Source organism: Colius striatus, chromosome 1 (assembly GCF_028858725.1).
Source record: "Colius striatus isolate bColStr4 chromosome 1, bColStr4.1.hap1, whole genome shotgun sequence".
NCBI classification, from domain to species: domain Eukaryota; kingdom Metazoa; phylum Chordata; class Aves; order Coliiformes; family Coliidae; genus Colius; species Colius striatus.
This window is the reverse complement of record NC_084759.1, coordinates 203,868,867-203,998,033: the sequence shown is the minus strand read 5'-3', so window position 1 is coordinate 203,998,033 and position 129,167 is coordinate 203,868,867. Positions and strand designations below refer to the sequence as shown.

Below are 129,167 nucleotides of genomic sequence, written 5' to 3'. Positions count from 1 at the left end.
GACCTGATCTAGGTGAACCTTCTTCTGCATGGGGGTTGGACTGGATGATCTCTAAAGGTCTCTTCCAACCCCACCATTCTATGACTCTATGAACTTGTCCTTCTCCCCATGCAGAAGGAAAGATGATCTTGGAGGAAAACTTCTCAGTTAAAAAACCCCAGAAAGCTCAGAGGGGTGGGATGCTCAGCTGATGTAGGTGAGGGCAGCCCCAACACAGCCACGGCACCCCTTAGAGTTATGGGTGCCTTTAGGCTCACAGAGGGAAGGGGAAGGGAGCTTGCCCTTATTTCTGCTCCTCATGCTGGTTCCCTGTGAGCCTGCAGCCCACTCTCACACTGAGGTCAGGCCGTGGAGGAGGGACCTCACAGCCCTCAGGCAGGCAGGCTGTGGAGGGTGGCAGCAGGGTCAGCAGCAGCGTGGGCAGTTCAGCAGCTCCATTTGCCTTCAAATGCCTAAAACAGAACGTTTTGTTCCAGGCTGAGCTTCCATTTACAGCAAGAAAGAGGAAGGAAAAAAGAGAGAAAAAGAAAAGGAAATTGGCTCGATTCAAATATCAACAATCAGTGGTTCCATCAGCCCATGTTCTAAATCCATGTTCCTCCCCACAGAGGAGTTCCAGCATCTGCTAAGCACAGGCTGGATTTGTGGGATGCTGGCCCAGCAAGGGCTGATTTCAGGGCAGGGGGGATGTGCTGAGCAGTGTGCAGTGCAGAGGGGCAAGGCAGGACCTGTGTTTGCTGCACAGGCATCACACACCACCAGCTCCACAACTCCTGTGCCACTACAAGACCCCCCCCAGATGTCTTCCCCCTCGTGTTAGGAAGAGCAGACCTTAAACAAACACCCTTGCTAGCATATGCACTTTTATTAAGAAAAAAAAATGAACAAAATACATTCTCTCCTTTATGTACATTACATACAGCATAGCTACATTGGGAGATACTCCTCAGATCACTCATTCCTTTATGTACAGCTTACAGAGCAGCTCAGAAAATAAGCAGAGATGATTTATGCCAAGGAAGAAAATCAACACTCCAGGCTGAACAAAGATCATCTGGTTAATCTGTAAAGAAAAGGGCAGGATGGGGAATCACCTGAGTCCAGGAACGATGCCTGTAACCACCACGGGCTCAACATGGGACTAGTCAGTATTTGACTCTCCTGTTCAAAGCAGGAGGCTCCTTTCCAGCCCAGGGCTGTCTGTGCCTCCCAGGTCAGCTCTCCTGTGGTCAGGTATCCGAGACAAGGACAGCAGGACACACACCAAAGGGAGTTCAGACAGGTCCCCGTCTGTGGGATTGCTGTAGAGATGCAAATGCTTCGAGTTGCACGCCTAAAGATTTGGTTTTGAAAGGGTCAAACTGTGGACAGGAAGCAGACACTCACAACTCCAAGCACTACACAGGGATAAGCAGGTTTTGGGGAGCACATGAGTGGGCAGAAGACGAGATGATGAACACTGAAGGCCCAGACAGACGAACCATTACACTGTATCGCGCTACGGTACGAGCAGAGGCAAGACAAAACAGCTTGAAAAAGCAGCTCTAACCAAGGGCTGGTGTCCAGTCAGGCAGTGGGTGATCAGCCTCAACCCACCCAGATGCTGTCTATGCTACCAACTCACCTAAAAGGTTGTTTCAGCAGTTTCAAAGCACAATGTTCACAGGGAAGACATCTGCCAAGGCTCAAGGCTCCTGCAACGAGGCACCTTTGCCTCTCAGCATCTGTAGGTACCAGATGCACAACACCACCAGCACCCAGGGATGGGAGTATCTTCTCCCATTAACTGAGAATGAGCCAAGAGGCTTTGAATTTTCTGCCTCCAGGCAAAGTGGTCTGCAAGGTTGGGGGCCTCCAAGACTTCAGGACTCCCATTAACACATTTGTTTGTGTAATTCAGCTCTTCTCTCTGCCTGAAGGCCTCCCCAGCATCCCTCATTTCCTGCTGTGGGGGAGAGGCTGTGCTGAGAGACACAGCAGAAGATGCAGCTTTAATAAATGGTAACAGCTACTCATAACCAGGGGTTTGTTTTCTTTTCCACTACCCAGCACAGCAGCTTCTGAAGCCACAAAGCGTTTTGCACATCAAAACATCAACGGGAGGGGGAGAGGGGAGGAAGGAAAGGAATGATGAGGGAGAGGTGAAGGAAACGTTCAGCCTCCATTACTAGTCTGCTTTCTCCAATTACCATGGCAGATGAGTGGGGAAAACAAGTCAGCAGCAGAAAGAGTTATCTCCTCTATGGTTAGATAAAAGTCTTCTCCAGTACAGGAGTTCTCCTCACTGCTTGGGGAAGGGGATCAGGCTGTCACCTTCTGAATAGCTGCATTACTGCAGTCAAGTCAGTGACTTGCACCTAAGCAAGCACAGGTTGATAAAAGCCATTTTCCCCCCTTTGTAAGAGCTGATGGGCTTTTCTGACAAAACCTCAAAAAGCAGGCAGCAGCTTTTCAGTCCCAAACTGAATTATTCAATGAACAGAGCCCACGGACAGGCTGCAGCACTCTTCTGTTCAGTGACACACAAAGCAACTGATGGAATGCCTTGGGCAGCCTGGTACACAGTCAGGATATTTAAAGTGTATTTTCTCATCATAGGGGAGAAAAACTTCTCCAGTGGTGTCTGGGATGAGGAGCAGACTGCAAACACCCCAGCCACTGCTGTGGTCCAGCCTCCACACCATCACGTTAATTAAAAAGCTGCTAATCTCCCCTAATCTCACTGGCAGCTTTCATCAGAGAGCTCAGAACATTTTCAGGTTGTAAGAGCCTCTAAAGACCGCCAGACCTGGTCTGAGAGCCAACTGTGCTGCACCACCTCTGCTATGTTTGAAGAGGGTTAAGCCCAGCTGGCTTCCTTGCAATCCCTGCAGAGGGAGTGGTGAGGAAACAAAACATTGTCTTAATCTCTCTGGTGTCTTTGGGGTGGAGAGGACCAAAGCTTGAAGTGAAGCTCCACGACTGGAAGATGCTGGTATTGCATCACTCCTGTTTGAAAAAAAGTCAGAGAATCCAGCTCACGTGAAAAACCATCAGCCCTGAACAGCAGACCTGCTTGCTAAGAGTGGCTTCAGAGACCTTCCAGGAGAGACAGACTACATCTTAAACACACACTCATGTGAGCCACAACTACAATAACCCCAAGCCTATTTCTCTTCCCATTCCCTCTGCCCTGGTACACTGCAGCAACAAAGCACAGACCCTGACTCCCAGCTGCTGGCCCTCACCAGTGAAAGATTTGGGATGATGAAAGCGACGAAACCTACGACATCCCGAGGCTGGCATCATCACCTTTTTCTTCTGTGAAACAGCTCTCATGCTCCTGGAGCCATGTGGGGACAGGAGAGAATGTTTCTTACAGAGCTGAGCCCATGGTGATGGAGGAGGACAAAGTGGAGTAGCTGCAGCCTCACACTCAGCACACTGGGGTGCTGCTGCGGGGAAATCAGCTCCCACACTTCCACGTCCTTACCCTGGAGCAGCAACAGCCCTTGGGGACAACAGCATAAACCCCAAGGATCCTCCCTGCCCGTTTCAGAGGCAGCAGCCAGGAGTTTTGCAAAGGAAGCAGCTAGAGGATGATGACGTGAGGTGAAGGAGCTGACACCTCAATAATCACCACACAGCTCTGACCTTTAACTCTTCAGCAGGTGCTGTGTTCAGCGTTTGAAGGCCCAGCGCTTGACCAGCAGTGAGCAGTCACACAGGGAGGGAGAAATAAGTCAGGATAAACAGGAGAATACCCATGGCACTGTGATTTTTCCATCCTCCTGGACAGCACATGTGTCAGTGCCACATTTTTTCCTTTCAGATCAGTAGCAAACCCAGAACTCTAACGTGGTAGAGCCAATTTTGAGCTATTGACTCACGCTCCAGGTTCTCCCAGGAATGAACTGCCATGCCACACTAGAGCTGAACTGAGTCAAGTGATTTGTGACAGCACTCAAATACTCACAGTCTCCAGGCTGTCAGGCAAAGCTGTGCTGCCTTACAGCACACAGCTGGAAGCCAAGGCAACGTGTCCCTCTGTCTGCACCAAGTGTAAATTAAGATTTCAGGGCACTGACAGCAGCTCGGGCCAGTCTGTGGCTGTAAGTATTTGGAAGCTGAGCGCTGAATTTGGGTCACAGCAAGTACCCGGAGTTCATGGCTAACAAATCGAGTTCAAGTGTACAGAAGCAAAGGAGACAGCAGCAATAATTCACCTTGAGGATCTGCACTTGGGGAAGATGCTGCCTTGCAGAGCTCCACACCTGAGCCATACAGCTGGTGTTACAGACACGCTTCACAGCCACTGTCCCCTCCAGGGCTTTGCGTTACAACCAAAGCGTACAGGGACAACCCAAAACTCCATCCAGTTCTTTGGCCTCTGCCAGGGAACACCCAAATTTTACCTGCTGGCATCCTCTGTGAGGTTTTCCTGTGGAGCTCTCAGATGGCAATAAGCAGGTCATTAACTGGCTTCCACTCTAAAACCACTTTTGGATCCACTGCCCACAGATAAAAGCATCTGGAGTCGATTTATGCGAGCGCTGAGCCACGTACCATTGCAACGGTTCCAGGACAGTAAATCTACTTTTTCCACTCCAACTTTTCATTAGAATAGAGGCTTTCAGTAAACCAGGGATTTTGCCTACAAGTCATTACCACTACTTGAATCACTTCCAGCAGAACTCTTTCCACAGCAGGATACGATCAGCTCTCCCATCCCCACAGGCGCTGGGATACACCCACGTGCTTCTGACAGCACCTTGACACCTCAACAATATTTACACCTTATACACTGCTGTCAAACTAGATCAAAATCAAATACCACAGAGTTGTTCTTAAACTCTCCTCTTACAAAATGAGATGCATTTCCAAGTGACCACGTCCACTTATTAAAACTGGCTGAGCTCATTGGGAGTTCCTACAATCCTCCCCCTCATCAGAGCAGCAATAGTTCATTTTCTTTCTAAACTGGGCCCACCTCTGTTTCTGTAATAACTCACAGCTATAAAACACCACAAGCACTTGCAGAGACATACAGGAATTGCTTTTACTGTCAGGACTTCACTTGACAATAGCCAAACATTCCTTCACTCTGAGCCAACCACAGCTAATAAGCTCCAATTCAAAGCATCCACCAGGACTCGAGGCTTCACAAGACGTTTTTTTCCACTTCTAAAACCAAAGGTAGGGAATGGAAATGGATCTAATCAGTTTTGGCCATTTCTGTCCCAGAAGGGGCAAAGAATTACCCTAACAGAATTACTGCAGGTAGAGAGATGCAGGGAAATTCAAGCTTAAGGTTGCACAGGGATAATTGTTTCACTCAGTAAACTCTACCAAAACCATTTCCTTCTCAACCCTGAAATACTGCAGGAAGATGAAGAGTATAAACACCACAGGTACCTGCCACTCTCCTGCATTTCAAACAAGCAGCATTTATGCTAATCTTTTGTACACTAAGAGTAGCAAACAAGGTTCAAGGGCTTCTCAGAAGAGTTTATCACTCCAGTGCAGGTTTGCAGAGCAGGGCAAGAACAGCACACAACTTGATGACACAGAAAACTCCCTTCTAAAAATCTGCACGTGTCAGGAAAATGATTCCTAAAGCAGCTGTTCCCCAAAGCCCCGTGGAAAACACTCTTCGAGAGTCATTACTCTGCTTTGGAAGGAGTCTATTCTGGAAGCAGCAGCAGCTAATGGAGACCTTGATGGAGATGAAGTTCTCTCCTGGTCTCTTGCCACCAGCCCCATCCCTCTGCAAACAGGCTGCCCTCCTGCAAGTAGGTGGGTCCACTTCATTTGCTTACTGACTCCTCAATCGTTAAGTTTTCAAGCCAGGTTATTAGAATCAGCAACCCAAAAGTTTCAGCAATTTGAGTTAAACCTGTCACTGTGTCCTTAGTCCAGTGGAATGTTCATAAGGGGAAGCTTTGTTAGGCTCTTTAGGAAAGCTCCCTCATTCCACTCCAGTTGCCACTGCACAATGCAGGCACCTCACAAAAGCCCATCCAATTGGGTCTCCACAGATTCATTTGGTAGGAACCTCCAGCCTGACTCCTGAGCTGGCACATATATGTGTTTGCACATGGAGCCATCCTGGGCCGACAGAACTGAAGCCCAGATGTTTCTTTACACAACTGGCCATGACTACTTACCAAACCTACAAGATGCTGTCCAGAGAAAACTAAAAACATTTCCAAGTTGGTTTTGGAAAAGTTTTAGTTTGCTAAAGCTGTCCTTCCTTATTATACTCAGGAAGAGATGCTTATGAATAAATACATCACAAATGTTATCTTTAAAAGAGCCAGAAGAGGTAAAATTACAACTAATTTCATTAACCACTTGGAATCATCACCTTTCAGGTCTGCCCATGGTCAGTATCAATTAATGGGATCCTCAAACAAAAAGTAGGGGGAAGCAAGAGCTGGCTATAGTCTCCTCATTTATAACATGGAATAGACTCATAGAATGGTAGGGTTGGAAGGGATATTTAGAGATCATCCAGTCCAACCTCTCTGCATAAGCAGGTCCCACCTAGATCAGGTCACACAGGAACGTGTCCAGGTGGGTCTTGAAGCCCTCCAAGGAAGGAGCCTCCACACCCTCCCTGGGCAGCCTGGGCCAGGGCTCCCTCACTGAAACAGTTTTCCCTTCTGTTTAAATGGAACTTTTTGTGTTCCAGCTTCATCCCATTACCCTTTGTCTTGTGATAACAACAACTCTGCATAAAGGATGGCTTCATGTTTTCCAAAGAGATGATCTAGTGAATAATATTGTAAGGGTAACCACACTCAAGGGAACTGAAGAATCAAACCCATGGGTCTGGTACATCAGGACTGAAGTCTTGATGACTGTATCAAGTTTATCCCACCCTGTCTTCCTATAGCTTTAAATGCACCAGAACGTTGTAAATTGGGCTTTAAAGAGCCCAGTCACCATAAATGAGTCTCTCTGACAAGTAATGCTTTCTTTTGCACTGATATTTACAAGCTAGCACATCACTTAGAGATAAAGTACTCCAGTGCAAAGATTATATGGTGTTGAATCCAACTACAAAGCCCTCTTACAATAGAAGGCAAAGGCAAATGTAGTACGTGTGTCTCTGCTACAGCCTGTGAGCAATAATGGTGAGGTTCCAAGACTTGTCACGTACAGCTTGTATATTTATACCAGTGCATGCACTGTGCTGTGAAACATCTTCTGGTGGTTGTTTTCAGATCAAGTGGGTTTCTTTTCTGTTTGTACTTCAGTGTTTCTGTAATGATCACACCTAACACTTTCCTGGAACATCACCAGGATCTTTAAAGACCTGCACGCAATTACGCTCAGCCTCTCCCTGTAACTGCCTGTCAATAACTGGCTTCTTGGGAAAGGAAATTTATACTTCACTGCTCAGAATCTGCAATTAGTTTTTAAATGGGGTAGTGTAGCATCAACCAATGTGAAGAAAGCATTTTCTGGAGACATTCCAAACCCAGCTGGATGAGTTCCTGTGTGACCTACTCTCGGTGGTCCTGCTCTGGCAGGGGGGTTGCACTGGATGAGCTTCCGAGGTCCCTTCCAATCCCTTATGATTCTGTGATTTAATTTTGACTCCTAGCTTTAAGGACACAGAACCAGGAAAGACCCTTGGCAAATCAACAAGAAACCTTCCCTTTGGATTAACCTCTCTGGCCACAGGGTGACTCTGCAGCTCAACAAATACTCCCGAGCTGTGCAAACAGTTTCTGCTGGTTAATCACCAGCTGTAAGCCACAAACTGAACTCGTGAGGGCTGAAATCAATCTGCTCAGGATAAAGGCAGGTCAATATTTGATCATCCTGACGTGTCCTCACTAGCTGGGATTGTCAGGGCCACAGAAGCAACGTTCACCTCCCTCAGACAAATCATTTAGTTATGCTCTGCTACAAAACCCCAGCTGAGCCAGGCTCTGCACACACCCCCGACACACAGGCCCATGGGCTGTGATGGAACTTCTGCAATGCAATTCAAACCCGAGACCATGTCCCTTTCAGCACTGACACCACTCACAAAGCTTCTGGCATTCCCAAACTTCCACTGTCTGCAGTATCTTTTAGGTTCAGCTTCACATGTAGCCATCAAAGATTTACCAAGGGCTTGGCTCATTAGAAAATGGTCACAGAAAGCAGTTGATCATCTGGCTGACGCTGGAGAGTACACAAGCAGTGAGAGCATAAGGGAGCACAACAGCACTATAGTCTGAAATACCAGCAGGCTGCAGTATTTTGGCTGGTTGCATTAAATGTGCTCAGTTCAACCTCACTGGAAACAACACCTCAGTTGGAATATTCCCCCAGTAAGTTGCTGCTGGTATCCACATCCACCACATAAGCTCTAACTGGTTAAAAAGTCAGCTAAGGTAGCACATGGTAAAGCCTAGCAGTGATGCACAACTTTCTACTGGAAGGTAAAAAAAGCCAAGTTTCAAAGAAACAATTGAATCAGATGTCATTTACTGCACTGGGTACCAAGTGGATTCTTCCACAGACATCTGATTTGCCATCCGCTCAAACACACAACGTCTAAAGTCTCAAGTTACAGGTTACTCAAAACCCTTATATTTGTACAGTCCTCCCTGAAGACAAAGCAAAGCCTAGGCTCTAACATATTGTTCCTTTCTAAGTGATTCAACACTAGTATGAGTTTTAAAACTTATTTCTAACGTACCAGGACTACAAAAGCCACACAGAGAAGAGACAGAGAGGCGACGGGATGCGATCGAAGCAAGCAGACACTCGAGCTCTGAGAAACACACTTCACTAACTCTTTTATTTCAAGAGTCCAAATCATCTTTGCACACACAAGACTTCCATCGAGTTCAACAGGGGCCACAGTGGGTGCAACAACAGTCTCCTGGCATCAACATTTCTGGACATAAAGCTTTGCAGTCTCATACAAATATTTACACCTGCCAGTTTGGACTGAGCGCTCACTGACACCAAACACAACAAGTTTCTAACGTCTCCTTCATCCCACTTCACAGTGGGGCACCAAACCCCCACCTCATTTATAAAGAAGGCTTTCAGGAGGAAGAATATATTTTCTATACATATGCATCAGCTTGCTTTCAAAGAGATTTATGCTAAAAAGGCCTCCCTCACATTCAGATCTAGGTCTAAAATGCATTTCAGAGTGAGCTGCAGCACACAGGAAGGAGACAAGCTGTTGGGAGCAATCCTCTTGACATTTACACACTGACAAACGCACACAGAAGCATAGGTGCACAGAAACAGAGACAATCTGCTTCAGAAATCCTACACCCAAGCCCAGAGTCAGGTTACAGAGGTTGGGGGTGTGTGTGGTGGAAGACCCAGTTCTGCCAGGCTCTGTGAGGACCTGTGTGGGTTTTCTCATCAGAAGAGCACAGCAGGGAAAAGAGAAAGATCCCTGAAGAGGGGCCTGTGCAGGTGCTGCCTGCACTCCCCTTTGCCCGTGGCTTCTCTGAGGTTGCCACTTGCCTGCCAGGTTTTAAGTGGAAGGCTCCAGAGAAGAGAAGACGGGTGTGTAGGTATTCAGGTACAGATCAGGTATCAGATGCAATTAGACACTTCTGTCAGCCCGATTCTGGGACAGGGAGAGACAGTTTGCAACCCGTGCTCCCCTTCACACAACACACTGCCCTCACGAGGCTTGACACACACACATACACACACACATATATTATTACTATTACCTCAACGTGTCCCAGTGTCCTGCCACCATGTTATCCAGCTGCTGAGGATGGAGTTGTAGGATAAAGCAACAAATCATGACTAGCTACAAATGAGCAACCAACAACCTCCCCCTTGCTCTCTCACAACCCCCCAAATAAAACCCATCATCTGGAGTTCCAGACAATGCACAACATTGTAATTTTTCTCTTGCAGGCAAAAAAAGATCACTGCATGACTGGGTTTTATTTGTTTTTCTGTCCCCATCCCTTTTCATCTGACATTTGCCAACCCAAAATCCAGAGTCAGAAAAAATATATATATGTATTTACTCAGAAGTACGTCAGTTACATTTTATTAACCTACTCCAAGGGAAAAGCTTCAGGGAATTCACCATACAAGTATAAAACCCCTTTCAAACACTTAAGGGGTTATTATGTTACTTCATCCCAGCAGTCAATCAATGCAGTAAAAAACCAAAAGATTTAAAATACTGAAAGTGGATGCTTTGCCCCTCTCTTCCTCGTGTCCAGCTGCTGCTGCGTTACAGCGTGATGAGGTCCACCAGGTTGCCTTTAGGAGGGGTCATGTTGTCTGGGAAGAAGTTGACTAGTGTATCAAACAGCTGAGTTCTCTGGGCGTACGTGTGGTCAACGTCTGAAAATCCTGGGGGAGGAAGAAGGGGGGGGGAAAGCAAATCAATGCTCACTACTTGAAACACACAGTTTGGCTGGGGAATATTGATAGTTGTCCATTTTGGACAGGTTAACTGCTTCAACCAGGCTGCCAGCTCTCTGTGCTGCTACCACGTGTGTGTCCACACAGAGATCACATCACCCCAAGCCAACGCTGCAATCAAAAGGCCATAAAAAGCAACAAGTGAGCGGCTGTCGAGCTCACTGACATGTCCTGAAGAAAAAGGGGATGCAAAAAGTCCTCAGGGGACTGCTCTGATGTCCCAGAAAACAAAAATCTCTGTAGCTATTTTTATTTGGTGCCTCATTTCTTCTGTCCTCAGGCTTTCCTCATTATCACTGCTGGCTTAACGAGGACCGGTACTCGCACTGCTTGCAGTTGTTCTTGAGACCAGCTCTGCTGATGGTAGGAGTCCCAAATCAGAGTCACTGGCCTTACACCGTGGACCCAGGCTGCCTCTTGGCACAAGGGTGTTCTGCAAACTGGGTTTGTGAAGTGTTGCCTCCCAACAGGGGAGGATTCACAGTCTGCAGAAGGATTGTTTATCCAGATTCCCATACTTAAACCATCACCAGCAAGAACAATAGAGCGGGTGCACAACGATTTCCTCTGCTTTGTATGACTTCAATCCCTGGTATCTCAGAGGAATGCTTTTTAATTCAGTGAACTCGCTCTTCAGTTAATCAAAGTCAACCATGTTAATCAAATCAAGGAGGGCTTGGGTTTTTTGTTTTACTTTAGAAGCATCACTTGACTGTACATATCCTCCTATCTGCAAAACCAACCTCTGAGCAAAGCCTTCTGCTGGGGAGAGAACTAATTAATCTTAAAACTAAGGGAAAAAACAACTTTCTGAAACCTGGGGTTCCTTCCTTGAAGAAAAAAAAAATCTTATAGCATCATCTAGGTAATATCCTCCAAACCACACAAGCTCAGCAGAGCTTCCTCATGCAGCAGGGCTGACAGTGCAGGGGGCTTTTTCCCTCCCTTCATTCCTTGGATTGGGAATTACACGCTCATCAAAAGCCAAAGTCATCCACGCTCCAAGTGAGAGGCCGGTAACTTGAGGACAACACATCATGACAAGAATGTATGTTATGCCTATAAACTTCCTATAGCTTGCCCAGGATTAATCTCTCAGCTGATTAAAAGAGTTAACTGGACAGAAGGGTGAAACGAATTACGGCTTTGGCTCAGGCCTCCTGTTTCCAGCCCCACACGCCACTGTTTTCTTCGCTCTTGACATTGTGCCCAAAGAACTAGTTTTGTAAAGAACAGAGCGAACCAAACTACTCCAGGAATTGCAGTTATCACAGCAAACAGAGCCGTAGCCATGCTGTGAGATTCCAAAGTGACATGACAGGAGGTGCTTTATTCCAACCAAAGCTTCTGTTTATTTGGGTAACAGTGAAGCATCAGATGTAATAAGAGACACGAAATGATCCCAGGAGGCATGGGTTTAAAACCACTGGTGACATACTGGCTTGAAGCATTGGACACTGGTCATTGTAGACGTTGGAGAGATTATTTATGTAGTGGCACTTTGCATATTCAAACTGCAAAGGGCCTACAAAGTTCATAGGAACTATAACACTTGACAGAAAACTAAGAGTAATGATTGGAGGGAACACAGTATAGTTCTGATACACAATACTCACCAAGAGTGGTGAAATCCGAGCCAGACTTAAATAATGCTGAGGCGAGAAGCTGAAACTGTAGCAGAGGTGAAGAGACAAAGAAAAAAAAATGTTATTAGCTGCACAGGAAAAAAAATAATCCCAAAAGGTTCACAGATGTCCAAGTGGCTTTAGAGTTGCTGAGTTTTCTTTGCACGGCCCTTAGAACGACTGTGCCGTCCGTCCCAATAACAGCAGCAGACACGTCTATACAAGCAATACAATTTGTCACCTTGGCAGAGCAAGTTGGGTGGTTTTTCCCAGAATCAGAGCAGCGTTGATGCAATGAAAGGTACTTGACTGGAAGCTCTAAGCCCTGATTTTTTTCTCCTCTGTATCCTTTTTTGCCCCTCTGGCAGATATCACAGGGCAGAAATACAGTTGAGTCTTCCATGCACCAGCGTTCCCAGGGATGAAGGTGTTACAGTCTCAGTGAGCAAGGGATAGATGGCATAAAACCAGGGTAACAGCATGAACTTCTTGAACACAGAGAAAGCTTTAAATGGCAACAACCTTTCTGAACTGCCAGAGAAGCTCAGATCTTTTTAACTTTAATAAAAAAGCAGCTCTTTTTATTGGGAACATCAGAATCAGGAGGAAAAACGTTTTAAGTAACAGATTGGCAGTTTTAATCTCCCTTAACATCTTACAGTGAACACAGTCTCTTCCTCTGCCCCTGGCTGCTGTTTTCAGTTACCTACATTGTGGCAAAGCTTAGTGCTGTGTCAGGTTTCCTTAAAGAATGAGCTGATCCCTTAAAGGCTTGCAATCTTTTTGTCTCCTGTCTGTGTGTCTTTATAGCACGCAGTCTGAAGGAAAGAAGGGGGGAGGGGGGAAGGGAAAAAAACCCCAACCGAAGCAGAAGAGAAGCAAATATGTTCAAGGGATGGAATGGGAAGAGAAGCCAGGAATGACATCTCCAGTTTAATTTCAATTTCAAGGAAAAATGGGAACACAAGACAATTTGCAGACATCTAGGAGTGGAGAAGGTGACGAGCAGCAGCCAATGTGGGTTTGGCAACAAGTCATATCACATCAATCTGATTTCTTCTACAGCAGGGCAGCAGGCCCTACGGACTGCACTTGGCAATAGACATGGTCCATTTTGCTTTTCATAGGACTTCTGGTGCTTTTATGTGATCTTTAGGGCAAATGATGGAGGTGTTACCTAGATTAAGAGAACAGGGAACGGCAAATAGGTCAAACAAGTTTTCTGTGGGTAGCCACCAATGGTTTGACATTAAAAATGGAGCCATGAATCAGAAGTGATTCATCTGTGCCCCAGGGTCAGCATCACTCTGGGTTTTCAGTGACAACCTGCTTGAGAGAACAGGACACGTTCACTGAGTCCACAGACTTCACACCACGCTCAGACAGACTGTCAGCACGGCAGCAGACAGGCTTCAGACTGCTCCTCCATTTCATCCAGCTTATGATGGATCAAGCTGCATTTCACTAGGGTCAGGTGCAAATCAACATAAACAGGAAAAAAATCACCTGTATGAACCAGGCTGGGGTACACAGGTTCTGCAAACACACATTTGGGAGTTGTAACAGATGGGTATCATCCCATTGCAAGAATGATAAATGCATAGAAGATGCATGAAAAAGAGAAGGACCTTCAAATCAAGTACTCTTGCTCTTAATAAAGCTCAGAAGTCTCATTTGCAGCAAGGCAACCACTTGTGGATGACCTGTATCAATTAAGAACATGAGGAAAGCACTAGAAAAAAGCCCAAGTGGTCTGAAAAACAAGTTCCCTGAGAAAGTTCAACCAAGTCAGGGTTGCAGAGCCTCCACTCTTTTGTCCAAGGACAAAACTGCAAAAAGTCACAAGTGTAGAAGGCCACTAGAAAAAGGTAAATCTACAAGCAGGCACAAAAGCACTTCAGTAACACTGGCTTCAATGTGATATCAAGAAAAAAAAGAGCCTAAAATAAGGCCTGTAGCATGTTGGAATAAGTTTGCATCTCCTGGGGAGGCTATCACATGAAACTAGCACTGCAGGTATTTAAGATCAGGTTAGAAAGACACAGGATTGGCAAACTGCAGCACAAGGGGAAGAGGGTGTTGAAGTACCCTCTTCAGTGTGAGGTGTGGTATATGAAATCAAAAAGGACTGCAATGCTACTCGTGTATTTCACTGCTAGTGTGAAGTGAGCTCTCCCAAGAGTTGGCTCCAAGTCAGCAATGTACTTAAACAGATGCCCAGCATAAATAGCTCCTAAAGTTCCAATAAAACCAGTAGCTAATTCTGTGCTGCTTCTGATGGCAAATGCCATATCCTGGCCATCTTTCCCATCCTCACAATTTGCTTTATGAGCCTGCTGCCAGCTGCCTGGTGGCACATGAGGCTGGTGATGCTGGGACAAATTGGGTGCCACACACTTTGAGAGGCTCCCCAGCAACACCAATGGCCATCCTGCTGGAACCAGACAGCAAGCCATGCTTGAGGCTGGAGCTCAGAGTGACCACCTAAGAGACCGTAACAGCAGGATCCAGCCAGCAACTCGTTGAAATGAGACCAAAATTCCATTGAAAAGACCCTCTGCCAAGTATTCCAGCCTCACCTGCACTAGGTGTGATGGATTTTCAGGGTTAGGAGTCTCCTCCCAGCTTTATGGGGAAGGACTATTTTGCCTCCTCCTTCACTGATGACACTGTACCTCAGTTAACCTTGAGATCTGTTGGTTGGTTGGTTTGACATGATATTTTATGTGTCATTTTAAAAGCACTTTCTGACAGAAAAGTCCAGTATGGAAGTTAAGAACATCAGTTACAGATAGCACTGAACCTCAGCTGATTCCCTCTGCAGCTGAATGACAATGGCAGCTAATGGTATGATGTTCTCCCAAAGGACCCCTACTTTTTTCCAGTGCATAGGACAGGTCTTGCTTACTCAAGACCACCATGCACAGCCTGTATTCAGTGCAGAACTGTCCTCATGAAGCTCATGCTCTGTTCTAAAGAAAGAATTCCTTTCTTCATCAGTTTTTCTACCATATTGTTATCATAACATACAGAGCTTCAAGTTGAAATGACCAAAACCTGATTTTAAACATACATATTATTAAGCAGCAGCTTCTGAATTCTCTTGCAGCCAGAAGAGCAAAACCCTCAAGCAAATCACACCTCAGATCTCTCCATCAGGTACCAGAACGAAAGACTCAATGACTGTCTAGGAAAAACGATTTGCTTAACGTCACATAGCAACTCTGTTAAGAGAGGCAGGACCAGAATTCAATTATCAGCAGAAGCATCCAACTGCTTTAATCACACCACCACCCATTTTCCTCCGATAGCCCCTCTGGCTCATTGGCTTCATCCATTCCAAATTAAGCCTCCATTCAAAAGACAACAGTTCCCTTCGTTATACAATTAACTTCTCTCTCTTGGAGATTCAATCCACCTTCTGAACTGAGGCAGAGGTTCCTTAGAGATAAATATATCTGGTTAACTAATATAAGGTTAATATAATCAACCACATTCAGAGAGAGGCTAAATGAGGACTACATGGGCAATATTAATAGTGGCATTTTCCAGCTTACAGCCTCCACGTTTCCAACATCATTTATCAATTGTGTGTACTTCAGTGAGGTTTCTACACCTACAGTTAAAACAAGCCATCCTGCAAGTTTTAGTATTTTTGCTGCATGCCTCTGGTTTTTGGGCAAACTAAATGGTTAATACTGAGGGGGAATGAGTAACTCTGTTTGGGATACCCAGCAGGCTACAGGAATCAGACAGAATCCCTCCTCTGTAATGTCTGTATAGCGAGTGCTCAGATCACAGCGCAGAACAGCTTCTCAGCTTTGACCTGTTCTGGTGGGATGGTGCCTCGTAGTGTAGGCTCAAAGAAGCAGAGAGAGGTTCAAATTCTTTGAGGATGGAGCCATCACTAGCTGAAGTTGGGAAAGCTGAACACTGTTTTTCTAAAGGCTCCTTGGCTCCAACGCCTCTGCTCCTGCAGCACTTAAGACTCTGAGGCTTTACAAAGAATCACAGCAGGACATGAATAAGAGAAGCACGCTTTTCTTAGCTCCTTCTTAGAACTATTTTTTCCCATTTGGGCTTCAATTTTCCCAGAAATAACAGTCTAATGCACACTCAAAGAAGTCCTGCTGGCTTTATCTGGCAAATTTATTAACAGACAAGGTCTCAAGACTGGAAAGTATGAAGCAGCCTTGAACAGGGGCCTCCAGCCTCAGTCTACAAGCTAGTCAGGCCTCAAATTGGCCTGCAGGTCCTTGCTCTTTCTCCTACCATGCTCCAAGAAAAACATACTGCAAGTTTTACTTGCACTTTGTATCTGTTTTACAGCGATCATGGGTTTGAGCTTCACTAGAAGCTGGATCTCAGTCTCAGTGTACAAAATCACCTCCCTCTCCTTTACTTGGAGAGCACTGGCCATATTTTGTATCATTTTGATTTCTTCTGCAGCCCACTAAGCAGCAGCTAAGTTCTGGGTATGATTTCTTCAGTGTTGAAGGGACAACATGTTTAGTCTTGTATGTGATCTACTGATGGCTTTGTGCTTTTATAGCACTTGGATTTTCCTTGTGATCAGTTCTGATTTTTCCATTTCAACCATCCTTTTATCTTCAAAGCCTCTGGCTGTAAGCTACCACCAAATTGCCCATCTCTGTGCATATGAAAAACATCCACACCACCAGAGTTTTTTTACATCAAATGCCAGTCTTTCATGGAACTTTAATGTCTCCATGATCTAGAATACACAGACAAACTCCCATGTGCTCTGCGGATCGACCCTCCCTTACATACAGTGTCAGAGCTATTAATTCACAGCCTGTAAAGATTTGCTGATCAGAAAGCACTGAGCTAACTGAAGAGGTTTAAGTGATTCCAAGCAGAATCACAGTGAAAAAAAGAACTGGATCTGCTTTTTGTGGGCAACAGCAGAGACAGAGCTGGCACACAGCCTGTGGCTACTAAAACAAGCACCCATGAGATACTTGTTCCTTGCATCTACTTCACTTTAAAATATTCTTTAAAAGAAAAATCCAAATTGTAATCCCATTAACATCCCCAAAACTCACAACAAAGCAATGAAAATCTGGGGCTATGTTCCTACTATCAATCATTCATGCTACTTTAAACAAAACTGGTTACCAACGCCAAAGTAAGTTTCGAGAACAGTCTGTTTATTTTCTTTGGCATCCAACTGAAAACAGCTGAAGAGACTTGCCTAACTAAGCTAGAAGAAATTACTTCAATTATAAAGGAAGTAAGCTTTACCTCAAAGGGAAATTCTGCTTGTTATATTCCATAACATTACCCATATCACAATCCATAAACCATGAAACCATACAGAGAACCAGAGCATGAAGTTGGGGGTAAACCTATTCAAGCCCGGTCCTTCCCATATCTAACAGCTGCCCTAGAGAAAGGGAATAAACAAGCAGAAACCAATTCTCATAAGATTTGCCACTCTAAGGAACCTCCCAACAATCAATGGCTGCAACCAGCACAGAGCAAGCTGATCAGATAAACAGCCTTTGATATTGAGTAAGACCAGCTCAAGCACAAATAAAGAGAGAGCGTGTAGGTGTCTGGGCTGGGATCCACAAGCAAACTGGTGCTTGAAATTTGAAATGGAATCCAAACCAGCCTGCGTCAGTCCTTTGGAAGGCACATGAGCTATTGGAAGATGCAACACCAGAGCAAAAAGCCAACTCAATGTGATAACTGGAAGGTAAATTGACGTCAATTGGAAATAACACCCAGTCAGTACCAGTGCAGCAGCTGGCTCTGTGCCATGTACCCGGCAGATCTGCTCCACTGCAAAAAAAGCTTTAGAAGTTAAAACTTTTTTGGACCAACAGAATGGGATAGAAGCTACTGAATTTTGTTCCAGTCAGGTGTTAGGCCTGCAGAGAAAGGGTTCATAATAAATTCCCTCAGCTGAACTGAGCTACCTAAGCTCACACGGCAGATCATGGGTGTGAGGGAGCACTGGAAGGGGCTGCCCAGATGGGCTGTGGAGTCTCCTTCTCTGGTACATTCAAAGCCCACCTGGATGAGTTTGTGAGAACTCCTCTAGATGGTCCTGCTCTGACAGGGGGGTTGGACTGGATGATCTATCGAGGTCCCTTCCAGTCCATGAGATTCTGTGATGATTAATGTGCAGATCACGAATATACTCTATGAAAAGGGATCCTTTCTTTCTTAAACATGTAATTCTGTTTCTGCATTGTATGATACAGCTACTCCTTTTCCCCAAGAATTTCAAAGGAGCCTTTGCAGCCTGGTTAGTTCTTTACTCTTACAAGGTGGATAAGTTAAACACTACACACTGAACTGGGAAAGTCATATGTAGAATACGAAAGGATTTCTATGCCAGATGTGCACAACGTGCATCCTTTACCACAGTTCCTTTGTTCTGGTGGTGACAGTGTGAACTAAAAGGAGAGGAACTTGCTGATGACAGCACAAATGCTTTCTGTTCAGGCAATAAAGAGGCACTGACAGATGTAAGATGCAACATCTCTTCAGGAGTAACTGTCCAGAGAGAGACATGACCAACAAAGGCACAATGGGGCTACCAGCACTCAGGAGTGACATGGGGAAAAAGGGGGATCAGAAAACACAACCTATGGCCTCGCAGTGGATGGGAGGGACAAGGGAGCATCAGAATAGTTGTTATATGCTACTAGTTACTACAGGTTCTAATAGGAAGAGGAAGGTGTTGCCATGCAGGGCATAATCAAGCTGAGCCCCTTGAACCATGCTGCTTAGGAGAAAAAGAAATCTCCTTTCTACCTGAAGAAAAGGACTCTCTGTTGTCTTTCCTATGCTAGAAATGACTAGAAAGGATGTGAAACTACTTGCTATGGGAGAATTTAAATGAGAACCCATTTAACAGAGAACTTACAGGCACAGCATTTAAATGTTTTATAGGGTCAGGTGTTCAGCTAACCAGAATTTATGACAAATGTGATCTGCTCCAAGATCCGGATATGAGGATTTTATAATCCTTCTGACCCTACATTTCTACACCGTGCACGTGCAAGAAGCGTGTTCTCCCACAAAACCTTTTAATGTCTGTATAATGATCTCTTCTTCACCTAAAGTAACAACTTGCAACCACTAGATTAAGTGATTTCATCCAAAGCCTCAGTATGGAGGAACAATGCCCATTCTACCACAATTTTTTAGACGGAGCTGTTGAATCACTTCTTGTCACTACCATAAGAACAGAGTGATAACCATGGTCTATTCTTCCTCATCTACCCACCAGAAGCTGAACTCTTGTACATCTGAGCCGGTTGCCCCAAGTTCCATGGGGAAAATAAAGGGCAGAGTAAAAATCAACCACCTTATCTGACACTTCTCACTATTTCTTTAATCCTTTCTGTGAAGCGACACGTTCCAGGGGAAAGGAACCAAAACAGGAAATGGGAACAAATCCCTGGAACAAACAAAACAACATGCCTACGGGATAACACTCAAAAAGGCAGAGGAAGTATGATTTTAAGGTTAGCAAGCAATGTACATAGACAATCTGCTTCCAGAAATACTTATCATCTAGAGATAAAACCCTTTTTCCCCTCCCCCAGAGCTAGTTCATACTGACAAGCCAAAAGGCAGCTTGAAGAAGTTTCTGTTCACTTTGTACTGCACACCAGCTACAGGCTCGTGACATTTCAGAGAGTTTACATTTCAATTAAAGCTCCCAAAATACACACCCCTACGTTGGAATTAAAACAAAGGCCCAGTCTTCACTGTTCTGAGCACAAAAGCTGTTTTATCTGGAACCACAGTTGTAAAATGACTGTTTCTAAAGCGTCGTGATCTTTAGTGTGGAGAAATATATGGGCTAGTGAAGTGTCATGCACCTGCAGAGCTTTATCAAGCTGAAGAAAAACAAAGTTTAAGAGGCTCAAAACTCTCCCATGAGAGCACAGTTCACATTTCTTTATAACTAAGTCAAGGATCGTTCATCCTTACCTCTTTTGTCTCCTCGGGGTCTGAGTGATCCACAGTTACAAACAAATCATTCTGCAGGTACTTCAGTGCACTAAGAGGGTCAGTCTGAGCTTTTTCTTCAAACCTGCAAAGAAGAAATAGAAAACTTGAGCATGGCCATTTCCTTCAGGACTATGTGCTGCGACTTTCAGGAAGTGCAAAACCCATCTAATAAATCCTTCAGCCCAATATTCGGTAACGACAGCTCAGACTTGTATTGGCTGGAGAATACGCTTTCAAGTCAGACTGAAACTTGGAGGAAGGTTTTGAGGGGGTGTAAGGGAGTTACAAGGGCAAAAGTATTCCAATCTTACTAAAAATATTCCAAGGCATATGGACAGTAACTACTTCATACATACATCAAAGACACTTAGGACAGCTCGTTTTCCACAGAGTAAGGGATGAGTAGCACATCATGTGAGGAACACAGCTCTGACACAATTCTGAGAACTTCAGCCCCAGGGATTTTTACATTCCTGACTGCACAGAATCTCAAGGGTTGGAAGGGATCTCGAAAGATCATCCAAGTCCAACCCCCCCTGCCAGAGCACAACCACCTAGAGTAGGACACATAGGAACTCATCCAGGTGGGTTTGGAATGTCCCCAGAGAAGAAGACTCCACAACCCATCTGGGCAGCCAGTAGCCAAAAATACAGGGATGGAGAACACTCTGGTTCTATCAGACAACAGAAAAGGGCATGTTGAGGGTGAAAACCCCCTGGATTCACCATGCCTTAGTATCCCACCTTCGGAAACAGCACATGAATGTTCAAGTGACATGAGCCACCACCATTATTTTCTAACAAACTGAAACTCTCACTTCTGTGAATTCCCCAAAGAAGTTAATAAAGCTCTTAGAAAATAATTTTGGGCACAGTACCCTCAGTGAGCTGAGCTATTTCCCTGCAGCACTGAGTTGGGTGCATAAGCCTAGAAAGGATGAGGTTTACAATCACCTTTTTCTCCCATCACCTATCCGCCGAGTGTGGTATCACACTCGGTTTGTCGTCTTCTGAATCACCAAGGCACAGCATTAAGCCTTCCCAGGCAAACAGCACAGACAAATCTGGATTCTAGAGATGAGGACTCTAAAAACCATGTTCTCAGTTATTTATCTGCTTTACAGGAACATAGTATTTTATTTATAATGTATTTCAGTTATCATTAAGAGGGTATAGCTTGTCAAAGGGAAAGAAATCACATGGAATAGATTTCATCCTGTTGGGTTTTTTTCCATTTGAGTCATCTGCTTGGCCATGTATGCTGTGGTGGACATTTGTAGCCCAAATTTATAAACTGCCTAAAGATGTAAATCATTTAGCCACTGCATGAAGCACAAAGACTATGACTGTTACCTGATGTATGTGACACTTTGGTAATTAATGTGTCCTCATGGGCAAGAAGGCCAATAGCATCCTCAGGGGCATCAGGGGGCATGGGAAGCAGGTTGAGGGAGGTTCCCCCCTCCTCTACTCTGCCCTGGTGAAGCCCCATCTGGAGTCCTGTGTCCCATTCTGGGCTCCCCAGCTCAAGAGGGACAAGGAATCGCTGGAGAGAGGCCAGTGCAGGGTCACCAAGATGATCAGGGGACTGGAGCATCTTCCTTATAAGGAAAGGCTGCGGGACCTGGGGCTGTTCAGCTTGGAGAGGATTGAGGGGGGAATCTCATAAATACTTACAAGTATTTAAGTGGTGGATATTAGGAGGATGGGGCAACTCTTTTTCTGTAGTGGCCAGTGATAGGACAAGGGCTAACGGACAAAAGCTGGAACACAAAAAGTTCCACTTAAACTTAAGGAAAAACTTCTTAACTGTGAGGTGAGGGAGCCCTGGCCCAGTCTGCCCAGGGAAGGTGTGGAGGCTCCTTCTTGGGAGGTTTCCAAACCCCCCTGAACAAGTTCCTGTGCAACTTCATCTAGGTGAACCTGCTTTAGCAGGGGGGTTGGACTATGTGATCTCTAGAGGTCCTTTCCAACCCCTACCATTCTGTGATTTTGTAATTAAGCATAATTTCCTCCAAACAGTCACACAGATTTTCTCAGATGACATTGAGCTGAAGTACCTTAAATAAGCAGAACCACTGACGCCTTGGCTCTTCTGGCAGGTCATGTTTGGCTCCCTCATATGGACCTCAGTAAATGGGAGCATGGTACATAAACCCCAAATTTGTGCCAGACAATATGCAGCAACGTTTCCTCTGAGTGCAATTTAAGCAAGTAAAACCAAGTATTCCCGAGCTGTCTCCAGAGGCCTTACGGCTGCATTTGCGTACAATCACATGTGGGTTTAATAAACCTCCCAGACTTACTGGACAAGACTTTTATTTATAGGTATTCACATCTATTGTGTGGCTAATCTGCAAAGAGTCTCATCCAGTTGCAGTGATTTTGACTCAAGTACAGCAATTTGCTTGCTGCCTCAGAAGTGAAACACCATCAGTCTCTTGGCAGAACCTGATAACAAAGTATTCTCACCAAGAACACTGAAAGAGCTATTTATTGGCTTCAAATAATTTGCTGGGTCTTAAAAGGCTGTGTAGCTGCTGCAATTTCTAGCCTAAGGCAACACCATAAGCCTCATTTTGAAAAGCTGTTGCCTTAAATAACAAATATAGGGCGGCTCTGAAACATCCAGAGTGCAAGAAGCATCACAGCGTAGCTCAATTCTGCACAAGCGAGATCTTCCAAGTGATTCTGCATGAGAAACTCTGACGACCTCACCACAGTTGAGTCTCAGATGTGCAAAGGCATCCAGCCCCCAGACTTCATTAGCATCTTTGAGAGCTGTTACTATCTCCTAGCACAGTGTTTCAGAAACATACCCCATTTCCTTGGGAGGTGACAGTACCAAAACACATGTTGATGAGCAGAGTGAAAAGGGAATCTAAAAATTCACCACAAGTCCCCACACAATAGCCAGAGTTTTCTAGTTTTAGAACAACACAGTAAAACCAGAATGAAGTTCATTTCACAGCCCTGTCCCACTGCTTTATAATTAATTTTTAATTAAAAGCAATCAAGAAACCTGCAGCCCAGCACATACCCAATGAAGAAACTGTTCCCAAAACAATTTACAAGACATTCAAGTTTTAGCAACTTGGTTTTCTGTTAATAAGAGACACACTTTGGAAAAGAAAATGACAAACCACCTTTTGTTTCCATACCTGTGCTTTCTTATGAGGTATTTGCAGTGTCTTAGCAGGTATTCCTTTGAAGGTCGACAGAGCTTCAGAGACCAGAAATCATCTAATCTCATCTTTGGAGAGCAGGACTTCCCAGGATTCCCTCCAAACAAGTAATGAACCTAAGCAAATGAGAGGCAGAGCAAGAAGTTGAGTGTTTGTGTATATCCATTAAACAAAGACTATTTACTGTGTCAGCATCTTCAGAGAGGTTTCCTCTGGAGGGAGAAAACTCTGCCTTTTAAACAAGCTGTTCTATCTTATTATTAGCCTTACTTTGTCCCCTAGGAGATGAAGAAAGTTCTCTTAAACTGCCTACATTTTAAGATAATGCAAGAAGCTGCACTGTTAGAACCTCTCTCTAGCAGATTCCTGAGATATTTCTAAACAAACATCCACAAACCACGCAATCTCTTTCCTTAGGCAAAACCTGGGAGCATCACAGACACACCCTGTGGTGTCTTTCTTTAGGAAAAACCTATGAGCATGATATATTGTTAAGTAGGTGAGATGTGAGCAGAAAACAAAGATTTGAGCCAACCCTTTTTGCTCAAAGGGTTTGAGGCAAAGTTAGTTGCCAAACTCTTCTACAATCTTGTCCTCAAAGACTCCCAATTATCATTGTCATGAGAGGGGCTAAATTAAGGAACCTGTATTAAGCCCTTCTCTAAATTGAGGATGAGCAGATGACTCCCATACAAATTGTGAGATGATTCCAGCAATCACATTATTTTCTTTGAATAAGAATTGTTTATGCTTGTTAGGAAGACTCAGAGAAAAGGGACTTGGTGGACTAAGTTGGCAAAGCCACACTACTAAAGCACCACAGTTCAGGCAAGAAGCCTTCTCCTTGAATTAAAGAACATTACCTTCCCTGCTGGCAAAATGAATGGGACATGCTCAAAGTGACAACAAGCCCATGCCAGAGTAATCTTGAGAGATGACCAACTGGCCTGTCCTCACATATCCCATTGTCTATAGACAGAGTTACAGAGAACAATATTTCTGTGGTCTCTGGAAAGGCAGATTAAATTAATAGAATCATAGAATGATTCTGTGAAATCTGCCTTTCCACACAACACAGAAATATTGTTCTCTGTAACTCAAATTAAGAGATTTGTGTCACCTCAATGCAGTAGCCTAACTGCAAGACTTTCAAACTACCTGGGCACAAAGGAAAGAGTTGACTGAATATAGAATGAAACAAAAATGTTAAGAACAACTGAGGGAAACACCAATCTTGTCTTGCAAAAAGTTTCTGGCAATCCTGAGACACCAATCATAGAAATATTACATACATTTGGCTGCAAAACTCTATTTTTGTTCATTCTGATAGCTTCAGGATACAACACCTAGGAAATGGAAAGTTGGATTTCCAGACGGGCAAATCCCAACATCAGTGGAAGTGTCAGAAAAGGACTGTTTGTTTCTTAACTTTTTTTCCCTCCTTCATATCCTTTGGTATTTCAGGCCCTGAACTGCTGATTTTAAAGGGTCCCTAAATACTGAGGTTCCAGAAGTCCAGCAAGTTACCTTTCTTCACAGCTTTAAAAATAATCGCTCAAAACAATGTATTCTGCATCTCTCACTGTTGAAGGCTCTCATTTTCATCAGAAGAGTTTTAGAAAGGTCATTTAAATGGAGGTTTCTAAAAATAAGACTCTTCAAAACAAGCACATCAAATAGCTCTTCAGATAAAGCTGGGCAACTGCCATGATTTAACCTTCACAGTAACTTATAAAATAGTACTCTCAAATCTCATGGCACCTTAAACTTATAAGTAAGCTATTAAATGCAGAACAGTATTTACAGTCTGTCATTGAGGATGAACAAGTTCTCCATACAGAAGATGCACCTATTCCTCCTTAAAAAAACCTTAGCCCCAAACTTTTGGGCTAGCTGGGTTTCCCCAATTTGATTAACATCCCATGGAATGATAAGACTAGAGGATATTGATCTTTTTTCATCAGACTGTTTCAGACTAGAAATGAGTTCTAGGAAATGGTTATTTTAATTGCAAAATATCTGTGAAAGGTTGAGTGTCACTAACTTAAATCCATAAGTTAATGGAGTTATGGTAACCTAATTCATGTGTTTGTGCTTTAGCAGTTAACAAGTCCCAAGTTTCCTGAGCAGTCTACACACTATGAAGAGTTTAAAGTCTATTCAAACATGAATGTGTCCATTAAAGTCAGATGGTGCTCTTAAGACACAGGGCAAAGCAAGACACCTCTGTTAGAGCAGATTCTTAACAGTCATTAGCTTATCCAAACACACTTTCTCCCACAAATTTTGATAACCATCTGTGACCATTTAGTCACTAACAGGTTGTGAGATTAAGTCCCGTAGGATAATGAATGAAGCTTCAAATGTCCTCAAGAGTGAGAACAGATAGGATGGAACTGCTTGACAACTTCAAAAGAGGTTTAGTTTATTTGATTTCATCTAGAAGCTATCATGACATAAACAGTGGCTTAGCACCCTATCTCAAAAGATGGCAATAAGTTAAATGAAAGTCACCCAGCACAGTAACACTACAGGAAGAGCTGTATTCATTGTACCATCTTTGAAGACACAACTACATCAGAAGAGCAATGGGATTGTGGGGACTCTCATACCTTGTGCAACTCATCGTACACCAACTGATGGGCAAACCTTGGGCAAGGCTCCTCCTCCTGAAGGCTTTTACCTGGATTCTCTTTTGCTGCTTGGTCATTCTTATAGACACAAGACCTGAAACAGAAGGCAGTAAGTAATAATTAGTAGCATCTACAGGAAGGAGAAAAAAGTTACTGAAAGGCTGCAAGGTACATATGTCAATTTGAACTGCTTGGTGTGTAACACCAAAGATTTTCTTACTTCTCTATATATTATCCTCATATTTATTCTTAGCTCTGCAAGAATCCCATCCACAATCACAGAAGGTCGTCTTGGCTGAACACAGTCCTCAATTGCAAGCCAAACAGGAAAAAAAATCTAGAAGGTTTTATGCCATGAGCTTTGGGAGTGTCTTTAGATGCTGCAGAACTTGCCAGCAGAATTGTCACATGAAGGATTTTTCATTATGAACACGACCATCTTGGAGGTGTTCATGAGGACACAGTAGAGCTACAGGTCACAGACTGTAGCAAAGCTACTACTTCAACCAACGACTTCCAAGCAGACAGAAGCTGTTTTCTTAAAAATAGGTTTTCAGTTACAACATTCACATCTTTGACAGTGATTGGCCCCACATTAGAAAAGACTTTGAACACAAACACGCTGCCAGCTCTGGAAAAGGACAGTGGCAATCAGCTGCCAACTACAACACAGCAGCTAGATATTTTTCCAGAATTCTGGATCTAGAAGTTACCTGAAGAGAGATCTAACATAAAGGCCTCTCCGACATCATTCATACAGGAGATCAATTTCCTTAGTTTCTAATAAGTAGTATCCTGTACACTATTATTAACTCACACTTGAGTACATCTGCTGCAACGATGATGAATCCTGGCTTGTAACATTTCCTACAGGAAAAACTTCTTTTAGTGGCTTGCTTTCCCTCATCCCCTCCACCTTCCTCCAACAAAGAAGTTCATCTGTTTTCTCTCCCTCATTTTGTTTATTGCCATGGTGTCTCTAAAGACTACAGGGAAAAAAGAGGTGCCTTTCAGGAACTCAGCTGTCTGCAACACTACCTTTCATGGTTATAAGGGGTTGGAGTTACCTGGGAGATAGGATTGTGTAGGACTGACTTCTAAAGGAAGTTAGTGTGGGTTTTAGAAATAGCAGCATTTCCATCGACTTACCAGCTGTTCCTCACGATGTCATAAATCCAGAAGGAATTCCTTACGTTCTCTTCCCGCTTCTCCTTGTCTTTACTGAGCCCTGACAAGACATGGATTTCATTCAGTTCTGGATCAATGGTAGCCCTTTGAGTGAAACCTGTCATTGGAACTGACAAAAAAAATAAAGTTACACACTAAAAACAACAGAAGATAGAGGGAAGGATCCCAAACATCAGACAAAACCATTTCCCTCCCACGGCAATTTGGCAGATGTTGAAGTATCCATGAGACATAAGCGTGAGATTTCACATAACTACCTCTTCAGCACTCTGGAATAAACAGCATCTGAAGTTAAACCTCACTACTTAGTTTCCCCATTTTCTTCTTTTTAATTACTTTCACCTCTTCATCTTTCACATAAAATCAAGCCCAAGGGTCTGAGCAATTCCAAGATGGCATGTTTTATGAGCTCCCCTCTGCACCCATCTCACTATTTATTACAACTTAAAACTGAAAAGGCCCAAATCAGAATCAGAGGCACAAACCTCATGAGGTTCAACAAGGACAAGTGCAGAGTCTGCAGCTGGGAAGGAACAACCTCATGCACCAGGACAGGCTGGGGATTGACCTGCTGGAGAGCAACTCTGCAGAGAGAGATCTGAGAGTCCTGATTGATAATAAACTGACCATGAGCCAGTAATGTGCCCTTGTGGCCAAGAAGCCAATGGCATCCTGGGATGCATCAAGAAGAGTGTGGGCAGCAGGTCGAGGAGGTTCTGCTCCCCCTCTATTCTGCTCTGCTGAGGTCTCATCTGGAGTCCTTTGTCCAGTTCTGGGCTCCTCAGCTCAAGAGGGACAAGGAACTGCTGGAGAGAGGCCAGTGCAGGGCCACCAAGATGATCAGGGCACTAGAGTATCCTCCTTATGAGGGACCTGGGGCTGTTTAGTCTGGAGAAGACTGAGGGGGGATTTCATTAATAATTACAAATATCTCAATGGTGGGTGTCAGGAGGTTGGGGCAGCACTTTTTTCTATGGTCTCTAGCAACAGGAGAAGGGGTGATGGGGTGAAGCTGGAACACAAAAAGTTCCATTTAAACATAAGGAAAAACTGTTTCAGTGAGGGAGCCCTGGCCCAGGCTGCCCAGGGAGGCTCCTTCCTTGGAGGTCTTCAAGACCCACCTGGACACGTTCCTGTGTGACCTGATCTAGGTGCGACCTGCTTCTGCAGGGAGTTGGATTGGGTGATCTCTAAAGGTCCTTTCCAACCCCTACCATTCTGTGATGACTCTATGGTTTTAAGTCATCAGGCAAAAAATTTGCTTCTTGCACATGGCCTCTCAAAGCAGAGTGAGAGGGAGAAGGAGAAACCATGCAGAGAGTGACTTCTTCACTGCTAAGGACAAATGCAAATTCTGAAAGCAGAAAGGTCATCCCAAGAGCTTCTGTTTCCTAGGGCAGAGCTGTTTGGGAGCTCAGAAATGAGGATTCAACTGCCTAAAGATACGAGCTAGATGACCCTTGTAGATATGAACAGAGTGATTTTGTTGTTATTTCATGAAAGGAAGTGTTGGTTCCAAAAATCTTAATTGCAGAAGCTGGGAAACCAAAAAATTCAATATGAACTCGGGATTACCTTCATTACTTCCTTTAGGATAAAGATGTCAAGGAAGCTTTTTGTATTTTATAAATAGCTGTGGTATATAATTACCAAGCTATTCTCCTGCTCCACCTTCAGATCTAGAAATATGATGAAATACTGAGGATTCCAGCAGTTTTCATCATAATTCCCCGAAAAAAGGTCAGCAAATTTGTCTGGCAGCCCTTTTTTGTTTGTTGTATAATTCCCCATTTCCTGTTTCCCTAGGCAACCATCCTTCCAAAATGTATTTGTGAGGGACACGTGATCTTTGTTTACAGATCCTGTTTGTCTCATTTCTCTTTCTGGGTCAGTTTACAAAGGCTGGTAAAGGTTCCTGGCCTTCGATCAAGATTTTGGCATGAAAAATTCTCAGAACTCTTGTATTTTCCAAATTCTTCCCTGTAATTAACTGCAAACTGCACACAAAGCCTAGAAAACAAGCCCTATGTTAATAAATCACTCAACATTGCTGTTTAAGAACACACAAAACAGTATTTTGAAGGCCACCTGTAACAGGTTTCAGTTTCATACTTCACACTCTTCTCATTTGGTAGGCCAGGAAATGAATAAACACCAATTAAAACCATTTCTAAGCAGCATTTGGCTTTCTACAATTGTAGTACTTTTAGTAAAGTCAAAAAGCCCAAACATTTCTTTAAAAAAACACAACTTCTTACATAAACTTCATCAGAAACTGAAACACATTTAGATAATTCAGAGTTCTGTTGACAAAATCCCTGTTGGTGGTTGTACAGAGAAGCAGGAGGCAGAGCCTTCAGAGGCTTCCTCAGCACAAATCTGACTAATTTTGACCCCTAATTTTGCCACGAAGTTTAAAAGGAAAATTAATCCAGTTTGTAAGTAAATTGGTGGCAGAGCAGGGAGAAAAAGAAAAAGCAGGGAACAATGCTGGCAGTAACAACTACATACCTTCTTTTAGCTACAAACCACAAGGAAGTTTTTAAAAGACTAATGAGGACTAAAAGTCACCCAATAAGGAAACTGAGAACAAAAAGACAATTAGAGACTAAATATCATTCATTTTTGAGAAGTATCACATAGTGTCTTTGCTTGCATGGTCAAGGACTAAAACTCATTGACCCAAAAGGATTAAATTCATGGTATATCTGAGACATTTCTGGCAGGAGAGCCATTTAAATTTCATCAGTAATGCTAATGTGTGTGGAAATGTCTTTGCAAGCCTATCTGCTGCTTTGAACATTCGAGACCGTGCCGGGTTTTTAGAGAGAAAAAGGAAAAGGATTCAAATCTTCAGAACATTAATACCTCAGGCTCATTGAAATGAAAATTATTATAATCATGAGGAATACAGTTGCTCTATTACCATTGATATAAAAGGCATATGAAACTTGTCTATGGAAGTCCCATCCCTCCTCCTGAAATGTTGGAAAATAAATGAATTTTATATCTAGTTTATGCTCGATTTCCTGAAGCTGAAATTATCATTTAAATAATGAAGGAGGGAAATGCCACCAAAGTTCAGTGCCTCTGTGGGGTTTTTTTTTCCCCCACTCTTGATAGTAAGAATAGGATTTCTCTGCAGCAACTGCAATCAAAACCGAATTCAAGTCAAGCAATTTCAGGCTTCCCTCAGTTGTAAATCCATCTCTTCTTGAGACTGTTTGAAATGCAGAACATCTACAAAAAAGTAATATATAAAAAAATATATATCCCCCACATTTAATAAGGGCCTAAGATGAGGAGCAACTTACATAAACTCTTTGACCTATCTAAGCAATTGTGTAGGAACCATATTTAAGTAGTGCCTTAAGCTTGACAAAGTTGACATCTATTCGTTTGCAGAGAAACACCAAACTAGAAAGTTGGTTGTAATATGATTAAAAAAACCCCACAAGACAACACAGATTTGGTAAACAACTCCCTGAAAACAAATAGAGAATAAGGCAAGCTACTACACAGTAAGAGGGAGATGCTGTGATGTTTTAAATGCTATGGAAACGTCAAATAGATGTTTAGCGTGGAGGTCTGATCCTTCAGAGAGCAAAACGGCTACATCAAATCCTCAGGACTGAGAAAAGCTTCCACTAGGGGGTAAGAGAGTTTCAGCATCCACAGCAAGTGCTGGCCAGAATTCAAGTGATTGCTGTCTGCATATTAGAGAGGGGACACAGGCTGTAAACTTGTGAAGAAGCATTAGTGATATTGAGCTAACTAAATGTACATCGGGAGGGAAATTCAGTTCTGCACAAGAGACAGAACGAACCTGTGACACTGACTGCTTAGGGTGGGGTTTTTTAAGAGAAATTTTAAGACTCAGAGTAAAAAGTCACAAAGAACAACAGGGGAGAACCAGACACAGCAGTGCCAGTGCGCTGCAGCAGCTATTATTTGTGATGTACTACATCCGTGCGGTGCGTAAGGCGCTGAGGATGGAAGTTCCTTGGCGCCTCTGCCTCTTTGCATAAATATAGATGTAAATCAACTTCAGAGCAAATCTCCACTGTCTCCACACCTTTCAGAGTGGCTCTCAGGCCCAGCCATCACTCAGGTCAGCTGTGGGCAGACAGTTTGAAGGACATAAAGCAGTGAGACTGTTTTGAATGTGGCCTGTTGCTATGTGATATCAATTTAGCTCTACGACAAGACATTACTGATTGAAGAGGAAAACTCCTAAAGAGAAATGACTGAACACAATGCAATCCCAAAAAGTTTAGGAGATGGCAAATGCTTTCCTTCTGTCACTGCATTTTTTTTCTCTATAACCTCATTAATCAGTCCATGGTGGAAGGGCAGTAACTAATGGAAAGTAAGAAGTCTGAATCCTCTCTCCAGAGCGTAACATTTTCATTTAGTTTTTACACAGCAAAAATGAAAGGCTCATGGTCTCAATATTTGCAAGCAATATTCAGCAACACAGGCCTTGAGTTGGCTGACAGTTACATAAACAAGTACTAATGCCTGGGAAAGCTCCGATAAGATGCTGTGTAATCCTGTACAATAGAAATTCCATTGAAATGTAACACATGGGAAAAAGCTTTTCTGCAAAAGTAACACCTAATTGTGAAACAGATACGTTCCCACTACCACAGTCATTTATTTGACCACAGTAATCATTTTAATCGTTTCAGCAAGCTGAATATTTTTTGGCCTGTATGTGCAAACAGCTACAGTTGTTTCGAGCGCAACAACGGCCGCTGCCAGTACCCAAGCAAGAAAACAGCTTTTACATGGAGGCAGAGTTTGCAAAGCACCAAATTGGAGCTTGGAGCAGATGGAGGTTTGAAATCGACATCTCATCTCTCGTATTTGAGAGGATGCCATGGCATGCTTTGAAACACAGCATTGGCAAAACAGTGACACAAAACTTCTACAGACCACTGCTGAAGGATTTGAGAAGAATAACTGAGCAAGTTCATTGACAGCGTTTTAGTGCCACCTAAGTTATGAAACCTTCAGAACATGTTACCGCCAATCCCACTACAAGTGACTCACAAGGATCCTCTCCTCCTTGTGATGCCTCGTGATTAAAAAACTGGCAAAAGCAACATCACATGGATATTGCTGCTCACCAGATCCTGGCACCTCCCTGACAAATTAATGTGGACAAAGCGGTAGGTCAGCAAATTACTCCATACCATTATGTGTAATCCATAGAAAGCAGCACCTCCCCTGAACCTTAATGGAGCAAACCTTGATGAGTGATTGAGCTAGCACACAGGCCAGCTGTTGACACAGCAAGATAATGATTATCCTCTCTTGGATTTTCATGATGAGGCTGCGTTTCGCAGTCAGCCAAAGAGCAGCTAAGGAGACCACTGGAACAGTTTGGTTGTCATATTGGAAAAGCAACAATCCAATGTCCAATGCTCAGTTCTATCCCAAGCAAAATGAGATTTTTTTGAAGAACCAGGTCAGTTAGTAATGAGAATGGAGTTCTGCTGCTCTGCCATCTCTGTAAAGCATCCTTAGGATTTGGTGACTCTCTTTTCTTTTCCCTCACAGTCAAAGTATTTTGAGACTGCTTCAGAGAAGCACCTCACAAGATGACAAGCACATAAGATCCTTCACAAAACAAAGTGCTTCCATAGCAAGAGAGACACTGACCGCTGGCAAGGTAGACCTTAAACTGAACAAGGGCAAAACATGCCAGGTGTCACAAACAGACAACCAAAATGGGGTGCTGCGACAGCTTGTCTGAGTTGGATCCTGGCCATGTGGAGCTGGCTGTGTTATTTTACATTGGTTCCTGTTTTTGCGACTGGTTCTTGTTTTAAGCAGCATTTCCTGGGCTGGGCTGTGTCGCCTCTGTCCGTGGTGCTTATCCCTGAAACGTCCCTGGGTCAGGTGCAGAGGCCTGCATCTGCAATAGGCACCTGCCCCACAGAAAGATGTGGCATCTTCACCCCGTAACAACTACCTCACCATTAAAAAGAGGCACAAGAACGTTTAAAGCTTCTTCTCATTTGACTTTGGAAGTTACTCGATGGCAAGAAGATCTCAATTCTCTTGCAGAAGGAAATTCTCCCTCTGACACACTGAGTCAGGGCCAAAAAGGATTATCATAGGAACCTTGACCACAAGTGTTCCCAATTAGCTCCTGTAGCCCTGAAACGACTGCCTGTGATTAGTCATAGATTGTGTGCTAAGTGAGCCAGGCAAGCTGTCAGAAGAGCCTTTCGAAGACATCTGATACTGGTGGCATCTATAGACCACATGTACTCTGGCACATGCATGTTGGGTTTGATTTTGTTGTTGTTGTTTAAAGCAATTCAGTATACAACTGCTCTAAAAGGGTATGATCATCAACTCACACATTTCTACCTCTCCTCCAGCCACAGGGTCTATTCAACTGCAGTGTACATCCTCCAATTTGTACCACTATTGTCCGTCTTCACATCTGACTCACTATCACAGTTGCATCCTCTTTTTCTCAGTCTCACCTTGTTCATTTTTTATCTGAACTAATATATTTCTTGCTTCTAAAAGTTACCATGCAGCAGAAAGATAACCATTCCCAATGGTCTGATTTCATTGTAATACCCTCCTTTAACAACAAAGAGAAAGCATCAGGTACTTTGATGCCTTGAGCTGGAGAAGGTGCTCAGGCTCCCTGGCAAACGGCATCTGCCAGACATAGAGCTGTGAGGCTTACCTATGTTTCAACACTGACTGAGTCAGGAGACATTTTTAGTAGGTAAAGCTGTGTGCAAATCTATCTTTTAGAGACTGCACCTTGATCAAATTTGAACTTTCCCAGGAATGAAAAAAGCACATCTCAACTTGCTAAAAGAATCCAGTGCTACTTACCACTCGCTAGTCTCAAACATGTCACCTACACAACCTGAGGCCTGGAACCAGTTCCAGCATCAACAATGGCACAACGAAGAACAACGAAACACTGAACAGCATAAACATCTCATCCAGAAGATGAGAGGAGCAAAATCACCATCATTACCCTTAGTTTTTTTAACACTGCAACAACTGCATGTTACTGATAATCCCTAACAATCCCTTTTACTACTTCTTAAAAAAACCTTCTCACCACTCTAACGGAAATGTTAGACAAATGCACAATTAAGTTCTTTTAGAAAGGGTAAAAATCAAAATAGCTCTACTAAGAATAGAACTGAATGCCACACTTGAGCCAGGAACAAGATGTAATCATAGGACTTTATAGGAACATTTAGGTCAGGCATCCTCAACTTGACTCATCACATCGAGCAGCTTAAAACTTCACAGCGACTAGTCAGGCAATCACTTTGTTCATGCAGATCAAAACGGTACATCACTACCTAACAAGAGCACAGGAAAGACTTGTGTTTTTGGGTGAAACCAGTGCTGTCAACATTTGCTGTCTGAATGTAACAAGTATTTTGTTCTCTTCCTGTTAAAATGCAAATAATCTCAACGTTTTCGTTCAAAAGCAAGGGAAACGTTCAAATCTGTTTGTTTACTTTCTACACACATGAGAACAGTAAACTGAATGTCTACTCATGAATTATTTCCAATGAGTCATTTTCTTACAAAGTCTGCTATTCACCACTCTGGGGCCTGTGGGAATGGGGAGGAGGACAAAATATTATAGTCTCATTTGCTTAACGAAACCTTGCAGTTAATGTACTTGCTGAGAAGCAAGGCTCGGTGTCTTCTCCAGCCATAGGACAAGCTTGGCCTCTTTAAATCTGAAGCAGACACAGGTGTCGGCTTAAAGCCAGGTTGGAAAGCTTCTGGCTATAAAGAAATGTAGTTTTAAATGAGCAAAATGGCAGAATGCTAACAATTTCATGGGAAAAGAAATCAATTCTTTAAAAGCTCTGAGGACAAGAAACAGTGCGTGGGTGTGTGTAGAGCAGCATCAGGCAACATGCAGGCACCTTAATAAAGGAGCTTGTCAACAACACAAGCTGGTTCTTTCTTGGAAGCACTCAAGTAAATAAATGACTCCAGAGAATAAGAGCTTGGGCAGTCTTCTCCCTCACTGGCATAACTAAGTTAATGAGCAAACAGTAACTCATAACCATCAATAACTCACTTCAAAAGTTCAGCAAAATTGCTCCCTAAAAATTAAGCCTGATTAAAACAAGGAGGGCAACCTAAATTCAAGAGAAATCAGATTCCTGGGATTTTGGTAACTGGAAGAAAACAAGATCAGAACTAAATACATATGAGAAAGATTTCTAATGTCTGTCCTACAGTAGTAGACAGTGTTTCAACTTCTGAACTCTAGGTTGAGAGACAGCATATTTGCAACAGGACAATGATGTGCTTATACAGATAGAAACCCTTTCTGGAAAAACAAAGAAGAACATGCTTTTCTAAGTAATTTGAGGAGAAGAAAGATGGAATCAGTTCTTCATGGTTATGTTACAATGCCTTTTGTGTGTTTATATAAGGTTTCTGGTATACAGAACTACACCTGCTGTATATAGCTCCAGTGGCTAAGAATCAAGCAGGCCTGAAGCTTTGCTCTCTTTGCCCTTTCCTGATAAATTAGTACAAGACTAACAGGGCAACAACTCTCATCTAGTCATCCCCTGCTGGGCAAAATAACCTCTGTTCCTTTTCTCTGAGCATCCTACCTGCCTTTCTGCATCTCAAACCAAGCAGATAACTGTATTTTATGGTATCTTTCACTTAGTGAAAACTGGGAAAATAAATGTTTTCTCCTTTCCTGGTTTAAAGAAAATTGGGTTTTTCGTTCTTTTGTGTTTGTGTGTGTGTTTGTTGGAGTTTCAAAAGAGATCATTTCAGTTCTTACTTTGCTTGGGTTTTTCTTTCGAGGTGCTATGTGGTTCCACACATCAATTATTTCTATCAAGATGAAGATGTTGAGTGTCAAATGACAGGAAGGTTAACCTATATACTGTGGAGTTTACTTGGGTATGCAGGGCTAGTTAAAGATGCCAACCTGATACCACAGGACAGCGAAGCTGGCCTTTCACACCGAATCACAGAACTTTAAGGGTTGGAAAGGACCTCGAAAGGTCATCCAGTCCAACCCCACTACTTCATAGATTTTTTTTTTGTATGAATAAGAATAAATTAATACATAGTTACACTCTTACCCATCCCTGAATCTTTCTTAGTGCCATCTGATATGATATCCACGTGATCGTTGTCTACATCGTAACTGAAGAAGTCATTCAAATAAGTCTTCGACCTCTGGCCACCAAATACGTACAAGCAGCGATTTTTCTAGAGTAGAGGAAAAGAAATGACCATTCACAGAAATATTAATGAATCAAAGAGTAACAGATATGTTTCTCATCAACTTAAAACCATGCCTTAATCATCAGGTCCACCAGTCTCATTTTGGTAATTATCTTCGGCTGTCATCTCCACGAAGATTCACAGGGAACAATTATTCAGAATAGGGTTTTACTCTCAAACACAATGAAAACTTGGGAATTCTTGATTGATTCTTGAATTTATCATTTCTTGACAGCTAAACCATTAATGGCTCACAGCTCTTCCACCCCAAAAAGCACCTCTTACAGATGCAATTTGAAAGACTTTTTTTTTTCCATGATCTCAGACCACAAACCTGGATCCAACTGAGTTTCAGCTACAGAGTGACTAGGCAGGTTTTACACAGCTAACTATCATAGCTCAGCCTGACCTTGCTGTAATTTCAGAACATTAAAACAGCAAACCTTCTTGTTTTTTGAGTTGAACATGAAATTAACAGTGTCCGTGTCTAAACCCCATTAGATCATAACTTCACTGTTAAAAAGAACAGGAACAAGAGATGGATTGTAAGAGAAGCCATCCAGGTACCAGCGCATTACTCAACTCCGAACAGGCAAATTGCAAGCAGCAAGCCAAGAATAACAGGTTTATTGCTGCTTTCAAGTGCATTAAGTGGGAAGTCCGTAAGAGGCAGATTATTTTTCTTTTAAATGGTTAAGAAAACAGCAAAGCACCTAAACTTCCATGACCTGTGCTTACAGAAACCTGCATTCTTCGGTTTACCGCAGACACGTACTTGAAAATCCCTCAGGTACTTGTGCAGAACTGTGTGGCAATGTGTTTTCCACCAAATTTTAGAGAGTCATTCAAAACAAAATCAAACCTGAAAGCACAGCATTCACTGTAAAAATTCTCATCCTTCACTTGAAAGAGAAGTAAATTCAGTAGATTGTTCAAACTGGTCAGTTTTGAATTGGTGGTATCCACAGATATTTGAATGCCACAGTAGTCATTTTAGTTCTCTTCCTCCCCGTTCTCAAGTCGGAGTTTAATAACAGCAAAACTCTACAAACTCCCATTTACTACCACTACGATGCTACCACGTAAATTCAGTGCAGAATTCCACTGAATGCCACCTATGCAAGCCTTCCTACTTGATGTTCATCACCTCTGTAGTGTGCTATTCCACTAGACACATCTGTATGAAAACTTAGTCCAGATCATGTGTGACACTGACCATCCTCCTGTTACCAGCCTCACCCTGCAGTTCCCATGTTCTGCACTTGTTAAGTAAGCATGTGGTTAATAATCTCAACTGGAAAAGCAATGCAAAGTGGTATTTAATACTCATTACTAAATAAAATGCTGTATCTACCCTGCCTCCATCCCAAAGAATCACAGATTTGTTTACGTTGGAAAAGACCTTTAAGACCATTGAGTTTAACTGTTCACCCAGCACTGCCGTGACCACCATTAAACCACATCCCTCAGCCCCACAGCTTTGGAATCCCTCCAAGGATGGGAACTCCATCACTGCCCTGGGCAGCCTGCGCCAGGGACTGACAGCCCTTTTGGGGAAGAAATTGTTCCTCATCTCCAATCTAAACGTCCCCTGGCACAACTTGAGGCTGTTTCCTCTTGTAACTTTTCCTCACGTGTAACTTGGGAGAAGAGAGCAACCTCCCCCAGTCACAACCTCCTGTCAGGGAGTTGTAGAGATTGAGAACAGGCCTCCCCTCAGCCTCCTCTTCTCCAGGCAGAATACTACACCAGTTCCCTCAGCTGCTCCTCACGGCACTTGTGCTCAGGACCCCTTCCTAGCTAGACACACATCCCTCTGCTCTTCCATCAGGCTCTGGATGAAGCATTTCTAATGCCATCTGTGCCCAGCTGTTAACAGCTGCTTGAAAGACCAGCCACCAAGGAATATAAAGCCTGTGCATCTTAAAACACACCCAGCAAGCTCTTCTACTAGTCAAGTTTACCATTTCAGTAATTACACAAGGTATCTACTAAACTAGAAGCTTCTAAATTGCTCTACCAACTTCAAAAGAAAACTACTTCAGACCAAAATGAACCTTTGGGTCTAGTTACCATTATTAAATTAAAATAAACTATGTAAAATTCACCTTCCTTTTTACTTCCGATTTTATTTAGTAGAAATCATTAATTTAAGGCTTGGAGCTTTCATATCACCTGTACTTAACAAAAAAGAATGTCAGTGAACACACAATCAAGTGAGAGAACACAGCGCTTGGGAGATTAAAGAGCTTCAAACTTCGAAGAAAAATCAAAACTACATGTTCTCCTTTAAGTCAGGCATCATAAATACAAGCATGGCATGGATACTTACAGAATGGAACAACATACAGTGTCCTATTCGGGATTGGATATCTTCAGGTCCAGCATTACAGGAATCCTCTCTTAGAAGTTTCCACGTCTGACACTGACAGTCAAAAGCAAACAAGCCACTGAACTGAGGTTCACTGGCTCTGCTGTCATCAACGCTGCCGTTGCAGGTCAGAATCCTGCCTCCAAAAGTATATATCATGTGTTTTTCAGAATCCATACACATCTGTAAGGAGAGAAGCAGATTTAGCGAGTATGTTAAGATCTGAATACACAAAGATTTAAGATTAAATATCCCTCTCCAGTAAGTGACAGCTAAGCTAGACAGTACTCTGTACGTCTCCTGAACACCTCATAACCAGAACACACGTGTCTGCGTGGTTGACAGGTATTAATCTCAGAAAATCAGTTCATTTAAAATCTAAGTCTAATTTTAACTTACTATGTAATACGAGAAAACACTAAATTTATCCTTAATCTCCTAAAAAACTTGCCTCTAGTTGCTGATTTCGGGGGGAAAAAAAGCATTTCAGAGTCTTTCACCAGGATCTGTAGCCAATTCTGCCAGAACAGACAGAAAATGTCACTTTTGACAGCACCTATGCAAGGCAAAAACGCAGAAAAAACCCTGCTAACTTACTGACCACCACTCAAATCAAAAAAGTCAGCCTGTGATTTTCTCCTCTGACTCCATCCTGAGCATACATTTACTGTTGCCCCCATTACTTCACCATAAAGTAGGGATGTAACCCAGCCAAGGATTTTTTATGAGACTGCAGGAGAAATATGTTCATCCCCCAAACCTGCATTCAGGTTATGGCACACAAGAGATGCATTGCAGTACAAACAAAACTCTCTGACTCCAGGTGATGTTTTCAGACACATTACAGCACAGAGAGTTACAAAACACCAGGGGGAGGAAAAAACCAAAACAGAGAAGATTACAGTAAGATAGAGCTGCTACTCAGCAAAGCCTACACAAAACACTTCTAGTGAAGCACATTTTTGTGAAGGTTAAACAAAAACCGCTATCGCAGTAGGTACTGAGGGAAAGAGCAGCAGCTGCAGATTGATAAAGAACTCAGGGAGGACATTCTTTCCTAAGAGACAGCAGGGGAAAAGAGAAACCGTTTCAGAAGCAGGCAAAGAAGGTATCCAGAGTAGCCTTGCCAGCTGACAATTTACTTTTGCATCTTCCCCAACACCTGGGAGACTGGTACTCGTTATTAATAGAACGGAAAGACTGATTGGCTTTTGTTCTGCAGACAACACGCATCTTAACTCCTGGTGTCAGCAGAAACGTGGACTGTGCTGGCAAACAACAGCTTTAGTTACGAAACAGCTAGTACCAATCAAAGAAGTTCTAGAGCTGCTTTTAAAATGAGTACTGATGCGCTGTTTCTTGGCCGTGCTTTATAAAAACCAATTAAGAATAAACCACCTTTTTCCAGTACACAAAAGCCATTAAAGACGCGAAGTCAGTGAAAAACAGTTTTCCATTTGGACACATGGACAGTTGGGGCTTTTTACAAGATTAGCAGCCACTCCTCTACGGTGTTTCAATCTCTACAATGCAAGCACATTCTACATACTTTAAAAGAGAATCAATTTTGAAAGAATCCCCATCCTGTTGGTCTCATTTCAGTGGCTCGCTTAAAGTATTCTTCCCAAAGTACCATCCACGGCTTTGCAAGTGGTTCCTCGGCACCCTCTGAGTAGGCAGAGCTGCAAACCCAGCTCAATGAGACTGATTAAAACCAGATGAGCTGTGCTTTGAGCTTTTAATAACACGTGTCTTAATAAAATGAATTCATTTGCAAATGTTTTTATGGCTCTTCTGCCTCAATTTGATTAGAATACTGGTAGTCAGTGGCATCAGACAACAAAGCTGTTAGAATTTAGCCAAGTGCAGATCACAGCCTTCTCATCACCGCTACGTTATTTAGTTATTGCAGGAGGCTATGATCAAAACTGCTTTGCAAACACTGAGAACTTGCACTGAGGTTTATCAGTGTAGCTGACCTGATGATCAAACACCAGCTTTGGACCTCCATCTGCTGCGGTGTCTTCACTCAGTAACATCCATGTGTTTGTGTCAATGTCGTAGCGATAGAAATCACTTTTCAGAGACTTGCTGTTCCTCACGGAGGAATCCAGATAGCGTCCCAGCGTGTAGATCTGCCGCCGCTGAATGTCGATGCACATCTTGTGACAAGATCTGGCACTGGGACCACTCTAGTAAAAGAAAAATGAGAAGATGATATTTATTATTGCTCCAGGGAGGTCACTATACACTCACAAAGGGCAAGTAAGCATTATGAGAAACTGGAAATCACAGAATCATTGAATGGTAGCAGTTGGGAGGAACCTTTAGACATCATCCAGTGCAACCCCCCTGCTAAAACAGGTCCCACCTAGATCAGGTCACATAGGAACGTGTCCAGGTGGCTCTTGAAAACTTCCAGGAGCCTTCACACCCTCCTTGGGCAGCCTGGGCCAGGGCTCCCTCACTCAAACACTGAAACAGTTTTTCCGTATGTTTAAATGGAACTTTTAGAGTTCCAGCTTCATCCCATCACCCGTTGTCCTATTGCTAGATACCGTAGAAAAAAGTGCTGCCCCAACCTCCTGACACCCATCATTTAGATATTTGTAAGTATTAATGAGGTCCCCCCTCAGTCTCCTCTTCTCCAGACTGAACAGCCTCAGATCCCACAGCCTTTCCTCATAAGGAAGATGCTCCAGTCCCCTGATCACCTTGGTGGCCCTTTGAGAATTCAAGAAAATCTCCTTGTACTCAGACAAACACAGGATTAATACATAAGCACCTGTGTGAGAAGACATTCCCTAACTTCTTTGTCCTTTAGAAAGACACCAGTAAAATTCATTAACATACTTTTTGCAACAAGTCTACGACTTGAAGCCGTTTTGTAAAATTCCTTAGAAAACAGACCTTTCCTCCAGAAGTGATTCTCAGAGGTGTGTGAAAGCTACTTGAGCTTTCAAAATAACAGAAGTTGATGCAGTGAAAAGCAAATTAAGATGTCACAGCCTATAAATAACTACATAGGAAGGAGATTAAGAAGTGCTCTATTACAAGAGCCTCTGTTTTATTAATAGGCTGTTTTCTAACAGATCATAACCAGACACTCCCACAAGCAATCATACCCCATAATGAGTCTTTCAAGGTAACAAAAGCACTCCCTGTCCTTCACAAATAGATATGGGCATTCCAACCTCCAACTACAAGAAAGTTTCCCACGGTAAGGAAAACTGCTGAGAGTTATCATCTTCAGGAGAAACACAGAGGACCCTCTGTCAAATTATTATGTGCTTATCCATCCAGGAGGGCTCCACTTCAGAGTCATTTATTCAATGACATTACGATGATACCACATATTACTGGGCGATATTTTTTCTGCTTCCCAATCTAATTTTAAGAGCCTTTGTACAGAATCACAGGATCACAGAATGGTAGGGGTTGGGAGGGACCTTTAGAGATCATCTAGTCCAATCCCCCTGCCAAAGCAGGTCCACCTAGATCAGGTCGCACAGGAACATATCCAGACAGGGTTTGAAAACCTCCAGAGAAGGAGAGTCCACACCCTCCCAGGGTGCCTGGGCCAGGACATTCATCTTGAAGCACGAGTGATATTCCTGTACTCCAAAACAGTAGAAATCAAGATGTGAAAAGCCTTACTTGCAGAAGATCAGACAAAGGAAAAGAAAAAAATGGCATGATGCCTATAGATAAATTCTATAGCTTGCCTGGCCTTAGCTTGTATAATTTTGGCATGTCATAAATAAGGATGCCAGAACAAGTCTGGCTAGCTAACTTTGAGTCTGGAAATCAATATGAAAACTGATAACACTCAAGTGACAAAATAAATAATATGTACAGAATATTACACTACAAAAGAAAACACACATTAAAATACATCTAAAAATAAGGATTATGGAATTAAGCAAAGATGCAACATAAAACACTGTTTAAGTAGTCATGCAATACAAAATAATCACAGAATCTTAAGGGCTGGAAGGGACCTGAAAAGATCATCCAGTGCAACCCCCTTGCTGGAGCAGGAGCACCTAGAGCAGGGCACACAGGAACTCATCCAGCTGGGTTTGGAATGTCTCCAAAGAAGGAGACTCCACAGCCCATCTGGGCAGCCCCTGCCAGTGCTCCCTCACCTCAACAGGGCAGAAATTCTTCCTTGTGTTTCACTGGAACCTCTTCTGTTCCAGCTTGTCCCCATTGCCCCTTGTCCTATTATTGCCCATCACTGAGCACAGCCTGGCTCCATCCTCCTCACTTCCACCCTTTATGGATTTGTACATATGAATGAGGTCATCCCTCAGACTCTTCTTCTCCAAGCTGAAGAGCCCCAGCTCCCTCAGCCTTTCATCAGAAGGGAGCTGTTCCACTTCCTAAACCATCTTTGTGGCCCTAAATCAGCACAGTATTTGCTCCAAGTGCTATCAAACACCACCTTTAAGAAAAACAAATCTCTGTAATTGTACCATTTCATGAAAAATAAAATAATTACACTGAAATTACTACCGAGACTTTAAATACACCAACAGAATTCATTTCACTAAGCTGAATAAAATATGAAAGCAAACATTATATTTTTGTAGTCAAAATTTTACTGCCTGTGTTACAGAATTCAATTTCTTGATTAAAGAATAGTTACAGGAAACTGTTTACAGCAGCTCTGAAGAGGTGAACTGAATTCCTCGTATTTTGTAAACATGAAGCATTATGTCAGCAATGATTACAGCTTTAAGGATTAGTTACTTCATGGTAATTAAGATAATTTTCTTTTCTGAAAGGAATAAAATCCTGATAGAAGTTAAACATTTGCATAAAATCCTGGAACACGGCAAAAATTCATTCATTGCCTTTGGTCATGTGGAAGAAGCTGACAGAGAAGGCAGTAACATACTTCATCTTGTCCTAGAAAATACAAATCAGTATCTTCCAATGATCCTGTTGTAAACAAAGACTCATGTCCTTGCATGAAAAGTACTGATTTGAGTATTCACAAAGCCCTGTCCAGGGAGGTGCTGGAGTCAGCATCCCTGGAGGGGTTTCAGAGCCGGGTGGATGTTGCACTGAGGGAAATGGGCTGGTGGTTGGTAGGGCTGGGACAGAGGCTGGGCTCCATCAGCTTAAAGGTCTCTTCCAGCTGAAACTATTCTATGATTCTAAAGGTTGCCCCCGATTCCTAAGAAAGTCACCTCAGCAGACAAAGTCCTTCTCTAGTCACTCAGCTGGGATACTTAAGGACATGTCACTGTTCCTCTGACACGTGGCCGTTTGCCTTGGCCAAGCTGCCTTGTAGATGTGCTCCCTGACTGTCAGGACATAGCTTTTATTAATTGAAACTGATTATTTTAGTAGCTTTCCCCACTCCCTCACTTCTACATCCTCTACAGGCTAAAGTAAATCCTATCAAACTTGACCATATCACGTCTTTGGCACTTTCAGGAAAAACCTCTACTTTATCAATGTCCAGACCTGGCTTGCCTTGAAGAAAAGCTGCATCTTCCACTGAAACTTATTTAAGTACAGATGTGAGTGTAAGTCACTTAGCATCTACAATAGCAGCTTCCAACCACTGGCATCACCAGCACAGGTACTACACTGGCTAAGTATACAACATCCAGATTTCAGCTCTTATGATAAAATGAGAAAAAAAAATCCAGGAGCAGCATCTTCATTCTTGAGAGATGTATTCATCACATCTCCCACAGTAATACCTGCCTTTTTCAAGGGCTTTTAAAAGTTTTAAGTCAGAACATTTCAGCTATACAGGCACAGAAAGTTTACCACCTCAAGTTCACTTCAGAACTTTAATTTCACCAACTTGCAGAGCCTTCCGTAGCATGAACTGGGGTTTTTATGTAATGAAGAAGAATTCATCCAATTCATATTCTTTTCTCAAAGAAAACTGGAGTGATTCCTGCATATCACTTACAAAATAACATGGAACCTGCCCAAAGTTTCCAATCTAGTCAACATGTTCACCCATATGAATAACTAACTAACAGTGGTTTGACATTTGAGTCAGAAGAGGGGAAAGGCCTAAAAATATATGTTCACTGGAGAGCTACTCAGCATGACCATGGAAGTCCTGGTAGTACATATGTACTTCAAAGGGGGACACAAAGTCCATTTATGAAGACAGATATGGGCACACAGTGAAAAGGAATAAAACACTTCAAGGCACATGTGGTTACATGAATCAAGAGCCTGTGGGCGGCTGCAAATGTTCATCCAGAGCCATGTACTTCATGTGGTTACAATAGCAAGCCTGTTGTTCAGACAAAGAACACACTGCCACAACTTGTCACAGAGAAAGTGACCCACCAAGCTAAAATGGGAAAGAGTTTGTTGATTCCAGAAGTGTTCCAAGAACTTGCCCCCTTAGGAGCAATAAATGATAAAAACTGACCATGATGGACATGTCTCTCAGCCTATGGTTGAAGACATGGAGTATGGTTAGAGAACACGAGGACAATCTTTTGTCTCTTCCTGTCAAGATGTAGGCTGGCTGGCAATCCAGGAGTTCACATTCCAAGATGAGTGAATCTTACTAGAAGTCCCTATACCTTTAAGTCAGATTTAGGCCTTATCACCAAAGAGAAGCTGCAGACACACAGATATTATCTATTGTACTAGGCACTAACTGCCATTCCCAAACATATTTGTATTAATAAAGACAGTTTCACCTGCACATTGATAATCACAAGAGAAGATTAAACGAGCCCAAGTCTTCTCAAGCAGAGTAGAAGGCAAATAAGAGTTTTGACCAGTTTCTATTTATCTGCTTCAGTGGTTATCTGAACTTATAACGATTGCAAGAGTTCTCATTAAGCACTGGTTCTTCAGATCTCGTTTCACTGAACAGTCTTCAAAGTTTTTCACATGTGGGATCTACATTTTTGCAGATGAAGCTTCAAGAACTGATTGATTTAGGAGAGGTATTGCTTCCCAAACAGAACACATCTGAGCTAAAACAGACTCTAGCAAGTCACATCCAGCAACAGCGCCCAAACAATCTGAACAAACACCAGCTTTGAGGACTCTTTCCAATTCTCATCAGGGAGCTCCTGGCACACACACTGCAGAAACCACACGTGAAAGAAGCTTGTGACTAAGCTAAGTTCTTATTCAAATGGCAAGCAACGTGGTAGGCTGCTTTGGCCAGTCCCTCCACCTATGCCAAGCCTGTGGTAGAAATAGTAAAGCATTAGCATATCACATTTCTAACCTACAGGACACCAAACAATACCAAAGATTACTAAGCATGGGCACTGTTCAGCTTCTGTGGAACTCAATAAGTGCCCACACAGAGCTAAGACTAACCTGAACAAAATGGCTCTCTGCCACCCAGCACTACCCTATAATTAGCACAGCATAATAACGGCTAAAACAGATTAAACAGTTTGTGCCATGGCCCCCTTTCTCAAGTGCTACAAAACACCAAGCTTCTACGCCCCAAACTAATATCCATTCTCAAACAGGTTGGTCTTGATGGAATGGAAATACAGACAAATGCCCTGATGAGGCTGGGATGGTAGGGAAAGGAGCTGGGAGCACCTAAGACAGGCTTTCAATCCTTTCAGCACCCAGGAACAACCAAAGCCAAATAGGATTTTTTCTGGTTTCATCAGTGCTACACGAAATACAACTGTTCCCCACAAAGTGAATACACAGTATACTTTATGAAAAGCCTTCTCAACATGCTAAGCCACTTTATAAAATCTAATTAGAGCTTTCTTCATTTAACTTGCAAATGCTGAAAGCAATTATCCCACTTAAGAACTAACTTACAAAACGTTTTCAAAAAGCAACACAACAGCATCGAGAGACAACACTGCCTCCTTAGAATAATTGATTTGTTCCTATACAGGAGAGAAGGGATTGGGACTCAACTCCTTAGGGTAGGGTCTGCTCAAATAACTCTTTCTGCCAGAATCAGCATGCATCATCTTAGCAACAGCATCCTGGCGTGTCCACTAAGGCACAAACATGATAGCTTTCATTTTTTGTTTTGTTTTTAAATAAATGTCCTACGAACCCATTTCGATGCAAACAACACTGCAGGAAGCCAGTCCCACTCCTCACCCCCCAAACAAAAACTGGGGGAGCTTGGCTTCTTTTGGTTATCATAACCTTTTGCAAATAAAGGGTTTTTAGTTGCAAGAAAATCTACTTTATTCAGACAGATCCAGATGAAAAACCTCAGGAGCAAGCCTGGACCCTGTTCAAGAATCAGGGAAATAAAAACAAAGAACAGCTGACTAATTCTCCCTTCTTGGTGCTGTAAAAGACTGAATGGAATGTGAACACTGCCTGCAGTATAAAGTTCAAAAATAAGCATCATGAGGTAAATGCTCTTGTCCTACAGCAAACTAGGACGAGGACATAAAAAGACACAAACAACCTACTTTGTTTCCAGTCCTGAGAGCAGGCTGTCATGCAACAAATAGTCCCTCCTGCCTACACACAACTGCAGAGATTAATTGCTCTCATTTCCCAGTTTCAGAGTATAATTCATTTCCTCCTCCACATCCCCCCCCAAAAAAGAAAAAGGGGAAAAAAAAGGGGGAAAACTCTCTACAATCTTGAAAATGAAAGGAAATACACATTATTCTTGGAATTTATTCAAGTCTATATGCTTTTTAAGACCAGAGCTTGTTAGTGCTTTATCAATGCCAGTCTTCAGCTAATGCGTACTCCCAAAATGTTTCATCTCAGCTGTTAGCTCAAAACAATTTGCTTTACTTCAGGTGAGTAGTAAATTCAGCAGGAGAAACAACTGCAGCCATACACAAACCAAACCACTTTCATCCCATACAAGTTGCCCACAGAAGGCATTTTTAGTTTCTCATAATCTAGGGATGTCAAAACCAAAAGAATTGAAGTTTTTTAGGGTAGCATAAGGCACTTGTATTATCCAACAGCCCAAAACACAAAGTGAAATGAGCAGGGGCTGGTGTATTACTTCTAACACCCATGTGATCAACAACCAGGTCAGGAGAGGGAGGAGGGTCTGGTACTTTCAGCCACACTGGGCACCATGACAGCACTGGTGGCCAGAGCCACCCACCAGCCCAGACACACAGCTACAAGGGTGTATCAGTGTTTCCTAAGCATGCAAGACCCTCCCCTAAATAACACATCCCAGCTGCTTTTCCTACTCTGTATGATAGCAGAAATCAGTGCTATGTGCATCATTTGATATCCAAGACTTGACAGCTCTAGCTCTAGATTTAGAAACCTTTGGCTGTTATACAGTGTGGATGCAGCAAAGGATTCAACTGGGATCTCAAATGTTTCTAGGAGCACAAGATGACAGCCCAGCTTCAAATAAATATATTCTGCATCCTGAACATACACTCCATTCATTCAATTAAACATTTACTTGAACATGCTTCTGCAGGGGGGTTGGACGAGATGATCTCTAAAGGTCCCTTCCAATCCCTGCCATTCTATGATTTACTAAAACCTGTGTTAGCTTTGTGTCCTCACCCTAAGACGTTCTTACCACTGTTTATGGAAGACAGCAGATACTTCACCTTACTTTCACAGCTGCTGTACCAGCTATACAGAATATTCTTTGAGAGTACTCAAGTTAAATGTGTTCTGCCAATAAATATTTTGGGAAGCCTATTAAATGTATCAGAATCTGGCTAAGAACCATGATGCTTCAAACTCCTCAGGACCAGTACTGCAAAGCCATGAGCCTATACAATTTTTCACATAGAACAGTTAAATGAATTACGACAAACATTAGGTTCCAACCCCAAAAAGTTTCTGACAAGTATTTGCAAATAATTAACTACTAGCAAGTCCAGCCAAAGCTAAGACAAGGAAGATATCCTGCTGTCAGGCAGCTGACAGAATTTGAGCTATGGCTAATCTACTTACAAGTGCTCTCCTATAGTAATGCAACTAAATAGATTTAGTTGCAAGGTCCTTTCTGGGCATCTGACTCAGACATGATGGAGCAGATTAAAGTCAGAGGCAGCTTTTAGCACACAGTTCTGATTCACCTCTAAGTTGGGAAAAGAAAAACATTAAAAGGGATGAAGCTTGCTTTTTTTTTTCCTTCCCAAAAGCATGCACACATTTGGAGTAGTCTTTTCTCCCTGTTGATATTTCATGGTCTCAGGCTGAGGCTTCCACAAAGAGAACTTCCCTGCTTAGAATAGAAGTTAAAAAATAAATAGCCCAGTGTTCTATTTTTGTAAGATGGTTCCATGAGCTTCTAAGTCAACTGATTAAGCTCAGAGATCACACAACATGATCCTTATGATAGCAGTGGACTGGATGTGATGACCTGGATGTGATGGTGCACGAGGCATCCACCTCTTCCAGTCCTACCTAAGACTTCCTTCAGCCCGTTTGCTCCATCCGTCAGGGATGAGGGCAAGTTCAGCACAGCACAGAGAGGCACAGACTCAGTGTGGCACACAAACACTACTATGAAAACCAACAGATGTTTCATGTTCTAGTCCCATGAGACTACCTGTTAAAAATAAATCTCCCAGCAGATCTGTTTGCAGAAACAACTAATTCCAGAGTATTTTCATTGAAGAATGAACTAGCACGCGATCTATTGAATGATCTGATGAACCCTGATTAAGGTGCCTCTAAAGAATTAAAGCATGCCCTATGATTGACTTGTGAACCAAGACTCTGCTTTTGACAGCTGGTAGCGTGAGTTTATCTACAGTGCAGAAACAAACTTTGGCAAGCGATGTCTGTGTTACTGCCAGTGCAGGGAGCCACAGGCCTGGGTCATTCTGAACTATGTGCCCTCACTTGGCCTCCTCTCACACCAAGGTATCATCAAGGCCCTCTGGCAATGCATAACACCACAGATCTCACGCTGCAGTAAACCAAGGCATGCTATGATCACAAGAATTTCTTAGGCAAGCAAGTGGAACGGTGGAAAGGGAAAAAAACTCTCAGAGCTTCAAGTATGCGAAGAGCGTGAAGTCATTCCTTCATTTATGTGAAGCAGGTTGCAGGAACGTGTAGGATAGTTTTTGTCTAGTCAAAAATAAGTCACCCTGCCTACGTGATTCAGCTTACAAATGCTACAAAGAATGAAGTAACACCTTAGTACAAAACAACCTTGAAACGGAAGGACATCAATACTGTGCTGTTTCCAAGAGGTGCAATTTGCCTGCTAACCGAGCGCTACTCACACTGATGAAACGTGGATAAAACCTTAGTTCCTTCAAATCTTAACAAGTAAGTTAATGCTTTGATATACACCAACTGCTCAGCTTTGATTTCAGTAACACTGATTAAATATAACAGACAACCCACTGCAGAACCAGAGTTTTCACCAGCTCCGAGAGATGGGCCCTCAGGACAACGTCCCCTCGTGTGCCGAGTTTAACTAACCCCATTAACAATTGCAGGATGTTGAATGAGGTCATTTTTGCATGCATCCTAAAGTTCACTCTGTCCTCTCGTTACCAGCAACAATGGCTAGCAAAGGTCCAGCCAAGAGAGATTTTTCCACAGATGCAAACTGTTCAGCTTAGCTGTGGTCACAGTTACACACCAATAAGCTGGAGCAATTTATCAATTGTTTGGCCACAAAGATGAGGATGCAGCAAAGCTGGAGTTTTTGAAGTTGTGGAACTTTGTTAATTAATTGTCCTTGAAAAGCTAGTGATAAACATGAAATTATAAACCTAAATACTTTTGACAGCCACAGGCTCTCAGATGTTTCTGAGAAAATGAGGATAGTTTAAACCCCATGACAAAGGAGTGGCGTGTAGTCTCCTTCTCTGAAGACTACAGGTGGGTTTTGTCTAGTCAAAGTAAGTCACCCTGCCCTTGTGATTCAGCTTACAAATGTTACAAAGAATGAAGTTGAGTTGTCAGCGTTTTAAAGTTTTCAAAACCCACCTGGACATGTCCCTGTGTGACCTGATACAGGTGAACCTCCTTTAGCAGAGGGTTGGACTGGATGATCTCTAGAGGTCCTCTCCAATCCCAACCATTCTATGTACCCAGAGGTGTTACAAAGTCACAGAAGTCCCTCTGCAATTTTTCCCCCACAGGCTAACCCATAGCTATGAGATTGCCATGTCAGGAATGCAGATACTAAGTATACTTAAATGCAGGCTTCCACTACTGACTATTATAACAACATGGCAAGAGCTAAAAAATACATCTATATACATCAGAGCAGAATCGTTTTGTCACAAAAAACCTGTGGAGAGTGCCACACCTTGTTTTGAACTAAGAGACAAATGATGACAGATTTAGCTTCTGAGATTTTAGTTTATATCAGCTTTCAACTCAGAACAGAACAGAACTCAGCCATCCAGCTGCAGGAACCATATCAATTACCACTGGAAGTGCAGCACACAGCTAATCTCTGCTGCGTCGCTGGTTCAGAAACAACACATCTTATGTGTAGTTTTGCAATCATCTGCACAGAGGAAAAAATAGCCAAGAAACAGTGCAAGTATTTTTAGTGGAGGTCTGTGAAGCACCATGTTAAACCTTCCTCTTCCATACATTAAGAAGAGTTATTACAATGTAGATGTGGAAGAGCTTTTAAAGACAGAGCACTGAAATCCAAGCATGGGGCAATGCAAGGACTGGAACCCAACAGCTCCCGAATCCCAATATCCACAAAATTTCCACTATACACATGCTCTGGAAAATTCAAGGATTAGATCCTACTAAACATACTAAGATCTTCCAGGTCTGACAACTCAAACTATCAAGGCACTATCCATTCTGCCAGTATTTGCTCTTGAGACACTCCAGAAAGCTTAAGTCCTAATTAGCAACAAAACCCGGCGGCAGAAATACATTATTAGTGGCAAGGTCCACAAAACCTTACTACATTTTCAAGCATGTAATTATCCAGACAATTTAGCTACGGATTTGTCTATGATACTACTTGAGAATGCTTCCCCTATGTTACCAAGTTGGAATAACTGATATTTCTTTAGGGATTTCTGTATTTGTACAGCTTGAGGAGTGTGAACGTAACAGAAATCTTTCACAGTCTAGCTGAAATAAGAGACTACTCCTGAGGCAAAGTTGACTGGTGTGTGAAGCTGCTTTCCCCTTGCTGGCAGAGTAATAAGCTTTCCTCCCACCTTCTACCCCCACATACTCTCCTGTTTCTTTAAAATTCTTTTTCCCCATCCATACAGTGTGAAATGCAGGATTCCAGTTGACTCATCTTACAGGTGCATATTTCTGTGCCTTAAAAACCCAAAAGGCTTTAAATCAGCATTCCCTAGCTCAACATCCATCAACTTACCAACTCCTCACCTGAAAATTCAGTCATACTTTAAGCAGTTCAATCATGTGCATTCCCAGCCAGCCCAGCATGCTTCTGGACACTGTCTCCTCTTTACAGAGAGCTGGATGATGCAATCACTTCCTAATAAAGTCATACAAGTAAAATAAAGCTGCATTTCGGATCAGAGATCAGAGCAGTAAACTCATCATAAGCTGGAGCTGAAGTGGGGATTTTTATCGGAACATAAACACCACAAATCAGCTATGCATGATGCATTACTCCAAGAAGTGAAAGGCCTTTACAAGCTGCACCCTTTGCAGCTGAAGGCTTTATGATGGTTCAGAAATTCACGTGTAAGCTGAAGACTGGCACACACACGAGCTCCAGGACTGCCAAAGTTTTGCAGTCTTCAGAACACCGTGCATAATGCATTTATTTTAAGTACTCCCTTCTCTCTGACACTGACTTCAATATCAAGTGTAAAGGAAAGGGACCTCCACACACTGAAACATCTGGTGTTAGGAATAACTGAAGTTTAGCTGTTATTCTGTGCTTGTTTTCCCATGCTGGAAGCAAGAACTACAGTGATGGAACTGAATAACTTAAGCCCCAGAGCTGTAAATATAGATGATCTTTTAAAAAATGTCAGAGTTAAAGACAAATAAACAAGGGTTAAGAGAACAGACCTCCTCAGGGGAACAAGGTAGGGTAAGCAAATAAGAAGTTACCTTTAAAATCTGAAAACCTTTCCAAAAAAGTTTATTAGAAAAAAATAAAATCGAGGTGCTCCTGCCTCAACAGGGTCTTTTTGTTTCAGGCTGCCTGTGTGGAAATCATTGGAGAAGTTAATCAGGCATATCTGAAAGTCTCTCTGTAACATTTAGGAGAAAGAATACTGGCTACAGCACTTTAAACCCATTACACCACTAAGCAGGGGAGGAAAATAAAACATTAGCATGTGGTATTTAGGATCAGCCTACAATACTTTTCATTTGGTTCACTTCGGCATCTGCCTTCTTTGTCTCTGCTTTTGTAGGCATTTACACTATTTAAGAAGTTGGCTCAGAGGTGTATCTGCAGCATCCAAGTTTCTATTGCAGCCTTTTGGGGACAGATGCTTTCTCCCTATGTGCTTTTGTGGCACCAGGCATCTCATACAACTGATCATCTGTACAACTGGAACTACTCAGAAGTAGGACATGGCAGATTCAGTATATTAGATCTCAAGTCCATAAACATCACAGGATTTGAAACAAACACCTCTCAAGTTACTTAAAGAGTCTTCCAAACTATATCACCATCTGTGGGAAGGAGTCAATATTTGAGACTAGCTCAGTTCCTACACTTAAAACAGCTCAGGGTAAAAGCTTTACACAGATAAGCTTATGAATTTCTGTATTATACCCTCCAAAAAAGTGAAACATAGGTGTCATAAATGCTTACAAATGCATAAAATGCTCGTGTGGTATTGTGACAGTCAAAGCTTTTGGTAACTTCATCCACATCAACAGAGAAATGCAGGCAGACACCGTCAAAAATATAACTGGAAATACAATAGCAGATGATATTCACTCTGGCTGTATTATGAGATCTTTCTATACTTGTCAGCTTTTACCTTCAGTATGCTGGAAAAGCACTTGGTGTTGGCAGCAAACTGTCACCTTAAAATACACCGATTTTCTAGATCACTTTGAACCTACGGAACAGTAGGCATGTGTTGGCCTACACTTTCCTTCATTGTGAGAAAGGATTTATCCTCTCAACCAGTTAACCCATGACAAGATCTTCACTTCTACCTTTAGCAAGAAACAGTGTCACCTAAAACTAGCCCATTTACACAATTTCCATGTCCTTCACAGAGTCAATTTGGGAGCAGGATTTTCCTTTAAAAAAGACAGAATGAGATGAGTGTCATGAGGATGAGACCTCTGGAGGTCTTCACAACCCACCTGGATGTGTCCGTGTGTCCTGATGTAGGTGGACCTGCTTTGGCAGGCGGGTTGGACTAGATGATCTCTAAAGGTCCCTTCCAACCCCTACCATTCTATGAGTCATCATGCTGTATTTACAAACATGCACCACAGAAGCTACCAATTTGTACAAGGACATCCTGTTTGAAGGGAGATCCTGTATCTCTTCTCATGTCTTTAGGAAATATTGAAACAGGGTACAGGAATATTAATGACACACAAAATATGGCAATTACCAAGCTTCTCTATTCTCCTTTATCAAACCTCCCGAGGCATCAACATCCTTCAGTATTTTATTCTGTTTAAAAATCCACATAATTATCCATTTACACCAAGCAAAGTCTTCCCTACAGCTCACTTCAACTGTCGTCCTGTACAGAATTTTACTAAATTAGCCTTCAAAACAGAAAGTTGCTGCTTGGAAACTAGAAATATTATTAGATATCAACACACTAACACACACGTTAAGTTTCTCTATTAACTTCCACTGGCCTAGGATCAAAATGCTCAAGGAATGACAAGGTTTGTTTTTTCAAAACTATTTATTCCCAAATGCTGGAAATGTCTACTGAGCTACAAACACTAATAAACCCTGGAGACAACAGCATTTGACCGAACATTCCACTTGGTTCAGGGTAAAAACCCTCCAAGGCTCTTAGACTAAACATGTTTTGGCTGTGCCTCATGCCAACTGATTCGTAGGGTTGTTACGTACTTGAGCGCTCCACAAATGAGACAGGACAGAAGTTGTGGGCAAAGTTGAAAAGTCACGAGCTGCTCCATGGTGCATCTTCTCAGAAAGATGCAGGCTCAGAGGAGGATGATGTGACAAGAAGCCCTGTCAGATCCATGCATTGAAGGAATAGTGGGGAACCACAGAATCTTAAGGCTTAGAAGAGACCTTGAAAGATCCTAGAATCATAGAATGGCAGGGGTTGGAAGGGACCTCCAGAGATCATCCAGTCCAACCCCCTGCAGAAGCAGGTCCCACCTACATCAGGTCACATAGGAGCATGTCCAGGCGGGTCTTGAAGATCTCCAAGGAAGGAGCCTCCACAACCCCTCTGGGCAGCCTGTGCCACTGCTCCATCACCCTCACAGGGAAATAGCTTTTTCTTATATTTAAGTGGAACTTTTTGTGCTCCAGTTTCATCCCTTTTCCCCTTGTCCTGTTGCTAGTTACTATAGAAAAAAGGACGTCCCAACCTCCTGACACCCACCAATTAGATATCTGTAAATGTTAATAAGATCCCCCCTCAGTCTCCTTTTCTCCAGACTAAACAGTCCCAGTTCCTGCAGCCTTTCCTCGTATGAAAGATGTTCCAGTCCCCTGATCATCTTGGTGGCCCTGTGCTGGACTCTCTCCAGCAGTTCTCTGTCCCTCTTGAGCTGAGGATCATCCAGTCCAATCCCTCTGAAAGAGCAGGACCACCTAGAGTAGTCACACAAGAACTCATTCAGGTAGGTTTGGAATGTCTTCAGAGAAGGAGACTCACCAATCCACCTGGGCAGCCCCTTCCAGTGTTCCCTCACCTCAACAGGGAAGACGTTTTTTCCTTATGTTTCTTTGGAAGCTCTAGTTAAGGGCTGTTTCTCCATCAGCAGCTGTAGTACATACACTGGAGGTTCAGCAAGTGATCAGCTACTCCAGCAGTGTTGCAAGAATTTTTTCCTGACACATCTAAGGACTATGGAAAATTAATTTTGATAGTCCAACTATAAATAAGAAATTACAAATGTAATTACAAGAGACCGAGATATTTCTCCAGCAGCAGCAACAGAGTTGACTGAAAAGGTCACAAAACCTTTCCGTAACACATGGGAACAGAAGCTACCATCACCTTTATCTCCAAAGCATCACTGTATGTTACCCCTACAATAACACTGGATAAGTTGCAACTCTTTTCCACATTCCACTCTTATCTAAGCTTAATTATTGAGTGGCTAATTTAACCACCATCACTGATACATTAGGACAAAAGAGCTCGAAGCAGAAGCAGCACAATGTGACACAATATAACACAGTAACAAGACAAAGTTCAACTGGAACCTACTCGGAATATTTTTTTGAATTCCATGTCAACAGACATTTCCTTTTAGCAAATTGTTTGTGAACAGTTGTTGCCCCTGTTACAGAAACATCTGGAGTCTTTGGTTTTGAACTTACTTCTCAACATTTGAGACTGATATTTTCATTTCTAAATCGAGTTTTATCCAGAACTCTTTAGACAAAAAACAACAAAACACACCACCACCAAAACACCACCAAATCACTGCTGGTTTGCAAGTACAGTGGCCATTGGTTTACTGTACCTCAGTATGTCACAAGGTTGTGCCTTGGCAGCCCTTCTTCTGAACTCCATTGTAGCCTATTTCCACACAGAGTGTACTCCCGGAACTCACACTTCTAAACCCACACACATTTCTTTATACTTTTCTCTATTAAGTACCTCTCTTTTTCAAGATTTCCCATATATTCACCTCATTCTCCAGTTCCTCTGTCTTAATTCCTCTCAGCCCAAGACCCTTTTCTTCTTCCATTTGAATTTCCTGACCTTTCATCACATCCTGCAATTTTCTTTCCCTCCAAAATCTCTTTATTATACCAAGTGAACTCTTCACTGCGTTTCCTCCTGCAGTTCTCCTTGGCATATCTCTTCTTTCTCCCATCCTAGTGTGATGAACTTGAAGTTTGCACTCCAGCCAGGCCTCCCAAGCTTTACAGAGGCTCAACTGGATACAGCAGGATCCCAAGAAAGAAAATTAATCCCTTAAACATTAGAACTACCCACATTGGATTGGTAACTCCTTTTTGACAGGAAGGCCCTATTTCACTGCATCCTTTTCTGTTGCTGTTCTTCACTTTTCCAGCCTTCTTATAAAGGGACACAAAGGAAAGGAAGGTCCAGCCATTTATCTGTACCACATAGATGATAAAAGAGTCTAAATTTCCCCTTAGTATTGTGTCACATACATCCCTCCTTATCTTAAGGAGGTTATCTGTTAGGTAAACAGTGAGAAAAATTGTAAAAGCCACGGTTTAAGGGAAACAGAAGCAATTCCAGCCTACAGGGCTGGACCCTGGAAAGACTATATTTGGCTTCAGTATCACATCAGTAAACACACAAGTGGCCATGCACAGTGACAAGAGGAGTAAGAGTAAAAAAAACAAGCTTACAACGACATAAAAATGTAAGGATATTTTTTCCTTTATACAGCTCTATTATGATAGAAACTGGACTATGAACAACTTTTGTTTTGCCCATTTTGTAAAGGATGTTAGGAGCAGTAAAGTGCATCACACAGAGATCTGTTTGTGCCTCGCTGAGATTTCTTTTTTCAGCTCAGGCTATTTGCCCCACTTGATTACAAACTCTGTAAACAACTTCATCAGGAAAAAGGCGCAATATCAAAGTGTTATTTAACCTGGGACAGAAGCTCACACAATAAGCTAACACAAGAAACTGGAAAAATTCAAATGGTGAATAAGACGTTGTTATACTTTTTCAAATAGTTGAGGAAATGAGCTCCTGAACTGGTCAAAAAAGTGGTGAAATCTCAAACTTCACATACCTTCAAGAAGGGGCTGAATGAATTTCCCGGAGTTATGTTCTGACAAACAAGTAATGAACTCAAAACAAAATAACCAGATGGAACTTGAACCTTTCACAGTACAACGTAAAATGAATTACACAAGTCAAAGGTCTTGGACTTTTTTTTTGGTTACCTCCTATAACCCAAGCTACATTCATTTCTGAGGTTTCATACGTCAAATACTGAGCAAAACGGGCCAAGGAAAATGGCTCAAATGAATACCACCAAAGCTCTTGGGATTGTGTGGCCTCTGGCACTTACTCCTGTCCTCTAGACTTCCATCTGTTAACTGTCCATCTCTACTCATTTTTGACAGAAGCTAAAAAAATATAAACAATTTGTTTCTGAAGCTCAACACCAGCATCGGGTCTGAAATGTTTGTTAGCAAGTCTGGTTGCTCAGTACTATGAAATTATTTCACTCACATTCTACTCACTGAACTGATTTTTGGGCCATCATCTGCTCTTGAGAAATAAACCTTTCCCTGCCAGTAACCTTAACACTTTAAATTCATATCCAACATGAGTGTTTCAAAAGTCTTCAGAACTTGAAGGTCTGAATTTTGTGGCTCCTACTGCATGCCATACATCAATACAAGCCCTTCAGAAGCATGGCACTTCATAGAATGGTATGGATGGGGTTGGAAAGGACCTTTAGAGATCATCTAGTCCAAGTCTGTGCAAGAATTCATAGACTCTTAACAATAAGGATGTCTGCAGAGCTTACCTCTTTCTCAGTATCCCTGGATATACAGGTCCACTGGTTCTCCTTCACACTGTACGCCCAGAAGTCAGCCAGATCCTGAGTTCCATCCCAGCCACCAAATAAATAAACAGTTTCTATTAAAAAAAAAAAAAGGAAGAAGGTGTTAATTTCATTTTCAAAAGAGATTGTTAAAAAGAGAACGCTTTTAAACAGGCTAATACCTCCAAACCATCTCTGACAAACAGACTATCAGAAGAGAGGTTCAAGGGCATCGAACTGAAAGAGGATATAATTAGAGTAGATATTAAGTTCTTCCCTGTGAGGGTGGTGAGGCACTGGGACAGGCTGCCCAGAGAGGTTGTGGATTCCCCATCTCCGGAAATGTTCAAGGCCAGGTTGGGTTGGATGGGGCTCTGAGCAATCTGGTCAGATTGGAGGAGAAGCTAGACTAGATGATCTTGAAGGTATCTTCCATTCTACGATTCTATGAAATAGTTTCTTACTTAGAGCACCACTCCTCTTTGAATGGAAACAGTCACCAAGACAAAGAAATGTGGTTTGGTTTTGTAATGGAAGTTTCTAGGATTGACAGACAGCCAATTCTCAAGGAGTCATTTTCTATTTTTACATTTACATAAGATGCAATCACATCCACAGCCTACTGATTAAAACTCAAGAACGACAAACCAACAATATCTAACATTTTGGATCCTGTGCACTTTAGTGTCTCAGTGACATCTCACCTTCCATCCTGTTTGTTCCAAGATCTATACATTATATAAAGGCTTCTGAGATAGCAGCAAAAGCTCTTTTGTTTAGTTCATCCCTTAGAAAGAAAAGTTTACTTCAACGATGAAATCCTCTTCAAGGGAAATGCTTTGTGTAAAGTCACTTACCTGATGCCAGAAAACTAAGTACAATAGTTAGAGATTTAAGTCAGTGTTTCAAGTACACCTTCAGAACCTGTCACCTTAAATCCACAATTGCTCCTTGCACAGCAAGTTTGAAGGCTTCTCAGACTCACTGGTAAAACTACATGAAGCCTCTGAACATGGAAAGTGTTTGAGTCTCTGTTCTGACACGGACAGATAAAGCTGCTTCCATTTTATAAACATCACTATCTGGACTCAAATGCTAAAAGAACTTCATTTTCAGACTGCATTAAAACAAAACATAAAGCCAAGTCCAAGAAGAACAAGCCACTGAAGACTTCCAAGGCTTTGAAAAACTCCTTTAAAAATCAACAAACTAGTTCTATTATGGAAGCAGTGGCCAATTTTTAATCCAACACCAATTAAAGAGCAGAGTTAGAACCGCGATTATAAAATAGGAATAGTCCCTGACCCTTACCTACCATCAGGATAGTGGTCATCACCATGGAAAGGTTACCCTGGTTCATTAACTTTAATTACCCTTCCTCCTGGACTCAGGGCTCCCAGTGTTCCCTGCAAAGAGCAGGTCCCTTTGTGCGCATAAATTCTCACAGCTCACAAAACCCACATTACCACAACGGCTTCATTGATAGCCGAGCAAAATAAAAGATTTGGCACCAGCTAAGGATCCTATTGGGGCCCTGCCAAAATGTCATGCCTGCCTGTAAAGGCTTTGTTGTCTCACATGAAATTTAATAGCAAACCTGAAGGAATCTGATGAAAAAAACGCCCAGATTTTGGAAGCTACCTAAATTAAGCAAACAGCATTAAACAGCATTGAAGCCCTGAAAGAGGGACACAATCATAGAGCTCGTGCAAACCGTGAGCATCCCCAGAGTCCGAGAGCAACGGTGATAACACCAGTGTACACCAGTGTGCCAAAACTCATTGCCATCTTGATGTGAAACTGGAGCTCGGGTGAGAAGAAGCCTCCATCACTAGGCTCAGAAGGACAGTCATTTGTCAGCCTTATGACTTAACTACAGAACTTATGACAGAACTATACACATTTTTAAACAGGAACACTTTATCTTTTAAAAGAATCATTTCTTAATGCATAAACCACAGAATCACATACAGAATGGAAGGGGTTGGAAGGGACCTTTAGAGATCATCCAGTCCAACCCCCCTGCAGAAGCAGGTCCCACCTAGATCAGGTCACACAGGAAGGTGTCCAGGTGGGTTTGAAACCTCCCGAGAAGGAGCCTCCACACCCTCCCTGGGCAGCCTGGGCCAGGGCTCCCTCACTTCAACAGTGAAATAGCTTTTTCTTATGTTTAAATGCAACTTTTTGTCTTCCAGTTTCTTTCCATTACCCCTTGTCCTGTCACTAGATACAACAGAAAAAGCGAAGCCCCAACCTCCTGACATCCACCATTTCTAACCACCAAGAAAGTAATTTCTCGTAGTTCTTGTAAAGCTTGCAATTGTTCACTCATGGTACAAGGAAAAATCAGTCAGGTTTGGGATGGGTTTTTTTAGGTAAAAAAAGGGGCAAACAAAAAAACCAAGTCAAACTTGTGTTCCCTAACCAGTGTCACACCTTCTGCTATATTTGTCAATTCACATTCTGTGGAGAGGGTTATTTTTTCACCCTGTAAGCAGATAATCAACCACAATTTCATACGAGGAAAGGCTGTGGGACCTGGGGCTGTTTAGTCTAGAAAAGAGAAGACTGAGGGGGGATCTCATTAACATTTACAAATATCTAAATGGTGAGTGTCAGGAAGTTGGGGCAGCACTTCTTTCGAAGGTATCTAGCAACAGGACAAGGAGTGATGGGATGAAGCTCGAAACAATAAGTTCCATTTAATTATAAAAAAACCCTCTTTCACTGTGAGGGAGCCCTGGCCCAGGCTGCCCAGGAGGGTGTGGAGGCTCCTTCCTTGGAGGTCTTCAAGACCCGCCTCTGTGTGACCTGATCTAGGTTGACCTGCTTCTGAAGGGGTTTGGACTGGATGATCTCTAAATGTCCCTTCCAGTCCCCACCATTCTATGATAGACCCAGAATGCATGCCCAGCACTCTCAGGCCTCGCTACCTTAAAAATATACCAGCAAAGAGTCAAAGATGAGGGCACGTGCAGGGAAGAGAACATAAACTTACATGCAGCAGAAGTGGGGGAGCTTGAGGGGAGCAAAACAGTCTCACATCAATATAACTATTTCTACTTTAGTAGCACTAGGGAACTCAAGATGCAAGCAGGGCATCATGCCCTGTCAGAGGGAAGGACTCTTTGTAGCCAAGCAATATGCAATGCAGCAATATTGATGCTGCTTTATTAAAGCAAGTCTCTGTTCTGCTTTAGGGACAGTGCAGAAGAATTTTCAAAATTACCTGCAAGGCAACATGAAAAACATGAAAGCAGTTCTATTTACCCAAAGCTTTTACCAGCTACATTCAGGAAGTCAAATTTCTCTTCCAGCATCTTAACCTTATCTCCTCCATGTTTATTTTTGAATACAAATTCAACACTTTGAATTAAATATGTTCTATTAATATTTCTAAACTGCTTGCTCAGCCAAAAATGTCTCTATAATGTCTGAATTCTTTTCTTCCCTTACTCTCTAGAAGACTAGAAGGTGCCAGAGAAGTCCTCAAATTATTACAGGATGTGTGTTCCCCAAAATGAACATATCTCCTGTCCACCTCTACTTAAGTTCTATTTTTCAGAAAAGTATGCAAAGTAGCTGTCTCCAATTCCTGTTTAACACCAAAAATCCTGGGGTAGTTTCAGTCTAGGTTCACATAGTTCTCCCAGTCAGCTTTTCTAACTGCTGTTAACTCCACTTCCTCTGGGTGGTGAAATCCTTGGTGGGATTCTGATGCAGTGGGTCTTGCTCATCTGATCAGGATGTTACATGGCAAATTGCTATGGCCAGGCTGGTAAAACATGCTTGGTATGCCTGAGCATCCCTGTTTTTACCATCTAACAAACAGGCACAAGAAATACATTCCAATCCTGGTGACATCTTAAACTAAACACTTTGGTCAAATGTCTCTGCTAGAATAGTTCTTCATTGGATCGAAAAGAATTATGGACCTACACCATCTCTCCAAGTCATCTGGTCCATCAGTCAACTCCCAAATCCCTCATAGTAAGGTTAACTTCAGCAACAAGTCAGAGTGCAACCTGGTGCAACCAGGGAAGCATTCAGCTACAGTTTGAACATCTCCAAAAATTGCTGTTTCAGATTATCTGGGCCCCTGCTCCACTGACTGATCATCTTCATTTGACTCACAGTCCTATTCTCTAGCTCAACAGTCACTGCCCTCCTGGTTTGCTACCAGCCCAAACTTGTTGAGGGTGTATTTAAGGATCAGTGTCCCTGAAACTAAGGAGGATGTATGTCACAGAAGAATAAAAATTAGAAATCAAGACATATCTCAAAAGCCTTCCAAGAAAGGGACGTCCCTTCTCTCTGCAGTAACCATAGGTTTCATTATCTGCAGGCAGCACTGTCTGCTTTGTAAGAAGCACTTACAGCTCAAGCATAAAGCCAGACTTTACACCTTCTTGAAACATCACACCACTCAGTTTCTGAGTCACAGTTCAGTGTAGATGGTGCCTGTGTTTAAGTTCTTTCAGGCTAGGGCTGGTCTGGGTAGGCATACAGTCTTCCTCTCAAATGTGAAAGCACCATGAAAAGTTGAGTAACCTCCAGGACTCAGCAGCTGTTTGTGTTTGAGACCTTAGAAGCCATCTGTATTTTGTTTCAGAGATCTCTTCATCTTGTACACAAGCCCTTGTCTTTAAATATCTTATGGCTAGCAGTGCTTTCCTCAGGCAAAACAGCATCCTTCTTCATGTCTGCTGCTCTCACTTCAACTTTCCCATCTTCCCATGCTGCTTTTGAACCAGGCTCGTCATTTCCACTGTGTTGCCCACATAGGTATTATGGGCACACTGTGTCCACTCCTGCTGTCAGTCTCCCACTGTTTGTACCCTACAGATCTGTTCTCACTTAAATAGGAAGGAATTCTGCGTACCTCATTCTACAAAAGGAAATGCAAAATAGCACACAACCAAAATGATACAGTGCTTTCTCATCAGTGAGCGGACAAAGGTAACACATTAATAAAGATTATTTCACTAATACTTTCCCTCTCAAAAAAGTTTCATTTGCCAAAGAGAAAAACAGACCCAAAAAAATCAACCTAGACGCTATTATTTCCAATCAATTCCATCTTAAGCATGGAATTATAAACCAAGTCTCCAAAACACAGTACACATGTTCCTCTAAACTACCGTTACTCCTTAAAACTTGAACTTGGCAAGTCACTTAAGCACTCCCGTCTTCTTCCAGAATAAGCTCTGGCATTTAAAAATGCAGGTCATATCTGAATTACAAAAAGGCCTGAGAGGGCATAATCAAGGTACCAGTGCTAGATGTCTCCTTGTCCAAAACATTAGAGTTTAATGCACCCAGGAGCACAGTGCTACAGAACCACAGAATCTTAAGGGTTGAAATGGACCTGGAAAGATCATCCAGTGCAACCCCCCTGCCAGAGCAGCACCACCTAGAGCAGGGCACACAGGAACTCATCCAGATGGCATTGGGATGGCTCCAGAGAAGGAGACTCCACAGCCCATCTGGGCAGCCCCTGCCAGTGCTGCCTCACCTCAACAGGGAACAACTTTGGCCTTGTGTTTCTTTGGAACCTCTTCTGTTCCAGCTTGTCCCCGTTGCCCCTTGTCCTATCATTGGCCATCCCTGAGCACAGCCTGGCTCCAGCCTCCTCACACCCACCCTTGATGGATTTGTAACCATCAAGGTTACAATGAATGAGGTCACACCTCAGGGTCCTCTTCTCCAAGCTCAGGAGCCCCAGCTCCCTCAGCCTTTCATCACAAGGCAGATGCTCCACTCCATCATCTTGGTGGCCCTGTGCTGAACTCTCTCCAGCAGCTCCCTGTCCTTCTGCAACTGAGGGGCCCACAACTGGACACAATATTCCAGATATGGTCTCACGAGGGTAGAAGAGAGAGAGAGAGAGGAGAACCTCTCTTGACCTACTGCCCACAGCCCTTCTAATCCACTCCAGGATGCCATTCGCCTTCTTGGCCATGAGGGCACATTGCTGGCTCATGCTCATCCTGCTGCCCACCTGCTACAGAGAAGCCTGCATACTAGTGCTTTAATATGTCACCAGGGCCTGTATAAATAGCAGTATAGCTTTTCATGACTGACATTCTACACACTTAACATCCTATGCTCTTGTGTAGTTTTTGGGGTTGTTTCCACTTCTGGTGGTTTGAGGATACTTTTAATCTATGCACCTGGATTGAGACTACCCAAATACGTCCTCTCCCTTGCAGAAAAGGGCAGCAAACTCTCCAGCCTCCCATATGGAGAACTAGATATAACATGCACTTTGCAGGGAAAAGGAGAAATATCATAAGCCTTCTTCTGTTGTTTTTTTTACAGTCTAAAAGCTTTGAAGTACCCAACAGTGGTTTCCAACTGGGAATGCCTCTCAGTAAACGTTTCTGCATATGTGTACCAAAACCAGCTGCCAATTCTGCCAGCCAGAGTCTGAGTGTTAATATGATAAAAGCATGGATGACATTGTGAGAATTGGTAACTCCCTTGGCTTGTGTGGTTTTTTACTTAGGAAGATCTCAGGCTACGTTCTCTGTTTTGTATCTCAAACTGCCTGCACTTGTATTTCAAACTCCTTTAAGAGCTTTCCAAAACTCAAAGAGCACTGTCTACTCCAAGATTGCTACAGGAGGTATGAAGAGAACGAATATCAGGTGGAAATGAGCTACAGCACAAGTTAGTGGTTACCAGCAGAGATGTCAGAATTGCTCTCCCAGTTACTTTTGGCCTACCACAACTGGAAGATGAAACAAAGGCTAAACTATATCCTACCTGAAACACAAAGCATAAACACGGCCTCAGTGAACCAACACACTGTCATTAACTTGAGGTCTAGCTCAACTGCTTACAACTCATATCTTCTATCCTAACACTAATACATGTGCATCCTGCAGGCTTGGTACTATTACAGAACTTAAGTTGTATTTCTTTTGTCCACAGTAACTGCTTAATGTTTCCTTGAAGCTAATCAAAAAGCAGAAACATTTATAGGTCAGTTATAGCTACAACAGGTCAGGGCATCAGTGATTAAAATTTGCTTCCAACACCTACTCTGTGTGTTATGAAACTTCAGAACTTATGTTTGATTTTGGTGTTTCACTTCATTTCTGAAAGATTAAAAGTTGAACAAAACTTTCATTTTTCACAAGGACCTTACTGCTCTAACAAGGTGTGCAAAGTGAGCTCATTTTTCTTCAGTTGTCAAAGGCTTCTGAAAAAAAACCCCAAACAATTCGAGGAGTGGATAAGGATGGGAGATGTCTTTGGAGGAAAGAGTATGGCACCACTGCTTTCTCCATTAACATTAGATTTACTCAAGGTTAGCCAGGGAGCTTTATAGCTCCAGTCTGTGAAATACATCCTGACATAACTGGCTACATTCCCACAGTCTCATTAAAGACTACCTATATTCAAAAGGAAAACTCAAAACCAGTTGCTTAACAGCATCAAGAACTTCCTCTGGTCTCTTCATGAACCAAATGAAACATCAAAACAGGTAATATCCCAAAAAGTCAGGCTTTTATCAGTCTCTGGGTCAGGAAGCAAAACTTAAGAGTGACTTCCCAAATATCCCATTGAAAAGCTTTCTGAAGGTAGCCCACCACCTCTGGATATAGCTGAAACAAAGGAACAGCATGACAGAGGGAGATTCAGTTCTCCTACACTGGGACTCCACCCATGTAGGTGCTCTCCAGACAGTTTTGTACAAGTAAAAAAAATATAACAACACTTTTCATTGCCTTTTTAAAGCAGACTGAAAACTTAAGTCAGAGATAATATGCTTACTGGGACATCAGAAAACCAACAAGAGTGGAAAGGAAGACTCACACTACCATGAATATATTCTTTTCAGGTCTAAAGGTCTATCATTTCCAAGCTGACAAGCCTCGTGTTTCTTTGGCAGGCGTGTGAAGCATTCACTGCCTACTTATCGTCCCAGGCCACTAGAGAGCGTTCACAGCTTCCTCTGCAGGCAGACCCCAGCAATCCTCCAGCAGCGTTTTATTCTGAGCAATCTCAAAACTCCTCCACTAAAAAAAAAAAGTTTGTTTTTGTCTACAAAATAACTCAAGTGCTGCTTCTAGAGGAATAACTACACTCTGAGCAAAAGCCAGAGACTGCAGCTACTGCTGCATTTTTGCTTGTTCACTGTGACTTAGCAAATTACTCCTGGAGGTACTATCCTGTCACATGCTTCAATCCCCGTGCATATGACCACAACAGATACAGCCACGGGAAATTTTGCCAACTCCCTCAATGCCGTCATAGATTCCTCTCTGCTGCTCACACCTTGATCTTGTTTCTCCTAAGAACAATTCTTTTACTCATATAAATCATTTGCTTAGCAAAGGTGCAGACAGATGCATTCCTTCAAACAACGACACACAGAGAAATCTGATTAAATAAAAGACAAAGATGTAGAAATTTATGGAGAACAACAATCCTCAGAATTGTTACTTACACCTACCCCAAATTCCCCCTTATTTTTTTCTGTAGACTCTTTGAAACAAAGGCTGAAACATTCTTTTAACTGCCACAGGAAACATTTTTGTAATAAAGGTCTAGCAATTTATATTGAACAGGAGTTTCATGCACATTGTGGAAATCAGAAGGCACTCCAACCAAAACACAAGGAATGTTTCAACACATCAGATCTGTTGCTATTCTAGTGAGTAAGAGAAACTGAGGAAGATCATTTTCCTTGTTTAAACTCCTGCTCAAAGAAAGTAGGAGGGACAAAACAAATCAAAACCACTTGTTCTTGGTTTCTTAGTTAAGACAACAACTCAGGCATCAACAGAAAACTAATGGGGAAGAAAGGGATGGGGAAGGCAGTTGGAGTAGCTCCAGCAAAAAAGAACAGTATTCAATCCAACTATTACATAGTGCCATTTTCTCCTCACAACCTGAAGTTAAGACAGTCTCTGAAGAAAAATACATTTTTATATTTATCAGAAAAAATATATGATTAAATGACTAAGTTGCTCAAGAAATTTAGCAACTACTCACCTGTCTGAACATCTATAACCATCTGATGGCCTCCCCTCATCCCCGGTCGGCTGTCCTCCCCATCGCCTTTAAGGAAGAGGGAGAGGAGAGTTTTCTGTTAGAAGATTTTTCAACCGAAGAAAGATACAACCTCACATATGGCCTAAATACCACAGGGAAGCAGAGTAACTTCGTAACTCACCGTTCTTTCAACATAAACCACCTCACTTTTCCCAGATAGAACTCTTCTGTGCACTATAAAACTGTACATAGCTTTATATTGGATTATCTAGTGACTGATAGTGCAGTGAATACACGAAAGTGAATACAGTACCACTCTGAGAGCTTTGGAAAGGAGCTTGATAGCTCCTGAAGCATGCAAGTCCACACACAAATGAGGTCTGAGCTACCTTTGCAGCTCTCCAGCGGTGGGGACACAGGCAACCTTTTGCTCCCCTTCCATCTCTTCCCACCTGAGAGCTGCCTCAAGGCTGAGCAATGAGAACAGATACTCAAATATCTGACAGGGCAATGTACCCATGTGATGAAAGCTAAGAGGTAATGGTATAGATATAGCATAGCTAGCTTTGCATCAATTACCACTTCTCACACATAAGGGAATTTCAACTGTCCAATTAAAGCAGCTTTCCAACTACTTTGTATATCTTAAACATTCAGGAGGGGTGTCATCTATAGGAAGCAATATAAGATAACCCATGTTCTGCTGAAGAAGAATCTGCATCTACTCAGAGATAACCCTTCCCAAGAGGCTTGGGTACAGTTGGTGGTTGTCACCTTGTATCCTACATTTGCTGTATGACGGTGATTTCTGCACTTTGTAGCCAAGGCTGTCGCCACAAGTCTCTTCTCAAAGTAGAAAGCAATGGGAAAAGATCCTGTGGTTTAGATTTACTGTATAAGAGACTAAGACTTCCAACTTTAAAACACTCCTTGTTCAGGTAATATATTTCTTTGAACTATTTGCTCTGTATTTGACTTCATGTGTTAAATCCAGTCATGCAGGTAACTGCTCTCAGGCTTAGCCTGTATTCTGAGATTCATTTCTGAACTGAAACCAGGCTGCACTTCACTAACTTTGCAGACAAATGCAAATTTTTCAGAGACAAAAATCATTCCCTAGAACAACTGTCCCAGACAAGGCTTTCTTGCATCATTTTCTTCCTCAATCTCCTCAAAGGAACAAGACAAAAAAACCCAGCAGTACATGAGGTACATCTTAAGAAACGTCCTTACCTTTGGTGCTTTTGGGGATGATCTGCCCCCAGCGAGGTTTGTATTCTTGTTGACTGATGTACTGATTGAACAAACCATCTGCAAAGCAAAAAGTCTGCTGTATGAAACCTTTATACTTCCATTATAGCAAAATCACTTTTAATGCAGGTAACTTCAGCCTAACTCAATCCAGCATGCTGCTCCAAAGCCTTCATTTAGGGTAAATTCTCTGTGCCAGTGAGTTTAACTTGTTAATGAACTAAATGTGAAAGCAGTAAAATGAAAATAAAAAGAATAGTCATTACTAGATCAATCAAGAATTACCCATTTTGCCTGCCAGGTCATGCCAGTTGTCTATAAACCCTCCAGTCTGGTGTATTTAATTAAGAATAGAATCCCTCCCCCTTATTTAAGCAAAAGGAAAGTTGCCAGTGCCTGTAAAATTCAACCATTTTAGTACACATTGAGTAAAAACTAGGTCAGGCAGCATCTCTGGATCTTCATCTAAGAAGAAAAGGGAAGAAAAGCAGATTGTTTAAATGCTATGATATGGGACAACCAAGCACTGGATGGAAAACAAAATAATAGTTTACATTCTCTTCAGAGAGTTAAGCAAGAAGAGAAACACAAGATGCATTAGGTCACTGGCCAGATATGCCAACTACACAGCATTCTATTCCAGCTCTCCTTGTGCCTTCCTCTGTCCCTGTGTACACCTACCACATTTCATCCCTCCAGCATGGAGAGGTCAGTTCCTAATTCTGGTTACTTGTTATCAGTCTATCACATTCAACACTCATTTTTTGAAAAGGAGATTCTTAACACTCATGCTCTCTGAGACTTCCAGTGTGGGGAAAAAGCTTTGCAAGCATTTGAGGAACTTGCTGCTGTTCTTCAAAAGTCTCCTCTAGAAAAAACCACCTCACCTTCTGCAGGCACAACAAACTATCACACCTCTAACAGAGAGTCTCTTGACCACTGCTCACTCAGCCATATCCCGACCATCATCCCACCACCAAGACACAAGCTCTTCGTGACAGGCATTTGTTCTGCATTTATGGATTACTTGAAAGAAAAAACAAAACCAAAAGGGACTTCAAGTCCCTCAGTTTATAGTGGTAACTACCACAGGCAGACTGAGCACCTCAAATACTGTGTCCAGTTTTGGACTCCTCTCTAAAAGGACACTGAGGTGCTGAAGAGGATCCACAGGCACGTACTAAGCCAGGAAAGAATTTGGAGCACATCTCCTACGAGGAACAGCTGAGGGATCTGGGGCTGTTGAGCCTGGAGAAAAGAAGGCTCAGGGGAGACCTTCTCACTCTCTACAACTACCTGAAAGGAAACTGCAGCGAGGTCGGTCTGTTCTCCCTAGGGACAAGCACACTCTCCCTCAAGTTGCAGCAGGGGAGGTTGAGGCTGGATGTGAGGAGGAATCTCTTTGCTGCCAGGGCTGTCAGGCATTGGAAGAGGCTGCCCAGGGAGGTGCTGGAGTCACCGTCCCTGGAGGGGTTTCAGAGCTGGGTGGATGTTGCACTGAGGACAATGGGCTGGTGGTTGATAGGGCTGGGAAAAAGGCTGGGCTCCATGAGCTTAAAGGTCTCTTCCAGCTGAAACAATTCTACGACTCCAATGTTAGATTCACACAGGTTTGTACTGAAACAGTACACTGCACATCCACTGCTAAGATGCAGGATGCATCCAGGAGTCTTTAATCACCCAACAGAGATGCTGTGCAGTAGAACGGTACCCACACTCACTCGGGAATCAGTTTTACATTCTCCAACAGAGAAAGGAAAAATTTAATGACTAAGTTGCAGCTAATACTTTTTTAATTCTTATGACACCAGTAATTGTGGATTTGAGATAAAAATGTAATAGATTTTGAATGCCTCCAGATATTTATAGACAATTCCTTGGTGGGCATATCGATAAAAAAGAATAATCCTTACACATCCATCCTTCTTTACTTACAAAAAGGCAAACCCAAAAATCTTTGTTCAGAGAATATTCTGAAGTGTTTCCTGGCATCCTGTAGTTTGTCGTGACTGAAATCCAGGTTTTAATTAAAACCCAAGCCAGCAAGTATTTCCCAGGAGAAGATGGAAACTCTATTTAGAGACCACCTAATAGGAAAATAAGGGCACTCAAGAGCTCTTGAAAGGTGTTGAATTTGGTCTTAAAGCACAAAACTGCTTTCAACTTTCATAAACTCAGCTCTGCAAGTTTTTCAAATGAAATACTCTGTGAAAGCAGTGCAGATTTTGCTTTCACCTGTCTTAGAGCCAAAAACATCAGCTCTCTCCTAGCATTTAGGTAATTGAGGAAAGCCAAAAGTTTACTTAACATATGTAGAAAAGTAGTTTATTTTGGTTTTAAGAGCAGGGTTCTTAACTCCCACTTCCTCAGCATTTATGAACTTGGGACAAGATGTGAGAGACTTTAAGCTTGAGATTTCATGAAAAGCCAACTCCCAGCAGACCAAATGCATGCACTGTAAGAAATCCCATACTGACTCAGGCAGATTTTTTTCTAGCCACAAACTTAGACAGAAATCCAGCCTTTTGGTTATCATTAAAGCGTTTGGTCTTCAAGAGAGAATGCAAAACCATATTTACCCCTATGGCAGCCAATAGATAATTGGACACAAATAGCTCAAGAGGAGGAATTACACCACATATGATTTGAAAGGGTGATTTAACCTCTCTCCCATGCTCAACACCCACAGGCTGCACTTGTCAAGATATGACACTTCTCCCCTACTGTGCCTTCAGCATCTTTTAATAATGCTTCTTGTCTTCCATGGGACATTGGTTTGGAAATCCTCCAGCTCGCTTCCCAGAAATGTTTCTTTCTGCTGGGAGCAGTTCCACATTCATTCTACTTGCACTGCAAACCAGCAGCAGCTTGTTTTGGAAGCTGAATCACCACCTGTCTGACACCACTAGGGAAAAAAAAAGGAGGATTTCTAGGCGGATTCTGGATGTGATGCCAGACCTATTCTAGCGCACTCCTTATGCTTCTTGCCAGGATAGCACTGCTGACCAAAAAGTCTCCAAAGCTTCTGCGAGGGACTGAACATCAGACCTAGGCCTGCTCAGGTTTGTCAGCTGTTTCCAATGAATCAGTAGTTTAAAATAAATTTCAAGGCTCCTGTAGAAAAAGTGTTAAGTGCAAATTTTTAAAGGAAGTCTTTCCTTCGCTCTGGTGGTTTCTCATTTCATGGCCAAATTATGGCCAAAACCATAGATTTTTTTTCTTTCAGTGCTTAGGCACTGAAAGAAAGATTCCCCTGTGCCCTGTGGTGCAGCCCATGGTGAGGCAGCTGTGCCTCTGAAGCCATGGAGGCCCCAGTGGAGCAGAGAACCACTCGCAGCCTGTGGAGGAGCCCACGCCGCAGCGGGTGGATGGCTGAAGGAAGCTGTGACGATGTGGGAAGCCCACGCAGAAGCAAGTTCCTGGCAGGACCTGGGAGCCCATGGGGAGAGAGGAGCCCACACTGAGCAGGTTTGCTGCCAGGACTTGGGATCCTGTGAGGAACTCAGGCTGCAGCCTGAAGGACTGTTCTCCCATGGCTGAGACTCACATTGAGGCAGGGTGTGAGGAGCTGCCCCCGTGGGAAGGGCCCACACTGGAGCAGTTTATGAGGAACTGTAGCCCATGGGAAGGACCCACATTGGAGAAGGTCCTGCAGGACTGTTTCCCATGGGAGGGACCCCACAGTATAGTAGTGGGAAAGGTGAGGAGGCCTCCCCCTGAGAAGAAGCAGCAGCAAAGTCCATCTGTAACGAACTGACTGCAACCCTCATCCCCTGCTCCGCTGGGGGGGAAGGAAGGAGAGTCCTGGGGAGAGCGAGGGGTGAGGGGAGGTGTTTTAAGATTCAGTTTTATTTCTCATCTCCCTGCTCTGTTTTGATTTTTCACTAATAAATCAAACCATATCTCCCCAACTTGAGTCTGTTTTGCCCATGACACTAGTTGCTGAGGGATCTCCCCATCCTCAACCCAACTGATAAACCTCCCATTATATTTCTCTCTCCCCCATCCAGTTGAGGAAGGGGAGCAGTAGAACAACTTGGTGGGCATCTGGTTTAGCCAGGGCTAAACCACCACAACTCCTGGAGAAGAGAAACATGGTGTTGTGCAAGTTTGGGAAGGAAGCTTTTCCCTTTGCTCTGGAGGCTCCTCATTTCAGTGTCCACGTTCGCTCTCTAAAATTATGGCCCAAACCAGTACTTTTCTGTTGCAGTATTTTCAAGCCCTTCACAGCAAGTTGTGACACACTTTGGATGTAACAAGTTCACAGTGATTTAAGCTTAACAAATCCTGCCTCCTTGTTAATGGAAGCCCTTCCTGTGTCAGCCAATTACAGGTTACCTAGAAAGGATTAGGGCAAATGCTGTGGACAAAGATGTTTAAACTTACTGAGGCCAATGAGAAACAAGCAAAAGTTGAATTAAATTTCTGCTTAGACAATACACATCTCTAGGTGAGATTACTCAAATCTTTTCACTTCACTGTCAAAGGCTTTCTGCAGAGTTGCATTTAGCCTGTCATTTCTAGGTGTTGGGGTTTGGGTTAAGATTTTTCTTGAAGAAAAATACTCAAAACACGTAAACAGATTGAGGGGTTTGGAGTCACAAAAATCCTTCTGAAGGAAAGCTGAAGAGGAAAACAAAGATGACACCAGATAAAAATGCAGCTATTACTCCACAATTTCCTCAAGACGTGGGAGCAACAAGGAAACACACAAATTTTTTCCATCCTCAAAGCTGTAATATTCTCTTGCTCTTTCTTGTTAAAACTAAACAAGATTTGCTTTCAAATCCCCACAAGAGATCCTTCTTCTACTCAAACCCTACCATCTCCTTACCATACATAGGCTTTGGATCCCTAGCAAGCCTCCCCCCTTCACAGATCCTGGCACTGCAGAGCAGTAAGCCTGCACCTGCACATTCTCAGAAGTGAATCCAAACATATTTGATGGTAAAATTAAGGTATCCATGTCTGTTGGGAGCTTCTAGGAAAATACAACTGTTCCTGTGCATCCTGAGATTCCGGAGTTATGTGAGCCTGCAAGCAGTGCACCACCACTTCTTTGTCACACAGGGACAACTTGTCAACAGATAAACACGTATCACGTACTGACACGAGAGCTGCCAGAGCAACACCTTGGTCCCCAGCATACTAATACAGAATCAGCAGACCTTCAATCCATTTCAAGCAGCTCTCTGCAGTAGCTGCAAATGGTTCAACTAGGTAATTTGCACTCCACATACTCACTTGTAGGCATATTAAGCAGATTTTTTGCTTCAATAATATAGGCTGTCTGAAAGCTATAGGAATGAATCCAAACGGGGGAAGCATTTGAAGCAAGTCTGTGAACCAGCTGAGATTTAGGGAACCTTTTTCTTTTTTTGAGAGGAAGTCAGGCAGCTGCCAGAGTTTCCATTTGCCCATTTTCTAAGTGTAATGCACAAGTCAAAAGAATCTGCGGGAAAAGTGTGGCTGCCTGCCACTGAGCTCTCAAAAGAAATCATCTGGTGATGTGAGGTGGAAGACAGCGTTCATCATTAGCAATGCAAAAGAACAAGAGTTAGCTCTGCTAGCACTAATTCTTGACCACCTACTCTTTTTCTACATGACTAAGCCTATGGAAATAGCCTGTGAGAGATGCATCGCACTGCACTTTGAAAATACCTACCAGTGCAAATATCAGCCTCTACAGGAGACGTTTTGGGAGAAACCGAGGGTAAACTTGTCCCTTTAAGGCAATGAACTCTCAGATCAGTGAGAGGTCAGTAGTTCACATTCATGTCCAGTCTGTTACAGAACTGTTTGCTCTTTGAACCATTTCAGGGATAATTTAAGGACCTGTATATCTCAATTAACTGTACACTTCAACTACACCACACCACACACAGAACTGAAGTTAATCTGCTTTTATTTGGAAAAACACCACATCAGAGAGGAGTTTGGTCATAAGAACACCCACACCTTAGAGACTAAGCAACAAGCTCTGGAGACAACAAAGCTGCTAAGAAAGTAAATTGGTAAAATGCTGGGTGCTAATGAGCCTCTTTCAAACAGAGAAGCTTGAGAGAGATGAAGAACTGAGTAAGGACAGGTAACTGCAGAGGATCTCAGGGAGCAGATGACAGCAATACTATAGGAGAACGTGTTGAAGGTTGAAAACATCTTTTCCCATCCTACAAAGGGGAATCCAGCTGTTAAATACCAGCTATGTTCAACACTTTGACTTGACTGTCGTCTTATACAACTCCAGGCAAACTATTCCAGCTGCAATTTCAGGTTTTTTGTGGCTAGCAGGAGAGGTTTGTCCTATCCTCTCTCCCATCGTAGCCTGATCAGCTCCCTGATCCGGTTTGCCATGCAGCAGCACAAGCAGCAGTGCCAGCAAGTGAGGGGCCAGGGGACACACTGTCCTGAGTAAGGACAGAATTGACCCAGTTAGGAAGAACCTGCAGTTGTGTCAGCTTCAAGCAAATATGGCATATAGCCCCAGTGTCTCAGTATAGATAACACTTCTCTCCAAAGGGTGCTGGGAGGTGACAGAGCTTCAAAAGGGTACAAAAGCTGAAAACAGCATAACCAATTGCAGAAGGATGGGGGAAGGAAGGTTAATGTATTCAAAGACAAGCAAAATCATTAAGGATGAGTAACAAAGCACTGGGAGATGTGTACCCTGACATTTAACTTCAGCTATCCAGGTGTTGGATTAAAAAGGAAGCAATATAAACATCCTCATGCTTATTATTCTATCCCTTAGAAGCCATGACAAAACTTAACAATGCTACTTGAAGACTCTCCTGCTAAGTTACCCACAGGCTGTTAACTAGAAATACTTGCTTCTGTACTTGCTGGAACAAAACATAACAGAATAATAAAACAAGCTACAGGATATTTCTAGAGTTTGCTTAAGTGATGCTGAGTTCCTCAGCCTCCAAAAAGAGACATGATTACAAGAACCAGAGGAGCAGGACTATTCATATCAAATCTGACAAGAAGGAAGCATCCATTTGTCAGTTCAATAGAAGGCCACACATTTTCCATCAGGCAAGTCTTTTACCAGTACTTCCACAGTTGGAAAAGCTGTACACTGCAGACAGCAACTCCACTCTCAACAAACAAAGGGAAAGAGAAACAACACCTCAAATCAAGTCGTAGGGGAAAACTACTGAATAGAACAAACGCAGTATGTTCAATATTAAGTGGAGTAAGAAATTAACATGTAACAGCTCAAAAAATGAGGCCACAAACATTCTCTTCACTAGTGCCCCAGGGAAAAAAAAAGCCCATTTTGGAGGGAACTTTTTTAGCATATTCGAGACTTCTAGTGAAATCTCATTCAAGAAATAGTTTCTACTACAGCCTGCAATGAAGTGGAAAGAAGACGGCCTCCAGGTACTGACGAGATTAAGTCACAGCCAAGGCTGCAGACTGATGCACTGATAAAATCATCACCTTCAGCACAGAGTACTCCTCTGGCTCTCAGCAGATCCTGACTGATACTGGTGTGCTCATTAGCTCCTTCCAGGCACTCCTGTCTGAGAAACACTGCAAAGACAGTAACAGCCAGTCACAGCTCCCTGCTGATCTTCTTCATCCTGCAGCACTTCCTGGCCCTTCAAATTCAGGAGGAAGTTGCCAGTTAGAAAATGTCTCTGCACTGCAAGGAGCTGTTAGTGCTCCCACCCCAGCCAACAATACTACAGTGTCTCAAGAGGATGAACACTGGCAACTCTCAGTCTCAATGCTTGTAGCTGCTCAGAGAGCTCAGCACAGGACAGAGCTCAACTATTGTACCCATGCAGTCAAGAAACCATGAGCCAAAATCCATAGAAAGACATTTAATGTAGTTTTGGATGACCTGTTTCAACAAGCTCCCTAACATTGTGCTCAGTTGAACAGCTTATTCACAGAAAGATGGTGGATTTTCATGGAAGACAAACCTTGACTTCAAAGCTATCATCTCTATATCCTGGGAACAACTTCTATTTTCAGTGGTACAATCACCACTGATGTTGTACAAACAACAGCAGGTATGCTGGCATCTCTCTAAAACGTATTACAAAATGACTGATTAGCCCAGAATAAGAAAAAACATCTCTGGTGCCAGACATCCATGAAATTGGTTCACTAAGCCCCTAACTCTACTGGCATCAGACACAAGGTTCTCCTCTTGTGCCAGTACAAATTTCTCATGAGTGACTAAAACGCATTACACTCCACGGCCAAGAGCACCTCTGTTTTATCAGCGTGATCCAAAACCACAGCATAGGTCTTGGGAGACGCTTCAGTGTGATAGCCCAACTCTTTTTGTATCCCAGTCTATCAACAGAAGTACGTGTCTCCCATTTTAGGAGTTGAGAGCTGTTTACACGCTGTGCTTCTAGGTCGAAAGTTTCCAAGTAAAAAATTAATAGCAGTTCCAATGAAAGCAGCTGCCAACGTCCTGCTCTGCAAGGGAAAACGGGCTCTGCTTCGAGTCTGACTGACTTCACATTTCTCCAATCCATAAGACAGCTCTTCCCATTCCAATACAGCTGAAAACTTCTGAAACACCAAGTAGGTGGTAAGCTCTAGCCAGAAATCATGATACAGACCACTAGTGAGAACTCAGGTTTTATGCTTCCCTGCTCACTGCTCCAGTGACTTCTCTGATACTTAAGCCCACGTCCAGCTTGCCAGCCACTTCAATGGAGAACTTATCTTTACCCACTCAAGTACACCACTTTGTCAACTCTGGGGGAAAGAGGCTCCAAAAGTAGCAGTGATCAAGAGACTTCATGACTCAATTTGTAGCCCTCATCATACACACACTCACAAGTCCAAAAGCTGTCAGTATACCCCAGCAGATATGAAACAGTACATGGACTAGCCAGTTCTATAACTGAGTACATTAACATTCAAAGCAGTCACATTTCAGTGCTTGCCTTTTGGGGATATTTTTTAAATAGCAGAGCCCTCTGGGTCTCTTACCATTCACAGCTTTTTCTATGAGCTCTTCACAAGCATCGAAGTCTCCCTTCAACACCAGTTTGTCGTGCAGGTCTGTCAACATGGGGTGCTCCAGAGCAATCTTGGTTTTCTTCTGCAGCGACTCAAAAGCCTCGGTGTAGTTGTGTTGACGAAAATGCTTTAGGCAAAGGCGAATGGCTTCCTGTTCACGGTACTACTGGAACACAAGAAAACCTATGAGACGTCCATTTTTTTCTTATACCAGCACTGTTGGGAACTACCTGTGAACCTGCTCAGAGACAGAAGCAAGATCTCTTACACACTCTGAACAAATTGTTCATGAGCTTACAGAAGAATGGTACGTGAAAGACCGAAGCTGTGTAGGCATTTACTTTCCTACACTATAGAAATTGCACAACTTGGTATCATCCAATCTAATATGCATGCAGCAAGAGAGTGCACAGTGTCCCAGATCTCTGGAGTCACCATTCTTTCCCCCTGCATCTGCTTGGCCCTGCTGTTGGAGGCCCACACGAAGTACAGAGCAGGAAAAAGCCTTCGTTATCAGCGTTACATAATTTGATTGTATGACTCTTACATAACAAAATAATTTAGAAGAGTAAGTAGGTCACAGCTTTTCTACAAGCAGAAGAAAAAGGAAAAAACCTCCCACACCATAAGAATAGGAATATTTGCTATGACCACTGCTCCTGCAAGCAGAAGGCAGGGCTGGCCCCAAATTCTGCGGGTTCACGAGGGTTTCGGATCAATGACAGCAAAGACTTTCGTGCATACCAAAGTTTCACTTTCAAAGTATTCCCATCTATCTCAAAGCAAAACACTTGCTTTCATACAGCAGATGAGTAAAGCTGCCCATTTCCAACTCAGCTGTGGGAACGAGTGAGAAAGGCTGGAGAAACCCACGCTAGGTCAAACACCCAGGCACAGAAATGCGAGGGAATAGTAAACTCTGGGTAAGGGCCACAGCTTGTGCTGTAACCTATCAAATCCTCCACTGAGCTCTCAAAGCTGCTAACAGAATGCATAAGTAACAGATTTTTAAGGTTGATATGTAGCAGAACCACTTATTTTAAATAGACTCTTGAAACTTAAATTCTAAGGCATTCATGAAAAAAAAATCATCTCCTTTTCCACCTTTAACACACATCTACTGGGACAAAAAAGCAAATGTAACTTTAAACATCTGTAAGACCAATCAAATTGCAGAAAATAGATTTTCCTACTAAATGGGAACCACTGCAAAGAGTAAAGTTTAAGGTATTAAAATCAACAGCATCTTTCTGAAAATATGGAGCATTGACTTTTAACAAAAACTAGTGCTCTTGAAATAATGGCTCTATAGCAAGAATCTCAAACTGAAACAGCTAAAGAGAAACATGGCCATGTGCTGTATTTTTAGTTCTTAATCCATCAGTATTTCACAGCTGCAAATAGCCAGAACTATGCATTTTTAGAAAATCAGTTCCCAGCCCACGTGAAAAAGGCCAAGGACACATACTGATACAAATGCAAGACTGTGGCAAAGGAATAAAAATGAAAGAAAATAACCCTCTAAAACAGATGTCTAATACATTGTCTTAAAGTAGATCTTTGCTTACATCAGTCCAGGCCAAAACCACATTAGATTCTCTGTTGCTCAAAGGGGTAGCAAGGGACAGGATAGCTGCACACCATCACTAACCAGCTTCTGTACTTTCAGCTCCTCTGCTTCAGGAATCAGACAAAATTCTGACTCGGCATATTTCCACTGAGCTTCTCCTGACTGATAGACTTGGCTTTTAAAAGGTGAAATGGCTGTTGGATGCAGCTTGGCCACTCAATGCAATATAAAAGTTATTATTTAAGTGACACCATAGTGGTACTTCAACAGTTAAATGTAAAAAACTTATTTTTAAGGCAAAAAGTTGTATAAAATGTATTTAACAGGCTCCTTTTAAAATGCTGTCATACAGGTTTAAAGAGGTGACAACTCAAATAATAGCATTGATCTGAAGCTGTAAATAATTCCTATGGTTAAGAACTTAACAAGAGCATGAGACCATTTCAGGACTGTGAGACAGGAGAACATCAGAGAGACACTCATCACCAAAAACTTGGCAACTGGTTTTAGTAGAGCCTAAACAATCATGACTAAGTCTCTAGCTTGCTGCTTTAGGGCTCTGAAAGAACAATGCTGGCACCTCTTGAAGGTGCTGCCACTACATACATGCTGACCATGAAAACTGTCAGTTCCACAGGCTTAGATGGAACAAAACAGATGCTGACATTGTCATCAGATGGCTCCTGATCAAAAAAATATAGAAATCAGTTTCCTGGCTGCAGCAACTGGTCAAAAATGCCAGAGCAAAAACCATGTGCACAGGCAGCAAGAAGGATGCACAGAAAAGCATCATCATCTCTGTCAACTGGACTTTCGGAGCTGAACATCAGTCATCAGCAGACTAATGACCACAACACCACTTTAATCATAAGGCATTTTTAAATCCTCCACAAAGAAGCTTGTGATGTTCATATAAACACCTATGAGCCAGACAGCATGGCCATGATGCTTCTCTACCACACTGACAGCACCACACACCTGTGAGGGAATCCCAGTACTACCACATACAATCTCTCTGGAAGCAGAGGTATACTGCTGCTCTAATATTCCCTCTTATTCAGGTGGGAAGGACGTTTTCTCTCTAACTCAGTATAAACTTCATTAATTGTTCCAGAAATCTATGCATAAAAAGCAGCAAGAAAATGGATTTGGGTTGTCAGTGTGCACTTCCCTGTCACAGGAGAGGCATCTGCTGTACTCAAATACAGCTTATACAAATCATGTTTAGAACCCTTTGAACTTTCTGTCTATCTAAGTGACAAACGGCATAAATCACCTCATCTCACAGTCCAGTGTTATCAGCTCCTCTCTGTTCCAGAGTATTCAGCAAAAAGACAGTAAGAAGGAAACATCAGCAGTGTAAGGAACTGCAACAGGAAAGACATCAACATGGATTCTCTTTAGAGCACGCTCATTTTTATACTCTGTAACAGAACTTGCATATGTAATCGAAAAGGCTCTAGGTTCACATAGAGCTTTACAGAGGGGCTGGTTTGGTGAAAGAATAACTAATCAAAGGCAATAAGAGGGAGAAATGGAATCTGGTTTTGTTAAGATTCATTTGCCTTCCAATACAAATATGATTTTACTACTACTGTCCCCTTTGACTCAGTGTTCTTTTCTGTTATGTTTTTATGTTTTTCTTGTGATGCCGACCTACCAAAGTGAGTCTTTTTAAAAGGTTTGGGGTTTTTTAGTGGTGGTGGGTTTGGGTTTTTTTGGGAGTGTTTTGTTGGTTGTTTTTTCAAAGAGAAGATCCTCTTAAGAGTCCAAGTCAGCAGCATGGTTAGAGTTTTAACTATGCATGTTTGTTGTTTTAATAGCTGATATTCAAGGAATGAAAAGGTCACATAATTCCAGTAAGAGAAGTTTCACAAGGTTCTGAGACTACAACTCTTCAAACAAACATGCATCTAAAATGCAGGCCTACCTTGCTGTACCAGTTGAGGCACGGCTGGACCACATCTGGATCATCAATGCCATTAAGTTCAACATACCAGATACTAAAATTGAAGCTAGGTCCCCAGGATAAGAGCGGAACTGGAGAAGAAAGGAAAAGGAGAAAAAAGATGCATAAACATCAAACAACTACTGCATCAGTCTCATCAAGCTATACATAATATTATTTCAACAGAATCCTTTTAAAGGGAACACAAAAGTCAGTATTTCTGCTTTGCCATAAGTTCTAGTTGGTTTAAGGAAGCTTAGGAAAATTACCAAATACATCATGTTAAAGTTGTCATTTAAAGCAACCTGTGCCAAGCAACATTAACAGAGCAGATCATTACAAAGCAGAAGCTTGCATTAAGCAAAAGAGCAAAAATGCTATCATTTAAAACAGCTCAGAGAGGCAACAAGCTTTGACATGGAGGGGAATCATGAGCATACTAGTGACAGTGTTTGTGCCTCATAGCACACTTATTTCCATATTTGTCAGCAACAATTATTTTCCCTAATGGTGAAGACTAGAAACTTGGGTACTTGAAATTTCACAAAATTAGTAATGTCTGCAAGTTGTGGAGGAGGGAGGGAGGGAAAACTGTCACTTTCCAATCTAAGAACTGGTGGGGTTTTTTTTTCAAGCTGAAATCTGTGTAGCTTTGTGGCCAATCCTGTTTTAGCTCCATATCAGAACTAACATACTTCAAATATTAAATAGCTTATGAAACCCACTGCAGCCTCACCTGAGGCTTCCCTACCACTCTGTGTTTTAACATCTGTGGTCTCACACTGATGGATCAATTAATTTGCAGGCTAAGACTTGGTTCTGCTTTTTGAAGCAACTACAACTCCCAGAAAACTTTTGTGTCAACTCTGACTCCTTAAAACAGCAAAATCAAGTGGTTTCATTTCAGATACTTCTGTTTCCTTTTTATTTGCCTCTAACTGATAAACAGGAAAAGATAGTATTAGAGATGAATGAGTAGTTACCAGCAACAACATGGAGTCCACTACTTCCTCCCTTCCACAAAAGCTATTTTTGACATTGAGAAATTGCTTGTTGTCTTTCAAACCGCTATGAAATACCACTGAGATTAACTTGTTGAACTAAGGGTTTTCTGACATACTCCTTGAGGAAATAAAAACCAAAATTTGTCTTAAATGTTGTTCTTGTGCTCTTAAAGGTTCTTAAGTATTTCTATTTCAAACAAGACAGATCTTTTCTGCAATGTGATTGGGCACAAAGTATATGTTCAAACCTACTATTTTCAAAGGATCTTTCTACAAACCTATTGCTAAAGACTCATGGCAACTTGTGGGAACAGTTAAGAGATTTCTAGAAAGAGATAGAAACAGACTTTGAAGATCCAATTATTAACTGATTTTAATATCCGTAAGTAGGTACTTTATACATTACAGGCCTCAAATTACACTGTTCAAACCGTTTCTTTCTACTTGACTGTTCAACATAGGTCAAAACACTTTCAGAGCAGTTCCTAGCAGATACATGTTTATGGAGACAAGAGATAAGTGAACTGGCCAGGAAAACCAGGAATCACCTGTCCTCCATCCACATTGGCCAAGAAGCTTCCTTTTTGTTTAGTTTTGTCCTCTGCACAAGTTGAGTGCTCCCAATACAGTACCTTAACACCACAAAACATTACTCCCTTTAAATCCAAGTGCATAGTTAACTTTAAGCTTGGGTATCCCACCTATTAAGGCGGCAGACTGACAAAATACCACATCTAAGAGTAAAACACCACCTTTGAGTCTTCCTCAGACCCCAACACAGACCATGACCAAACTGAACCTAATTTGCTACTTGCTCAGCCATAAAGAATCAAAACCTACCCATCAGCTTCTTGTACTGAAACACCAAACCAAACCACAGACCACCTCAAATAGACCAAGATCATAGACTTCCTGACGGTGAACCCAAGGCCAATTTCATACCACTGAGTTTAGGGGTGGAATACCAAACTTAGTATTACCACCTTTCCACCTAAATCCAGAAAGAGAAGCAGAAGATGCCCCCCTCTATTTCTTTTCAGCAGTTCTTTTCAGAACTTATACTTCTCCAACAAAAATGTAACAATTTACCCTCTTATCTTAGTAGTCAACTTCTGTCTGAAAGACTTATCAGGACATACATTAAGAATCCTGGGTGGCTATCTGTCATGGGTTTGTGTGGAGCCCCTTTTCTCTTGGTAACAGTGGGAAGGAATTGCAGTGCCATTCCAGTAAGCAGTTCTCAGAACATCCCCCGGCTCTGAGGTGGACCCACCTCCAGCCTGGCTGGACCAATCTGGCACCTCTGCCATCATTATTTGAGGAGGGAATGGAAGAGGAGGTGGAGGAGGGAGTGGGACAAGATGGAGGTGACCATGTGGATCCCACAGTGAGGGAAGGAGGGCTGGAGGGCTGGACTGGAGACCCACCCCGCATCACACAGTGAGAACACAGCTGTGCCCCTGCAACCCATGGAGGGCAATGGCAGGACTGAGAGCCACCAGCAGCTCCGAGTGAGTGTGCCCAGATGGGCAGAAGACTGTGTAAGGAGGCAGCCATGGCACAGGCCATGCTGAGCCTGTGGGCCCCAGAGACACACAGGAGAGGCAGAGAGGAGCTGCAGCCCTCAGGATGAACGCACACAGAACAGCCTGTGAAGGGCTGCCCAGCCTGTGAGGGCCTCTGCACTGCAGCATGGAGGACTGGTGAGGGGCCATCAGGAAAAGACTGACTGAAATCCCCATTCCCTGCACTCCTGAGCTGTTCAAGGTGGGGAGGAAACACGGGGATCAGGGCTCTGAGCCTGGGATGAGGGGAGGAGTGAGGGGGAAGGTGGTCTGAAATGGCTGGTTGTGCTCTTCATCACTGTACCACTCAGTTGTTACCTGTTTGTTATGGGTTTTGGTTGCTGCTAGATTAAATTCATTTTTCTTTTCCTCCTCAAATTAAGCAGTCTTGTCTGTTTTGCCTGGGACCTCTAGTGACAATTGAGCCCTTCCTGTCCTTGGGGAGTTCCAAGGGCCTTTGGTACTTATGGTTCATAGTGGTCCTTTGTTCCTAGATGGGCTTAAAGCAGCACACTATCACCACAAAACAAATACAAAGCTATCAACTTTTTAACACTCCCCCCTCACTTAACTCAGAGCTTTCAACAAACTTGTTTACAAGAAGTAAACAAAACACCAGAAATGGTGATTTAAACACCAAGATTTTCATGCTGCAATCATCTACTTCAAGGAAAACACAAATGTTAAATTGCACAGTGAATGCATTGCTGCACAGGTAGAGAAAACCAAACTTCATCTTGGAGAAGGAAAAGAAACCAAGCATAAGAGTTGAAATTGTAATGTGACTTCTATTCCCTCAGCAAAGACCAAGTCTTCTGCTGGATCACCTGCCTGGTTTTGAACCTGTATTCTGTCTCCCAGGCTACACGAAGGAGGTATCTCTCATGTTTCCTCTGCCCTCTGCTTTTTGAAGCCTCCAAGGCATACTTGGCTCTTAAATCTCCGTTCAGAGCAGTCACAATCTAACTTAGACCTGGAAGGAGAAGACACTAAATGCAGCATGGAAGTAGCAGTAATCACACAAACAGTGACAAGCATTACTTGTCAGTGTGACACACACTTTATTTTTGCAGAAAGTTTGGAGGTTCCATTCACCCACTTTCACACCACAGCCAAGGTAGACACAAACCTACCAGAGCTTCTGCAATGGCAGAGAAAAATCCTTTCAAAATCAGTTGATACATTGCAACACAGCTGCTGAGGCCACATCTTGCCATCCACTGCTTGCCACATTGCTTTCCCCTCACACACACATATCCTTTGACATGGAAATAAACTACCATTCAAGGTGTTGAATCTGAAGCCTAAAGCTAGTTAATTCTCCAGTTTTACCATAAAGTCATAGCAGCATATTTTTTTTGCTGCATGCGTAACAGCCATCCACCCTGAAACACACAGAAGTGCTCAGGGCAGCTCAACTGTCACTCCACAGCGAGGGGCCCAGAAGATTAAAAAAATAGTAATAAAAAAATCAATATCCCTTCAACAGAAGCAGAAGGTATTTGGGTCATGAACAGCATTCTACCTATACAAGGATGACTTGGGGGAGATATTTCTCAGTAACTGTTGTGCCTAGACAGGACTGCAACCCTGTATACTACTGAAGACAGTAGCAGAGGTATTAAATACAGTACAGGAATGACAACTCTCTCAAGCTAATTCCTGATCTACAGGCAGTCAATGAACAGTCTATGTTTGGAAAAATGCAGGTGTCAATACACTGAACACAGGAAACAAGTACAAGGAAAGCATTGCTCATTTCTATTACCCCAAAGCTTAAACATCTCGAAGCCTTATTAGTAACTCCCATGGTAGTGACAAACTGGTATGAGAAGTACAGCTAAAATTTCTTCAAGCTCTTTCATGGCCATCAGTCTGTAAAACACCTTCTGCTTTCAAGGACAAAGAAAAAAATCTCTGCTTGGAGTAACCACAAAAACAGAGCCAGAAACAAAAGCTCACAGGCATTCAAAAGATTATTCTTCGATGTTTTATCCAGATAAACATCTTCCTCCCCCTCCCAAGGTGGTTAATGAGGCGCTACATGAAATGTAAAAGTTACTTGTCAAGTAGGTCAAAAGCCTGCACAAGTGGGCATTTCAGTGCTAAGGAACTGAAGTTGAACTAATTAAACTAAAAGAAGTGCAAGTCTTTTCTTGACAAGAGAGAGAAGTTATTTTTCTCTGCTTTCTAAGTCTGAAACTTCTTCTTAACACCTGAACAATGGAAGTTGTAGGAAGTATTTTCCCTCTCACAGACCTATCAGTGCACATGTTCCTTCTGCCTGTCCTTCTATAAAAACTTCACTGTCGTTATTAACAGTGCTATACTGATCAATATTCTTATCTGCAGAATTAGAAGGCAAATGCTTGATGCAAGTTGCTGATGAACTAACTGATGCCTTCCCCAAACACGCAAACCTCGCTGTTCGCCGTCGCTTTGGTGCTGTCAGTCTCCAAGAGTCCAAAAGGGCAGATTTTGGCCTCATGTTTATTGGCAGCATGTCAAGGAACACAGCACGGTATTTCGAATTTTGAGTTACTTTGGCTAGCAGCTTGGAAATTTTAACAAACTGAAAACATAATCAAGCTGTGAATCTGAAAAATAACAGAATTTCGTAACATCGTTTTGCAGTCGTTTCACAGCAAAACCCAAAACCCCTCTCAAAACTTCATAAACAATACAATGTTAGCCATCAACTAGAGGTTTTAATAGGTTTTGGTGAAAAGATCATTTTCATTTCTGAGTTTCTTCATAGATGATAACTTCAAGAAACAAAACTCTACTGATATAGATTAAAAAAAACCAAAAACTCATCTTCATAACTAGAGAGGAAGTGACAATTAAACACAAGCCTAATATTAATGTATATAACACAGAATGTTATTGCTACAAGAGCAACCCACCCCAACAAAACAAGCCATGTAACAATACAATTCAGGTTGTATCAACATAAAAATTCTGGTAGGAAAAATTAATCAGCATTTCAACTTACTGCTACACTTCCTAACATCAGAACACATTTTGCTGGAATACAGTTTCCACATCCAGACAAGCAGCTAATAATCTTTCCATTCATCCCTTGAGCCTTTCAGTAACTTCTTGCTAGTTTTTTGCCACTGCAAAAACATTTCCCAGAAACCTAACGTGAAAAGCTTCAGAATATATTAAAAAGAAAAAAATCTACTTAATTTTCCTGATGTAGTCAACCTTGAACTCTCAACTATTCCTCTGCTTCTCTTGGGGTTTCCTAAAGCCAAGTGTTACAGGTGCTTCCAAAACAACCGATTTCTCCACTTCTCTAAGAACAGGAGACATCACTATTTATGGCACACAAATGATTACTTGATTCCCAGCCCAAAGCTTTCGATTTCTCAGACAAACACAAGAGGAGATTCAGAAAGCTGTGTAGAAGACGCTAGAGCAAAGGGCTCTGAGGGAAGCCCCTACACAGCCACTACCACCCAAGCCTTAACAATGGAATTACCCAACACTTCAAAACACTCCTAAAACTCCTCTAAATTAGTCAACAGGATCTTATCTTGTTTTTCAACAACTATCTCCTTGCTCTATTTTTAGCCCTAAATGGCTAGCTTAAAACCAGTCATTCATTTACTACCTCAGTAGGTAGGAAAGGGAAAATACATTTACTGAGCTATGAAAAGCTGAAAGACTCAAATTCTTGTATTACATCTAACCACCCACAGCCACCCTAAGACACTTGTGCTCTCTGGCCTGCATGAAGCAAGGAAGAGATTCTCACCTGCTCCCATCACAAGTCATATTAACTGGCTTTGGTTAGCACTCTTGGTTAGCAAGCTTCACCAGAGGAACAAGACTAGACACCATGGGGTGTCATTCTTCTTCACCTTTAGCCGGAGATGAGGCAACGATTAGAGTAGCAGAAAGAGAACAAGGAAGGCTTTTGCTGTTGCTCTATGTTTTGCAAGCATGTTTGAGAAAAAGACATCAACCTTTTCCAAACTCTAGGGTTGGCAACACTGAAACTTTTACTGGTATTTAGCTTTATGATTTTTTTAAAGCTCTGTATAGCAATTTCTAGTAGGACAGTAAGCAGCTTCTCCAGCAATTAGTTGACTCAACAACTGCACTTCTGAAAATTACTGCATTTTGCTTTCATTCCCCAGGATTTAAATTATGAAGCTATTATGTCTTTGTAACAGGACTTCACTGTGTTCCAATCTAACCAGCCTAAAAGATCATGAAATGGAACAGCTATTGTGGATACTTTGCCTGTGTACAATGAAGTCACAAGTGCCAAGACTGGCACAAGTATAAGAAGAGATTATTTTCTACTCAGAATGCTGAAAAAATGCATTTACCTATCTTAATGAATCGACAGGGGAACATCTGTTCATCAATTTTATGCTTCAAGGTGAATGTTTCTTTGTTATAATCATTCTTTAAGCCACTGTGGGAAAAAATAAATAAGGTTACTAAATCTTACCTTGTATTTTAGGACTAGCTAATAAACGCAATCTAGGTCATGCCTGAAATGCGAAGCTTGTTTCACATTACTATGAATCATAACGCATGCTGGACCAATGCCTGGACTGCTCACCACCATCTTGTATCTCCCTGGGAGGCAGCACTGGCTCATGGTTTCTGGAGGGAACTGACATGGGATCAGTGCTGCTCCTCTGTGTCTACAACCCTGTGACTTCAGCAAGTGATCTCCCTGAACCGTGCTTTGCTGTTTTCAAGAGGGAGACGGACCAGCTCTCAGAGTTATCACCAGCCAAAGTGCTTTGTCATCCGTTTATGGGCTTGACTTTATAAACTTATCAAATATTTAGTATTATTTCTCCAAAACCCTAAGTCCATTTTTACTGAAGATGCAAGTACAGGTCCCAAAACAAGGATTTTGATTAAACTTGAGTACAAATGAAATTACATTAGCAGTCAATAATTACTATGCTACTAAGACCACTTCCCCCGTAATTCTAGCGGTAATAAAGTCAAATTGCAAGACTGGTCTATCTAAAGAGGGCAAAAGAGTGGGAAAGGGTTGTGGCTAGTTTCTACATGGTCTTGAAGGATATCTCCAACAAAGAATGTCCCTTGTTTCCCCACAGCTATTCTGCTTGAGTACAGATGATGTACACTCATATATTTCCCCAGAGGTGGACTTTCTTCCTATAGGCCTCCAAAAATGGACTAGTTCTTGATACTCACCTCTTTTGTACTCCTAGATATTTAAATATCATTTCCCTTTCTGAAAAAGAAAGCTCCTTGCAAGGTCCTTGCAAATTTCCATTAGTAGCTCCTTGGAAGCTCCGGATAGCCTGAATGGCCAAAAGGCTCTTTCTTTCATCTGTATCGATACAACTACCAAATAGAGCTAAACAAAGGAAAATGGGGGTTTTTCATCTGCTTGTTTTATTTACCCATTGGAAGAAAGGCAGAGCAGCTGACTAGTTCAGACCTCTACAGTTTCCATGAGGTTCTTGACATCAGCAGGTTACTTGGGCTTTTAAAAGCTACTTCAAGTTACCCACAGCCAGGGAATTGTTCCTCTTGTGCCTCAAGCACATAGAAGAAAGGAGCTGCAATTCATTTGCACCCTGCTCTTAGCTTTTGCAAGTCTCCAAGAGTTCCCTCTCCACAAATTCTCTGTGGTTTGGGCAGAATAAGGAAGGCTTCCTGGAGCAAGTGATGGGATTACTGCTTTCTGATCTGACCACAAACACAAGGGCAGCTACTTGCAGGATCACCACCACAGCTCTATCACACTCAGCTGCGTGTCTGCTTGGGACTGAAGGGGAAGAGCATTTTGGTCCAGCCTTTAAGACTACCATTGCTGATGAAATCCCATCTTACCTGGATAAGAGATCTGTCATGTTTTCTTCATTCATCCCACCGAAGACTTTAAACTTCTTTAAATTGCAGACATGCGTTTTTTCGTATTTGCCAAATGTGATACTCTGGACTATGGCAGGTCTTTCAAGTTTCAAAATCAAATACTGCGAAAGAGAGAACAGTGAATTTTAAACATTAAAGCCAAGGCTGCAAAACACACTAAGGGAGAAGCATTACAGCCTTCCAAAATTCAGTTTACAAAGCCAGAGAATAAAAGTTAAGATGATCTCTCCCCATTGTCATATTTTCTCTTTTGTTCCTGGAATGAAGCAAAGGCTTTTTAGGAATATTACTTTAAAAGCAGTTTATCCAAGAAAAAGATTTGCTTGAACTACCTATTCCTAGCATTTCTATTCAGGGCTTACATACATTCCTTCAAGTTGGATGCAAGACTTCCTGAAATCTGGCAAATAGGATCAAACTATGGAGAGTGGTGATTCAAACGCCCACTACAGCCCGAAATGAAACCTAAACGGAATACACAATTAGATAAATACAGTATGTTCCACAAGCTAAGAGAACATCAAATTACTTTTCCTCTCTGGGCTGACACTATTTAACCACTGAACACAGGCTAAGTTTCATGGGTGGCTAACACAGAAACCAACTGCTTATTAACCATAGCAAATAAAGCCAAGCCACTTAACTGACAATAAAGAGGCTTTATACATAAAATGATGAAAAATGTTCTCCTTTGTGAACATTTGCTCTCCTCTCACAGAAGATATCCCACCTTCCAGTGTATGAATAGTCAGATTACTTGTATTCAGGCCCCAGCTATCCGCTTCATCAGCACTGCTGGAGGAAAAGAAAAAGCATACGCAGACAAGTGCTGGGACCATTCATAAGGGATCATCGAGTAACAAGTTTATTTAACCTTCCCCTAACAAAACAGGTCTTGGAGGAAGCCTGGAGACATGCTGTTTTGCAGAATATATCACATTTTATACCTGAAAATAATGTGTTTCATTCTCTGCCCTAAGTTCTCAGAAGTAAGCAGTACACAACAGAGATATGAGAGGAAATGCATGATCCCAATTACTCATCATGCTGGATTGTTACAAAACCCTGTGATCAAGACTACAGCACAGGCAGATCAGTAAGGTGTTGCAGGACACCTCCCACTGCCGGCACTGCTGGTAGCCATTTCCTGCAAGAAGCAGCACTGCCAAATCAGACACAAAACAGTCTTTTGAATCCTTCATCAACATCAAATAGAGTATTTGCCTGCATATGGCTGCTTTCTGTGGTTCCTAGCAGAGACTAGTCTCTCCCCATGAAGTGCCACGGGCATCACTCTGCTTATGCTAGTAGGACAATCTTATCCTATTAGTGGATCTTCTAGGGGAGAAATAGAGCAAATTTTCTGATCCATTTAGTTCTCAGTATTTCTGTCTGGCCCTATAAGATATTTGGCATTTGCTAAGCTGCGCTAAAAACAACTAATTGTCAATCTAGAAGTAGGACTGCTATTGTTCTAGAAAGTATCAGGATAAACATGTGATCTCAAAAAGCTTTGCTTGAAAAAAGTACTCCTACATCTACCAGTTAGAGATAGTGCAGACTGGACCTACAAGAATAAGGAAGATTTACTGCCAAAGATGTCTCCAGCAATTGCATTTGTTTTCAGAATGAATAAACCTGTATCAGCACAACAGAAGAACGTTCTGGTGTTTTTCCAGATCTATTTCTTTAATGAAGGATTTCCAGTTCTGTGAACACCATCCACCTAAATAGCAGAACCCACTGTTAGCTTAACTAGCAATAAATCATGTTTTTGTCTCCAAGTCCTTCCCAAACTTCAGAAAAAAACCCAAAGTTCTCTACAGAAAACAGATTTTCTCAAGCAGAGAAAGGAAGGGATGAGCAAAAGAATGGTCCTGTAATGAGCAAGGCAGTACTTGCTACATGGCAGAGTCCGCTGCCAAAATTCCCATGCAGAACAGACAGTACACAACGTCTAAGAACTCCTCCTACACCATCATATCTTCCCTGCAGATTTCTCCCAAAGCTGAAAAAGCGAAGCTAGCACTACCAGCATCAGCAACTGCAATCCTTAATCCTGCTGGAATCTCAAACCTCATGTTTGGGTTATGAGGACATACTTTCTCAAGTACCACACAAGATTTGCAAAAGCTTGGCACAAACATCATCCTGCATTATTCAATTCTTACCCTAAATTAAGGGAGAGAAAACCAAGACTGCAGTTAAATCCTTTATCTTGGCACAGACGTCTAGAAGGGAGCAAGGAATGGCAATTACTCCACGTGGCTAGCAGCGATTTCTTAAATCTACAGATGGAGAAGGAACTCTGCAGCCCTCCTTCCTGCTTCCACACATCCCATCATCTGCTGAGTCAGGTGGATGTTATGGAAAATACCAGCACAAGAGCTAAACAACTTTTTTTAGTGGATTTTTCTCCTGATATAGAAACAAGACACGTTTGTTTTAATGCCTGTGGCCCAACACCTGCACTTATGTATGCACTGTTACATTTTTCAATACGTACACACAAATGTATATAAAAAGATGCACAGAGGCACTTTTTGGTTTTATATACAACTGTACACACTGCTGCCACTGCCAGCACCAGCTACAAATGTCACTGATGAAAAAAAATTGCCTCAGGAGCTGCAAACAGCTGGCTGCACAGATATATTTGGACTGCTACCAGGATTTTCAGATGCAACAGACTATTCTCTATAGCTTTGCAAGTGTACACAAGATCAAATGATTTATTCAACCTGGAGAGAACAAGTCTGAGACAAATAGATAGACCAAGATATCTGACACTTCTCTGTCCTATTGCTATAAGCAACATCAGTATATTTCATGTCCAAGTATTCATGAAACAGTCCAAAAATCCAAATTACAAAATGAACTCTTCGTTCATTAGACCCATGGTACACAGACACTAACTGGCCTGACTGAGCAAAAACCTCAGTCCTATTAAGCCTCGAATTACAACACTTACCAAAAAGATGCTACAAAAGAAGAAATTCCGGTTTATGATTTGTAAGTGAAGATGGGCAAAGAGCAGAGCAGAGTAAGTCATGTGTGGCCCTTCAGCACCTCAACAGCTTGTGATGGTACACCCAAAAAAGAATGCAAATCCAGCCCTGTCACACTGGGAGTTGCATCACATTCCAAAGTTTCTGAAGCTCTGGTCTGTGCTACCATTTGATGACAACCATATGCATCACAATGGAGTGTAAATTTTATTAACATACTTTAAATTAGTTCCTGATACTATCTACACAGCAGGACTGAAAACAAGAGAGGAAAACTGGTGTTCTCAGATGCAAAACTGAAACCAATTGTTTGGATAGTGCCATTAACTTTATACATACACTCTTTAACTGCTCAAAATTTGCATCTCCACATCAAATACACCAGACCAGATTCCTAACTGCACTACATCAGCTGCCTGTGCAATTACAAGTCACACTGTCACATGTTCCATTTTTTTTTACTCTTTAACCCTTGCTGCTCAAGCAGTTTTTATTAGGGAGACGTGAAATTCCTATTGCACTTGAAAGTAAAAACACAAAGTAACAAGGGCTGCCCTCATCCACTACACAAACCTACCCATTGCTTCTGCAGTGAAGCTTGTGGCTGAGGAAAAATCTATCTTCTTGTGCTACACATTATTAATCAAGCCACTCAAGGGGATTAAATGTTCTTCTGCACGCTGTATTCCAAGTCAGAGCATCACTGGAGCCATCATGATGAGCCTTTCTGATGGGGGTTCTCAGCATTACCAGACTTACTGCTTCACACTTCCTATGTAAGCCTAGAACTTGTTCAAAAATAGAATGATCAACCCCCTCTGCCTGAAGAGGTTACTATATAACAGGTTTGTTATCGAATATATAATTTCTGGGTCATTCTATTTCAAGGCTCAAGAAAGATATCTAGTTTAATAAACAGAAAAACAGCTGTCATATGTATTTCCTTTTACTGGCACTCATTCATAACCAACTGGTGGCTTTCAAGGCCATAAGAATTGTTTAACTCAAACATACCCATAAAGCTAGGAAAACCCTTTTCTAAATATAGTCACACGGCAGCATTTCAATTGTCTAGGCTTCCACTTTCATTTTCTTTCTCTTTGAAAAGAGGTTTAAGACCAACACATTACTGCAAAGCATGGATCTTCATTCAGCTACTAAACACGCTCTCAGATTTTTATCCATGTTCTTCTGATTCATGCTCATCCTAAGGGAATGCTCTACAAGAAAAGGTGTCTGGAGAGGTTTTGTTTCAATCAACAAGAGAAGGGAATAAATCAATGTTTAGGAACTCACTTGTATTTTTACCTCTAAGTCAGCACAGCACCACCACCTCGAGAGGCAGGGAATAACTCAACCTTTACATGAAGGTGAGACATAGTGATGAGACAAACACTAGAGATTAGGGCTGCAGCTTATTAAAATATCTTGTGGCACGTTACAGTGAGCATGACTAACACTGGTCCTTGTGTTGTGTCTTGGTCCTAGTTTCAGTTAACACAATTGGAAACAAGGAAAGCTTTATTCTACTGAGTTTTCATTCACTTCCTGTCCTGGACTATTACGGCTGCCCACACATTTTAACAAGTGCTTCACCACAGGACTGACCAATTTTTAAATGAAGTAATGGCAACACACAGTCAAAAATCCTTTGCAACTTAATTTTCCACAGAACATATGATGTTTACTCTGGAGATTAAGAATCATGTGTATATATCATCATTTTTTTGAACATGGAATACCCAACTTCTAACATAAACCAACTTATTTCCCCTCAAAATTCTCTCCTCACCACACTCATAATTCACTCTCTACTTCAGCTGAAGTTTTCCAAGCTAAAAATCCACATTAACAACTTCAGCCATCTGCAAGAACAGGAAAGCAGAAAACCTGTGTAAAAGTATTAGCTGCATTAAAACATTGCAGTCTTTCAATGAGCAAGGTGCAAGAACTATCTGTTTGAAGAAGTTTCTCTCTGTATACACAGAAATAACAGAAACTGTGTTCTTTGCTCACAAGCCTCTTCTGCAAATTTTAATTGCCTCTTTCCTCTTTCCAGTTAATTTTTCAACACCAAAGACACACTGTAAAAAATGCTTTACATGAGTAATTAAACACTCAAGTTAGAAGCATGAGAATTAGCTAAAGCACATAGTAGAGACACTGCAAAAATATCTCTGTCACTCAGGGCCCGGGATTGGGCTTGCTGAATCTGTGAGCAACTACACAGCACTTCATGTTCTCACTATTGGCTACAGAGATTTAAGTAAGAGGGATCCAGCAGGATGGCCTTTTCCATTTGGGCAGCCAGGTCTTCTGTTGGTTTTGTCTTTAAACAGCACAAAATAAAACTGAAATACTGTCTTGGTCCATCTCAGTTGCCAATACAAAGACTTTTTGCAAGCCACACCAAAGGACCTCAAATCTGGATAACTCCAGATAGGAGACAAATAGTTATGTAGATACATGAGATATATAAGGGTATATATGCAACAACATTAATTCATTTCTCTCCTACCAAAAGGTTTGGTTAAAATTACTTGTTTAACATCTGGAGCAGTTCTGCTGGTTTAGATTCAGTAGTTCTGTAACAGCATCTTCATTCAGGCCACAATCAATACACATAAAATTACTAGAAGGCATCTCTAAAAGCTCACGTAGTTCATACTTAAGACTAACACTCTAATTATTCACTGCTTAATTTATATGCCTGAATATAACTCACATCACAGCTTGTCATCTTTAAGCATAGGTTGGATATATTCCATGGCACCCAGTTACAAGGGATGTATTCCCATTCTAGAATCAAGTTTTTAAAAGCACAATATACATTATCATTCGGAAAATGAAAAAGCAACTTTTAGCAACAATTAAAAGCACCTCAAGTGAAAAACCCCATTCAAAGCTACACAGGTCAACCTTGTGAAGACGAGGGCCCATCGGAAAACATGATTCTATATGCTTCCTGCATGGACAGACAAAGGATGGCACAGACTCCGACAGAATATATGCTCAACATCTTTTAGCCTGCAATCGATAGTTCCTCGATAGACTAAATCAGCTTCAGGCTACAGATTAAATTCCTATACTGCTTATCAAAACATGTATGTAGACATGCAAAAAATTGCAAAGGAAAAGAACAGTAGATGCAGAGAGGCATCAAGAGGATTAAAATGATTAGTCTCCACAAGCAGGTTTATGAAACATGTTAATGAAATTAATTTTTTGGGGGGTTAGAAGAAACACTAACCCAAATTTTACAGATAAAAACAGTGTAGAACACTTTCTCATGGAAACGAAGATGAAAGCTTTTCAGCTGGACAAGATGACTTGCTGCTATGGGGAACTGTCAGTTCAGACTACAGATTTTTAGCACATTTTCACAAAATCAGAGAATCTCAAGGGCTGGATGGGACCTCAAAAGATCATCCAGTCCAATCCCTCTACTAAAGCAGGACCACCTAGAGTAGGTCACACACGAGTAGGAACTTGTCCAGGTGAGGTCTGAATGTCTCCTGAGAAGGAGACTCCACAACCCATCTGGGCAGCCTGTTCCAGTGCATCTTCAAAAGCAAAGCAGAAAGATTTACCTAGACAAAGCTTCTGTGAGACTTAACACATGAAGAATACTTGGCTTAAACAGGGAGCTAAGCAGAACAACTTTGCAGGAGACAGATACTGCGCACTACACTGCTGTGTATCCATGTGTTAAACAGCAGAATTTAAAATAACCAGCATAAGGGATACAGAAGCTGATCCCACCGTGAAGGAATAATGAGGGACAGATCTAGCGTGAAGAGGAAGACAAAACATCCCATGGAGAAAAAGAAATAAGCGAAAGGATAAACATTTTTTTCTCTGGATAATCTAACAATCTAATTAATAGTGAAAAAGTAAATTAGACACTAAAATCAATACAAATCTTATTTTAATAAGCTGCTTAACCAGCAGAAGAGGTGACATTCATGTCTCTCTAAAATGAGTCTATACTTCTAAATGCGCTATTAGGGGAAACAAATACAAGCTCCTTAGATCTAGGATTCAAGGCCAGCAATTTGCAACAGTTTCCAGTAGTGCTGACAAAGGGGGACCTGCATGCCTCATTAGCAGCTTAATCTAACCATAAGGTTAGATTATTTCCAGTACTCCTGCCATTGTCAAGGCTGAAATGTGAAACTTCCCCTGTAAAAAAAAACACATTTCTTGAAAGATGACATATAAACTGCTGGAAATGTAAAGACCTAACATATCCATAACCTGCATTTTACTGAGACAGCAGCCTAAAAAAGTTATGAACATACAAAGCAGCAGTCTATGTTTAAAACCAAAACTCCAGGATATGTTAAGTTGTACAACATGGTGATACCGCTGCAGAGATTCAGATGCTTACCTGTGGGGGATAATTGCTTTCTGAAGACCATCTTGAGGACTGATCATTTGGTTTATCCACCAAGATATTCCTAAAAAATGAGAAGTCAAAAGTAATTAAAATCACAGCCACGTTGTGGTTTACACCTCCAATAAGTTCTGTCGTACATGCAGATCATAAACTGTCTCGTGCAACTACCTAAATCACCAGGCAGAGTCTAAGGTTGTTCCCCTCTTTTAATAAAGCTTTTCTACATTGCTGTTTTACAGGTCCCATCAAAATCCGCCTCCGAGGCTGGCAGTTGTGAAATGGAGCTCCACGTTGCGAAATTCAAACAAAAAGAAAAAATAAAGAAAAAAAAATATATCTAAATTGTGAAATAAATGTAAAACAGATGAATTTACATAGGCCCAAGTCCATAAGGAAGTGGAAAAGATGGTCTCATTCACCTCAACGGGGTAAGAGCTTTTCAATAAGGTTAAAATGATGAGCAGTGAAACAGTTAGCAGGCCAAAAACTGTCCTTTACTAGACAGACGATACTGGAATGGAGAGAGCAAGCTGTTAACCTACTGAAGTTTACTTGGAGCGTGGAAGATGACCATTTAACTCAGGCCAAGTTTTAACAAGTATTTCTCTTATGAGCTACAAGCCTAGAACAACACACGAGAAAGCAGAAGTTCAACTCTTCAACCAGAAAAATTAGGTCTGAATTGCTTTCTTACAGTTTGGAATAGCATAGCACTTAGTTGTACACACAAATTCATAATAGGGGTTTTAGCTAAAATGAAACAGGTTCGTCCTAAGTTATAGGACTGGAACTATTAGGTTTTCTTTGCGATTGTCAGACAGGTAGGTTTCATATCCTGCTAAGCCTTTCTCACATGAGGTGGACCTGCTTCTGCAGGGGGGTGGGACTACATCATCTCTAAAGGTCCCTTTCAACGCCTACCATTCTATGATTCTATAGGAGGGAGGATAATAGAATAGAATCATAGAAAGGTTTCAGATGGAAGACACCTTTAAGCTCATGGAGTGCAGCCTTTTTCCCAGCCTTATCAAACACTAGACCATTTCCTTAAGTGCAACATCCACCTGTCTCTAGTCAAACAAGGGATCTGCCTTTCCCCCTCCTGTAATTAAGCAGTAAAGCTCACTCCCCAGATTAAATTAAAAGCTAAATAAGAAATCAAAATCCCTAAAATATATATAATTATTGGTGAGGTAATGATGCACCACCTGCTGGACAGGGCTTAGGAGCTCTACCACATCCAGCTAACAAACTTGCCAGCTCGTAAAACTTAGGTAAAAAGAAGGAAGCAGTCATCAAAAAGGCTTATGCCATCTCCATCTGCTGCGTAGGAGGAAAAGAACACAAGCATCTGGATTACTACAAAGGGCTGGAGGAAAGAGCGCTCATATAAAAGCTCAGAAGGGAAAGAGGTTAAGTCAGAGGTTGAGCATTAAGAGGCAGAGAAATTAGCTCGCTCTTTCCACATTGGGCAGACCAAAATCACCACACTAGCAACAGTATCCAAGCAGTCTGCCTGTGACAAGTGAGACAGCAAGGAGCTGGACCAGGGTGATTCCTTAAAATATACATGTTTTAGAGAGCTGGCTTAGCAGCTGCTCGTCTGCAAGCTTTACAAGAGACACGTCACGATTTTTACACAGCATAGGAACAAAACTCAGGTTCCCTCTCCCTTTAGCTACTTTCCATCATAGCATGGCATTGATTAACTCAGCAATGCCAGTGCTGGCCCAGGCCTGCAGCTGGATCATTCACACATCTCCAACAGGGAAAACACATTTGAACAGTTCTCAGTGATACCCGATGATAGGACAAGGGGCAACAGGTACATGCTGGAACAGAAGAGGTTCCAAAGAAACACAAGGAAAAAAATTCTTCCTTGTGAGGCTGTGAGCACTGGAAGGGGCTGCCCAGATGGGTTGTGAAGTCTCGTTCTCTGGAGACATTCCAAAACCACCTGGACGAGTTCCTGTGTGGCTGCTCTAGGTGGTCCTGCTATGGCAGGGGGGTTGCACTGGATCATCTTTTGAGGTCTCTTCCAACCCTTAGGATTCTGTGAACAGCACAAGGACATGGCCTGCCCTCTTGCTTCAACCCCATCAAAATAGGTAACACCCAGTCACTGGTTTGCATAACTCAACATCCAACTGAGTACATCAAGTTTGCAGCGCAAAGAGACTCAACTCCCAGAGGAAATCTAGCCCCCATCTTTAATTACAGCAGAGACAAAATGGACTGACCAAAACGGAGAACCTGGGAAATGGTGAGAGACAAATTGCTAATAAAAAGTTGCCAGTCTCAAAGCTAAGTCACCACTAGACACCGAAACACTTGATTTCAGAAGAATCATACCTGCAGTCTCCTTTAGCATGCCATGGGTAAAAGGATATTTATTACTTAGTATTTTTTAGTGTCTGGAGAGAGATAAAACACTGATAAACTTGAAGGAAATATGCATCTTATATTCAATACTTAAGGGACAGGAAGGCAGATAAAACCAAGTAACACTGGATGGCTTTTCTCCTTTACGGAACTTTCTCCTAGCATGCAAGAAGAGAATTTATCCTACAGAATAAATGTTATTTATGACGCTATTACATTTGTTTAAACATTAGATGACAAGCTCTTCACAGGTTGAGCAACATTTGCAGGAATTGGCACTGTGACATGGTCAGATAATGCCCTGCTGGAATGAAGGATTTTATAACTGGGACAGATCCCAAAGATCGTATTTTTAGAAGTGGATTTGTTTGCTTCTCCAGGTCAAAGATCAGTTTGCCACAACTGAAGAGGACCTCAATCAGTACAGATAGACAAGATAAAAATCATTCTGCAGAGAGAGAGAAAAAGGACAGACAGATCACACAAAATTAAAGCGAAAAAGAAATTTAAAAGACAGTAGCGTCAATGGAGTCAAAGAGGTTTAAAAACACATGGGTTATAAATTTATGAAGATTAAACACTGAAGCAGAAGTCCCTGTGTATAAAGTCAATTTACTGTAATGGTTTAGGAAAATTTATGGGCTTGGAGGAATTCAAGCATTCCAGCAGTCATGAGACAGCAAGACACAAACAAACGCATATCCTAATGACAGACGCCTTTTTCCATGTAAAGACCTTTCTCAGGGCATCACAAAGCTCTAACGCAGTACCTGTAGGCAGACCTTTCAGACAAGACGCCTAGATTAATATCTGAGAAACCCTGGAAGGGAAAAACTCCATTAAACTCCATGACTTTCCATGTAATTTTCACAAGGCATTCAAAAAAGGTATTTATAAGTCCTCGAGCTACCACAAGTACCAAGAAGTTTTACGCAAGCTTTTCCTGTGAAAAAAAAAAAGCTCAACCCATTAAATGTGGTTTGGGATAACTCATAAGATATAGATACAAGAACTAGTCTAGCATAAATCTACAAGGCTGCCAAGAGGGACTGTTCCACCCACTCGTGCCTGATCCTCCCCCTCCCTACATCAGCAGCTATAATAAAGATTAGCGTTAAATAACTTCTTTAGTCAGATCAGTTCTCCAATTCAGCTTACTACTAGTGCCAGCACATAAGGGAAAAAAAAGAAAGATGAGCAGCTGGATCCAGATGAGGGGATCATACTGGAGTCAACTCCCAGTACTACTCTCCCACTGCCAAGTAACTACTAAAATAAATTAGATGTCATGGTACCTCTGCTACTTTGTGGGCAGTCCTACCCCACACTGAAAACTAAGCAGGAGGAGTTACTTCATTTGCACCACAAACAATAACATTTCCAGAGGCAGTACTGGCGTGCCTTAAATTCATAATCTAGCTTCCTTCACAGCTATTAGCATCTAAGCCTTTATTGTAAGTGTTCCCATCACTAAGTAAGAGCAGTGGATCGTTCTGGCTGCTTTGCAGAGAAAGCTCTCTTGGCAGAACACCGTGGAAGTTTCTTTTTATTACCGATGCAGACGCTGTTCTTGCAACTGCTGGAAGCTGATAACTTTTCCTTTTAGCAACCCAGAAACGGCCATATCCGTTGTACCAACTGCTGCCTGATCTCTGATGGAATTAGAGACGTCCCCATACTACCAGGGGACTGTGTGCAAAAAGCTCCATGGTTTCAGGTAGTACAGTCACTAAGGGAGAGGGTTTTTTTGCTTCGGCGGGGGGCAGGAAAGGAGACATAAGATGACTTTGCAGAATATACTGCAAATTAGATTTAAGGCTGCTATAATTTGCATCTAACCTAAATATTTTTGTGAAGCCGCTCTTAAAGATAATCCATGACTTTAGGAACAAGTCCCTAAGAATAAACAAATCCAAAACACTGGCTTAGCTTGGCACATTCAAATTGCTCCTCAGAGAGCAGCTGTGCAGAAAAGGGCATACGCGTCTCCAAGAGGACTTGGAACTTGGGCACTGCCAAAGTACCACACCATTAAATTGCAAAAAGCATTTGGAGTGCTACAAAAACACAGTCTGACTGAAAACGGACAAAGTTCTTTCCTCAGGGTTATCCATGTGATGATTTTTTTGGACTTTTTTTCCTACAGCCATTCCAAAGCAGACTAGTAAGAACATAGCCACTAAAATACATGAACTAAAATTTCCACTAAGCCCACTTTACAGAAGAGCGTAAGACATGGTGAGCCAACTATTTCAAACATGTGGAACTATCGCACCAGCCAGTAGAAGGCATCAACAGAGAGACTCTTGCCCGGCCTAGACACTGGAATGTACACACAGTCTTAACCAAGAAAAACAGCAAAAACAGCCCCAACTACCACAGCACCAAAAAAAACCCGATTCCACAAATTTGGAAAGAACTAGGCAAAGTTTTCTCCTGCAACTCTCAGAATCTCACTGCAACTAATACTGATTTCAAAGCACCTGATCATGATGTTTAAAAAGCTCTGTGTATCCATGGCTCTCTCCTAAAGCAATTAAGGCAATAAAAGCTTTTAAATGTTGTTGTAAAGTTGCTCTCTATCAAAAAATCCTCTGCTTAAGCGTGGCAGAAGGATGCAAAGATGTGAAATATTCTTGGTTGAAAAGCAGAAGATACACTACTATTATGCAGATTCGTTCAAGAAGTAAGTTTTTGGGGGTTGAATGTTGTCTTTTGGTTCTCCATGTTTTTAAAACATAGGACCTCTTAAACCCACTGTTAAGGAGTAAAAGAGGACCTCCCTCAAGTAGAAGTTTTTACGCAAGTGTGCAATTTCACATACTATATTATTGTGACGTTTCCCAACGTACTGTTCGAATTTGCGTCCATCTCCTCAGCAGCGGTTTCACACAAACATCCAGTAAATTATAAATTTACTTCTAGCACCAGTAAAATAGCCAAGCAAGCACAGCATGCCAAAATGAACTGATGAGTTTAGAAGCCTCCTTACAGAACGGATACTTCTCAGATCACAGATGACTATAGTAGACATCGAAACCAGTATCACTTGGCTATGGCCCAGTAAAACCAGTTTCTCAATTATTTCTTTCAATAAAGTTTACTGTTTTTTTAAAGCTATGTCTCTTCATTGACAACTCAATGACACACAAAGGCCTTTACTAAAATGCAAACTACTTCAACACAAAACAACACTGTCACAGGCATTTCCAGTGATACAAGGTAGTACTTTTTTTTCGCCAGCCTAATCTAGTTACAGACTTCTTTAAACAGGATGTTTTGGATTCATCAATGCTTCCTCCTGACACGCCAGGATTTAAACATTACCAGTAGTGACTAGAACTGCAGCAGTATAGTGAATTCCCAGGAAGTTATCAGAGCCTGGAAAATAACTTCTGTTCCAGTGACACTTCACAACCCTAAATCACAGATTAAACTTGACTGTATTACGGCACTGAGCAACCCAAATCCTTAGGGCCAAGAGCTCCCGGCTTCAGCTTGGTAATATCAGCACAGTAGAAAAACAAATTGGAGAAAAAAATCAATAGGCTTATTCACAGATGTTGGTAACCACAGGAACTTGACATGATGCAGATGATTACCAGCCTAATTGTCCCAATGTTTAGGGATTAGAGTTCACATGCAATTTAACTGCTGAGTGATGCTGGACTTTTAAGCTTAAAAATTACCAAAGTTTGTTCCCTCTCTTCACTGGCTTTAGTTTGAAATTTAACAGTTGTTAGATCACTAAAACACATCACTTCCATGCAGTTTGGTTTACACCTCTCTACTTTTTGAAAAGAAACTAACTTAAAATGTTGGTGATCTTAGTGGATTGTTATTAGCAATTATAAGATAACCTGGAACCATTGCTTCTGCTCATTTCATATTCCATGTTAATTTGTCCATATCTAAGACAGGAAGATATTTATAATCCAGCTTTTGAAGTGATCCACAAAGTAATCACACAAGTAACACAGCTTGTATGCAACCTAGCCTGAGTGATCCCTGTCTTGATAAAAAAAGATCAACAATAGGATGAGTTCTACCCTTCAATACTCAACAGAAAAACGAAGATGTTACACTCTTCTGCTCACTGGATTTGTAGGCAATTAACAAAATATTGTAGTCAAGTTTGCCAGAGTTTAAGACATCATCAGCCACAGTCGCTTTATAACAAAGTTCAGTTTTCATTTATTTTTTAAAAAGTGTCACTTCTTGCTGTGCAAACAGTTTAGACAGTGTGTGAACATGGGAATTTCTAATGCCAGCAATCACAAAGAAAGCCTCTGGCCTTAGACTTCCCAAATCTTCTACAATATTGGTAGTACAGCACACTTCAATGCTGCACTGCTCTCACTTCTCATTTCCAAAAGCATTTTCTTGGAAAGAGACAGACCCTTTAAAAGACAATTAGAGGAAAACAGTATCTAGCACAGTATGTAGCACACAACTATGTAAATCCCCCATGCTGCATTTTGGAAGCATCACAAGGTTGGTGGGGTATTTTTCTTTGACTAATGCACATATGGAAAGATTTTATGAAGGCAAGGAAGTAGATTTAGGTCTTCCACAATTTCACAGCATTGCAACAATGCTATTACATGCCACAATATTAGTAATATTTCCACCCAACAGAGAGATGCTCAAAACCAGACCAAGTGACTACATGTAAAGATAAAAAATTCCTAATGTAAGCCATAAACACATCTTGAATATGTCAGCAGTGTAACTTCACACATAGTAAAAAGTTCACCCAAAAAATGATGTCTGTGAAAGAATTTAAAGCAGACTACATTCAATAAAGCAGACTGAAGTCCCCTCACAACCAAACTTATATCAGGCAGGGAGTTTTTTTACCAAAACTACGGAAAATGCTTTCTGATTCCAGGTAGGATCATTTTCACCATATATAGCTTTCCTTTCAAAGTTAAGGCTCTCTCACTAACAGTGTGACTTTACACAGGAAATCCAGAACACAAACTATTGACCTGGTGAAATAAAGATACATCACCTTATCATTAAGTACGGGCTGTTTGGGGAACTGTGTTAAAAGTTAGAAATCTGTGCCTACAGCTGCATTATGGAGTAATTGCTGATTTGGGTGCAATATAAATAATTCCTAATTCATAAATACCCCAGTTACCAAGACAACATTACTTTCCTACTTGGGAGTTTCAAAATCCTGCACCAGAACGGAGGTTTTTTAGCAGACAAAATGTGAAAGTTAGCCATAGCACACCATCGTGAGCAGGGAGAGAGCTCACTCAGCAGTTCCTTCCTCATAGGTTAATTTATCTAATCTTTTTTCTTCCATTTTAACACTCTCTGTTATAAGTATCCCTTTACTAACACAACTTTCAAATGTAGATTAGGCTGGGAGATTAGTATTTAAATAGATATGGTAAGAGACAAAAGCTGCTTGAAGTATATATCTATAGAGAAGCACTCAAGAAAAAAAAACACAGGTAATATTCTAAGTACAGTTTCAGTGGGTTTCAAGCACCTTCCCAAAGACTGAGAGTGACAATTATGAACTCAGCAGTCAACGAAGAAAATGCAGAGAGGACTGAGAAAAACACCAACCAACTCAAAGTTGCCCATGCGTAATGTTCCTCCATTATCAAGATCATGACATTTTCCAGGAACCCCAGAACACAGGAGCAGAGGAGGGGCAAGCACCACAGACCAGTTTGTTTTGGCAGGTTAAATTCAGACATTCAGGCTGCTGTCCTCAACTTAAATATCTGCTTGTGCTCCTTGATTTAAACCAACCCAGGCAAAAATGTTTCAAAAATTACGCACACTGGGTTTCAAGTCACAACTAAAATAGCAACTACCTAATGTAACAAACCACTCTAAATCATCAGTGCTCCCTCCTCCCTTTCCAGTAACTAATACATTATTGAACTCAGGTCCAGCTGAACTTCCACTCCACTGTTCCCTCAAAATTCAACAGGCTGTAGTCATAAAAGCAAAACTACATTGGACTTTAGAAGTTTATATTAACATGCAATTAAAGTCAGACAAGCAGTGACTTGCTTTGGATGTTTGTTGACCTCTTGATAATTTATTTGTGAGGGATTTAAAGAAGAAGCCCTGTGAGGAGTAGCTGAGGGCCCTGGGGGTGTTCAGCCTGGAGAAAAAGAGGCTGAGGGGAGACACAGTCACTCTCTGTAACTCCCTGACAGAAGGCTGTGGCCTGGGGCAGGGAGAGTCTGTCTCACAAGTGACAGGAGAAAAGGAAACAATTTCTTCCCCAAAAAGGTTGTCCAGCCCTGGAACAGGCTGCCCAGGGCCATGATAGAGTCCCCAGTAATGGAGGGATTCCAAAATCATGGAGCTGTGAGGCTGAGGGACATGGGTTAGTGGTGGCCATGGCAGTGCTGGGGGAACAGTTGGACTCAAGGAGCTTCAAGGTCTTTTAAAACCTGAACAATTTTGTGATCCTGTGAATCAACATGGCACACACCAGTTAACATCAACCGAAAAATTGCTATCACATCCTGAAATCAATGGGGGTGATAAACCTAACATGCATTCTAACAGCAATCTGCTAAAAAGATGATGAATGTGCAGAAGAAGCAGCTATATTCTTTGCCATAAAACCAACTGAAGTGGGCTGTACACACTGGCTGAGCAATAAAAGCAGTTATCACAAGGAAGACGTGCTCTGTTTTAAATAGTTTCAGTTTTGAAGCAAGTAATTAGTAATAAGAAGCTAGAAAACTTTATTAATCTTGCAAGATATAAAGCTACATACAGAACAAATGATCCTTAACCTGATGATGTTAAGAAAACTTTTACATTCTTAATGTTCCCCAAAAATGTCATCCCAGCAAAGGCTGAACACAAGAGTAATACAGGTTCTGCCAGGCTAGTCACATCAGGGAACTAGAACAATTGGCATTTCGCCTTCCTCCTTCTGCCAGTGGATAAAACTCCATCTAATCTGTTCAATAATGGCTGTATTTTAGCTGGATTCACAGTAGTTTCTTCTCGTACTTCAGCATTTGCACTTTTACCTGGAAAGCAAGAGCCATCAGACTTCTAATGTAAATGTAAGGAATGAACAACTTCATAATCATCATCTCTTTCACTCCTTCCACCTTTCTGACCTTTTTGTGTATCACCACTTCACATTATCAGATACTAGAGAAGCACCTGATACTTACATATTCCATCTGTAGGTTACTTCATTTTCTACTGAAATACTTTGCTTTTTAAGCATTGCATTTCAGCTTTCAGAGAAAAATCCTAGGCTACAAAAGAGATGCAAGCAAAGGGGGAAAAGCCTGTCAGAACATGAGACAGTCTACAAGTATCCAGAAAAGCTACACAAACAAGTAGGAAGGCAAAAATATTTTCCACTGGACATTGAAAAGCACCAGAAGCAGAAGAGAGCACATTTCTGTACACAGGGTTCACCTGAGGAGAACAGAGTTGGCCAGCTCACCTCATTAGCTAGTGTTTGCATTCCCAGCTCATTTCAGTAAATATTAAAAGTATTAATCAATATTGCAACGGCATCACAAGCACACAGTTACAGATAGGCAGCAGTTGTGTCTGTTCATCTTCCCACAGCTAAAGGCAAAGCGATTAGAGCAAGGTAAGTGAGTTGGATACATTAAAATACTCAACTAGAGCTATAAATGCTGACAATTTAAGGTGAAAAAACTACATTTCTATCTATATGTGCAAAAGAAAGAAACAACCCAAAGTGGAATTTCTAGAGGTAGAATGGAAATTATCACTGCAACCTAACTGGAGATATTTAAGAAACCATGAGACATAAGCAGTATCACTAAGACTCCACGGCAGAGGAGTGGGAACTAGAAGATCTTTAAGGTGCCTTCCAACCCAAACCATTCTGCGATATTCCATAACTCTAGCACAGGGGTGGTGAGCCCAGTTCATCCTGCATAAACACCTCTCAAGCACACTTGGCTAGCCTACTGTTTTGGTCTGGTGTAGATAACTTCAAACTGCTGAGACCTCAATAGAAGGAATCTTCACTTCATCAAGGAAACAGCTTAGTACTGGAGGAAAGAACAAACAAACCCCAACCTTTTAATTATTAATGGCTGATCTCAAAGTGAATAGGAGATTCCTCATGGACAGAACAAACGCATCTATAACAAGATTCATGAATCTATAAGGCAGGGTCTGAATCATCTGTTTCACGTGGTAGAAGAAATTGAGAATCACATTTCACTAGCCACAAATACACATTTTTTTTCCTGTTACAGAAACCTCAAAGAACAGAGTAACTGGAATTCAGGTGGTTTTATGTCTTGGTTCTGTGGGGTTTTCTTAAAAAAATCCAAATGGACTACCCCAAGAAGTTCACTACATGTGTTCTCAGTGTCCTCTTACTAATGCTTTGGAGTACCTTAGATTTGAAGACACAGGAGGGTTCATCTCTTGTTTTAAAGTAAACACAACACAGCACTAGATGTTTGGTTAGACTGGGCAGGAACTTACTGTCACATCCTCTTAACTAAAAAGCAAAAAAAAATGACATTCTCATTTCAGATGTCTACAAGTCACTCACAATTCACTATCAAAGCATGTTTCACTTGGTTTACTTCCCCTGATCTGATGGAAATACAGAAAACCAGAAAAAAGGCACACATTTAAGTGTGTCAGAACAAATCAGATGGCTCTGTCTCTGTTCCCCTATGCTTGCTAGGAAGAAGACACCAGAGCCTCAGCTTTTGGTGCAGCACCACACAAGGTGCCAAACTGGAAAACACTTGAATTATCAGAATTACTCAAGTCCACAGTGAAATAGGTTAAAAAGGGCTGTGATAAAAAAGTGACTACAAATTAGGAGAAGGTTGCTAATGGCCTTTAATTATCAGCTACAAAACCTATCTTATCTGATCTTCTTAAATGCCAATAAAAATCCTGAAGTCAAATCTAGGAAGTGAACTGATCTCCCTCTACAGAGACGCTATACAGGAAAACCTGAATGACTCTGAAGACCTGAGCAGCAGAAGTGGGATGAAATTTCCTCACAAAGGTACACGACTAGCACAACACAGTAAAAAGCTGCTGTTAGCCTCTGAAGTGGCATTTCAGACATATAAAACAGTGACAGAAGGACCTGAGTGCATTAGCCAATTAGAAGATAGCAACAGTCACGAGTCTGATGCAACCACTAGAAACCATGCTCCTAGGATACAGTAATTTAGCATTTGGCAATAGAAAAGGGTACATGAGTGCTGCTGCACAGAGCACAATACTTCACCCCTCAGCAGGCAGTTCAAACTGGACTGTTCAAAATCTGTCCAAACTGGAGCATGTACAAAAAGGGGCTATTAAAAAAAAACCAGGATATCAAGTGCTTCTCTCCAAATGCAAAGCAATAACTTCCTTACAAAAAAACCCCACAAGTTTGAGGAAGGATTACATTGCCTTTTATAAATTGTTTATTCCCTTCTTGTCCAAACAAAAATGTGAGTGAGCTCCTCACTGCAGAAAGCCAGAGACGAGAGGGGAACAAAGCCCAGGTCTCTCAGTGTATGCCAAAGGACATCAGTATTCATTTGTGTACCTCACCTGAAGTGACTGGGAAATCCTCGGGCCAATTTGAGATACCAGGGAGCAGTCTCTCACATGGCTCCATTCCTTCCAGGAAGAACCTCAGAGAGGTGAGGAAGGATCCAGTGGAGGGGTCTCAGGTGATGTGCTTGGTTCAACGTGCTTCTGGCTGGACAATTGAAGCCTCTCAATGCACTACTGCCCCTGCACAAGCAGAGGGAGTCTGGAAACATCAAGTGTTTCAAGAACAAGCTTCCTCTTGGATCCCCTTTCTTCCCAAAGGCATAACCTGCCCTATAAGACAGACTGAACTAGACACTATTACCAGGCCAGTTCTTTCACTTCTACCCATAGAGTTTTTAAAATAAATATCCAAGCCTGTCTTCCTGCTGGTAGCCACAAGCCAACAGAGAACAACTCCAGCTGGTCAAAAAACAATACAACTATTCTTTGGCAGACTCAAGAAGGATAACCTTAACGATTCAATGTTTTGAAAGGTCTTGCAGGTAGTCATAGCACTGGTAAAACAGTCAGAAATTGGATCCAGCACTAACCAGTCCCCTTGTACCACTATAGGAAAGATGCTGGAGTTCACCAGAAGCTCCTCTGTCATGGAAACTACAAATCCTAAACTAGAACACAACCAGAAAGGTCTTTGAAAAACAGTCTTTGTGTCTTTTAAATTAAACAGAGCAGTTATCAGGTGATTACAGTTTTGTGCAAAGTTTCACTATCAGTTCAGCACCAGGTAAGTAGGTGTACTACATATCACCAGACATTTCATTTCTTCCCTGGACAGCAGTGAGGAAAGTTTTGTATTTCATACCTTTGTTTTACACTCAAGACCATACAACTAGTTAAGAAGTGTGTTTAAATCATACTTCGCTGACAAAGAACAGAGGTAATTTACTCTGCTCCTCTTCCACAAGCACAAGACCACAGCTCCCAAGAAGAAGCAGCTTTATTTAATAAAGTAATGCATTCCTACATCCATTATGGCAGAGCTCCACTTCAAGGTTAAAGCTGTTTCTTCCTACATATGCCAGTGTACTACAGTACAACCCAAATTCCCAGTATCCTTCCAGAAAAGCATCATTCTGTTCCACACATTCCTAACACAACTATTAGCTCTATTTGCACACTTATCCCACAGTATGTCATTTGCCTGTCCCAGCAATCTTACAGTTTTCCATCTTCCCTCCTGTCCCAGCAATTTTAGGTTTTTCATCTCCACTCTGTCTTCCAAAACCCACTCTCCCATATGTTTCTTTATAAACTTTCTCCTTCCTTATCCTAAATCACAGGACAAAGTGTCCTCTTTCACTTTGGATTGCATTTAAGCTCTCTCTCAGAACAAGGCAATCAAAAGTTACCAGACAGCAAGTAAAATCCAAAACTTTCAGAGAAGACAGCACACAAAACTTGAGGATCAGCATCCCTCAGAACACAGTCAGCATGCCAGAGAATAACCCCTTCACTGGGGTTATTGAACACTGCTCAAGAGCTGTTAAAATCGGTTTTACTCATGATAAGCACATATAATCAGCACCTTAAAACCAGGCGAATGCAAGGCCATGCATTTGAAAGGGAACTGTACAAAGAAGGCAATGACATTAAGGACTTTGGGCAGCACTGCAGATACCACATGAATATTAATTCCTGACATGAGTCCACAGTGAAAAGGACTAACAGGAGTCTTGGAATGCAATATCAAGGAGAAAGAAGGTATTATTTTTTGCATCGCAGCAGTGAAATCAATAATGGACTGTCACCCTTCTACTCATGGGCCAGCACTTCAATACAATGCTGAAAGACAGAAATGCTGGTAGAAATTCTTACAAGCATGATCATAGACTTAGAGAAACACCTTAAAATCTTTTTGAACAAGAAAAGTAAAGGGATTAGTTAACCATCACTGAAGATGATCAATTATAAAACAATCTAGTTATTTTTAACCTAACAAACCAAATCCACAGAAAGATGTAACAACTAGGAGCTTACTCAGAACAACTTTGTTTTGAAAGGTTCACTTCATTTTGGAAAGTGTAGACAAATCATGACATTAATAATTAACAAATAAGGCAGCTCTGTCACTTGTTGATAGTGGGTGACTTAAAAAATATTTCAATCAAAGGTTATTAAATCCAGCACAATCAGTGATTAGACAAAACTCCACAGCCTGCAATGACTCAGGTGTCCAAGTGCCATATCCCAAATGATCCTCTGATCTCCAAGTAAACTTATCAAAAAGTTGTATGGACAATAGTACACCTATCTCACACCCAAAATTGACTTTCAGTCACTAGAGTAGTTTAACAGGCTGCAGCTGGATTGCCACACAGCCAACTCTCCCGTTCAGAATAGGTCACATGAGCACAGCAGCTGTAAAACACAGCTCCAGTTCCTTTGCACCAAACTCCTAATAGCAGAAGGCAGGGGCAGCGTGCCTCTTCCCCTCAAACCACCCACAGCAGGGGAGGGTGGCTGAACAGCCCTCACCCTTTCTGAGGTCAGGGACAGAGAAGAAGCCAGGCTGCCAAAAAACACACTGCCCTGACATACCCAAACCTGCCTGTGGAGGAGGAAGACTGACTTCTTCTTCTCCCCATTTAACCTGCTGAGTCTCTCCTACAGACGCTGTTTTCTCCCCAAATCTAGGGACAGCTCCTCCTTCTCCTTACGTGCTGTCCTCCCTTGCCCATACCTGGGGATCACCCCTAACCCTCTCCTGCCTGACCCTACCCCGGCAGCCAGGCCCTCCCCACCTACTCACTCCCAAAAGCTGCAGCGCAGACCCTCCAACGCTCCCCAAAATCTGTTCGAACACAGCCAGCTCCAGGAGTTGCCAACCCCCTGCCTCACACAGCCTTTAAATCCTGCTGACCAGTCCTTCCCACACATACACACCCCCCAAATCCCTCACACACAGCTCCCCCCGCCTCAACCCTGCTGGCCACCCCTCCCCCGCCCCACACACACACGCGCACCCCCCTCCGGGTCACCGAGCCGCCCCCCAGCAGCCCCTCGCCAGCCCGGCGTTCGAGCAGCCCGAGCCTCCGCAACACCCCCCGCCTCCAGCGCCCCTCCGCCAGCCCCCGGAGCGGCTGCCACCTCAGCGCCGCCCGTCGCGGCCTGCCCGCGCAGGCCACGGCAAGGGCCCGCCGCAGGCCCGGCAGCCCGCCGCGGCGCGGGAACGGCGCAGGGCCGGGGCCAGGGTCAGGGTCGAAGCCGGGACTCACTCGGGTAGGTACGTGGAAGAGAAGCTGCTCCAGCGGTGCAGGGTGTAGCCCAGCACCCGGCTCTCGGGGCCCGCCGGCCCCGCCGCCGCCATCTTGTTGTCAGCAGCGGCAGCCGCGGCCCCGGCAGCGACCGCGGGGGGCGGGGCCGCGCTCTTAAAGGGGCCGCGCGGAGGGCGGGCGGCGGGGCGGGCTGTGGGGCTCGGGGGCGCCGGCACGGGGCTGCTGTGGGGCTCAGGGGCGCCGGCACGGGGCTGCTGTGGGGCTCAGAGGGATGGGCTGTGAGACTGAAGTGGGCTGTGGGGCTCAGAGAGATGCACGATGGAGAGGAGATGGGCTATGGGGCTTAGGGTGATGCCCTGTGAGGCTCAGAGGGATGTTCTGCGCGGATGAGGTGGGTTGGGGCACCCTGTGGGGCTCAGAAGGATGCTCTGTGAGGATAAGATGGGCTGTGAGGCTCAGGGAGATGCCCTGTGAGGCTCAGAGGGATGCTCTGTGAGGATAAGATGGGCTGTGAGGCTCAGGGAGATGCCCTGTGAGGCTCAGAAGGATGCTCTGTGAGGGTGAGACGGGCTGTGAGGCTCAGGGAGATGCCCTGTGAGGCTCAGAGGGATGCTCTGTGAGGGTGAGATGGGCTGTGAGGCTCAGGGAGATTCCCCATGGGGATGAGGTGAGCTTTGAGGCTACATTGGAGAAGCCCTGTGAGGCTGTTGTGGGACTCAGAGGGATACTTTGTGTGGCCGAGATAGGTTGGAGGGCTCAGGGAGATGGCTTGTGGGGCTCAAAGGGATGCTCCATGGACTGAGGCAGGCTGTGGAACTCAGGGACCTGCCCTGTGGGGCTGAGGTGGGTTGTGGGGCTGCATTAGAGCTGCTGTGGGATGTTGATTGACAAAGAGGACATCTCCTTTCCCAGCCCCATGGCAGCCACAGCCATGAGTGAGTGCTCAGGAAAAGGATCTAGGAAAACTCAGTGGGATTTGGTCCTGTGCTGGCTCCTGCACCAGTCCCTGTCGTGGGCAGCACATCTACCCTCCCTCACATTTTATCAGCAAATATTTGACTGTGTGTTCTTAAACTTCCCAAGAAGCTTGTTTTGACACTTCTGTTGGGTGACTTGTTTTGTTTTGTTCTGTTTTGTTCCCAAGAAGGAGTTGAAGCTATTAAAGTCACCGTAAATAACAGTAAATAGATAAGTAAAAGTAAATAACAAGTAAAATGAAAATGCAGATGATCAAGTGGTGCCCAGATTTAGCATTTTACCAGCAGTCCTCTTTGAAAGCCATTGTAAATTGAGTGCTGGGTGCCAGAATTAATCATATTTTTTTTTCCTTGGGTCGTTTTTCAGTCCATACGACAGCTTGCCTACAAGCTTCATGGAGATCCAAGCTGTGGGAAGCAACCCAAGTGGCTCCTCATGCACTGTTGTGTCTAATTACTTCTGTGGATTTTAGGAAATAACTTATATTTAATCATAGAAAGGACCTGAAGAATCATCTGGGTTTTCTTGGGAAAAGTATGTTCAAGACACGATGGCCCAGCATCCCATCCAGCCAAATCTTCATAGTGTCCGATGTTGGGGAATGCACCGCTTCCCTGGAGAGATTATTCCCATGGCTGACTGTTCTCAGTGTGAAAAATATTCCTCTTCTGTACAATAAGAATCTCCCCCAGGAGTAACTTGTACCCATTACTCCTTGTCTTAGCCATGTGACCCCTTGTAAAAAGGAAGTCTCCGTTTTTTTTTGTGTCATTCCCCTTCAGTGTCATTACTGCAGTGTAATGGTACCAAAGTATCACTGGAAACTTCCTCAGGGCATGCTTGATCCCATCATCCAGATCACTTGTAGAATCCCAAAATGTCAGAATGATAGGGGCTGGAAGAGCCCTCCAGAGCTCATCCAGCCCAACTCCCTGCTAAAGCAGGTTCCTCTCGCTCAGGGGGCACAGGAACATGTCCAGGTAGGTTTGGAAACCTCCCGAGAAGGAGCCTCCGCACCCTTCCTGGGCAGCCTGGGCCAGGGCTCCCTCACCTCAGCACCAAAGGACTTGTTCCTCCTGTTCCAGTGGAACTTCTGTGTTCCAACTTATGTCCATTAGCCCTTGTCTTGTCACTGGACACTACTGAAAAAAAGTGTTACCACATGCTCATGACATCCACCCTTTATGTACTTCAAAATATCAATGAGATTTCCCCCTTAGCCTTCTCCAGGCTGAACAGCCCCAGGTCCCGCAGCCTTTCCTCATAAGGAAGATGCTCCAGTCCCCTGATTAAATTGGTGGCCCTGTGCTGGCCTCTCTCCAGAAGTTCCCTGTCCTTCTTGGGCTGAGGAGCCCAGAACTGGACACAGGACTCCAGATGAGGTCTCACCAGGGCAGAGGAGGAGGAGAATCTCCCTCAACCTGCTGCCCACACTCTTCTTGATGCACCCAGGCTACCACTGGCCTTCTTGCCCACGAGGGCATACTGAAGATATTAAACCTGTTCAAATATTAATCATCTTCTCTGTTGCAGTTTTTGCTGCTGAATATTTGTCTGGCAGCATTGGTACCCTCTGGGTCTGCAGTGCTGTGCTCAGTTTGGAGAGAAGCTCCCATCAGGATTCCCAGACCTGCCCCAGGTTGTTTTTCAGAGCTCTGGGCTCCTGCATGCCAGGAGGCTGGCTCTGAAACCCCAGACACCCATGGGGCCAGCACGTAAGCTGGGCATTCTTTGCCACATTGTCTGAGGTTGTTATAGGATTCTTCCTGGAGAAGGAAGATGTTTCCATTCAGACCTCCTACCAAAGCAAGGGGGAGGCTTGGGACATCCCTGGCTGCTTCAGAAAGCAGAGGAGATATTTCAAGACCAAGGGGAAAAAGAAGCTGAACAAATAAACAGCTGTCTGTTGGAAATGACAGATTGTAGAGATTATTATCAGGCAGGACAGCAAGATGCCTGGCTAGATTAAATTAGCACAAGGACTTTTATTTTTTCCCCCCCCTTCTTTATTTTAGGAAAGCCAGTGAGAATGTGGCAGCAAAATCTAACTGCAGATGAAAAAACTCCTTCAGCAGCCTTGGAAGGCTGAACATCAACTGGGTATTTTAAAAAGCAAGGGGGAGCAGCAAGCGCTTCATCTCCAGACCCCTTCTTAGGAGGAGGCTTTGCAGCATTTTCACTGGTGTCAAAGCCATGGTGCTCTGAGACGGCGCAGCAAAGTCGGTGTGTGAGGGTCACACCTCCCTCTGTACCTTCCCTCTGCCGCTGCTCTAATAGGGCTTCTCAAAGATTGTGGCTTTCCCATGGCATTTCAGACTTACCCAAACTTCTGCCTGTGGGTATCCCCCTCCTAAATTGCTTATTCAAAGATTCCTAAGAATCTAACTAATGGTATATTCCTGACCCCTGAGGAAGAGATGCTACCTCAGCATTTGGAGCCTCTACAACAACCAGCACAAGAGAGGTAAAACCTCTGACCTTCGAGTATGGAATTTAGGGAGTTTTAAGCAAGTGGTGAGTGACATCCCTGAAGCAGCTGGGAGGAGGAGGAGGAAGAGGAGGAGGAGGAGGAGGAGAAGGAGGAGGGAGAGCCAGCAGCTCCCTGCCCACCACTGCTCCATGCAAACCACCCCAGGAGTTGCTTTGCTCAGGATCCTATTACTGCTTGAATCAAGACCTGGATGCCAAGGCAGCTTATTTTTAGCTCATTTTGGGCTTAAATTGAAGTGAATGCTGATGAAATACACCGTTCTGACAGCCCTGGAAAAGCTCAGTTCATCTGCAGCACAGGCAGCAGGGAAGGCTGTGAGGAAGCAAAGCAATTCAGAGCTGCAAACCTGTTTTCTTGCACTCAGTAATACAAGTAGTCACTGGGAGAGGATTTTTCCATTCTCTGAGCAGCCCAAGCACGGTGGGGAGGAGCACGGGGTGCAGGGGAGCAGCATGCTGCAGATTTGGACATCCTTAAGCTTCCAGCTGAGCTCTCTGCATCCCATTCGAGCCAGCTGCAGGAGCAGTGGCAGTGGGGCCGTAAAAATGGGAGAGACTTGGAAAACATGAGTGTCTGAACCTTGCTCTGCTAGTCTTGCATTTGCTGAACTAGAGCAGTGCTGAATCACTGCAGCCTGGGGGGCCCAATGGCACCGTGGCTGCCTGTGCTGCCTCGGACTCACTGCTGTAGGAGAAAAAACCCAAACTTAGGAAGCAAATACCATGCAGAACAGTGCTGTATCTGACCCTCTCACTTGGGACCTTACTGAAACCCTCCAGCACGACTTGGTGCCCGCCAGGCCTGAGCTGTGGCTGGCTGCTGCTTTGTGAGGATGGGGCTGTGGAGGGGAAGCGAGAGCTTTCCTAACAGCAAAAAAAAATGAGTCCCTTGGGTGTTCAGGGTACAGCCTGCCAGAAAGCCAGGAGGTCCCTGGCCGGGTGCCTTGGACAGTAGCTGGAGTTGCTGGCAGAGGCCAGAGTGACCACAAGTGATGTCCCCTGCATCCCTTTGCCAGGAGGATGCACACGCAGCGTTCACGTGCTTGTCGTCAGTAAGCTTGAAATCCAACCACGGGCAGCTCGGGGGATTTGGTGATTGTTTGTGTCTGCCTAGAGACAAATGTCTCATTCCCCCCACCCCCTTACCCCACCCCCAGCCCAAACTCGCTCCTCTACTGCGCGTGTGTTTCGAGTTTCCTCATGCAAAACCTGCGTGGGTGTTTGGATATGTAATGAGCACATAGTTCAGGATGAAAACAAGTTGCGTGGAAGAGCCAAGTAACTCCAAAAAAACGAAAGCAATACAAACAACAACATGGCACGTGGCCATACCAGCTAGATCGTGGGCCAGCCGGATCTCACGTCCTCCCCGGAGCTGCAGAGCCCATCAGCTGTTGGAAAAAGAGACCTTTAAAGATGAGCGAGAGGAAATCGCGTTGGCAGCGCAGGCCACGGCGTGTTTCCTTCCAAAGCAGGACAGAGCCAAGGACATTAGGCAGAGCTGTAACATTTGGGGTCTCATTGCTCAGCCGTGAAGTAAGGCAAAAACCTCAAGCAGGCTGTGGTTGTGTAAACTATTGTTTTCGGAGCGGAAATGGAGCAGGGTATTGTCGTACCAGATCTTGGCGACTCTCGCTCACCTCACCAAGCCCTCTCTGCAAAGCCAGGGCTTCATTTGAACTCTGCATTGTGCAGGGGGAATAAACCTGCCTGCTTGTGCAGGACTCGGGCTGGAGAGCATCTTCTCAAGCCAAACGTGTGCTCCCTGCCATAGCCTCTTCAAAGAAAATGACCTCTAACCTGCGGGCAAGGCTGGAGCAAGACTAAAGGTAATTCCAAAAAACTCCCCAAACTAGTCTCACTTGTCATCATCACTCACTTTGGTGGCACAATGGGCAAAACAGTGGATGAAGAGACACATTTTCTTCAGGGTGTCAGTACATTTCAGCACTGAAAAGAGGTAAGAGCAGACCTCAAAGACAGGTGAGTTCATTTTCTTCCCCCCATTTGGGGAGAAGGATCATCTGTGCCTCCTTAGTAAAACAATACCTCTTTCAACCTAATAAAATACCTCCCCTGACCCAAGCATCTGCTCCTAGGCCATACACTTAAATATCTGCTTGAGTCCTCTTCACCACCTCTCGCAGCATCCGTCCTTGGGTTAAAGGCCTGAATCAGTGAAAGAGCTCACTGGCAATCCAGAAGACTGAAAGGGGCCTGAAATACCAGCGCCTCCATATGCACATTGGCATGATTCTCTGCATAAAAGCCAGCTTAAAAAGGCTTGTTTCACAAAACACAAGCATGCATTTTTTGGAATCAAGGTCAGTAACTCAGCTTCATTCACCCGTCTCCAGCTGCAAAACAACATGCCCCAGACAATGGAGCAGAGTGTATCTGAGTCAGAAGTTGCCTTTTAAGGGATGCAAGTGGCTCTGAGCCACGCTGAGGAAAGAAGATCTCCTTGGTACCCTTGAGTGCTCGGCCCCATCTGACCTGAAACAGGGCACCCAAGGGCAGGAAGAGCTGGTGAGATGGGAGCAGCGACACAAACCATCCTCACATCCTCCATGGCTTGGTGAAATGCCCTTTCCTGATGCCGCCTCCATGCCACACTCTCTGTGCCTACCAGCACGACGCAGCCCCACGCTCGACTCTGCTCCACGGTTCTGCTCAGGGGAAGCATATGTGATTATTTAAGCTGTGCCACAAGTTTCAAATATTTGGTGGTCTCTTTTGCCCAGGCAGGTGTGCTCATCTGGGCAGGGCTGCTCCCCCCGGGATGGCCATTACACACCAGGCACACGCTGCTCATGGCACTTCTGCCTTTCAACTGGAGCTCTGAATCACCCAAAGAGGATTCTCTGTCCTGTGTTTCAGATGCAAAATGTGCCTTGGAATTCAATAGTTGCTATAGTGCCATAATTACACATTTTATGGAGGACTTAGTCACAATGGATAGAGCTCTTGTTATTAGGTTCGGGCTCCTTCTGTTGCTTTATTTTCAAGACCTTTCTGCTAAACACTTTCTCTGCATAAAAAATACTTCATTTCAGCATGTTCTTCCTCCAAAGTTAGCTCCAGCTCCTGGTTGTAGTGGAGCAGCACTCGCCATATTGATGGTAGGAAGGATGGAGCTTGTAGCCTGCCTTCTGTCCCACTGCTCCAAGGTGCACATCAAAGTTGGCTTAAAAGGCACTATAAAAATATTTCCCAGGATCCAGGAGCTCTTGAGCACCCTGGCAACGTTTCTGTATGTGGTTTGGAGATGTCTCACTGACTGCTTGGGGCATCCACACCTTCCCAGGAGCTCCCCTTGGCAATTGGAGAAAGTGGATTCTTTGGGTGCTCTTCTTAGAAGATGATTCATCTCACCTCAATGAGACACGTCCTGGGAGAGGATGAATCACTCTCCCAAGGTGCTGGTCTTTAAGGTCAACTTTGGAAGACAGCTGAGATGGGTAAGACAAACCCCATGCTCAAGATTGCTCCTCCAAACCTCAGGGACACTCTCCACCTTACAAGATAGGATCGGCCTTTCCCTTATTAATCTCCTTTTAGAGGGTTTCCTCATCTGGAGAATGGAGCTAAATACTTAATTGCCTACTTTCTAAGGAGTCAGGCGGGATAATTAGCTGATGTTTGGGTAATGCGTCATAGGGTAGGAGTGCTAAGCAGTCTTGCTGTCAGCAGCACAGTGGGAAGTGAGGGACTCAATCTTGTTTTTCAATCAGGAATGTCACGGTCTCCCTTAAGTTCATTGTTCCCATCGAGTCTGCTGAGGGCAGGGGACTTGAGCAAAGAGTTTAAAGGAAGAGGATGCCAGGGACAGCAGAGACGAAGCTGTTTGCGATCCAGGAGGAGAGCTGTGAGAATAACTGCGTGGATTTTGGAAAGAGAGAACTGCCAGTGAAGACAGACGGAGGGAACATGCCTGGCACTGCACAGCAAGGGCTTACGTCTGTAACTGTGGCGTAAATATTCGGTAGCAACATCCTCTGAGTAACAAAAGTGCATCAGGGAAACTTTTCTTGCGCTGCCTTTCTGGCAAGTGGGCAGCAGGGTGGGAAGCTTGCTACAGGGACCCATCTAACTCACCCTGAGGACTGCAGTAGACTCAACCTAAAAGACATTTCATATGGTTCATTTTCATTATTCTGCAAATTACATTATGGATGAACCTCAAGCCCTTCTCATGTCTGCTGATCGTAATGGATGAGATCTCAATCGCGTCTCCTTGAAGTTAAACATCTGAGAGACACTCTGGTTAATAGTTTGCCTTTCAGAGCAGTGCATTAGCTCTATTGTGCTCCTGCCTGCTTAATTCAGAGCAAGAGCCCGAGAGTGGTGCAATTAAAGACGGAATCTTGGGCTGAAGCTCCCGATGCTTTCAAATGACCAGCAGAACCTTCAGTGCTGTCCTGTTTTTACAGTAGCTGGAACAACACTTTCTGCCACTCGCTGCTTAATTACACTCTGGATTCACAAACAAATGTTTTTAACCTCTTGTTGTATATTATAGAATCATAGAATGGTAGGGGTTGGAAGGGACCTTTAGAGATCATCCAACCCAATCCCCTGCAGAAGTAGGTCCCACCTAGATCAGGTCACACAGTAACGTGTCCAGGTGGGTCTTGAAGCCCTCCAAGGAAGGAGCCTCCACACCCTCCCTGGGCAGCCTGGGCCAGGGCTCCCTCACCTCACAGTCAAATAGTTTTTCCTTATGTTTAAATGGAACTTTTTGTGGTCCAGCTTCATCCCATCACCCCTTGTCCTGTCACTACATACCACAGAAAAAAGTGCTGCCCCAACCTCCTGACATCCCCCATTTATATACTTATAAATATTAATGAGATCCCCTCTCAGTCTGCTCTTCTCTAGACCAAACAACTCCAGGGCCCACAGCCTTTCCTCCAGTCCCCTGATCATCTTGGTGGCCCTGCACTGGCCTCTCTCTAGAAGTTCCCTGTCCCTCTTGAGCTGGGGAGCCCAGACTGGATACAGGACTCCAGATGAGGCCTCACCAGGGCAGAGCAGAGGGGCAGCAGAACCTCCCTTTACCTGCTGCTCACACTCTGCTTGATGCATCCCAGGATGCCATTGGTCTTCTTGGCCATGAGAGCACACTGTTAGTTTGCTGCCCACCGGTATTCCCAGATCCACTCAGCTCACACTGCCAAACCCATCGCTAAACTAAACCATATCCCTCAGTACCTTGTCTATGTGTCTTTGCAATATCTCTAGGGCACCAGGGACTCCCTGGGCAGCCTGGGAGAAAAAAGTTCTTCCTCATTTCTCACACACTCTATGAAACAGCCTCATGCTTTGATCTGTGTAAAAGATGACTTTTCCAGTGGGGTTGCTGGGCTGTCCCTATCTCCACAGGCCATGAGGAAGTGATACCGATTCCCATCTCTTTTTGTCTGTGGTGGTTAGCCAGCCACAGACCATCTCAGCAGCTTCTGACAGCTTCTCTGCATCCTGTACTCACATCTCTTTCGGGATCTCTGCAGCCAGGAGCAGGAAGAAGAGAAACCATGGATAACCTGAAACTGATCCTCTCCACCACTTGCTTTCCCTGATGCCTGACCTCTGGAGAAGCAGAGCATCCTTTCCCTTGCCAGGCCTGGCAGAATGCAGATGTGTGGACATGCCATCATGATGCATTGCCTGACGTAAAACAGCCGCCTGCCAAACCCGCTCCCCTGTCCCAGCACTCTCTGGGGAGAGGTGGTGCCCCATCTCTGAAGTCCCAGAAAGGCTGCTTTCTTCTAGAGAATTGCTTCCTGTTGTGCCTGTTACTGGGTTTGTACTAAGTAGATGGAAATACTGGCAGCAGATCTGGGAAGGGCAGGGCTTGGGGAAGGACATATTTATTCATCAAGATCACCGTCTAGGCCATGTCTAGTTGCTCCACTTAAGACCCTCTTCATTACTCAGGCTCAAGGGGAAAAGAAGGGGGAAGACACTGCTCCCATGAAGAGAGGTGAATTTTCCTTCCACCAAAGAGAGAAATAATATTATGTGAAGGAATAAACATCTTCTCTCAGTGAAAGTCATTCAGGGGAATCTCAAGTTGCATTTTTCTCTCCCAGCAGCAAATCCTTCTCTGTACTGTCTGGAACCTGGCTCTAAGGGCTAACTACTTCCCCTAAAAAAGCTGTCCTAGGGGGGGTTGCAGTTGGATTTTTTCTACACATCCCAAAGTTTTCAGTCCATTTCAGGACAGTGTTTCCATTTTCTGGGGAGACAGGAGAGACACGTCACCAGCAGGAAGCTTTGTCTGTCACCAAGCCCAGCTTTTCCTGCCCTGTAGGAAGCAATTTCCCAGGAGCCACAGATGGGCATGGCCTGGTGCCTGAGCCCTTTCAGACACTGCTAGTCCCTGCAGTTACATGATTTTGCAATCTGCTTCCTGGGAAGAGGAGGGAGAAAATGGTCCTGTGGCTGCTGAAAGCTCGGGATGAACTTGTGCTTACGGGCAGTTGTGTGTGGGGGCTTGGCACGCAGAGCCCAGAGTTTTGTGGGCTATGTGAGTGCCATCTGTGCTGCTCTCCTGACTTGTTCCCACATCCATGCATTGGCTATAAGGCTCAGGGACCTCCCCACATGCCTGAGAATGTCCCATACACTACCCAAAGCCATGGAAGAATGACCCAGGTCACCATGTCTTTCAACACGGGCACCTGGAAAAGTGCAGCCCAGAGAGTATCAGCCCAACATGTGCTGGACTAAAACAAGCTCCCTCCTAACCCCATCTATCCCTGGTTTTCTCCTGCTGGTTTAGAATGAGACACGGGACAACATTCAAATCCTGTCTTGAAGTGTGCTACGTGCCACATAAGTCAAGAAGCTCCCAGTTTCTCCTGGTCCTGAATGTTACAGAGCGGGCACCCCAAAGGGCAGCTTGCCCTTCTCCAATCTGGACACTTGGCAAGGGATTTTGCTTCCCTCACAAGTCATCTCACATTACCTGCTGATTTATTCTGGTTTGTCCAGACTTACATACAGGGAATTCAAAGTCCTCTGTCACTGAAGGGAGAGGAGTTTGCTTTGCATAACCCCCTCAGTAAGAGCCTTTATGTTAATGAGTGCTTTGTTCCTGATATTTGTCTCAATGGGGCCTAAGGCTGCCTGTGCCCTCCTGCATGATGGGGCTCAGCCCATGAGACACTTCCAGCTCATCCTCTTATCTTCCTCAAGAGCCTTATTTCTGCCCTTTGCCACAAATCCAATCATCTTTGTCAAAAATGGGGAATCTGGCTCCCTGCAAAACTGGAAGAAGCTCGAGGGTGTGCCATGACCTCACCAAATATGTACTTACTTGTACCCCAAAGCTATGGATTTACTCGTGGTTCCTGACTCCCTGTTTGCCCTGAGTGTCTGGGGAGCATCTACCACCTTCCCATGCTTACTATGGAGCCTTAAAAACCAGCCCTGTTCCTCCAGCAGGACAGCAGGAGCAGACATAGCTACCCCTAGGAACAGACAGCTCCAAGGAGAAAAATAACCAGTTATGGAAATTAAAAAGGGCAAATCAAGCAAAGAGGAAAGGGTGGTGAATTTACCATCCCTGGAGATATTTAAAAGACACATAGCTTAAGTGCTGAGGGCCATGGGTTAGTGGTGGGCTTGATAGTGTGAGGTGAGTGGTTGGACTTGATAATCTTAAAGTTCTTTTCCAACCTTAACAATTCTATGAAAGCATGAGTCAAGTCAGGTTTGCACAGGTAAAGGGAAGGTGGGAGGAAGAGAACAAAAAGCTGATACAGGCGATTAATGTTACAGATCAGTTAAAGGAGGGCAGAAGGTTTGCAAATATGCCAGCCCAAAAAAAGGACCAGAGAGACAGGTCCGCCTCCAGAGGGTGAGGCCTAGAAGATGTAGACCTGCTCTGGCTGATATGACCGAGGTGAGGCTGGAGAGGATGGTTGCCAAAAGCACATCCCCATGGGTGCTCTAAGCCCCTTGCAGGGCTTTCCCCTCACAGCACTGACCTCAATGAGCTCCTCCACCTCAAAGATGTGGCCCAGCTCCCCATCTGCCTCCTTGCTGCCATGAAGAAAGATTTCCTCCTCCAAAGCCATCTGAGTTGCCGACATTCAGCCACCAAAGAGGCACTGGGAAGTATCAGGAACTGACAGAGAATCATAGAATCATTTTGGTTGGAATAGACCACTAAGATCACCAAGAACAACCACTCATCTCCCACTGCCAAGCTCATCACTAACCCATGTCCCTCAGCTATGCATATCTGCAGTATCTCCAGGGATGGGGAATCATCCACCTCCCTGGGCAGCCTGGCACAGGGGCTGACAACCCTCTCAGGGAAACAGTTCTGCCTCAGCTCCAGTCTAAGCCTCCCCTGGGGCAACTTGAGGCCATTTCCTTATGTCTTATAACTCGTTACTTGGGAGAAGAGACCGACCCCCACCACACTACAACCTCCTGCCAGGGAGTGTCAGAGAGCGCTCCTGGCTCCCCTCAGCCTCCTCTGCTCCAGGCTCAACACCCCCATTCCCTCAGCTGCTCCTCACAGCACTTGTGCTCCAGCCCCTTCCCCAGCTCTGTGCCCAGCTCTGGCCACGCTGCAGCCCCTCAGTGTCCCTGTGGCAGTGAGTGAGGGGCCCAGCACTGACACAGCCCTGGAGCTGCGGCCTCCCCAGGGCCCAGCACAGGGGACGGGCACTGCCCTGGGCCTGCTGCCACCCCAGAGCTGAGCCCAGCCAGGCTGCCACTGGCCTTCTTGCCCCCCTGGGCATGCTGCTGGCTGCTGTTCAGCCCCTGGCACCAACCCCCCCAGGCCCTTTCCCTGCAGCAGTTTGCAGCCCCTCTGCCCCAGCCTGGAGCTGCCTGGGCTTGGGGTGGCCCAAGGGCAGGACCCAGCACTTACCCAGCCATTGCCCTCAGACCATGGCTCCAGCCCGACCAGGGCCTTCTGCAGACCCTGCCCTCACACAGATTTACACACCCACCCAGCTTCATGTCATCAACAGCCAGAGGATGTGGCCATGGGCAGACTGAAGGTGCCAAATCTGCCCGTGCTGACTGCTGAGGTGCCTCATGTCAGGAGTGATTCAAGCCACCCACTGCTCCTGCCCGCTTAGACCTTGGCTTGTGCAGCTGCCAGCGAAGCAGTGACGTCTGGCTGCGTGGGCATCCAGAGCACACGGCTGAACGCGGGACCAGTCTGCAAAGGAAGAAAAAGGTAATTCCAAGCAAACGCTGGAGTGTATTAGGCAAGGACAGCGTGTACTCCAGGCTGCAGGGAGAGGGAATGAAGCAGCAGCAGTGACCTTTTCTAAGCGGTGGAAAAGCAGGGAGATAGCTGTGAACTGGAAGGAGAATGAGGAAATGGAAAGAAGAGCAATCTTGGAAATTTTTACCTGGCAATTCTGACTTGGGTCCTGAATGCAGCAAAGGGAAAGGCAGGGAGTGACATAAACTTCTGACCATATAAAGGGTGATGGAATACCAAAAGTTAAGCCAGTGGGGCTGTCAAGTGCAGTTAGATGGAGAGATTTCTTATCGTTCTGTAAAGTGAGTGGGAACACTGTGAGGCAATATATCAACTCACTTGTAAAAATTTGATGTAGTGTCTAACAAAGCTCTTTCTTTAAAAAAAAAACCCACCTTAATTTATCTCAGCTTGGATCTGAACATCCTCACACAGGCTGAAGGTTGCAATTTTAAGGTCCTGTCAGATGACCACGCGGTATCTTGATCCCTCCCAGATAAAGTGTTTCTGTTAATGACCTCCATCCCTCACTCTGCAGACATGAAACCACTGCATTCATCTGCCTCCTCCAACCTCAGTGCAGATAAGAGTCGACAAAACACCACATCCTCCGGGATGGAGGCGGGGAAGTGAGAAAGCCAGAAAGTGAGTCATCCCAGCCTTACAGGCAAGATTTGCCTGGGATCTGCACGGTGCAGGAGGAGAAGAGCCATGCAAGGGGCATGCAGGAAGCTGATGCTGGTCCTGCAGGGACCTGGGACCCTGCCCAAGGGCCACCTAGCGTTATATCACTCATTATCAAGGCCTTAATGAAAGTCTGCACCAGCCCCTGACGTGTTCTTATCTCTCTCTCTGGTCCTGCAAGACCATCTCTACTGGCTTTCCATCAGTGGAGAAATGCCCTTTTCTAAGAGGATGCAGCAGCGGTTTGTGGCTAAAATCCCTTAGGATCCCTTAGGCCCTTTGGGCTCCTCACTACTAGAGAAATACTGAGGGACCAAAGCATGCCCAGAGATGGGCACCGGAGCTGGTGAAGGGTCTGGAGAACAAGTCTGATGAAGAGTGGCTGAGGGAGCTGGAGTTATTTAGCCTGGAGAAGAGGAGGCTGAGAGGAAACGTGATCATTCTCTACAACTACCTGACAGGAGGTTATGGTGAGGTGTGAGTCGGTCTCTTCTCTCCAGTAACAAATGATAGGACAAAAGAAAATGGCCCCAAAAGGAAAATGGCCCCAACTGTGCCAGGAGAGGTTTAGATTGGAGATTAGGAAGAAGATTAGAAGATGTTTCCCTGAGAGGGTTGTCAGCCCCTGTGCCAGGCTGCCCAGGAAGGTGGTGAAGTCCCCATTCGTGGAGATATTGCAAAGCCGTGGAGCTGAGGTGCTGAGGGCCATGGATTAGTGATGGGCTTGGCAGTGTGAGTGGTTGGTCTCAATGATCTTAAAAGTGTTTTCCAACCAAAATGATCCTATGATTCTATGATTTGTGGGCCACAGTGCAAGACAAACTGCCTTCCTAACTGTGTGTGGCAAGGATGGCCTCTCATTAAGGCACCCAAGCGCGATCCATCGAGGCCGTCTCTTGCAGCATGCCCAAGACCTGATTACGGTCATTTTCTTCCCTGCTTCCACTGCATGCCTGGGAAAGGGACACAGTAATTAAAGTTCGAATCTCATTAAAACCCAGAAAGTGCTTGGCTTTCTGAGAATCCAGTTATCACAAATGCTATGTAATGCCAGTCAGCCCACAGCTTGGTTTTGGTATTTGGGATGATTTTTGATAAACACACAAACACGGTGTGTAATAAAATTTTCCAGAGGGTGCTGAGAATCCAAAGAGTGCACAGTTACAAAAGCAATTGGAGATCTGGAGGAAACCCTTTGGAGAGGGAGGGAGAGGCTACAAGGGCTCTGCTCACTGGAGAGAGGAAGGAGGGGAATGTCAGCATTGCTGACAAAGCTGGGGTGCCCGTGCAGCGGGGCTGATGCCCCAAGCCCTTAAGGGCTGATCTTGCTGGTTCTGGACCAACATTCTTGCACAATGGCAAGTTCCAGCTTCTGGCTGGTGACCTTGGGCACACAGCAGTGACATTGCCATGACCCAACCATGGCCCTGCCTGCACTGTCTGTGTGGCTGCTTGTGTTTGGCAGGTAGAAAGTCATGGAGGTGAGGGAGGGTATAGGAGGACTGGCTGATTCACTGGAGACTGTGCTGCCATTCAATGAGATCTGGACAGGCTGAGAGTTGGGCAGAGAGGAACCTCATGAGGTTCAACAAGGGCAAGGGCAGAGTCCTGCAGCTGGGGAGGAACAACCCCATGCACCAGGATGGGCTGGGGATTGACCTGCTGGAGAGCAGCTCTGCAGAGAGACCTGGGAGTGCTGATTGATAATAAACTGAATATGAGCCAGCAGTGTGGCCTCGTGGCCAAGAAGGCCAATGGCATCCTGGGATGCATCAAGAAGAGTGTGGGCAGCAGGTCGAGAGAGATCCTCTTCCCCCTCTACTCTGCCCTGGTGAGGCCTCATCTGGAGTCCTGTGTCCAGTTCTGGGCTCCTCAGCTCAAGAGAGACAGAAAACTTCTGGAGAGAGGCCAGTGCAGGGGTATCAAGATGCTGAGGAGAAAGAAGCGTCTCTCTGATGAGGAAAGGCTGCGACATCTGAGGCTGTTCAACCTGGAGAAGACAGAAAGAGGACCTTAGCAATGCTGATCAATACCTAAAGGATAGGTGTTGAGAGGATGGAGCCAGTCTTTGTTCTGTGGTGGCCAGTGACAGGACAAGGAGTAAGTGGCAGAGGCTGGAACACAGAAGTTCCACTGGCACAGGAGGAGCAAGTCCTTTGGTGCTGAGGTGAGGGAGCCCTGGCCCAGGCTGCCCAGGAAGGGTGTGGAGGCTCCTTCTCAGGAGGTTTCCAACCCCACCTGGACATGTTCCTGTGCTCCCTGATTGAGGGGAACCTGATTTAGCAGGGGATTGGGCTGGATGAGCTCTGGAGGTCACTTCTAACCCCAAACATTTAGGAATTCTGTGAAGGGGCAGCTTGTTCCAATGTGTATCCATGGGATGGACATGAGCTGGGAAATAGAGTGAGCTCGGCAGCAAGATGTGAAGCTGCTCTTTGTCTCCCTCCTCAATATAACAAGCCCTACACAAGCTCATTGCTGGAAAGAGAAGCCAGCCACCTTCAGAGGAAATCAATCTTTCCAACAAGCAGTTGGAGAGGGAAGATGTGGGGTGTCCATCCTTCACTGGGATGGGAGCCTTTCTGAGGACACGAGCCACTTGTCTCAGCTCACTCACAACAGGTTCCTGTGGCCACACACTCATTTAGTGGTCCTTTCCCCATGCATTGGTGCAGAGCCCATCCGAAACACCCTCCTCCGTGCTCCCAGCTTGTCCCTAGGCTGTGACCTCCAGGTTTTGCCGGCAGTGAGAGTGGCAGCAGCTTGTGAGGATGGAGCATCACCCCTGAGCAGTGGGATTTGGGATGCTGGATGGTGAGATTTGGGATTCTGGGTGGTGAGATTTGGGCTTTGCTGCTCTTCTCAGCTGCTGACTCACCCAGAGGAATGGGGACAAGGCACTTGACTGCTCTGTGCCTCAGTTTTCTCAGCTGTAAACGCGTATTTAAACAATAACCTAATTTCCCGGGGTGCTGACAACCTCCAGCAGCGACAGCAAGGAGCTCTGCCAACCTGGGGTAAAAGGTACAAGTTAAGTGCAAAAGAGTTTTAAGCTTTTTTTTTTGTGGCACAGTGTGTCTCCCATACATTACACTTATGTAACATTACTTAGCACTTAGTCTGCAGTTCCCATCTTTAACTAATTACACACAATTGAGCCATTTACCAGCGTGAACAGAAAAACATCCAATAATGACTGATCTTGGAAGCCTTGGACTGATTTCCAGACTCCTCCAAGAGTGAGAATTGCAGAAGATGGGAAATAGGGTTTGAAAAAAAAAAAAAACCCCACATGAATATAAGGACAAACAAACAAACAAACAGATGCATTCAAAGAGAAAAGAGGAAAAAACCCCACCCCAATGAAACTGGAAGTGAGTGTTTCTGCATGGAAGGACTTGCAGGGTGAAAAAGCCCCGCTGCATTTTCTGCTGGAAACAAGCAGCCAGAGCTCAGTCTGCAGCATCTCCAAAGTACATTTAAAATTCACCTCCTCCTTCTTTTTTTTCCTTGCAATTAAGCACGTATTCTTATGCACCTCGACTTTCAAAATAAATAATGACAATTTTTAGGGCTGGCAATTAAAAGCCACGCTGTTTACATTTTAATTAGCTCCTTCAGTGAGACTAGCTCGGCTTCTTTCAATCAGAAAGGGATGTATTTAGAAACAAGACGTCTTTAAACGCTCTTTGGGTTTCTGTAAACAGTAGCCCTGCTCAGCTTTCAGGTTCTCAGGACAGGG

General features: G+C 43.3%; 1 protein-coding gene across 1 annotated transcript; it reads right to left on the bottom strand.

The window, feature by feature from the left end:
• Positions 1-8,763: 8,763 nt before the first annotated feature.
• Positions 8,764-112,152, bottom strand: MKLN1 (muskelin 1). Its single transcript, XM_062020277.1, has 18 exons — positions 112,036-112,152; positions 96,860-96,929; positions 89,420-89,562; positions 87,922-88,010; positions 80,992-81,101; positions 77,462-77,654; positions 68,480-68,557; positions 67,247-67,312; positions 58,223-58,335; positions 40,654-40,866; positions 38,636-38,857; positions 36,159-36,288; positions 26,992-27,139; positions 25,822-25,936; positions 23,186-23,325; positions 20,004-20,106; positions 12,018-12,072; positions 8,764-10,329 (listed from the first exon to the last, which is right to left on the bottom strand). The coding sequence occupies exons 1-18, from the start codon at positions 112,125-112,127 to the stop codon at positions 10,208-10,210; spliced, it is 2,202 nt and encodes a 733-aa protein (XP_061876261.1). The 5' UTR covers positions 112,128-112,152; the 3' UTR covers positions 8,764-10,207.
• Between the last annotated feature and the right edge of the window lie 17,015 nt (positions 112,153-129,167).

Excerpts from the sequence above, each read along its gene's own strand:
- MKLN1 (XM_062020277.1), bottom strand. The coding sequence starts at position 112,127 with ATGGCGGCGGCGGGGCCGGCGGGCCCCGAGAGCCGGGTGCTGGGCTAC. Across the intron at positions 27,140-36,158 it reads TAAGAAAGATTCAGGGATGG|TTCCAATGACAGGTTTCACT; the intron begins GTAAGAGTGTAA and ends TTTTTTTGTCAG. Across the intron at positions 12,073-20,003 it reads ACCCCGAGGAGACAAAAGAG|TTTCAGCTTCTCGCCTCAGC; the intron begins GTAAGGATGAAC and ends CCTCTGCTACAG.